Source organism: Monodelphis domestica, chromosome 8 (genome assembly GCF_027887165.1).
Source record: "Monodelphis domestica isolate mMonDom1 chromosome 8, mMonDom1.pri, whole genome shotgun sequence".
NCBI lineage: Eukaryota > Metazoa > Chordata > Mammalia > Didelphimorphia > Didelphidae > Monodelphis > Monodelphis domestica.
This window is the reverse complement of record NC_077234.1, coordinates 213,547,670-213,691,848: the sequence shown is the minus strand read 5'-3', so window position 1 is coordinate 213,691,848 and position 144,179 is coordinate 213,547,670. Positions and strand designations below refer to the sequence as shown.

The following is a 144,179-nucleotide window of genomic DNA, read 5'->3' as shown; positions in this document are numbered from 1 at the left end:
GGAGGAAGCATGATATAGATGAAAAAGAAAAGACTCTGGAGTTAGAGGATTTTATCCATTTGTCAGCTATTTACATTTGCATTAAAGTAGTATGTGACTATTTTACCTCTCAATCTCCAGATAACTCTTTTAAGAACAGAAGTTGCCAGGGGCAGCTGGGTGACTCAGCAGATTGAGAGCCAGGCCTAGAGACAGGAGGTCCTGGGTTCAAATTTGAACATAGGCATTTTGAGTTGCTTAACCCCAACTGCCTAGCCCTTACTACTCTTTTGTTTTGAAACTGATATTTGGTTTTAATTCTAAGACATAAGGTAAGGGTTAAAAAAAAAAGAATACCAGTTTTAGAACAGTCACCTATCTTCATTGGTAGATAGAATTTCCTCTTCTGGGATTGCCTATGAAAATGAAATAATATATCTAGAGGCAGCTAGGTAGCACAGTGGATAGAGCATTAGGCTTGGAGTTGGGAGGACCCTTTCTAGCTGTGTGACCAAGTCACTTAGCCCTATTTGCCTAGCCCTTTGCCACTCTTCTGTCTAAGAATTAATACTGAGATAGAAGGTAGGAAAAGTTAAATGACTCATTGGACAGAAAGCTAGGCCTGGAAATGAGAGGTCCTGGGTTCAAATCTCACCATAGACACTTCTAAGCTGTGTGACCCTGGGCAAGTCACTCGACCCGAGTTACCTAGCCCTTACTGCTCTTCTGCCTTGGAAGTGATTCTTAGTTTTGAGTCTAAGACAGAAGATAAGGGTTAAAAAAAAAAGACAAGGCAATGATTTAAAAAGCAAAAGACAAAAGATTAGAGCTTAAAATAAATAAACAAATAATAGTCTGGCTTTCTTGCTTTCACTCATGATACTGTTCACAAACAAACCAACAACTTTGTTTCATAAGATTATCATGAAAATAAAATGTAACAATATAATATAAACCAACATGGTTGCTGATTGCAACAAGATGACATACGTAATGACTGAAATTCTTCAGAAGCCATAGTTCTTAATTTTAATATAATTTATTAATTGACCAGTAAAAACATCCAAACGTGATCAGATATTTCACCTGATAATCAGAAGACCTTCATTCTCCTGGCCCTGGTACCTATATACACTTTAGAGAGCCCTCCCTTGAACATCTCAAGACATCTCTAATTGATGCATAGTTAATGAAGAGATGATCATCAAGACTATTAATTACTCCCCATCTCCTGGACAATGGTGGTCAAGTCACATTTCTGTTTCCAGTTCTCAAATGTGGGAGAGAAATCAACTTCTATCTGGTTCCAAAGGAAGATTTTCTAGTCATATCCCAAACTCTTGACAATGACTATTTAGTAGAAATTTACATTTTTCAAATTCCTTCACTTTGGAATTAAAATATAAAATGATATCACTTATTTCTCTTCTGGAGCTTGATTCATTGTTATACAGGTTCCAGCCATTGGTTTTAATTCTCTCTCTTCAACAAAAATAAAGTTATGGCTGTTGAATTTTGGTTTATTTTATTTTTTAGAGTTGACAGTTCTAATGGAAAAAGACCATGCTCAAGTTAGTTTTTTTAAAAAAAGATATTTCATTTTACCAATTACATATAGTAACAATTTTCCACAAAAGTTGTCTCAAGTTCTAAGATCCAAATTGACTTCTTCACTCCCTTTCCTCTCCCTTCTCAGAGATGGTAAGCAATTTGATCTGGCTTATTTTTGTATAATCACGTGAAATATTTTTATGTTGTTCATTGTCACAAGAATACTTATATAAAACCAAATCCCTCCAATAAAAACCCAAATAAACTAAAGTGAAAAATTGTATGCTTTGAACTGTATTCCAACTCCAACAGTTCTCAAGGTAAGGTTTTGAAGGGTGGAGGTGACTTGAACATATTTGCAGGGAGTAGGAAAACAACTACTAGATGTAGAGAGATTGAAAATTAGTTAGAGTGAGGATGATAGGGAGGCTAAATATTCTGCAGTTAAGGCCAGCATTTCTATATGGCTTCTCATCAGGTGAAAACTTGGGAACATGAGGGAAATCAGGCACATTAGAATTCTTTGTTCTGCATTATCTAGTTAACATAATTTATCCTTTACAAGATGCAGTGAGTAAAGCCCTCTTCTAATGTCTTATCCTGATGTGGATGTGACTTTGGATGCTGGGCAGTGGAATATAAGCTAAGGAAGGGCCTATCAGACTTTGAATATGGGCCCTTTGATGGATCAAACTTCTCTTGTTTAAGGATCACCAGTTCTACTAGGTTCAGAGCATCAGGTCAAAATGCATCATTCTGAGGGATGCATTTTGCCCCATCCTCCTTACCCAAAGAACATCAAGAGGAGTGGTTCTATTTGAGGGTGTGCCTTCAATGATGAAATCATAGATTTTTGGTAATCTTGAACAATATTTCATATTATTCCTAGAATTTAAACTCGGAACCAAGTCAGCACAACTGTGCATTGGTCTGGAAGCCTGAGGTGGAAGAGACTGACCATTTTCACAGGTAATAACTGGATTTTTAGGATAACTATTCTTTATAGATTCCAAGTATGAGGTTCTCAAAGTGTGCCATATAGCATAGGATCATTGATGTAGAGTTGAAAGAGAGCTCAGAGGCCATCTAGTCCAACCTTCTCATTTTACAAATGGGGAAACCGAAGCTCATGGAGGTCACATGATTAGCCCAAAGTCACATAGATAATAAATGCCAGAGATGTGATATAAGCCTAGATCCTCTGATTCTTGTGCTTTCCACTAGTACTAAGTGCAGCTGAAAATATATAGAATTAGGGCAGGTAGGTGACTCAGAATATAGAGTGTCAAGCCTGGAGATGGGAGGACCTGGGTTCAAATCTAGCCTCAGATACTTCCTGGCTTTATGATCCTGGGCAAGTCACTTCACCCCAATTGCTTTTTATTAACTCTTTTCTACCTTGGATCCTATAACGATTCTAATTTAGAAAGTAATGGTTAAAAAAAAAAAGGAAAATAGGGGGCAGCTGGGTAGCTCAGTGGATTGAGAGCCAGGCCTAGAGATGGGAGGTCCTAGGTTCAAATCTGGCTTCAGACACTTCCCAGCTGTGTGACCCTGGGCAAGTCACTTGACCCCCATTGCCTAGCTCTTACCACTCTTCTGCCTTGGAGCCAATACCCAGTATTGACTCCAATACTGACAGAAAGTAAGGGTTTAAAAAAAAAAAAGGAAAATATATAGAATGTACACTTTTATGACACTTTTTGTCCATTTCTCTTTTAATAGGCCCATTTTTTTTTCAGACAAAGAACAATGCTGGATTTGTAGCAAGATAAATTTAAAAAATAAATCCAGGAACAGAACGGATAGGACCATTTGAGTGGTAGCTGGACATTGCCACCTCATGGTCAATATTGGTATTGCATATATCTTCCCCCATAAGTGCAGGTTTTAGGATGCTCTATCGAAGTACTCTTAACTTCACATGCATCCTACACCTGTGTCATATTAGAATCATATTAATTTAGATGTACCACTGAAACACGACCTTTCAAGCTTAATCTCACAGGACTAACCTTAATAACCTTCCTGGTTTGCCTTCCAAAAACTGGCGTTCACCTCTGCTGGTGTGGTCCTCGGTTTTCTGTTGTTCAGTAGTGTTGGTGGTATCTGACTTTGTGACCCCGTTTGGGATTTCTTGGCAAAGGTACTAGACTGGTTTGCCATTTCCTTTTCCAGCTCATTTTACAGATGAGGAAACTGAGGCGAACAGAGTTAATCACTTGCCTAGAGTCACATAGCTAGTCTAAGGCCAGATTTGAACTCAGAAACTTCCTAACTTCCGGTCAGGCATTCCATCCACGGTATAGTGACCCCCACAGGAGTCCTACAACATTTATCTGTGGGATTAACCTGATGTGGAAAGAGGGGGATAAGGAAATGGGAGAATAATAATGACTCAAAGACAAAAGTAGAAACACATGGAGAGTAACTCGAACTCCAAAGAAGTAAGAGGAACAAGAGAATAGGTGGGGAGTATCAACCCCTTAATACTCTATAGACAAGAGAGTCTGCTTTTGGGGTGACAACGTCACTAGGAAAAGTGGGGAGTCTTGACTTCTGGTTTCTCCTATCCCAATAGTAGGCACTGGGGTGACTACGTTGCTAAGAAAGGGATATAGTGAAGCAAGAGAGTAAGCGGAGAGGGGAAATGAAGGGCGAGGGAGCTAGTAGGAGAGAGCTGGTAAGAGAGAGTGCAAGAGAGGAGTTAGAAAGAGAGGAGTTAGAAGGAGAGTTTGTAAGAGGTGTAGCATTTAAAAGAGTGGGAGCCTTAAACTGTAAGAGTTAAAAGAGTGGAAGATATAAATTATAGTAGATATAAGAGTGGGTGAGTAAATTTGTGACCGCAGGAAATATGTTTTCACCACAATGTCTTATTTTAAATCAATATTTAAGGTGGTCGCCAGGGAAATATTCCCAATTATGAATATACCCAAGCCAACTGGGTTTTATAGAGAATTAATAATACAATGAGGAATCAAAGAAAGAGAGAGAGAGAGAGAGAGAGAGAGAGAGAGAGAGAGAGAGAGAGAGAGAGAGAGAGAGAGAAAGGAAATAAATGAGAAAAGAATAGGCCGGCCCAGGCAGCCCTGGCTAACCCAGGCCTAAGCCCTAAAAGAAAAGATCAGTCAATCCTAATCACTCACCATAAGATCTGTTCAAGAGAGGATTCAGGGGGACAGAGTCTCCCCAGAGAGAGTTCCAGCCAGAGTCAGCCTCCTTTGAAAGACCTCCTTAGAGACTGTCTCTCAAGAGCCTGTATATCTCAAGAGATTTTCTCAAGTCTGTCCTTTTTCTTATATAGCGGGTTTTCTCCTATGTTACCTCCCCTAAGTTCTTCCATCTACCAATCACAGTAGACATTTTCCAAAGGACAGCCCATTCTGAATTCACACCTGAGTAGATTAATCCTTTAGTAATCCACACCTGAGTAGGTTAGAATCTCTGTGTAAGTTTTTTCCTCTTTGCTCCTTTTAAGTTCACAAGTTGCCTGACCTTTATCGGTACTTAGCACCCCTTTGTAATTAATTCTAAAAATAGGCATGGCTTAAGTATGGGTGTAAGTATTTTTCATTGTTCAGCAAGGAGTTTTCTCCCCTAAAGCAGTCTTAAGTACGGATGGAGTAGAGGTCTTCACATTTCTGATCTAAGTTGACTTCTCACTGTCTAAATGGGGAGAGGTCCCAATAGGGAATTGTCCCAATGGAGAATTCCCCAATGGGGAATTTTTTAACATTTACAAATCTGAGAAATTTCAAGATTCACAGAGGGTTTGTAAGAGAGAGTTTCATGCTAGTTCCACAGCATTTATTGAGGGTTTTAGGAACATATACTTAACATGACATAGGTTTTAACATTGGTTGAATTGATAAAGATGAGAACAAAGAGGTGGGGATAAATGCAACTGAGGTTTGCAAATTAGTGTAGTCCAAGCCCAGCAATGCCTAAAAGAAGCGCTATGTTAATGAATATGCTCCGAGCTGAGACAGCATGGCCAAGACCCAGCTCATGAATTTGCCCATCCTTTGCTAGTGCCTAGGACTGTCCCTTTAACATAAAGAGGTCTGACCATATGTCTGGTAGTACAATATCAATACATCAATCATACTTCCCAAATGCAACATGCCTGGTATGCTACATACAGCATCACCAATAACTCAACTAGTTCCTTATTTAGTCACATCTGAAGAGTCTAGACATGGATAGGTAGTGTATGTAATGGAAAGAAAGCTGTCCTTGAAGCCAGGAATGCCCAGGTTCAAGTTTTACCTCTCTGACCCATACTGGATATGTCAACATGGGTCAAGTCACAGTGCCCTAGGCAACTCTCTGAGTGACTAAACTACTTAGAAAGTACTGACTGAGCTGTATTGGCAGAAGGAAGAATTTCTTTCTTTGGGAGTTTTCTATAAAAATGAAATAACAAGAACATTCTTTGAAGATCAGAGTTCAAATTTAGATTTAGACTCTTTTTGATGCTGGGAAAATCACTAAACCTCTCTCAGATTCAGTTTCCTCAACTATAAAAATAATAGCATTTGCCTCCCAGGCAAGTTATGTTATGAAGGTTACCTTCTTCTCTTCCTCCTCCTTCTCCTTATCTTCCTTGTCTTCCTCCTTGTCCTCTTCCTCCTGTTCCCCCTCTTCTTTTCTTCTTCTTTCTGTGTCAGTTCAAAAGCAGAAGAGCACTAAAGGCAAGGCAATGGGAGTTAAGTGACTTGGCCAGGGTCACACAACTAATATATCTCTTCTTATTATAGTATTGTTGTAAGAATTAGCTTTTAGCAAAAGCAAGAAGCAGGAAATCCCACAGGGCAAAGACTGGGTCAATATTCTGAGAGAACTGAGGAGCTGAGAGGCAATTGAGACCGACTGTTGGCTTTCTGGGAAGAAGACAGAGAGAAAGTGGAGTTGGCTCTCTCTGAAGGGAAAAGACTTTGAAGCTGCCAGGAAATTGGACCATCTTGAAAGAGTGGTTGAGTGAGTGAATACCTTACACTGGTGGACAGTGTGTGTGGGTTAATCATCATTCCCCTCTTGATTCTGTGTGCACCTGCAGAGCTTCTTATTGGGACTTCAGCTTGACCCAAGAGGACTCTAGTTGTGTGAGATTCTATGGCCCTTGGCTTCTGCTCCTACCAAACCCTCCCAAATCTTATTTAATAATTTAGGACTTAGTTTAGAATAGTTATAGGAAGTCATAAGGGTTTTAATCTCTGTTTTGGGATAGAAGTTAGTTATTCCTTGATTCCCTTTCCCTCCTCCTTTAGCTAAATAAACCTGTTAATTATATATATATATATATATATATATATATATTTAGTTTTGAACCTTTATTTACCCCCACCCCCGCCCCATTTCAGTATCCATTTTCTCCCTTCATCTAATTTTTGGATAGATATGCTCTGATAGCTACTTGTCTGCCCTATTTTTGACTACTGGCCTGTCCACAGAAACTTACATCTAATAATAATAGCTATCATTTATATAGTGGTTACTATATACCAGACAATGTGCCAAATGCTTTATAATTATTATCTCAATTGATCCTTACAAAAATCCTGCCCAAAGGACCTATAGTCACTCCCATTTTACAGATAGAGAAATTCAGGAAAACAGATTAAGCGATATGCCCAGAGTCATACAGCTAATAAGTTTCTCAGGCCAGATTTGAGTTTGGGTCTTCTTGACTCCAGGCCCATTGCTTTATCCACCACATCACTTAGCTGCCCTATTGTCTGTATGGGTGGCTTTTTTGATTTCTGAATGACCAGATCTTGACTGGTTCACTTACCTGGTACCTCTCCTATGCCTAGCTTCTTTTCTGAACCAATGACCCTGTGGCCACTCGTATCCTTGTATTGATATTACTATTTGTTCAAAAATTGATTTTGTAAAAGAGAGACCTTCTTGTACAAAAATATTTATAACTGCTCTTTTTGTGGTGGCAAAGAACTGGAAACTAAAGGGATGTCCCTTAATTGGGGAATGACTTAACAAATTGTGGTATTTGATAATATTATTGTGCTCTATGGAATGATGAGCAGGTTGATTTCAGAAAGAGCTGGAAAGACCTACATGAACTGGTGCAGAGTGAAATAAGCAGAACAGTAGAACATTATACCTGGTACAATTCTGGGGGACTTAGGACAAAGAATGCTATATACCTCCAGAGAAAGAACTGTTGGTGTCAGAATGCAGATGAAAGCATATGATTTTTCATTCATTTATTTGGGTATATGTTGTGGGATTTTGGTTTTATAAGATTAATCACTTATAAAAATGAATGATATGGAAAAATGTTTTGTGTGATAATACATGTGTAACCCAGATTGAATTGCTTGTCAGCTCCAGGAGGGGATAGGGAAGGAGGGAGGGAGCCAATTTGGATTACATAATTTCATAAAACTCATATGGAAACTTGTTATTACATGTAATTGTTAAAAAATTAAATCAAATAAAAATTAATTTTGTATCTGCTCCTCTCTCAGTAGTAAGAGGAATCTGGAAAATCTGTAGGTATTTGATAATCATAGGCCCTTCTGGTCTATGCCTGCCAATAAAGGGGAACCTAGGCATGTAGAATCAACATTATATATATATATATATATAGACACACACATATATATTAATATATAAAAACAGAGTGACACTGAGGACAAAGAGTGAAGACCCAAGTAAAGAGGCTGGTATCTTGGAAAGAGAGGGTTAATTCAGAGAGGGAAAACAAAACAACAGAACAAAAACAAATTGATCTATCAGTGAATCTTCTGGCTTTGGTGGAGTCATTTTGGAAAGCTGAAAGTTTTTTATTTTTATTTTTCTAATCTCATTGATATTTTAAGTTAATGTGAAATTTATCTGTTTGGGATTTCCTCACCATATAACAATCAGTTTATTTCTAGTTTATATTAATTTGATGGCATATTGTACTTTTCTGAAATCAAATTACAAACAATATTATTTAATTGTTTTAGTTGTGTCTGATTCTTCATGACTTCATTTGGGTTTTCTTGGCAGAAATACTGGAGTGGTTTGCTATTTCTTTCTCCAGCTCATTTTATAGATGAGGAAATTGAGGCAAATAGGGTTATGTGACTTGCCCAGAATCACATAGCTAGGAAGTGTCTAAGGTCATATTTGAACTTAGGAAGATGCATTTTCCCCAACTCCAGGCCTGTACCACCTATTAATTTTATTTAATTAATTAGTTAAATTAAAATTAGTGTAATGGATGGGAAAATGGAATCACTCACCACGTTTACTTTGAGACTAAAGAGTGAGAGGTGGGATGGAGCCAGAAGATGGAGAGGGGGGAATAGATTGATCCTTCCCTCTCTTCCTTGAGTGAAGTCAGCACAAGTTGTTTTTTTGGAGGGACAGAATATGTCCTTTCAGAGACTGAGTTAAATATAAAGTCAATGACTGAAGCTGTCCCTCCTTGAGGGAAAAGTATAGCTTTCTTCCCCAAGCTTCAGTTCTCTTCCTGAATGTTATGAGGCAGGCAACTTAAGCCAAAAGGAATAATTCTTTTATTCTAAAGGGACGTATAAGACAGGGAGAATAGGGTTGTTAAGTAAGGGAAGTGGGAAGTGGGAGATCCCTAAGACTAAAAACTGACTCCCTCCCCAAATCCTGAGGGTTCAGGCTGTCTGCTTGACACTCCTTGGTTAGTTGTGATCTCTGTCCTGACTTTTATCTACCCTAGTTGTAACATGAAGTTCACAGGACAACTTTAGGGGATAGAGAGAGAAGTCTTCTTTGGGTGGATGGCTTTATAATAAAGTCCCATCTGCTCCTTTTATCTTCATTTGTATCCAAGGGGTTTGGGTTCACTGAGAGATGGTCACTGCTCAGAAGGTCTTCTGTCTCAGAGGTTTCTTTTAGACCAACTACTCTAGAGGAGTTCCCAAAGAGAAGTGAGGTGATTTAGCAGTTTTCTCCTCAGCTCTTCTGTGTTCCTTCCTGGAATTCTCTGTCTTCCTTGCCCTTTCCATGCTGGATCTGATTTCTCTCATACATTAGTTTAAATTGTATGCAGGCAAGTATACCTCAGAAGCAGGACTTGAAATGAGGTCTTCTTGACTCTCCAGCCACTACACCATCTATGTGGCATAAAGACAAAGGAAAATTGGAAGGATTACCAAACTTGAGGTGAAATGACTAAAGGAAAACACATGGAAAGTCCCAATTTTATTGTCAAATGTATAATCATTTAGAAGAACTGGGCATGAGTTTCTTTGGTTTACATAGGTTCATCTCTAGTGGTTTTGGAACTCATTTGTTTCCAAATTATTAATATACACAAAACCTCATTATAAACATATATATGCATGTGAGGAATAGGTCCTGACAAGATGGTGCACTAATTGTATAATAGAGTAAGAAGAAAAGAAAATTCTGATACTCCCTCCTGTGTGACCCTGGGAAAGTCACTTCACCCAAGTTGCCTAGTTCTTACCACTCCTCTGCCTTGAAACCGATTTTTAGTTTTGATTCTAAGCAGAAAGTAAGGGCTTTTTAAAAAATATATCATCTAGGGAAAAGGTCATGATTGTCCAAACTATGGAAGTAACAGTGTATGCAGAAAGGAACATGTTTGGAAGCGGCAGTGAGGTAGAACAGTAGATAGAGTGCTAGCCTAAAGATGGAAGGATCTGGATTTAAATTTGGCCTCAGACACTTCCTAGTTATCCTTTAACCACAATTTGTCTATCCCTTATTGCTCTTCTGCCTTAGAATCAATACTAAGACAAAAGATAATTTTTTTTTAAAAGGAAAGTATTGGAAATAAAATACTTAATTGTTGAACATAAAGAACAAGAAAGCCTCTAGAAGGTTACTAATCGTGTGATAAGAAAGCAAATGAAGTAAAGAAAGGAATGGCCTGAAATTGTTAGAGTAAAGTTATATGAAGGAGAGCCTTGAAGTAAATGTTGAAAAAATAATTTGCTACAAATAGGTTTTTGAGAAGGATTTCTGGAAGAAAATTACTATTATTGATGGATGGCTTTTTGCACTGGGAGCACTTTGGGATCATTGACCAGAAGCATTGAACAATTTCTCAAATGCAATTTAATTTGTTCAATTCCTTAAAATTGTATTTATTTTTAGATTTTATCTCTCAGATTTATGGATAGGCGAAGAATTTGAGTAAATAAGGCATGGAGAGTCTTGTGACATAAAATGAATACTTTTGAGTACATTAAATTGAAAAGATTTTGTACAAGTAAAACCAATGATGCCAAGATTAAAAGGAAAGCAGAAAACTTAGAGGATATTTTTATTGACAGCTTCTCAGATAAAGGTCTCATATCTAAAATAAATAGAGAATTTTGGTAAATTTTATAAGAATAAGAGAAATCTAATTGATAAATGGGTAAAAGGTATGAACAGACGAATCAAAGCCATATGTAGGGACAAGAAAAATGCTCTAAATCACTACTGTTAGAGAAATGCAAATCAAAACAATTCTGAGATATCATCTCACATCCTTCAGAATGGATAAAATGATATAAGGGGAAAATGACAAATGTTGGAGGGGATGTGGAAAAATGGGCACACTAATATACTACTTGTAGAACTGTGAACTGATTCAACCATTTTGGAGAGCACTTTGGAATTATTCCTAGAGAGTAATAAAACTATGTATACCCTTAGATCCAGCAAGACCAATGCTGGGTCTGTTTCCCAAGGATATGAGAGAAAAAGGATAAGCTAAGAATTTATATATTACAACATATTTATAGCAGCTCTCTATGTGGTGGCAAAGAACTGGAAATTGAGAAATTGCCTATCATTCGGGGAATGGCTAAACAAATTGTGATATATGATAGTGATGGAACACTACTGTGTCATAAGAAATGAGCAGGCTAGTTAAAAAAAATTTATTTGGAAAGAACTTCACAGGATAATGAACAGTGAAATTAGTAGAACCAAGAGAACATCATACACAGTTACAAATTTAATATTTAAATGAATTTTAATTGTGAATATTACCTTCAAAGAATGAACTGAAAAATGGAAATATGAAAGACATTATATATATGTACATATATATAATCTGTCTCTGATGATTCCTTATATGATGTGGGAAAGTGGGGAAGGGACTGAGATATTTGTAAGTAAATTCTATTAATAAAAAAATTGTAGCAACCTTTTATGTGGTGACAAAAATTGGAAACTGAGGGGGTACCCATAAAAAGAGGAATGGCTGAATAAGTTGTGGGATATGAATTTGATTTTGTTGAGTCATTTTTCAGTCATGTTTGACTCTTTCTGGCTATATTTGAGGTTTTCTAGAGCAGTTTGCCATTTCTTTCTCTATCTCATTTTACATATGGAATTGAAGCAAAAAGGATGAAATGACTTTCCTGGGGCCACACAGCTAATAAGTGTCTGAGGCCAGATTTAAATTCAGGCAGTTGAGTATTTCTCACTCCAAACCTGGCACTCTGTCCTCTGTATCACTTAGCTACCCTATGAATATGATAGAATACTATCCTACTAGAAGAAATAAGGAAAGAGATGATTTTGGAGTGACATGGAAAGACACATATCTGTTACAGAGTGATCTAAGTGGAAAGAAAATTTATACAATAACATCAATATTATAAAAATGAATAATTTTGGGGACTTTAATAAACTGATGATATTGTAGCATCTGGGACAATAGAGGCACTTGATAGATGATTATTGATTGTGTCAGGCATCTCCTTGAAGCTCTGAAATGTATCTGGAATTCAATGTAATTAGTTCAGTGTCATTCATAGCTAGGAACACCTAGAGCAGTGATGGTGAACCTTTTAGAGACTGAGTATCCAAACTGCACCTTCATGTGAGCCACCCCCTTACTCTGGATAGAGGAGAGAGAAAGCACTCACATTAGACTGCTGGACAGAGGGGTGTGTGTTATGAGAAATGTCCTCAGGCTCAGTGGAGAGTGGGAAGGGAGCAGCCCCCTCTGGCATGTGTGCCATAGTTTCACCAACATGGATCTAGAGGATCTCTTTATTGATAGGAATTTCTTTTGAATTTGGATCTTGTTCAGGCCCTCTATTATGACTATGGTGGTCATCTTTGGCAATCGTGCATCTATACCTATTTGTGTTTTATTTGATAATAATCAAAGGGTCTTTGAAATAGAGTTGTCTCTGTGGTAATATTCATCAAAAGATCATGAGTATGATCTTTCAGTCAGGATGTGGTCTGAAACAGATAATTATTTACAAAGCTTGTCTCTTCATTTCTCAATGTATAGGTCATTCTCAGAAAAAAATTTCATAAAGATGAGGAAGTATGTATATAGTTAGGTAATTATTACCATTCTACGCCCTTTCTGAGTAATTGTATCATTTGCAGTTCTTTTTCTACTCTTTAGGTATCTTATCCTTACTGAAAAGTTGTTAGAATAATCCACCAATGTTTTCAAGGACTGTGTCACTTAAAATTTTTTAAAATTAATTAAAAAAATTTTATTTAGCCAATTTAGAATATTTTTCCTTGGTTACAAGAGTCATATTCTGTTCCTCACCTCCCCCTACCCCCCCCCCCCCAATAGCTGACACGCAACACGCAATTCCACTGGGTTCTCATGTGTCCTTGATCAAAACCCATTTCCATATTCTTATGTTTGCATTAGGGTGATCATTTAGAGTCTATATCCCCAATCATATCCCCCTTGACCCATGTGATCAAGTAGTTATTTTTCTTCTGTGTTTCTGTTCCCACAGTTTTTCCCTGAATGTGGATAGCATTGTCTCTCATAAATCCCTCTGAATTGTTCTGGATCATTGCATTGCTACTACTAGAGAAGTCCATTACATTTGATTGTACCACAGTTCCTGGAGGTCGTTCCAGTTCACATGGAATTCCTCCTTTGAGCACAATAGTATTCCATCACAAACAGATATCACAATTTGTTCAGCCATTCCCCATGATTGTGTCACTTTTGATACTGAAAACAATATAATTATAAGGCTATGAATAATGCCATATCAATTTCCAAGGAGCTTAAATTGCAAGTTACCCAAAGGTCTATAGAGTGGTAAATTGTGGACATGAGTAGATTGCAACACATTACCAAGAAAGACTTGTATAGAAGTGGCCTAAAAGATATTATCAAGAAATATTACCAGAAGAGAAGTCATAATGCAACAAGTGTAAAGAACTGATCTCTACCCCACAAATTGAATTGATATCATGTAATAGCAAGGCTTCTAGAAGGACACCTGCAAAACATGTAGTGGACCCCATGTATGATTAATGGAAGGAAGAATTAATGCTAGATAAGTATTATACAGGATGAGAAGGTATGGATAAGGTGACATTGGATGAAGTACTTACATTAATGAGGTTACAGGCACCTATATGCTATTGTGAATCAAGGACTGGCCCTAGAGTGAGGAAGACCTGTCATGGTAATTTACTCTGTCTGCTGCCTCAGTTTCCTCAACTGTAAATGAATATAATAATAATATCTACTTTCACAGGGTAATTATGAGAATACACAGAACAATAGGTATAAAGCACTTTGTAAACCTTTAAAACAGTATATAAATGCTAGAAACAGTAGTAGTTATTATTAATCAAAGTATTATAGTACCAATGTAGCTTAGTTGTTTATGGCTGATAATGTTCTCCAGATGAAGGAGAAGATGCTACTCAAATATGAGATGGAATGCAGGAGAAGCAGAGATGACAGACAGGGGCAGTTGGAATGTTCAGGAGTAAGGGTTTCTGGGAGACTAATGAACTCTGAATCAGTTCAGTTTCTGAACCCTGGAGAGATACAGATCTTATATCCACTTCAAGATTAAAAGAACCCTATTTCCTGAGTATCTCCTTGTTATATATAACCAATGCCCACTGTGACTACTTACTGATCCTGTCTCTCTGTGAATTCAAGACCTGTGTGAACTGATTGGACATTCAGCTGCCTGATAGGGTTTTACCCTGAAGGGCAGGCTATGTCAGTCCTGAAGCCAGAACTTCATCATCCATGCCAACTACAACTAAGGACATTGCTGCTTTTTTAGTTTAGCCTGCTTCCAGGCCAGTCCTGGCAGTTAGCCAAAGGTTAAAAGGACCTGCCATCAACCTGTGTTTTTAGCATAGGCAATCCCTATTTGATCCTCTTCCCTAACCTCACCCTTGTTGTCCTGTCCCAAAAGAAATATCAGTTACACTATAAGCTGACAGATTCAATATCAGCAAGAAGGAAGATTGGTGGGTGAAAGTTTTATATACTAGAGGGTGAGCTTGCTCAGATCCAGGTTATGTCAAACTCCTGGATTGGCTGTTACCACTCTCTCTCTCAGGCAGCTTTCTGTGCAGAAAGGGACATCATGGGAGAGGTTAGGTCCAGCAAACTTTCTAGCCAACCTACTATCCCCTTCTCCTGAGGTGTTCTCTATCTTGAAATTGTTAGATTTTATCTGGTTGGACTTAATATTTAATTGGTGGTTGCCAGGGATTTAATTACTAAATTCCAAAATGAATTACTCAAGTAAATGAAACTTATGGTAGTTTATTTTTAAAATAGAGGGAAGATATTAAGGAAGAAAGAAAGGGGAGAGAGAGAGAGCTTCAGCTTCTTCTGAATCAGTTAGAAATTCTAAGGTACCAGTCATGGGAAAGGAGTCTCAAGACAATGGGCCTTTCTCGGAGGTTTACACCTCCAGAAAAGGGCAAGGAACTAAGTCAGCCTTTCACTCACCACAGTGACCTCTAAAAGGAAAGCAGTCCGAGGTCTCCTGAACGAGCTCCTCCAGGGGTCCAGTTCCATAGCCAAGTGTCTTCACTCTAAGACTGAGTATCTGTCTTCCAGTCTCTCCTCAAGTGTCTGTCTTCCTTCCAGCTCCGAGTGACTTTTCTTCACTCCAAGCCTGTGTGACTGTCCTCCAGTCCAACTCTGAGTGACTGAATATCCAATGTGTCTCTGTTTCCACTATTTAAAGACCTTTTTCTCTTGTGTCACCTCCCCTAAATTTTACGTCTACGAATCACAGCAGATGCTCCTCTCCAGGACTGCCCACTCTTTCACACCTGGGTCACGGACCTCCCACTCAATGTATGAAATGGGTGTTCATACATTTGTGGTTAGTTCACACCTTTTTGTAGTTAGTTAATGCCTTTTTGTGGTTAAAAAGGATAGATCTACTTTAAGTACTGGGTTTACACTTTAGGGATTAGAATCTAAAAATAGACGGGATTACAATTTAATCTTCACAATAAAGGAAGAGCTAAGTACCTTCACTGTTACAATCAGGGGAGAGCTAAATCCAATCTTCATAATACAGAGGCTGCAATAACTTGCCCACCAAAATGCTCTGGTCTAAGGCAGAGAATAGCTATTTTGCTTTCTGTGGTGGGAAGGAGGGAGTAATTCTGACAAGTCAGGTTGCTCAAAATACCTGATCATTGGTCTGTATCATCAACCCAGGGTCTCCCTCTCTTCTTTCACAGATATTCCTGTTAGTAGATTACATTATGCTGATAACATCAGGACATTATGAACTTAGCTATATGCTATATTATATATTATGTATAACATATATAAAATATATCCTATATATTTTATAGACATAGAGCTAACATTTAGTGAATCCGCAGTTGTTAATGTTTATTAATACTCTAAAAACCATAAGATTATCAATACCCTCTTTCTCCTTTTTTGCCATTCCACAACTGTCAGAGTAAAAACTAATGGGTTGCACAGAACCAAAGGTCTTTTATTCTTCTTTGAGTCATGGAATGCCATTGTCAAAATTTCTGGGGAGATCCAACTGAGACGTGTCATCCTGCATATTTTCATAGACAAACTCGGTGGGAACAAATGGCTTAGAATAACATGCCAGAATTTATTGGCCATGGTAACCCAGGAAACAAAAATGGAACATTAAAAAAATTGTTTTGCAACAGAAAATAGAACTTTTTAATTGCATTTCTTAAAACACCTATTTTAGTTACCAGTGATAGTAGAACCACTAAATTTGGACCATAACACCCCAGTTTCCAATATGCTATATGAGAAAGTTGAAATGGCTCTTTAGAAGGTAAAGTCTGGAAACAAAGAGATAGTTGCCAGGGTACCCTAGAGTTTTCAAACAATGACTTTTTGACTTTCTTTCTATGAGGAGACCTGGGATTATTCTATATCTTGCATATTCCTTCTATTTTCTTACCACCTAGCTGTTACAAACTGTATTCCAAAGGCCCTCACTTGGATTTGCCCTCCCTCTCTTCTCTTACCTGTTAAATTTCTATCCCTCATTTAAAGCTTGAATCAAATGAATGTATTCCCAAGATCTTAGTGCTTATTGAACCACCTCTTAAAGTCTTTCAATGACAAGAAAACCACACCTTCATTAAGATAATCCATTCCATTATTGGATAGCTCAAATGGTTATAATTGAGCCTTAATCTGCCACTCTGAAATGTCTACCTATAGCTGTATGGAGCCAAGCATAATAAATTGAATGCTTATTTCACATAGGAGCTCTCTTAAACCCTTTGAATGGACCCGAGAATGCTAGTATACTTCATTGGTTCACTGAGATGACTAGATAAGAAGTTCCCTCTCTCCTATAATCTCTGAAAGAAATGAAGGAAGGAAGAAAAAAAGAAAGGGAGAAAGGGAAAAAAAAGAAGGAAGGTAGAAAAAAACCACTTTCTGCTCTGACAAAGCTTGACCACCAGAGGGTGCCAACAGCAAATAGTATATCTTACCTAATACAATTCCACGTATTAAAGAGTGTGTTGCCTAACAGAAAGAGATTGACTTGTAGCTTGATAACTTGAGTTCAAATCTTACTGATGACTCTTACTTTTTGTATGGTTTTGGGCAAGGCATTTAACTCTCCTAGGGTTTAGTTTCCTCATCTATGAAATGAGTTAGACTTGACCAGCGGTGTACTGGACTAAGTGAGATGAGGTATATAAATATAACTGTAAGTCTCTATTATGTACAACTTGGCCCTCACCACCATCTATAGCTTTCAAAGCTGTTCTGCCTATCTGTAATTCATTCTGGTCTTTCTTCTCTGCATTAAAAACATGAACAAATGTTTTTGTGAAATTCTTTTCTTTTCTGTGCTACCCTATCTCGATCCCCTTGGTTCCTTTACCCAATTAGAAGTAAAGAAAAATACTAAGCCTTGTAACAAACATGTATAATGAAGAAAAACAAACAGCCACATTAGCTGTGCACAAAAAGGTTTGTAGTATTCTTCATCTTGAGTCCATCATCTCTTTGTCAAGAGATCTGAAACTTCTTGATCTGCATCCTATTCATAGGTGATATAGTGAGTTTATAGCATCTGAAATACCAGGAATTCTAGAACCTCTTGAATATCCATTGCAATGATTGGACCAATATTCCTTTGCCACTGTTAGACAGTTAATGGTGCAGTAGAGAGTGCTAGGACAGGAGTCAGGGACACCTATGTTCAATTCCAGTCACAGACATTTACTAGCTGTGTGATTATGGGCACATCACTTAACCCCTGCCTATATCAGGTTCCTAACTATATCATTCAACCTATTCAACTCATACCCTTGCCCTCTGTCTAGATACACAACTACCCTAATAATGATAAAGTTCTTAGGAGTTATACAAATCATCTTCCCATGTAGGCATATAAACAGTTTAACCTTATTGAATGTCTTTTGAGTGCTCTTTCTTATTTACTTTTTTATTATTCTCTTGAGTCTTGTATTTGAGTCAATTTCCCTGTTCTGATCTTTTTATCAGGAATGTTTCAAAGTCCTTTATTTCATTGATTATTCATTCCCCCCTCCCCCTGAAAGATTATGATCAGTTTTTCTGGGTAGATAATTCTTGGTTGAGTTCCTACTTCCTTTGTCCTCTGGAATACTGAATTCCATTCCTTCTGATCCTTTAATGTAGAAGCTGCTAAGTATTGTGGTATCCTGACTATTGTGCCATGATATTTTAATTGTTTCTTTTTGGCTGCTTGCAATATTTTCTCTTTGACCAAGGAGTCCTGGAATTTGACCATAATATCTGGGAATTATCCTTTTGGGATCTATTTCAGGAGGTGATTGATAGATTCTTTTAATGCCTATTTTGTCCTCTGTTCTAGAATATCAGAGCAGTTTCCCTTGATTATTTCTTGAAAAATGATGTCTAAGTTCTCTCTCTCTCTCTCTCTCTCTCTCTCTCTCTCTCTCTCTCTCTCTCTCTCTCTCCCCAATAATTTTTAGACTCTCTCCTGGATTTATTTTCCAGGTCATTTGTTTTTCCAATGAGATAGTCCACATTTTCTTCCATTTTTTTCATTCTTTTGACTTTGATTATTTCTTTTGATGTCTCATGGAAACATTAGTTTCTACTTACCCAATTAAAAATTTTAAGACATGATTTTCTTGAGTGACCTTTTGTATAACTTTTTTCATTTGGCCAATTCTACTTTTTAAAAAGTTTTTTTTTTTCTCAGTGAATTTTTATATATCCTTTTCTATTTGGTCAATTCTGCTTTTTAAGAATTTCTCTTCATTGGATTTTTTGTGCTTCTTTGATCAATTAGCCTATTTTGTTTTTGAAGATATGAATTTTTTCAGTATTTCTGTACCTCCTTAACCAAGCTGTTGACTTTTTTCATCATTTTATTGTCTCACTCTCATTTCTTTTCTCAATTTTTCTTCTACCTCGATTATTTGATTTTTAAAACCCTTTTTTAACTCCTTTAACTATTTTTGGTTTGAGAGCAATTAATATATTTTTGTGTAGGCTTTGAATGTATCAGTATCAACTTTGCTGTTTTCTTCTGAATTTGTGTTTTGGTCTTCCCTATCACCAAAATAACTTTCTATGTTTAGGTGCTTTTTTTTTTGCTGATTTTATAGCATTTTTCTTTTCTTTTAATTAAAAAAAAATAAAGCTTGGCTTTGAACCTGTGATAAAAAGGAGCACTCTCTAGGTTCTATATATACAACTGCCTTCAGAACTAGCTTTGGGGAGCTATAAGTTTTCAGTTCTTCCAAGGTGGTATGCTCTAAGGAGAAGTATGTTTAATACTCTCCCGATTTGTGCTCTAGTTGTGAATAACCACAAGCACTTCTTCTATATTGGAACTGTGACAGTGGTCCTCTGCTCCCCTGCAGTTGCAAAGTGCTGTTGTGTGTTAGTGCTCAACCATGAGCCTGCACCCTGGTTCTGCATAGGGAAAATGTGACTAGAGTTTTGCACTCACAGCTAGGAAAAGGACTCCCTGTAATCTCCTTCTAAGTATTTGTCCAATGCCCTCTTGAATGAACCCATGCTGCTGATTTAGCTGCACCCAAGACCTATTGCCATGGTGGGGTCTGTTTTGGCATGGCTGCCTTGTATTCCACTTCCACCCTGGTACATTTTGTGTTCATCTTCTAAGTTACTTTGGGCTGAAAAATTATTTCACCCTATGTTAGGGTAATTTGGTAGAGATTAGGTAGTTCCTTATACCTTCTCTGCCATCTTGGCTCAGTTTCTTCAACTATAAAACAACAATAATTATAGCATCTAACTCCTAGAGTTTTTGGGAAAATAAAATGAGATCATATTTCTAAACTGCTTCGTGTTGTGCCTGGCACTTACTTAGTAGTTGCTTGATAAATTCTTGGGGCAGTGAGGTGGCTCAGTGGACAGCCAGGTCCAAAGACAGGAGCTCTTGTGTTCAAATCTTGCCTCAGATACTTCATAGCTATGGGCAAGTCACTTAAACACAATTGCCTAATCTTTATCACTCTTCTGCCTTAGAGTTGATGCATAGTATCAATTCTAAGAAGGTAAGAGTTTATTTTAAAAAATACTTCCTTCTTTCCTCCTTTTCCTTATACTTTTTTTTTGCTTGTATTTCAGAGCTCTTAGGGGAAAAGATTGTTCTACTACCTGCTGGGAAAGCACAATTCTTTGCATGTGAATAATACTTGATAATGTTTTGTCTTAGTGAATTGAATTGACCTTTGCTACCTGACCGCAAAAACAAAGACAACAGAGAGACTCATCCTGGAAGCTCTCTTCGCAGATGACTGTGCTCTCATGGCCCACCAAGAAAATCATCTCCAAACCATTGTGGACAGGTTCTCTACAGCAACAAAACTGTTTGGCCTGACTATCAGCCTCATCAAAACAGAGGTGCTGTTCCAACCTGCACCAGGGAGGCCAACGAACCAGCTGTGCATTACAATCGACAGCACACAGCTTTCTAACGTCAACACTTTCAAGTACCTGGGCAGCACCATCGCCAATGATGGGTCCCTAGACCACGAGATCAATGCCAGGATCCAAAAGGCCAGCCAGGCACTCGGGCGGCTGCGCTCCAAAGTCCTCCAACACAGCGGTGTAAGCACTACGACGAAGCTCAAAGTGTACAACGCAGCAGTCCTCAGCTCGCTCCTGTACGGTGTGAGACATGGACACTGTACCAGAAGCACATGAAGCAGTTGGAGCAATTCCACCAACGCTCTCTCCGGTCAATCATGAGGATCCGATGGCAGGACCGAATCACCAACCAGGAAGTCCTCGACAGAGCCAACTCCACCAGCATCAAAGTCCTGGTCCTCAAAACCCAGCTACGATGGTCTGGACACGTCATCCGCATGGACCCACAGAGAATACCAAGACAGGTATTCTATGATGAACTGTCAGCTGGACTCAGGAAACAAGGCCGACCAAAGATCAGCTAAAGTCCAACTTGAAGTGGGCTGGCATGACACCAAAGCAACTAGAACTCGCTGCCTCTGACAGAAGCAGCTGGCGAACCCACATTCACCATGCCGCCACCACCTTTGAAGATGAGCGACATCGACGTCTTGCCGCTGCGCATGAACGCCGACACCAGGCCACAACTGCACCTCCCATAACAACTGGCGTCCCATGCCCCATGTGCCACAAACTATGAGCCTCAGCCTTTGGACTCCAAAGCCACATGAGGGTACATCAATAGATGATAATGCACAAAGACAATAGTCATTCTCGGTCACCGAGAGACTACCACTACTACTACTACTAGACCTAATTGTCTGTCCTTTCACAAAAATGATGCTTTTGTGCTTTAGAGTGAATAAGTTTTCTCATTTATCATTCCATTAAAAAGAATCATGTAATTTTAGAACAAAAATAGATTTAAGATTAATATAATATTAAGATCTAACCTAGTAGCACTAGACTTGGAAAACTAGGTATGAGTACTTGCTTATAAGTTCCATGCTTATAAGCTGCATGAACTCAGAGGTCATCTAGTGTAATATGCATCTGAAGATCTCCAAAAAGGAGGACTCATACACTACATTTGAACCAGCCTATTGCCATTCTTTGGCAGTACTAAATATTAGAAAGCTTTTTCCTTGTGTAAAGCTAAAAACTGCCCTCCTCCCTGCCCTTTCCCCAAACTTCAATCCATTAGTTTTGGTTCTGTCCTCTAGGGTCAAGTAGGGCAAATCTAATTCTTTTTATACATGGCAACCCTTAAAATATTCATTTTCAAATGAATAAGGATTACTTTTATAATTATGAAGAGATCATACATGAGAGTAGTTATCTAATTTTACAATAGTAATGAAGAGTGATTGCTATGTTTTATTTGGTGTTAAGTTAATATTGTGTGATCATTCATATTACTGCATAGCGTGATCACTCATGTTTTTTTGTATGTTAAATATTCTCTGATTATAATCTTGAGTTAAGTTATTTGATTCCTCAAGATGCAGTTCTTTAAAATATTTTTTATTTTTATTTTGAGTTTAAAATTCTCTCTCGCTCCACCCTCCCCTGCTCATTGAGAAAGAAATATACCCATTAAACATACACAGTGTAAAAGGGGATACTAAAGCTGTATCCTGTATCCCACTGTAAAATGGGAGTTAAATGCCTTAGGAGATTGTATAGATGGTTGACTAGGGTTTTACGTAACCTAGCTGTCTAAGGTATTCTCTCCAGAGCAGAGTGCTAACCTGAGAAAAGGGTCAATGATTGTTGACTAGCAATTTGGCTCAATCCAATCGAGGTAGAATCCTTTCCCCAAGATAAAACCCCTAAAACTGCTTCTTCCCCTTTATGGTTCTGTTTGATGGATCTGACTACTTTTCAGTGATGTATAATTTATTTGTATGAAGTAAACAGGGATAGGATCAGGAAAGAGGGTGTCAGGTTTCCCTAAACTAATGCAAGAAGCATCGATGTTATCTTGTCAGCCCTTGGCTAAAGCTGAGGCCAATCTGAATCTCCTCTCTAGCTAGAGTTTCTTTCCTATGCTCTCTAATCCTAAACTAAATCCACAAAAGTAATAAATCTCTAGGTATTAGCTGAAGCAGGCGAGAGGTCAGGAATAGGAGCGATTCTGTCTACCTCAGGGAATAACACCCGAAGGTAAACTAAGCAAGACGAATCCACTCCCTCTCTGGTCTTGTTCTTCTCAGCGTGACAGGATAGATTTCTGGACTCTAGATCTCAGGTTTGATAGGGAATCCTTGGTAGGAGTGGATTTCACTTCCAAATGCTGGAGTAAGGGTCTCAGAGTTGCCTTCCTTACAGTTCATGAGCAACCCGCAAGCTGGCAGTTGAACTCTCAGAAACACTTCCTCTCCAAGATTCCAAGCAGGTTCTCTCCTGTTCTCTCTCTCACTGCTCTACCACATTCTATGGCACTTCATTGCAAACTCATTTCTTTTGCAAAATGCCATCTCTCAACAGTCAGGAAAAACACATTTCTGTATTAAAAAAAGCAAAAAAATAAAGAAAAAATATGCTTCAATCTATTCTTTGAGTTTGTTAGTTCTCTAGTTGGAGGTGGATAGCATCTTATATTATGAGTCCTTCGGAATTGTAGTGGCTCATGGTATTTATCAGTTACTGTTTTTCACAGTCGATATCATTACAACATTGTTGTTACTATGTACATTGTTCTGGTTCTACTCGCTTCACTTTACATCTGTTTATATAGGTCTTCCCAGATTTTTCTGAAACTGCCCTCTTTATAATTTCTTATAGCATGGTAACATTCCATCACATTTGTAAGGTAGAATAAGGGGTTCTTTATATAAAAAGGTTAGACTGGATATATTTAAAAATAGGGTCACCAGGAATTTATATTAATTCCAAAGAGATTTATTTACAATTTATTTACAAAATATAGAAAGAGTGAAGTAAGAAAATCAGAGAGGTTAAGGTAAGATATCTAGCTTAAGCACTAATTTACCCGGGCTCAACCCAGGCAGGGAGAGTTAGTCCTTAGGCCTTGGCAAAACCGAGGACCTGGGGAAGTCTCTCTCAAGAGGTAAATTTCTCCTGAGGATAGTTTCGTCAGAAAAATCCAGCAGTTAAAAGTCAGCTTTTCACTCATCATGTGTCAGTCCAAAAGAAGTGATTTTAGAACAGCTTCACCAGGAACAGGGTCTCAGGTCCAGTCAGCAGATTCTCCACCAGCCTCCACTCCAAAGAATGAAGAACTGTCAGTAGTACCTCCTTCATGAAGTTGTAACTCCCTTTTAAAGACACTTTCTTTTGCATCACTTCCTGTGTCTTCCTCCACTTTTAATGTGGACAAATCATAGTCTAAAGCCTTGCTTAGGACTGCCTAGGAGGCAGTCAGTTGATTCTGTTTCATCGCCCACTATTGAACACTGGGTCACAGACCTCCCACTTAATGATTAAGTGGGATGTTTACACTTTTGGTGATCAGATCTAAAAATGGGCAAGGGTTATAATTTAATCTTCACAATGAGGGGATAGTTAATTAATTTCATTTTCACAGCCAGGGGAGAGTTAAATTTAATCTTCACACATTCAAATATCAATACTTGTTCAGCCAGTCCCCAATTGTTGCAAATCCCCTTACCCCACCACAATTTCTTACTTTTCTTTTCATTTTTGGTCATTTTGGTTTCATTTGTGCAAAACTTTAAAATTTTTATATAATTATATAATTAAACCTTTACTTCCTGTGAATGTCTCTATATTTTGCTTGGTTATGAACTCTTCTATTCATAGATCTGACACAATTTCTTCCATGATTCTCTCAGTTGCTTATGATATGTCTTTATGTCTAAATAATGTAACCATTTTGAGTTTATCTTGGTATACAGTGAGATGTTGGTTTGGTCCTGGTTTCTATCAGACCACTTTCAATTTTTCCCAGAAATTTTTGTCAAATAATAAATTCTTGTCCCCAGATCTTGACTCTTTGGGTTTATCCTGCCCTAGGCTACTGGGTCACTTGTTTCTGTGTACTGCACACCTAATCTATTCCACTGATCAACTATCCATATTTTATTCATTACCAATTTTTTTTTGATGATTACTGCTTTGCAATATCGTTTGAGATTTGACACTTACGGGCCCTCTCTCTTTTTATTTTTCTCACTGATTTTCTTGATCTTTTGTTCCTCCAGATGAGTTTTGTCATTATTATTTTTTTATTTTATAAAGTAATTCTCTAATAGTTTGATTGGTATGCCACTGAATAAGTAAGTTAAGGTAGTATTGTCATTTTTATTATATTGACTTGTGCTACTCATTAGCAATGAATATTTCTTCAATTATTTAGATCTATATTTGTATGAAGTATGTTTTGTAATTGTTTTCAAATAATACCTATGTAAGTCTTGGCAATTATATTCACAAGTATGGACTATAGTTATTTTAAGTTGAATTTCTCTTTCTATTTTTTCCTGCTGTGTTTTGTTGATAATAGGTACAAATGCTGATTATTCATGTTAGTTATTTCAGATTTTACAACTTTGCTAAAGTTGTTGTTTTGACTAGTTTTTTTTTCTTGACTCTCTAGGATTCTCTAAGTATACAATTATATGATCTGCAAAAGTGATCATTTTGTTTCCTCATTGCTGATGCTTATTCTTTCCATTTCTTTTTCTTGTCTTACTCATATAACTATCATTTCTAGGACAATATGAAATTATAGTGTGGATAAAGGACATGCTTGATTCACCTCTGATCTTATTGGAAAAGCCTTTAGTTTTTCCCCACTGAAAATAATGCTTGCTCTTGGTTTTAAATAGATACCTCTTATTGTTTTAAGACAAGCTCTCTTCATTCCTATGTAGCTCTTTATGATGTATAAATGGAGATTTTGAGCCTTTGGACTTTATCCCCCAGAAGTCCCTTAGTATTTAAAAAAATTCCATTTTCCTGCATCCCCACATTTTGCGTGATTATATCATATTTAGTTATTGATTACTAATTTAAAAGCCCACAATGACAATATGTTGCTTAGAGAGGGGCTCAGTTTTATTAGTAGAGTGAGTTTTCTTCCACATCAATGAAAGCATGAGTGTGGTCCAAAAGTAAAATAGTGTTCTTATGGCTCTGACCAGGTCTTACATGGTCAGTGGTTTTTCCTATTACTTCTAAGATAATATACAACTTCCTCAACTTTGTATTTCACGCTTTTAACCTCCTATCCCAACCTCATTATGTTTTACTTCTTTTCAGGCAAACTGTTATATAAGGTATTCCCTGAACTCCACATCCCACCTCTTCTATCTGTCTGTTTGTATATGCATTCCTAGCCATCACTTGTGCCTGGAATGTACTCTCTCTTCATCTTCATCTTTTGTAACATAGTCCTTCAAGGCTCAATTTCCATTTGAATGTCCAGCTGTTAATGCTCTCCCTCTCCTATTTTCCTATAATACATTTATCTCTCTCTTTGCTTTCTTTAGTCCCTATCTTATATTATGTGTATTTGTGTATGTATTATGCACCCTCCCCCCAGTAGGATATAAGTTCCTTGAGGACAGGAGTTGTTTTATATAGAACTCTATACATAGTAGGTTACTAATGAATATTATTAATTGAATAAAAATATAATGTGTTGCCTATCTACTCTTCTCTGAACCAAGCATCTTAGGTTCTTTGGTCCCTTCTTTTATGTCATGGCTTCAATTCCCTGAAGAATTCAAATCTGGATCTGAATGTCCTATTTGAGCCTTTGGATCATCAATAAGAAGTCACTCCCCTTCTGCATTTGCATTTTTCTGTTTCTTATTTTGCCTGTTCTTTTGATCAAATACTCAGATCTCCTTATTGCTATTCATGGCTGGATTAACTATGCCCAGCAAGCAGGCTGAGAAACCTCTTCAAGGTTAAGCATGGCTTTCAGCGCTAGTTGACCTCTAATGATATCTTTAGTGTACACTCTAAAAACACAGTTTCCCTCTCTAGGCAATTGGATAAAGTTATGCAATGTTATTATGATTGCTGACTTAGCTGTTTTCATGCTTTTTGGCCTCAGGACTCCTTTATGCTCTTAAAAATTATTGATAACCCCAAAGATCTTTTTTTCTCCTGTATTCTTTATTAGTAAGAATGATCTTCAGATGGTAATGAATGGGAAAAAATAGCACGAAACTGAAATCCAAGATTCTTAAGATGACAAGAGAGCATCTAACTACTCTCATAGATTTAAAATGATCTGGCTCTGGGAGGTGGGAGGGAAGAGGGGAGGGAAAGAACATGAATCATGTAACCATGGAAAAATATTCTAAATTAATTAATTAAATAAAAAAAGAAACTTGGAAAAAATAAATCAAATAGTAGAAGCAAAATTATATTTCAGTATCCTGGCAATGAATGCTTAGTCATTCCTCATGATCCTTGAGCAAAGGTATAGTGGAATTGAGATGGGCAAAAAAGAAAAGGTGAATTTTTCCAGAAAAGGTAGCCGTTTCTTGACTTTGCTCTCAATGTTGATTCTCCTTCTTTTCTATCTCTTGCGTGATGTTGCAGGAATACAGTCCATCAGAACTCATCTTTTTAACCACTAAATGTTGGTCAGGCTCTATCACAGTTCTCTAGTTCCCATCCTTGACTGGAACAGGTTCCCAGGGGTCTGGTTAGGATCACATCTCTATTTGCAGGTTTTGGTCCCATGTTTTCCACTAGCTTCAGCCCTCTTGTCTCCTTTATCTCCTTGGTTTGAAGGCTGGCACCTCGAAGCTGGGCAGGGGCTTGACCTACTGATAATTAGGATAAATTTGTTGGGCCCAAATGACTCTTTTTCCCTTTGGCAGTCAGGACTGCAATGATATTCTGGATATTTTTGCTGGTGGGAACTGCTAGAAGTTGGGTTTTCAGCGTGGTGGGATGGTTGATGATCTTGAAGACTGTTGGAAACTTCTTTGGTTCAGATTCTGCCATCTCCTTGCAGGGCTCTGTTTGGCTGGACTCCCATTGAGCAAGAGTCCCTTTGAGCTCCTCTTTAGTTCCTTCACCTGTGGCACCACAAATAGGGAGAGGCAGTTTCTATCTCCTGAGATTTAAGGGTCAACATGAACTAGTTTTCTTCCTGAATCTGTGCAATTGCTCTCCATTGAAAAAAAGAATCCAATCTCAACTGCCACTACCTCCCCCACTGCCTCTGGGGAGGCTGAACCAGGGTCTAGGAACAAGCCCTGGGTTTCATGGGGCTGGGCAAAGCCAATTACATTTTATCATAAATATTTTAATTAAAATAATGGCATTTTATGAAACAAAAAGTGGTGAGAATAGTGTCATTACTTTATGTTGTCGGGTATGAAGGAGCAAGGATATATAAAATCATAGAATGTTAAAGTCTAGTTCAATTGGCCATGATACTTTTGTTTTCAGGAATTCAGTTACTTATTTTGACATTTTCTTATGAGAAGTAAAATTGAGAAGTGGTTAGTCAATAGGTGGATAAGCCCATTTTTGAGAAATGACTAAAAAGAAATTCTTTCTTAAAACTTTGTCTTGTTTTTGTTCCTCTACTTGAATACATTGTGATATGAATTCTATATCTAAGCTCTAAAATTCTTGTTTGGCCTAAAGTAGTTTTAAATTTTAGTCCTTGAATAGATAAGTCTAAGAAGAGACAAGATGGATTTAATAATTTCTATCTTATGCTCTTAAGGACTAAAATCTACTTTCTGTTTTTGAGCAAGATGGAATAATAAAGAAAAAAAGCCAACCATTACTTATTTTTTCATTAACTAGAAACCCAGTTTATGTAATATTATTATAACTATAGTGTAGCAGCTAGGTGGTACAGTGGACAGAGTGCTAGGCCTGGAATCAGAGGAGGATCTGAGTTCAAATCCAACCTCAGGTATTACCTTTGTGACTCAGGGTAAATGACTTAATTTTATTTGCTTTACTTTCTTCACCTGTAAAGAAAAACTGGAGGAGGAAATGGCAAACTATTTCATTATCTTTGCCATGGAAACCCCAAATAAAGTCAGAAAGAGCCAGGCATGACTGAATAACAAAAATAATGTAGGGAATGTGCTCTGACTTTTTTCTTATATAACCAGTACAATCAGTATCTTTATATTTAGGGAATTATTATTATTGAAGAAAATATAGAATGGAAGCTATGATAACTTGCTCTTGGTTTTAGATAAATACTACTTATTTTAAGAAAAATTTCATGTATTCCTATGCAACTCTTTGACTGTTTTTCATACTTTTAAAATTAATTTTAATTTTTTATTTACACTCTTTTTTTTTAGTAATTGAATTTATTTCTAGGTATCTCAGCCTCTCCCTCCCTCCCTACATCATAAAAGGGATTACCTAGCAGAAAGGTGTATATAGATGTATATAGATTATATCTTTTGTGTTTCCAAATCTCAGTTCATTCTTTGGACGTAAACATTCACAAGTTATTCTTCAAATATTAAATTTGTAGCTATTTACTCTTTTAAAAAATATCTAAAGCTGGTCTTTTTGTGGTTGCAAAGAACTGAAAACTAAAGGGATGTCATTTATTTGGGGAATGGCTGTACAAATTATGTTATATGACAGTGATGGAATAGTATCATGCTATAAGGAATGATAAGCAGGATGATTTCAGAGAGAGCTGGAAACACCTATGTGAACTGATGCAGAATGAAATAAGCAGAACCAGGAGAACATTGTACACAGTAACTGTGATATTATGAAATGATCAAATGTGATAGACTTTGCTACTAATAGCAACACACAATCCAGGACAATTCTGAGGGATTTATGAAAAGAATGCTGTCCATATCTAAAGAAAGAACTGTTGGAGTAGGAATGCAGATGAAAACATATAATTTATCACTTATTTATTTGGGTATATGTTTGGGGGTTTTGGTTTTATAAGATTATTCGCTTACAAATATTAATAATAATGAAACATGTTTTGATCATACATGCATGATCCAGATTAAATTGCTTATCAGCTCTGGAAGGGGGGAGGGAAGAGGGACAATATGGATTGTATAACTTTGGAAAACTCATGTGGAAATTCGTTATTAAGAAAAAATAAAAAAATTTAAAAAAGTGATTAAGAACATTTTTTTTCACATGATCATTGAAAGCTTTGAGCTCTTCATCTGAAAATGGTCTAGTCATATCCTTTGGCCATTTATTGTTTGGGGAATGACTTGGATTCTTATAAATTTGACTTAGTTTTTTGTACATTTGAGAAACAAGACCTTTATCAGAGAAATTTATTATAATTTCCCCCTAGTTTTCTTCCCTTTTAATTTTTGTTGCATTGGTTTTATTTGTAAAAAAAACTTTAAAATTTAATATAATCAAAATTATTCATTTATCATTAAGGATATGCTCTTTCCTCCCTAACAATCCACATTCGGTCCTTTGTTTCAGTTGTGTCTGATTCTTTGTGACCCCCATTTGAGGTTTTCTTGGCAAAGATACTGAAGTGGTTTACCATTCCTTCTCCAGCTCATTTTACAGATGAGGAAACCAAGGTACTCTATTCATTGTGCCACTTAGCTGATTCAGTGTTGAACTAGCTGACTTAAAAAAAACTGTAAAAATTAAAATGAAATCTTAATAATAAAATGTTATATTTTAGGAGATTTATTAAAGGATCATGATAAATAAAGGAATAAGAGGGATGCAAAATAAAGAGCACGTGCCCTTGGCTGACCAGCCTGTTGAAAATGCCACTCACCACCATCAAGCCAGGATGCCAAAAAAAAGAGGGCGAGACTCTCCACATCCCTGCCTAATTATCCCCTGTCTATAGGAAGTACATAATGGCAGGAGGTCAGTGGGCTACCAGGAAATGTAGTTCTTTTTTAGGGTAACAGATTTTCAATTATACATCCCCCTCTCCCCCCCTCCCCGAGATCTGTGGAAGACTAGTCTCTCCAATGGATCTTTTAAATATAACCATCTTTGAAATTACAATAATTTGAGGATAAGAGGAAAAGAGAACAAAACCAATGATTGCTAGGTGCATTGACAAAAAGTCATTTGGGGGCAGTCCTCTTCAGCATAAGAGTATACATACAAAACAAATTCATTAAACACCACACAGTTCAAATCACCACATCCTAAAGTTCACTCTGGATCTTGATCTTCTGGTGCAGTGTGTGGTCTGTGCAGGCATCTTCCTGGTGCCTTCTCAAAACAGTTCACTTTATGGATTTGGAGAGATAGCATGTGAAAAGATCAATGCACTCATGAATGGTAGAAGCTGTTTGAAATAGGCAAGGTACTGTTCTTTCAGAGACTACACCATGTTTGTAATTTACTTCTTGTTTGGAAGAGTAACTTTTTTCTTCCTTTTCCCCCAAGGTAAAACACTAGTTTTCCCAGTGTAAGGGGTAAATTTTATGGTTGGACTGAATATATATTTTTAGTTGGTTACCAGGGATTTAAATTCTAAATCCCAATGAAATACTCAAGTCAGAATGGAATTTTATGGTGGTTTATTTATAATAGAAGGAAGAAATTAAGAATGAGAGAGAGAGAGGAAAAAGGAAAGAAGATTTGCTATGGCCTGGTCTGAGCCAGGCAGGAGTTCAGAGGTCTCAGTCAAGGGGTATCTCCAGAAAAGCCAAGGGAAAGGGAGTCCCAAGAGATGGACCTTTCCAGAGGCTCCAAAAAAGCTATGGAAAGGGGAGTCAGGCTTATCACTCACCACATGATCATCTAAGGGAAGCAGTCTGAAGTCTCATGCTGGAGCTCCTCCATGGTATAGTTCCACCACCAAGTCCCTCTCACAGGAAGTGAAGTGAAATATAAAGGTTGTTCTTTATGTCACTTCTGTGTCTTACATGTACCAATTGTGGCTTAAACTTGGCTTTGGACAGTCCAGGGGTCAGTTAGTTGTTTCTGAATTCTCTCTTGTTAGCATAAGTTGGGTCATAGACCTTCCTCCCTCACATTTAATCCTTAAGTGGGGGTGTATACATTCCTGCCTGCTAGGATTCTAAAGACTAAGCAGGGTAGAGTAAAATCTAAAATTCACACCAGCCACATGGAGAGGGAGTTAGGAGGCTAATCGTTGCCTAAGGAAAATACACTCCAGTTTTTACCAGTTGCCCGGAGATCTGCTCCAAGTTTGTGAGAGCAGGACCAAAAGCGGTCAGGGTTGGGACTGGAGATCAGGGGGAGGATTCAGGAGTAGGAGCAGGCAGTATCAGCAGGAGCAACAGCAGAGTCAGCAGTGAGGAACTGAGGAACATGGGCTGAAGCAGATGGGTGAGAGAAGTGGCTTATCTCCTCTTCTCCAAGAGTCCTCCAGCTAAAAATAACCTGGCTGGTAGGGAGAGCAACTGGGTAAAAAATAGGGAAAGAAAAGAGCACCAGCTCCAAAGAGAGTTTGGAGTTCTCTCAGAGTTTGCAAGGGTGAGTGGATGGGTGGGGTGGGCAAAAAGCCTTGGCAGGAGAAAATGTGGCTTAAAAATTTTTTATCTAGGCTATCTTAAAAAAATTGAGAGAATCTCTTCTGACTAGTGGTTGCCATTAATGTAAAAGTTAAAATTAAATGTCAATAACAAAAATATTATATTTTAGGAGATTTATTAAAGGATCATTAGAAATAAAGGAATAAGAGGGATACAAAATAAAGACCACGTACCCATGACTGATCAGCCTGTTGAAAATTCCATTCTCTGCCATTGAGCCAAGATGCCAAAAAAAGAGAGCAGGACCTTCCATATCCTCGCCCAATATCCCCTGTCAAAAGAAGTATGTAATAGCAGGAGGTCAGTGGGCTCCTCGGAAATGTCAGATTTTCAATTATACAAAACTTTACATTCTGTTTTATTATCAGTCCTAAGGCAGGAAAATGGCAAGGCCTAGGCAATCAGGTGAAGTGACTTGTCCAGGGTTGGGCAGTTAGGAAGTGTCTGAGGTCAGATTTGAATGCAAGTACTCCTGACTTCAAGCCTGGTGCTCTTTCCACTGTGTGGCCTCATTGCCTCTGGAATAGTTGACTTCTAAGGGTCTGCAGAGCATTTCCCTTAGGTTATATCCTTCCATCTTTATAATAAATGAGTTTTGTAGTGAAATGGAGTTTAACCAACTTGGAACCCAAGTAATTCCACCTTGTTTTAAAATAATTATGGGACTATTGAATTTTGCTGAATATGTATCTAAAAAAATATAGCAACAAATATCTAAAGAAACATCTTATATCTTTTATCCTTTTTCAACTGATATTACTTATTGCAGTTTTGTCTCTATCATCTGTCACCCATATTCTGTTTGTACAGATATCTTGTCAACTGAATATATTGTCTCTATAATATATAATTTATATAAATTTAAAAGCCTATATTTTGTGAGTTTATTTCCCAGTATTATTCCCATGTATTCCAGTATCTTATCATAGATAACTGATTAAAGGTAGAATTTATTTTAATTTTGTTGTTTTCCTGTATATTATGAAAAAACCTAATTGAATTTGTATTCAGAGAAACCATGTCTAAATACATATAAATTTATTGACTAGTGATGGTACTTCAATTTTATTTTGAGGTGCCAAAAATAGTCAATATGACTGATACAATCATTCCCATGGTAACAGATACCCTTCTAAATTTCCCTCTGTTTACTTCTATTTTTTTTTGTTTGATTAATATTCTTCTCTTCTTTCTTTTTTTTTTTGGGAATCTTACCATATCCATCAACTACTCCCCACCAATAGAAGATTTCCATAGTAACATATAAGTATAATCAAACAATACAAATCAATGGTTCTCAACCATGTATAATATTCATTTCATTTTTTTCTTCTCATCTAGGGAACTCAATTTCTAGATTGTTCTTAACTGTCCTAAGGCAGTTCTAAAATGTTCTTAGGATAGATTTGTTTTCCTGTGCTGAAGAGGGCTTCTTTTTTCCCCCATTTAAATACATTTAATTTTATTTAATTAATTGATTTAGAATATTTTTCTATGTTTTTAAGATTCAGGTTCTTTCCCTCCCCTCTCCACATACCCCTCATGTAGCAGACATGCAATTCCACTGGATTTTACATGAGTCATTGAACAAGACCCATTTCCATATTATTGATAATAATTGCACTAAGATGATCATTTAGTGTCTACATCCCCAATCATATCCCCATCAACCCATGTGATCAAGCAGTTATTTTTCTTCTGTCTTTCTACTCTCACAGTTCTTTCTCTGGATGTGGATAGCATTCTTTCTCATACATCCCTCAGAATTGTTCTGGATCATTGCATTGCTGCTAGTAGAGAAGTCCATTACATTTGATTTTACCACAGTGTATCAGTCTCTGTGTACAATGTTCTCCTGGTTCTGCTCCTTTCACTCTGCATCAAATCCTGAAGGTCATTCCAGCTCCAATGGAATTCCTCCACTTTATTATCCCTTTGAGCTGTAAAAAATAGACTCGAATACAGGACTACAATCCCCACAAGCCTTTGCTCCACTTCCCCAAAATGCTTTGTAATCTCACGGGAATTCTGAGGTGGGCCGAGATGGAGGAAGGATTTAAGCTGGTGGCAAATGTTTTTGGGCTGTCTTTTGGACTTCCGTTTTGGAGCAGATGCATCTCTTCTGTGATGTGAGGTTATCTGGCCTAGGCCTCTGGCCTAGGCACGTGTTTTTTCTTATTCTATATTTTTTTTATCTTTAACCTTTAATAAACCTCTAAAAAGTATAATACTCTTTGCAGAGAGAAACTAATTTCTACCTGCCTCAGTCTCCCCAGTCTCCCCTAAATTTTAACTGTTACAGAGCACAATAGTATTCCATCACCAACATATATGACAATTTGTTTAGACATTCCCCAATTGAAGGGCATCCCCTCATTTTCCAAAAAAAAAATTTTTTTGCCACCACAAAGGGCGCAGCTATGAATATTTTTGTACAAGTTTTTTCCCCTATTATATCTTTGGGGTACAAACCCAGCAGTGTTATGGCTAGATCACAGGGCAGGCATTTTTTTTTAGTGCCCTTTGGACATAGTTCCAAATTGTGAAGAGGGTTTCTTTTTCTAATTTTGAATGAATATGCATGAGCCCCTATGGATGGTCATGTTGTTGTTCAGTTGTGACCAAATCTTCATGATTGCATTTGGAGATTTTTTTCTTCTTTTGACAAGTTATTGGAGTACTTCGTCATTTCCTTCTCCAGCTCATTTTACAGTGAGGAAACTGAGGCAGAGAGAATTAAATGCTTTGCCCAGGGTCACAGTAAGTTTCTGAGGCCAAATTTGAATTCTTGAAGATGAATCTTTCTGACTCCAAGCTTGACACTCTACTGTGTTTCTTCCTTCCCAGGTATGGCCATTTTTGTGGACAACGGATATACTCTCAATTTACATATTGGAGAAATGTTCTGACATTTATGCCAGTGACTTCATATTTTATATTTTCTATCATGTATACATTGTCCCTGATAGAAAGTAGGTTTCTGAGGGCAAGTTCTCTTTAGTTGTTTACTTTATATCCTCAGCACTTAGCATAGTGTATATCACTTAGAACTAGTGATAATGGGGAATCCATGAATTTATTGGTGTAAGGAACTTGTAGATGAAAAGTGAGTGTCATCCTAGCAATGCAAGTGGGCACCTCATCTTCAATTTATCATCTAATAGAACTACCTAGAGCACATATAGGTTACTAAAATTTTGCTTAAAATTTTAAAATGTGTTACTTAAAGTCAGAAAGCCTATATATGTCAGAGGCACAACTTGAAACTAGGTGTTCTTTGCTTCAAGACCAGTTCAGTATTCATGCTGTTTAATGTCAAATACTTAGTAAATGTTTGTCAAGTTAAATTAAACTGTGCCTAGCCAAGAACTGATAGAGCTAGGCAATGGTCTATGGGTCAGTCTTATCCACTTGGTGCATTGAATTGTGAAATGAATTGTGAACAAAAAAACCTCCAAGATTGGTCACCAAAAATACCTAGAAAGACTTCTATGAAATGGTGCAAAATGAAGTGAGCAGAACCTGAACACTGTACACAATAACAACTGTAATACATGATGATCAACTGTGAATGTATTAACTACTATCAGCAAAGCAAGGATCCAAGACAACTCCAAAGAACTCATGACACAAATGGCTGTTCACCATCATAGAAGGAACTGATGGAGTCTGAATGTAGATTGAAGCATGCTATTCTTTCCTTTATTTCCTTCATGATTTTTTTTCTAACTTAAGAGATATGTGTCCTTTTTTGCAACATGACAAACATGGAAATATGTATTGCATGATAACAAATGTACAATTTAGATCATATTACCTACCATCTTGGTGAGGGAAGGCAAACTGTGTGAGAGAGAAAACAAGGATCTCAAAATATCAGAATGATTATTAAAAGTGTATCTATGGGGGGCAGCTGGGTGGCTCAGTGGATTGAGAGTCAGGCCTAGAGATGGGAGGTCCTAGGTTCAAATCTGGCCTTGGACACTTCCCAGCTGTGTGACCCTGGGCAAGTCACTTGACCCCCATTGCCTAGCCCTTACCATTCTTCTGCCTTGGAGAGAATACACAGTATTGACTCCAAGACGGAAGGTAAGGGGGTTTAAAAAAAAAGTGTATCTATGTATAATCTGAAAAAATATAAAAAAATAAAAGGCATTTAGGGAAACCATGAATTCAGAAAGGAAAACTCCAGGATGAATTTATAGGAAGAGGATAAGGAATACATTTGAAAAACAAAAAGGAATTGGGAGTAGGAAAAAGGAAGGCTATTGGAAGAGATTTAGGGGAATTTAGTTGTTGATCAAAGTAAGCTTGATTCATGAAATCTCATTAAGATATTTCTCAGAGAGATAGGCTAATCAGAGAATTCCAAAAGTAGAGTCTAGGAAACATTTGGATAGATCATTAAGTTGGGAAATTGTGACCAGAACAGTTTCATTTGGGACCTGGGGATGAGAGGAAGTAAAGATAGACATGACAGCAATTATGGAAAGTCATTTGGAAAAACATCTAAAGTTTTTTTAAAAGTCTGTGCATGTTCTTTGACCTAGTAATAATATCACTACTAGCTTTTGACCCAGTGAAATCCTAGAAAAAGAAGGACCCATAAGTACAAAAATATTTGTCATCATTTAAAAAATTATTTCAAACTTTTGTTTTTATATCACTTAGCTGTTCTAGAGGGATATTGTTATAACAAAGAAATATTAATTAAAAAGGAGAAAACAAAAAGAGGAAGGGAAGAAAATCAGTAAAATTAAATAACATATTGACAAAAAAATTTTTATGGCATATGTAATGTTCCATGTTCATTTGCCTTACTTCTTCAAAGAAATAGTAGAAGATATCTTCTTCTATCTCTTCTTTCAGTCCAGGCTGCTTTATAATTTTGTCACAGTCATTTTTTATTACTTTGTGATTATAATTCTTTTTATTTATTTTGTAGTTCTTGTGTATATTGTTTTCTTGGCATTGCTTGTTTTATTTTGAATGAGTTTATTTATTAATCTTTCCAAACATCTCTTCTGCTATCACATTTATTGTTTCTTATAATAACATTTTAGTACCATAATTGGTTAACCATTCCTTGATTGCTTATCTATTTTGGTTCTAGTTCTTTTCTAGGCCCACAAGGATAGATTAAAAGTCAAGTCTTCCCCAGTAATCTTCAGGACTAATAGCACCATTTCCTTTTACTTCTTTTCACAAGGCATGACCTTGTGGTCAATTCAATCATTCAGATTTGCATGATTGGTAGAACCAAAGCCAGTTGGTTATCTAGGTATGCCTTTATGTTCTTGAGTTCTACAAGTTGTAAGACAGAGGGTAGTGAATATTGTAGTTTAACCTAAGGAAGGATACAGTGATACTGATGCTCCTGCTGAAGGGATGGAAAGCAAGACTGATTATATCCAGTTCCAGTCAATCACTAAACATTCAATAAGTGCTTATTATGTGCCAGGTACTGTGCTAAGCACTGAGGATATAAAAAGAAGAAAAAACACTTCCTGCTCACAAGGGTCTCCAATCTAATGAAAAATTTCTGGATGGTGAAGTGGATAGTGTTGGGCTTGGAATAAGGAAGAATCATCTGCATGAGTTCAAATCTGGCTTCAGATGCAGACTAGTTGCGTGACCCTGGGCATGTCACTTAATTTTGTTTGCCTCAGTTTCCTCATCTATAAAATGAGCTGGAGAAGGAAATAGCAAACCACTCCAGTATCTTTGTCAAACAAACTACAAATGGGTTCGTGAAGAGATTGAACAACAAAGGCATATATCAACTTTCCTGGATGCCATATTAAACTGTTGATTTATATTGAGTTTATAGTCCACTAAAATACTAAGATTTTTTGCACTTGATCTGCTGTCCAGCCACAACTTTCCCCCATCTTATATTTGTGAAATTTCCTATTGCTTCTGGAATGGCAAGTTTCTTTGTTTAGCAGTGAAAGCCATATGAAACCTGATCTCAACTTATCTTTCCAATCCCATTGGATATTACTTCCCTTCCCTTTTATATTCTGTAATCTGACCAAACTGAATTTCTCTTGGTTCTCTACTCCTGACATTCTATCTCCCATCTCCACACTTTTGTACTTCCTGTCACCCATGTCTGGAATGCATTCTGTCCTTAATTCTGCCACACAGAGTCCCTTTCTTCTTTAAGAAACAGCTTGGGGGCAGTTAGGTGGCTCAGTGAAAGGAGTCCCAGGTCTGAAGACAGGAGATTCTGGGTTCAGATTAGACTTCAGACACTTAACTAGTTTATAAGTAACTTAACCCCAATTGTCTAGCTGATATGGTTCTGTTCTTCTGCCTTAGAACCAATACTTGTATTGATTTCAGGAGAGAAGGTAAGAGTTAAAAAAAGAAGAAAGTTTGGGCTTCATTTTCTTATGAAAGTTTTCCTGATCCTCTTAATTTCTATTACCCACTCCCAAATTACCTCATATTTAACTGCTTTTTATATATTTGAATTTATTGATGTTATGTGTATATTGTATATATTTATTATATCCTGCCATTAGAACATAAGGTAGAAGGGGATGTTTCATTCTTTTTCTGTGAATCCTCAGTACCTTGCAAAGTTTCAGGCACATATTAGCCACTTGATTATTGAATGGTGTAGTGAAATACGAGACTTTACATTTATTAAATTAAATTTCATCTTGATTAATTCTGCCTAGTCTTCTAGGTTTGTCAAGATCCTGGATTCTAATTCTTCCATCTAATATTTTAACTATCCTTACTAGTGTATATGTGTATAAACAATAGATCTACATCTATCTATCTATCTATCTATCTATCTATCTATCTATCTATCTATCTATCTATCTATCTTTGTAAGTAAGATTAGTCTGGCATGATCTATTGTTGCAAAAAGCATACTAGATCTTTGTGTTCACTACTTTCTTTTCTATAAATTCAACAATTACTTCATTAGTAAAACATTCTAGAATTTTGCTAGGAGTTAAGGCTAATAGTTAAAATTGTACTTTCTTTTCTTTTACAAAATTTAGGATATTTTCCCCTTCTAATCTTGAGATGATTCTTCTATTCCCTATGATCTTTCAGATGCCACTGACACTTATGTAAAGATACTATGGCATACTAGAGTATTGGATCAGGAAGATATGGGTTTAAATCTCATTTTTGACACTTATGTCTGAATCTTAGGAAATATTCTAAGATTTAGATGAAATATTGTTGTTGTTGTTGAGTTATTCAGTTATGTCTGACTGCTTCTGAACCCCTGGACCATAGCATATCATGACCTTCTATCTTCCATTATCTCCCATAGTTCATCCAAGTTCATATTCATTGATTCCATAACACTATCCAATTCATTCTCTGTCATACCCTTCTCCTTTTGCCTTCAGTCCTTTCCAGCATCAGAGTCTTTCCCAATGAGTTCTGTCTTATTATCTGGCCAAAGTATGTATACTTCATCTTCAATATTTGTCCTTCCAATGAAAATCTGAAATATCATAATTGACTGATATTTGTTGTCCAAAGGACTTTCAAAAGTCTACTTTGGCACCACAATTTGAAAAGGTTGATTCAGCTGTACTCAGCCTTTCTTTTAGTCAAACTCTCACAGCAAATATTGCTGCTGTAAAAACTATAACTTTGAAAATATGGACCTTTGTTGTCTTGGTGATATCTTTGCTTTTTAGTATACTTTGCGGATTTGCCAAAGCTTTCCTTCTAAGGAGCAAACATCTGTTATTTCATAGCTGCTGTGATATTTGAGCTCAAAAATATAAAATCTGCCACTGCTTCCATTTCTTCTCCCTCTATGTGCCAGGAAGTGATGGAATCAGTTGCCATAATCTTATTTATTTTAATGTTAAGTTTCAAGTAAGCTTTTATACTCTCCTCTTTCATCCTCATCAAGAGACTTCTTAATTCTTCTTCACTTTCTACCATAAAAACATCATCTCCATATCTAAGACTGTTGATATTTCTCCTGGCACCCTTAAATTCAGTTTTTGATTCATCTGCCCTGGCATTTTGCATGATGTACTCTGGGACAGTTAGGTGGTAAACACAATGAATAGAGTGTTGGATCTTGAGTCAGGAAGACTCACTTCCTGTATTCAAATCTGACCTCAGGCACTTACTGGCTTGCATGACCCTGGGCCAGTCACTTAACCTTGTTTATCTCAGTTTCTTCATTTGTAAAATGTGCTGGAGAAGGAAATGGAAATCTACTCTGATATCTTTGCCAAGAAAAACCCCAAAGGGGGTTATGAAGAGTCAGACATGACTGAAATGACTGCAGACGAATTCAGTAAAGTGACAATATACAGTCTTTTTGCATTCCTTTCTGAATCTTAAACTAATCAATTGTCCCATGTTCAGTTCTAACTATTGCATCTTGACCTATACACTGATTTCTTAGGAGATAAGTAAGGTGATCTGGTAATTCCATGTCTTTAAAACTTGCCACATTTTGTTGTGACACTCAAAAGCTTTAAGATAGTTAATGAAGCAGAAATAGCTGCTTTTTTTTCCTGAAACTCCTGTACTTTCTCCATAATTCAATGGATGTTTGGAATTTGGTCTCTATTTCTTCTGTCTCTTTGAAAACCAGTCTGCATTTATGGTAATTCTTGTTTCACATATTGCTGGTCTAGTTTACAGAATCTTAAGCACAACCTTGATGGTGTATAAAATGAGCATAATGGTGTGGTGATTTGATTGGTTTTTGGCATTGTCTTTCTTTAGGACTGGAATATAAATTGATCTTTTTCAATTCAGTGCCCACTACTGAGTTTTTCAAATTTGATGATATACTGACTGCAGCACTTTTTTCCCCCCTTAGAATTTATTTACCAGAGTTTCATTCCTTTTCTTCTCTCCCCACATATAGAAGGCATCATCTAAGAGACAGAAATGTATATATAAATTAAGTCTTTCATGTTTCCATTTTTCAGTTCATTCTCTGGAGTTAATATTATCAAATTATTCTTCAAGTATTGAATCTGTACCTGTGTATGATTCTCTCTTGGTTCTGCTCATTTCACTGTTAATTATCTTATGCAGTTCTTTTCCAAGTTTTAAAAAAATTAGCCTGCTCATCATTTCTTATGGCATAGCAGTATTCCATCACAACCATATACTACAATTTGTTTAGTCATCCCCCATTTGATGGGCACCCCCTAAGTTTCCAGTTCTTTGTCACCACAGAGAGTTGCTATAAATATTTTGGAACATATATGTTCTTTTCCTTGTCCCCGATCTCTTTAGTATAAACAGTTTTCTAATTCTCTGGGTGTATTTCTAAATTCTTTTGCTCTCCACAATGTTTGGATTAGTTCACAGCTCCACAAACAGCATGTATTTATCCTCATTTCCCCACTGTTCCTCCAATATTTGCCATTTTATCAAGTCTGATGGATGTGAAATATCTTAGACTTGTTTTATCTAGTTAGTAGTGATGTAGAGCATTTTTTTTTCTTATAGCTATATATAGCTTGTATTTCTTTATCTAAAATTTTCCTGGTCATATCTTTTGCCCACTGATCAAGTGGGGGATGACTCTTATCCTTATAAGTTTTTCAAGGTTTTCTATATATTTTAGATATGAGACCTCTATTTGAGAGACTACAAATATTTCCCCCCCCCCCAATTTTCTGCTTTCTTTCCAATATTGGCAACATTTGTTTTATTTGTACAAAAACTTTCAATTTAATGTACTCAAAATTACCCACTTTACATTTCACAATACTCTCCATCTCTTATTGACTCATAAATTCCTCTCTTATCTATAAATCTGACAGATAATGTCTTCTGTTCCTTTAATTTACTTATGATATTTTCTTTTATGTCTAGATCACATATCTATTTTGATCTTAGTGAATGGTGTAAGATATTAGTCTATACCTAGTTTCTCCCAAATTACTTTCCAATCGTCCCAACAATTTTTACCAAATAGTGATTTCTTATCCCCCCAATTTGGATCTATGATTTTGTAAAGTACAAAGTTATTATAATTTACTATTGTTTGTTTTTTCTCTCTTGTTCCACTAATCTAGTTTTCTTTTTCTTAACCAGTTTTCAAAACAATATAGTTTTGATAATTACTGCTTTATACCATAATTTAAAATCTAATCCTAATAGACCTCTTTCCTTTACATTAAAACAAATTACTGCATTCAGTATTCTTAATCTTGTTGGTCTTCCAAAAGAACTTTGTTATTATTTTTTTTCTATCTCAATAAAATACTTTTTTTGGGGCAATTTAACTGGGATGACATTTAATAAGTAGATTAGTTTAAGTAAGATTGCCATTTTAATTATATTGGTTTTCCCATATATGAACAATTAATATTTCTCCAATTACTTAGATCTAATGATTTGTGTAAAGTGTTTTATAATTATGTTCTTGTAGTTCCTGGGTTTGTTTTGGCAGGTATATTCCCAGATATTTTTTCTATTTTTGGACTATTTCAAATGGAGTATCTCTTTGTGTTTTTTTTTTGTTAATAATATATTAAAATGCTGATGATTTATGTGGGTTTATTTTATGTCCTGTTACTCTGCTAAGATTATTCATAGTTTTAACTAACTTTTTAGTTGAATCTTTAGGTTTTTCCATATATACCATTATGTCATCTACAAACAGGGATCATTTTATTAACTCTTTGTCCATTCTTAATTAAATCAATTTCTTTTTCTTCTTTTATTGCTATTGCTAGTATTTCTCCTGCTATGTTAAATAGTATTGGTGATAATGAGCATCCTTGTTTCACTACTACTGATCATTGGGACAGCTTCTAGATTATTACAAATAATGCTTGTTGATGGTTTTAGATAGATGTTTTGTATATTGTAAAAGAAAATTCATTCATATCTATGTTTTCCAGTGTTTTTAAATAGAAATGAGTGCTATATTTTTAAAAAAACTTTTTCTTCATCTATTGATATAATCATATAGCTTTTATTATTTTTATTTTTAATGTAATCAATTATGTTGATTGTTTTCCTTATATTAAACCACTTCTGCATTCCTGTCATAAATCTTGTTTGGTCATAATGTATAATCTTTGTGATATATCATTGTAGTCTCCAAGTTAATATTTTATTTGGGATTTTTGCATTCATATTCATTAGTGAAATTGGTCTATAATTTTCTTTGACTCTTTTTGCTCCTTCTGGTTTTAGGTATCAGGACCACATTTGTTTCCTGAAAGGAATCTGGTAGAACTCCCTCTTTACCATTTATTTCAAATATTTATTTAATACTGGAATTAGCTGATCTTTAAATTATTAGTAGAATTAACTTGTAAACATATGTAGTTCTGGTGCTGTTTTCTTAGGAAGTTCATTTGTAGCCCATTCAATTTCTTTTTCTAAAATGGGTAATTGAGAAAATCTATTTTCTCCTCTGATAGTCTAGGCAGTTAACTTTTGGTAAGTATCTTCTATTTCATTTACATTGTTAAATTTGTTCACATATAATTAGCTAAATGACTCCTAATATTTGATTTAATTTCATCTTTATTAGTGGCATATTCATTCTTTAATGCTAGTGATTTGTTTTTCTTCTCTCTTATTATCCCATTAGCCAATGGTTTACCTATTTTGATTTTTAAAATAAAATCAACTCCTATATTTATTTATTAATTAAATGGTTTTCTTACATTAGATTTTATTGATCTCAACTTTAATTTTTAGTACTTCTAATTTGGTGTATAGTTGGGGATTTTTAATTTTCGTAGTTTTTTAATTGCCTTCCCAATCCACTAATCTTTTCTTTTTCTATTTTATTAATATCAGCATTCAGAGATATAATTTTTCCTTTAATTGTTGCATTTACTGTATCCCATATTAGTATATTGTCTCATTATTAGAATTCTTTTTAGTGAAATTATTTATTTTTTATGATTTGTTCTTTAGTGCACTCATTCTTTATGATAAAGTAATTTAATCTCCAATTAGTTCTCACTTTTTGTTTCCATGGTCCCTTATTATATACAATTTTTATTGCATTATGATCTGAAAAGGATGCATTCAATATTTCTGCTTTTTTACATTTAGCTATAATGTTTTTGTGCCCTAATATTTGATTGATTTTTGTAAAGTTATCTGTACCACTGAGAAGATATGCTCCTTTCTGTTCCCATTCAATTCTCTCCAGTTCTCTTTCATATTTAACTTATGCAAGATTCTATTCATCCCTTTGGTTTCTTTCTTATTTATTTTTTGGTTAGGTCTATCTATTTCTGAGTGGGAAAAGTTGAAGGCCCCCCCAACTATTAATGTTTTGTTATCTATTTTCATCTGTTTACCCCTGTTTTCTTTGCATCAGATGATACAAAGCTCCAGCCTTTTATTTTTACTCTATATGTGACTCATTTTAAAGTACATTTTTTTATAAATAGCATATTTTTGGATTTTGATTTTTGATCCATTCAACTATCCATTTTTATTTTATGGGTGAATCCATTCCATTCATATTCAAAGTCATAATTACTAGTTGTATATTTCCCTCCATTCTGTTTTTCTCCTCTGTCCTTCTTTTCCTCTCTTTTTGTCATATTCCTCTTTTCCAATTTTTTCTCAATTCCAATTTTTTTCTGTCTACCACCTCTCTAATTTGTACTCTGTAGAAATCTTCCCTTTACCCTTCTACTTTTTTTTTCAAACCCTTAGCTTCCATCTTAGAATCAATACTATGTATTGGTTTTAAGTCAGAGGAGTGGTAAGGGCTAGGCAATGGGGGTTAAGTAACTATCAAAGAGTCACATGACAAGGAAGTGTCTTTAGTATTTAGTATTCCTTTAATATCATTAAGGAACTTTTAGTCCCTCTTGTATTTTATCCTTTTTCTCTCCTGTTTCTCTGAAGACTTTTACCCATGTAGTTCTATATGTTGTTCTCTCTGTAACCCAGATCTGATGAGATTATGATTCTAGTAATACCACCCCTCCACCTCTTCCTCTCCTTCTCTGTGACAGTTCTTCTATTCATTTCTCTTTTATATGAGATAATTGTTCCATTTTACCTCTATTGGTCTATTTCATTATTATTTTAGCTCAGTCCATTATATTCAACTCAATTTCAAGTCTTCTTTTTATATATGCTCTTTCAAAGTACCCAGATATTGGTTTCAGTGTTAAGGGTTATAGATGACATTTTCCCATATAAGAATTGCACAATTTGACATTCTGGGTCACTTACAGTTGGTATTTCATATTTCCCTTCTTATGTTTCTTATAGATCGAATTTTCTACTGAGTTTTGGGTTCTTTCCTCAAGAATTTCTGAAACTCCTTTAGTTCATTAAATATCCATTCCCCCCCTCCCTTTGTATAATTATGCTCAGCTTTGCTGGCTATTTTATTTTTGGTTGCAAACTCAGTTCCTTTGTTCTTTGAAATACTGTGTCCACACCCTTTGTTCTTTTAATGTTGAAGGTGCTAAGTCTTGACAGAGACAAATCACATTTGGACCTTTGCTTAATAGTATGGTTTGCCTCTGTCAAAGTCTTGCATTTTTCTGACTGTAGATCCACAGTATTTAAATTTTTTTCTTCTTGCTTCTAGTATTCTCTTCTTAACCTGTGAGCTATATAACTTAACAAAAATGTTTTTGTGCATTTTCTTCTAAGGTTCTTTTTGTGATAATGATTGATGAATTCTTTACATTTCTATTTTACCTTCTGGTTCTAGAATTTCTGAGCAATTTTCCTTGAATGTCTAAACTTTATTTTATTGTAACTTTATGTTATTTCTAATTGTTCTAATTCCAGATTAGTTGCTTTTGTGATAAGATGCTTTATATTCTTTTCTTTTTTTTCATTCTTTGGTTTTTACTTCATTATTTTTTTATCATCTTAGGAATTGTTAGCTTCTCCTTGTCTAATAAGACTGCTTAATGAATTATATTCTTCTGTGAGCTTCTAGATGTCTTTTTCCATTTGGATGATCTTTCTTTCATAATTTTATTGATTTTCTTGCATTGTTCTTAGTGCTCCCCCTCCCCTAATTTTTCTTCAACTTCTCATTTGGTTTCTGAGGTCTTTTTAAAGCTCTTCCAAAAGTTCTTTCTGAGCTTGTGACCATTTATTGTTTTTCTTTGCTATTTTAGAAGTAGGTGTTTTTACTTCACTGCCCTCTGAGTTTGAACCCAGGTTTTTCTTGTCCCTGTAATAGCTATCAATAGTTTGTTTCTTTCTCCTTTGGTTACTCATTAAAAAAACAATCAGTATCCAGAGAAAGGCTTTAATTATTAGTTTTATGCTACAGTCTCAGGGTTCCTAGGGTATATATAGGGAATAGTATCTCAGGTTTTGTGATTTTTTTTCCCCATTCAATATTTCCTGGGCCCTATTTAGTTCTTCCAAATTCTATAATCCAAGGTTAGGTATAATTCCTGTTTGAGCCTTAGTCTGTGATTGACCTCAGGGGCTCCAACAACAGTCCCCTGGCAGTATTGCCACTGCAAGCAGTCAACTCACTTCCCCGATGTGGTCCAGGTAGCCGGAGATTGCACTTTCCTGAGAGTGACCACAGCCACTGGGACCCCAGTCCTTTAGCATCACATTCACTAATGTGTGTGCCTTCCTTGCTTTTCCTTTCCTGATGCTGCAGCTTGGGCTAGAGCAGGGGTTTAGTCCTCATGCTTGGATCCTTCAGGTCTTTCCCTAGTTAGTGGCCAAGGCTTCAGCCCACACAGTCACTCCCAGGATTTGTTGCCTTGACTCCACTGGTATCCTCCATTGGAAGCTCTCAGGTCCAACAGACAGGCAAGGCCACAGGCCCTGCCCTTAGGGCTTGGCACTTGTCCTCTCTGGGATGAGTTGTCAACTCTGGACTATGGGTAAGCACAGATCTCTGGAGCTGAGGCTGTAGTTGGTATAGCCATTTCCAGTGCCCTCTGCCTGCTGCCTTTATAATATCTTCCACTGGGATACAAGCTTCTGGGTTCAGCAGACAAGGTGAGGCTGCTGGTCCTACCTCCAGAGCTTGCTACCTGTTCATTCTATATTGTTTGTTCTGGGAGTGCAACACTTTAACATCATTATCATATTAGACAATAATAATTATTAAATAATAATGTGGTTGCAATCTGTGTTGAAGGGATTAATTGATGTGGGACTTAGCTATTGAAATAATTTCCCCTCATCATTAATTTCTTTTCTACTTGTTGCTCAGGAAAGTGAAGTTTAGGGGAAATTTTGTCAAAATTGTGAAATAGGGGAAATTTACTTTGTGTTCCTCTTTTCTACATTCTTTTTTTTTTCCATTCTGTATTCTTCTCCTACTTCTAGAACCCTGTCTCTCCTGGTATGCCTCTCTTCTCCCTGCTATCAGAAAATGATCTGACAACTCAAGTGGGACTAATATATTTTTCTATATACTGTATATTTTTCATGGGACCTATTATTTTATTGATACAGGGAACTTCCAGTGAGGAAATGATGAATGTAGGGGGTTCCTGTGCTGCATCTTACCATTTAAAAGAGTTGGCTGCTGCAAGAGGTTAAATTATTATTAAAAAATACTTAGATTTTTTTTGTTAATAAAAGTAATGACAATAGCTTATGTTTGTTTTTTCAAGTGCTTTACATTTTCAAAAATGCTCTTCTCACAAATCAGTGAAGTAGGTAGCACAAAAATCCCAGTTTCTAGATGTGAAAACTGAAACTCGGGGAAATAAAATAATATGAGGTAATGTTTTTAACATGGATAGAATACTGGATTTATAGCCAGCAAGACCTGAATTCAAATCCAACCTCTAACATTTCCTACTTGTGTGATCTTGAGCAAATGACTTCACATTCTAAACATCAATTTCTCCATCTGTAAAATGAGGATGTTAGACAAAATGGTTTTCTGACCCCTCTTTTGGCTCTAGGTCGATCATCCTATGTGATTTACTTTTAGCCACAAAGCTAGCCTAGTCAGTTCAATTCAATAAATGTGTATTAGTTATATACCAAGTGTAAAGTTTATACCTAATCCTATTTACAAAGGTCTGTAGTAATCCAGTTCTTCAGTTTAGTCGGGGACTTTAGTATCAGGGTAAGACATAGACCAAAATAACTATAATACAATGTAGAATATGACAAGGACATAGGAAAAACCATAAAAGAAGGCATGGATATTTGGGAAAGGAGATTCAAAATAGAAGATTTCTATTTGGAGGACCAATGTATTCCTCTCTCTTAGGGATCCCTGTTCAGATGTGGAATTCCTTCTAATGGAAGGAATTTCATGCATCAGAGAGGAGCTTGCGGTGATTTTTTTTATGGACAAAGGAGTTTCTGAGTGCTTCTGAAATCATATGTTTTTCATAATCAACCACTTTGCCCACAGAACTTGAAAGGTAAGCTACTGGAGTGTCTGGAATTTCCCATGCTGTTTTCTCTTTATTTGTCTTGATACTGAGTCTATTCTCTACCCAGAGATAGACATGTTTCTGGGTTATCTACAGACAAACATTGACTGTGGGGGTTACTCTGGAGCAAGTTCCTTTAAAAGAACATTTCTCAACTTTCTTCTACACTTTCTAGGTTTGTTGTGCCCCACTTAAGATGAGTTTTCTATGGCTATTAATGAAAATTGTATTGGAGGCTGGTGGTTGGAAATTGGTAGGGTTGTCATGTTGATGGAAAGAAAAGAGAGAGATCAAACATGACCTTAGAAAGTGATTCTCATGGTCCAAGGTGATGGCATCCATTTTATTTTTTATTTTTTAGAGGAGAATTTGTATTTATTTATCTATTTTTGGAAAATTTTATTTAGTCAATTTAGAACATAATTCCTCGGTTACAAAAATCATATTCTTTCCCTCTCTCCTCTCCCCCCACCCCTTCCCATAGCCAACGCACAATTCCACTGGGTTTTACATGTGGATGACATCCCTTTTAAAAGGACTCTGGTCCTGGAATCATGAACAATATATTCAATCTGTCACAAAGTAGAAGTGGTTGCTAAGGATTTGTCTTATGCTCATTCCTATGGGCATGCAACCTCCATAGCTGTTGCTGGGGAAAAGGGAGAAAAACTTTTTATCCCAATCCACTTTTTTTTTTTTAAATAGAGATTAATGAATGGAAAGCTTTTTCTCTTTTTAAAACCTACTAAAATTTCCAACACTTTCTGCTTAGTCACCAAAGATTTTTGAGTCTAGGGTCAGTGACTCTGAGGACCAATTAGAAGTGTTTGGTAGTACCTGGCTTTTAGCAAGTGGCCTGGGCATGTCAGAAGAGACTAGGGTTCAGGCTCAACTCCATTTATGCTTCATTGAATGACCTCCAAAGGCTTCAGCCCAGCAGGTTAGGAGTGACTCCTTTCATTACTTCCATTACAAAAGGAATATATCTGGAGAAAGAGATAGATAAACAGAGACTCAGAGACATACACAGAGGAGACAGAGAGTCAAAGGTAAAGAAGAGAGAAGAAAAGTAAAGGAAGAAAGAGGAGAGGATAGAAGAGAAGACAGAAAAGGAAACAGAGAAGAAAAGAACTACGGAGAGCCAAAGATTCAGTAAAGACAACTCAGACCTCTAGCTTGAAAGGATGGAGAGAAGAATTTATTCTGTTGAGGAAAAAAGAATGGAAATTAGAATTCAGAGGCAGGGATTGTGTGGCATTGCACATAGGGGAAAGGGGAAAACTCAGAGGCACAGGGAAAGTTCAGTTGCTTCAGACACACTTGTTAGTATTTCATCTATTAAACTATGTCATCTGTGAAACACTGAAGAAAGGATTATTCTTTTAATTTTCTGGAGGTCTTCTTATGTGATATCTTTGTAGTATTGTAAACTAGAAGGACTTGCAGGGAATGTGTTTCCTGGGTTAGGGAAAGGGATATATCAGCCACCAACCTATCAAAATAGATGGAACTCTGTTGGGAAAATAGAGGTGCTTAATATGAAAGTATCAAACTCAGAAAAGGTAAAGAAATGTGGGATTATGTAGCAGTTTAGGCTACTTCTGAGATTAGTTGTGTGACCACTTACCCTCTGTGAGCCTCAGTTTCCTCACCTCCAAAATTGGGACAATATCTGTAGAGTTATTTAGAGTTGAATGACATTACCATCTGTAGAGAATTTTGAAAATTTTAAAGGTCTATATAGATGTTTTCAGTGATTCTAAAATAAAAAGCAGGAGTGACCCAAGAACTGATTTGCTGGACTGTGGTCACTCTCATAAAGCTGGATGTTTGGTTTCTTGCTGAGGAACTTTTCCAGTGTAAAGGATTTCTTCTGTTCCCCTCAATTGCACCAATTTTATTTTTTGTCCATACCCAGGTAACTGCATTGAAACTTGAACATGTACAGATATCCTCTGCTTCTTTATATGAATGAATAATAACTGGGTTCAATTCCTCCAGTTGTGACAACCTTTAAATGAATATTTTTGAATATTTTTTCAAGTCCCAATAAATAATGTTTGTATTTTGAGAACTTTAAAAAAATTGCCTTTGCTGGGAATAATCTATAGATTTTTAGCTCATAACTTTTATTTTATTTATTTTAAAATAAACTCTTGCCTTCTGTCTTAGAATCAACATTGTGGATTGGTTTCAAGGTAGAAGAGCAGTAAAAGCTAGGCAATGGGGGTCAAAGGGACTTGACCAGGGTCACAAAGCTAAAAAGTATCTGAAGTCAAATTTGAAACTAGGACCTCTTCTCTCTAGACCTGGCTCTCAATCTACTGACCGACCCAGCTGTCCCCTTGCTCATAACTTTAAAAAATTATTTTTTTAAATTTAAAGGATTCAAGGTTGAAGGAGAAGGGTATTATTTTTAAAAATACATTTATTATCATGAAAAAACACTTCCATATTGGTCCTTGTAAGAGCACACTCATACAAAACCAAAATCTCAAAATAAAACTGTAAATACACTGATGTGAAATATCCAACTCCAACAGTTCTTTTTCTGGAGGTGGATAACATTCCCCATTATATGTCTTTCAACATTGTCCCAGATCATTGCATTGCTGAGAGTAGCCAAGTTTCCACAGTTGATCATCATACAAGATTGCAATTACTGGATGCAATGTTCTCCAGTTCTACTTACTTCATTCTGTGGCAGTTCATACAGATCTTCCCAGCTGTTTTTGGAATCATCATGCTTATTCCTGATAGTAGCTCATAACTTTTATAAAAATAACTAGCAACTTTCTTTGGAAGAGATAGATTTGGAGTGAAGAGACTGAATATGAGAAGTAGAAAACTTCCTTCCCTTATTGAGAAGGCAAGTTTCCCTAGAATGATGAACTTGAGGCAAACTGAAATAGAAGGGAAAGTACAGAGATTGGCACAGTTGTTTTTGACCCGATGGCTTTAGGTGGGTGTTGTCTAGCTATCCAGTGTGCTAGATACACTTTCTCTTTTTTTTTTTTTTGGGCCTTTCAGCCTAATGGGAGGGAGGGAGTTTCTTTCTCTCCTTCCCTGATACAATGGAAATGGTAGCTTTTCCTCCAATCTACCTGACCACTCCCTTTCCATTTCCTTTACTGGGTCCTTCTCTAGATCATGCCTTCTTACCTTGGGTGTCCCTCTCGATTTTGTCCTGGATCCCCATTCTCTTCTTCTCTCTATAACTTCATTTGGTGATTTCATTAGTGTCCATAGATTTGAGAAAGGCTGATGATTTTTCAAATCTATGTTTCCTGCCCCAATCTCTCTACTGATCTCCAATCTTACATATCCAGCTGCCTTTCAGACAGCTCATTAGATGCCCAGGAGATATCTTAAATTCAATATGCTCAAAATAGAAGTCATTATCTTTCCCCATAAACCCTTTCCCCTTCCAGCCTTTTTAAAATTACAATAAAGTTCCTCAAGCTTTCAATTTAGGACCAATCCTGGCTTCCTCACCATCTCTCACCCTCCATATTCAAACTGTTGCCAAGACTTGTAGATTTCACCGTCACAATACCTCTCAAATATTCCCTCTTCTCTCTTCTGGTACTGCCACCATTCTGGAGCAGACCTTCATCACCGGGCACCTTGATTATTTCAACAGCCTGATGGTGAGTCAGCCTTCTTCAAATCTCCCTCTATTTCACTATTCAGCCCCTAAATGCAGGTCTAACCATCTCTTCCTCATTCCTACCCCACCCCCACCCCAACACTGGATAAACTCCAATGGCTTCCTATTGTTTCAGGAGCAAATATAAAATGCTCTTTTTGACATTCAAAGCACCTACCTCCCAGGTTTATTGAGGGGATCAAATGAGATAATATTCATAAAGCTCTTAGCATAGTGCTCGACTTATAGTAGAGCTTTATAAATATTTGTTGCTTCACCTCTCCCCTTCTGCCTTTAATACAGTCTTTATACAAGGTTCTATTTCTTCTTTAAGCACAGCACCTAGTACATGGTAAGCATTTATCAAAATCTTACCAATACACTAAACTGGAAACTCTGATGAACTAGTGAGGATAAAATCTTCCATTTGGTCAAAAGAAGGAGAAAAAAGTGACATTTTCATGGGGGTATCTTGCCAACCAACTTCTTTTGTGGATGGCGCAAAAAAGGGAGAAATAGGTGACACAATTGGGGAACAGACCATCAACTTGGGACAATGTATTATATAAGAGTGGGACATCTGCTAGAACCCTCTCTTTGGCAAAAAGAAAACCAGCTGATAAATTGACTTGTATTCATTGAAATTTAATTCTTTGAAAGGTGGAGGAAACAATAAAGGGAACTTCTATTCTGGGTCTGATTGTGACCAACAGAGGAGGAACTTGTTGCAACTATAAAATGATAGGAACCTTAGGGGCAAAATGTAGACTCTGTTTTAAAATTCATGATGAGGAAGGAAAAGAAAGCCAGACAGTGTGATAATACACAGAGTAAATTTTGGAAGAAAATTACTTAACATATTATGAAAGAAGTCAGCTCAAACAAGAAGTGTGGGAAGTTTGAAAAAATGACATTCTCATGATAGAAATTATTACTCTGAGTAAGAAACTGGGGAGTTATAAAAATGAGCACAATATGTGTGTGCGAGGAACTCAGACTGGCTAAGATTTTAAAATAGCATGCAGAGAAGAAAGAAAGTCACTTAACAGATAATGAATACAGAGAATATTCTATAGGAATACTTTACAGGACCTTGAAACAGAATGAGTAGATGCTACTGAGGAATGATAGGGACATAAATGTGGACTTGTTTATTTATGCTTAACAGCATGAAGAAAAAAAAGAGGATTTCTTATATGTTCCTGGAAAGTAACAGTATCACTGGAGTTTTGAGAGGTAAATAACCATATGAATTTGTTAAAGAAAAAATATTAATATAGTACACTATATTTAAAGTACAAGTTTGCCAGAAACAATTTAATTCAATGTTGACCTAATATCCAAACCATTTCTAGTTGAGAGATAAAGAGGCAGGGAGCGGGAGGGAAGGAGGGAGGGAGAGAGAATACAGACAGATAGACATGGGGGGGAAGACTGTTTCAACTGGCACAGCTCTCCTCATTCCCCCAGTGTCCCTTGCCTTCAAACATGTCTCTCAACTAATATTTTTCAGACTCTTGAATAAGGAAAGTTTCATGATATGTTAAAATATAGTTTTGGATGAACTTATTCTATTAAAATTGCTGGATTCCTTCCTTCACTAGTTGAAAAGGTCTTCCTTGCTATTATTAATTTTGAGGGTTTATTGAGGAATGTTAGAGAAATAAATATGGGCTTATTTATTTATGCTAGCAGCATGAATAAAAACAAGAGGACTTCATATCTGTTTCTGGAAGGTAACAGAATACCACTGGAATTTTGAGAGGGGTGGAAGGGGTTGGGGATAATGTGGATCAGCTCTTCTCTACCCCAAACTCCTACTGTACCAGAAGAAGGCCTTTACCATCACAAAGACCTGAGGTTTGCTTGAGGAAATGGGCACTGGAAGGATTACAGCCTGTGAATTATTGGAAAGTGATTTGATTCATTCCTGGGACCTCAGCCTTTGTTTCATTCACTTTCCTAAACCAAAAATCCTTGAAAGGGTTTTAGGTTGTAGAAAATATTATTTCTTAATATTATCCATTGATTACTTTTAATTAATTAATAAGAATGTTTCCTCAATTCATCTTTGTATTGAAAAGAGAATCCTTAAAGGGAATGGTCATAGAGGTGTGTGAGGAAAATATAGTTCCATCCCACCATGGCCCCAACAGTAGATATAACCTACTGTCATATCTAACAGCTTGGCATCCACTGGTGCCTGCCTGAGTGTCAACATGCAACATTACCATGGAGGGAGGAACTAGGGGGATAGGTAAGGCCAGCAGGGGAAGCATGGGGTTGGGGGCTTGGGGAGGGTCTTTTGCATTTCTTCTCTTGAAGACACTGACTCCCAGCACTGCTGTGGAAGAAGATAGGCCTTGGCCCAGCTAAATGGAGACTCTATAATCAGGTTAATCCTTCTTTAAGAGAAATCCATCTATATCTTCTCTCATCTCTTACCTTCTCATTTTATTAATAAACTGATTAAAACTCTGATAGGATCCCCATTTTTACTGGAACTGAGGGAATAAATGGCTAACTGAAAGTTAACTGTTAACTTAATTGAAAGTTAAGTGACTTCTATTTGATGAAGTAAAATGTTACCTGAACTTTATGGTGAATACTATTGTTAAGTTTGTTTTTTTCAATCTCATTGTGGAATTTGTACTTTATGTCAGTTGTATCTGACTCTTCATGATCTCAATTGGGGTTTCCTTGGCAAAAATACTAGAGTGGCTTGCCATTTCCTTCTCCAGCTCATTTTCTAAATGAGGAAACGGAGGCAAATGGGTTGAAGTGACTTACCCAGGGTCACACAGTAAGTATCTGAGGCCAGATTTGAACTGAGGAAGATGAGTCTTCCTGACTCAAGATCTAGCATTCTATCCATTGTTCTACCAATCTGGCTTTGTATATTATACAAGATATTATAACTGTAATCTCAAAATAGCTTACGTTAGAGAGAGATTTTTCCATCAGGGTTTGGGGGGGTGGGGTGATTCTATGGCTCTTCCTTCTTAGCAAATGTGCTTAGATTAGGATAATCCAAATGAATAAAAGTTTTTCCTAGAAGATTTGGCATGTAATTTTCCCCTTTTACACCCTGCAGCATCTTATTAGATGGAAACCGACCCATCTTTCCTTTGAACTTTTTGAAATTTGCTTTTCCCAAAGTATAGAGAGTCTATTTGACTTTGCATGGATTTTCTTTCTTTTATCACAATTCTAAGGGGAAGTGGAGAATAATTTCTCAGATGGAATTCCTGGAAAAGAATCTCACCCATCCTCAAAAACTCATGTCCTGAGGGCAAATAAAGTTATTAGCTAAGTTGAAAGGAAAACGAATTTATTAGCACACTAAGGAGGATTGTTTTCTGGGGTACAGCTTTGGCTTATATAGCATTTGCAGTATATTCAGTACTGCTTAGAATATATAGCCCATCAACAGTATTCTATGACATTTGAATTGATCAATGGGATAGTCTGTCCCTATGGGAAAATTGCTCTGGAAATGATAGTTTTGTATCTGGTGCAACATTTATGGGATCCATGGAAGTTAGAGAGTACTGCATGTAGGAGGGGTCAGTAATATTCAGCATAAGTAGCATTCAAGGTAACTGTAAATTTTTGTTATTCAGTCCAAAAGAAAAATGTGTGTTATGGGACATTTTAGCCAGATGTTGTTATTTAATTTGTAACAGAATGAGTATTATTTTGATCAAAGAGTACATTCTGATAAAAAGGTTGTATTTCTTCCCCTTCCCTACCCTTCTCTATCCCCAGGGCTCAATCATTTCCACTATTAACAATTTGCTTCTCCGTGTTAGCTGGAATCTCATCTAGTATAAAGTCCCTTTGTTGGTTCTTCCATCTTCTGAAGGATGAAATTATCATTAACGTAAGTCAACAAATCACACTCTCCTGATCATTCATCTTGGTGTTGGTCTATCTTCTCCTGATGCCCTCTTTTACTATTTTCCTCTTCCTCCTTTCTCCTCTCTTCTCCTTATTTTCTCATTCCCAATCCCCAACCAAGAGAAAGATTTCACTCAGGTACAGGAAGGATATGCTACCTTATGTGCTATCTGTCTCACAATGGGATATGGGGTAGGATAGAGTATCTGGTCTTTTTTTTAAACCCTTATCTTCTGTCTTAGAATCAATACTGGGTATTGGTTCTAAGGCAAGTAGGTTCTAAGGCAAGTAAGAGCAGTAGGGGCTAAGCAAGAGAGATTAAGTGACTTGCCTAGGGTCACACAACTAGGAATTGTCTGATGCAGAACCTCACATCTCTAGGACTGGCTCTAAATCCACTGAGCAACCCAGCTGCCTCCAGAGTATCTGATCTTAAAATGATTTTTATGTTCTAGACTTCAGAGATACAAAGACAAAATAAAAAAAAGATCCATATTCTCAAGGAGGGGAATATATAAAAGGTGTCTATTGTGACCACTCACACTATAGTACCTCCTACTGCTTATACTAGGAAGTGAGCATTCTGCTAGTGAGTGGAATGGGTCACTTACTCATTCAACATATTCTTACACTAGGAGGTCTCATTTGTCCTGACAAGGACAAATCACAGAGCAGCTAGACTCAAGTTCCCACAGAGACTAGAAAGTAACTCTGCTAGAGGAGGAATATACTTACTCTAATCATAACTTCAGCTCTTAAATCCTTACAGATATGTATCCATTTCCACAAAGCAACCAATAATAATAATAATAATAATACCTGTATATATTTAAATTCATTATTGACTTAACATTGATGCAACCCACCTCCCCCATTCCATCACAGGTGCTCGTATTCTAAGTACATGAATAAGAAATCCATCTCAATCCATACATATTACTGGGTCCTAGTCTTCCAATAATGAACTGTGAGGGAGAGTAGGCACACACTGCCTTCTTGCCAAGGAGGCATATGAATGTAAAAAACCCATGTGCTTGGGATAACTCAGAACCTTGCAATTATAAACTTCACTATTTTCCGCATGCCTAAGAAAAGGTTTATAAAAGTTCCTTCATTAATATACTTTTCTGCTGAATCTGTTTCCATGATTAAGCTGGGTCAATCCATGCTATGCTTAACAAATTCTTCATAGCTGAACCATTTAGTCTACTAGGTAGCTTCATTGACTCCCTTTTCCCAAATAATTTCTCTTATCAGTTGGACTTATTCTTCAAACATAATAGTAGTCACTTCCACTTTCAAGATTAGATGATGTAGTTCTGAAATTGGTTCTTTCATCTTCTGTTCTCTCATATTTTGATAGGTTCTTTAAATGCCACATTCAACTTTAGCATATGCTTATTAACCAAATCCTCAGCCCTCTTTATAATTGGATAAGTTATATTGGTTCTGCAATCATCAAATAGTTCTACAACCATAGAAAAGTTAGATTTGTTCTAAGTATGTGATTACTTGTTATATTAAAAAACCAACAACTGTCTCAGAAATTATCATCAGCATAACTGCTTCAGTAATTACAATAACTTAAAAGGAAATTATCCTTCACAAGAATAAGAAAGTGAGAACATAAATGATTAAGGGGAATCAGGAAAAGTTTGCACCCTACATGCCACCTGTGTTGCCCCTTGAAGGACATAGAGATTCTAAGAGGCAGAGATAAAGAGGGTATGCATTTTAGGAATGGAGGACAGCCTGTTCAAAGACATATAAATAGGAGATGCCATGTCGAATATGGAGGATAAATAGAATTGTTAACAAGAATGAAGAATTCATTAGGGCAGTAATTTGAAATATATGGAAAAGTAGATACATAAATAGTAATTGTATGCATCAAACATTAATAAGATAAGTTTGGGACAAATAGTATGCCAGGGGTCAACAAGTCAAATTTATAAAAAAATTCAGTTCAATGGCGAGATGACAGGGAAAACTTGAGGTTATTATATTGGACCTTAGGACAAATTGCTTCATATGGAAAAAATACTCAATCAGTGCCTCAGTAAAAGGGAGTGACTCTCTTTCAGTTATTTTCTGATTGTAGATCATGTTATTATTGTCCCATGGGAGATAAATGAGCGATGAAGCCCTTTTCCCTCATACTAAGAGCATGTCAGTTTCTCCCATGTGGCTATGAGAGCAGGAGTGGTAGAATCAGTTAGATAAGTTTGTCCAGGTCCTGTTTCTTTTGTTTTGTGTTTATTTGACTGATCCTGAGTAATCAAACATTGACCATGAGGTATACATGTTCAGGTTTGGAGGTTTGTTACAGACAAAAGAGTAGTTGCCATAAACTGTGACCACGAAAATATGGTTTCAAGTCTTTAAATAGCCCAAACTGTAAAGATAATTTTTAGTGTCTTGGTTTTATATTAAAAATAAAGTGGTCACCATGGGAAAATTCCCCAAAATATGAAATACCCAAGTCAGCTGGGTTTTATGGAGATTTTAATTAATACAAATAAAGGAATTTTAGGAAAAAGGAGAAAGAATAAGAGAAATATAGTATGAAGGGCCTAAGCGAGAGACTAGTCAGTCTTTTATCAACTCACTACGAGATCCTTCCAAGCAAAACTCGAGTGTTCAGAGAGACCCTCCAGTTTAGCTCAGGAAGGTGAACTAAGTTCAGAGAGAGAGAGAGAGAGAGAGAGAGAGAGAGAGAGAGAGAGAGAGAGAGAGAGAGAGAGAGAGATCACCTGCCCTAAATTTCTATGTCTACCAATCACAGTAGACATTTTCCAAAGGACTGACCATTCTTAATTCACACCTGAGTAGACTAAAACTTTTGAGTAATTCACACTTGAGTAGACTAATATTGTCCTTTGCAAGTTCATCTTCATAGGTACTTAGCACCCCTTTGTATTAGATCTAAAAATAGACCTAGCTTAAAGGTTCTTGCTTCACTTTAAGTATGGGTTGAGGACTTTTCATTGTTCAATCAGGAGTTTACAACTTTATCTTCCCCTAAAGTATGCCTAAGTATGGGTGGAGTAATGTTAGAGTTCCCACCTACATTCCTGACTAAGTACCTTCATTGAAAAATAAGGGGATAGCAGCCTTAACCAAAAATGTTCTAAGGTAGAGTCTGAGAATTTTTAAGATTCACAAGTCTGAGAAATTTTAAGATTCACAGGTTATCTAATGAGTTCCAGAGGTTTGGAGGTTCTGGGTCTCCAGATAGTGCCAGATGGATTTGGGGAATGCCTGCCAACTACTCCAGTGTTTTTGGAGAGAAAATGAACTGAGCCAGAAGATGAAGAACAATGCAGAGATGAGATGAAATGTAAAATGGCTATTCAGCAGTTCTGGTAAATGCTTTATGTTTTGAAGGTTTTAAAAGTCTTAATTTCCTGGCAGAGTATATCAGTAGCTATTTCTATTGATTGTTGGATTTTAAGTTTTTGGTTTATGCACTCTCTTTAGAGCCTGTATTTTTTGTTTTTTGGGGGTGTGTGTGTTTTTTAAAAAAAGAAACAACTGGCATATTGACTAGAAAGCTGACCCTGAAGCCAGAAGTCCTGGGTTTAAGTCCTATCTTAAACTGGCTCTGTGACTTTGGATTAGTCACTTAACTTCTCAATGTTCTAAATAACTCTCTAGGCCTCCAAGTTACAGAGAAGATGGTTCCCTGCATTGATAGAGCTAGTTTCCTCATTGGGAGTTTACTTTACCAAAGAAATCACATATCCACTAATTATCTCAGTCTGTCTCTCATATCTGTATTATGTTTAATATTGAATACTTTTCCACCTTTGCCTTTGGGAAGACCCTGCATATAAATTAAAATCTAAGTTTTAAGTAACCTTTCTGTTCAAGTGTCAGGATAGGAGTATAAAGAGCTAATGAATAAGAAAAAGGAATCTGTTTCCCTCTTACCAGAGGCACAAATCATCCAGGACTGAAATCAGTCTGGACTTCATGGACTTCATTTAGAAGGGACCCTTAATAGAGGCACCAGTCCTTGGGCCCAGTAGGATTTATATTGTTGGATTAAACCTATTAGTTCAGAAAATGGGCTTAAATTGGACTGAATGGGGGAATGACTGAAAACAGGAAGAATGAAGTAATCCAAGAAAGCGGTGAAAAGGACCAGCAATCAGTTAGTGACCATGTGAGTGGAAAGAAAGTGACAGAATCAAGAGTTGTGGAAACAGACATGATCTGACAATTGTTTGGAGATAGGAGTGGGTAGTAAAAGGGAAAAACCAAAGATAACTCTAAGGATGCAAACATAGATAATAGGTAGGATAGTGATGCCTTCAATGGAAATAAGAAAGTTTGTAGGAGGGATAGGTTTGATGAGTTCCATTTTGGACATGCTGATTTTGAGATTTTCAATGGGATATTCAAGTGGAAAGATCTAGTAGTATCTGGAGTTTAGGAGAGATTGGAAATGAATATAAAATAAATATTTATGGAAGTCATCTACATAGAAATGATAATTGAATCATACAAACTGATGTGATTACTAAATGAGAGGCTATAGAGAGAAGAAAAGAGGGCCCTTGAGAGAAGCTTGAATTGCTCCCCAAATTAGGAGGTAGGACCTAGTTTAATGCATACCAAAGAAAATCAAGGAAGTCAGACATATAGGTAGAGAACAAGGAGAGAACAGTGTTACAACGGAAAAGTAGGTAAATAGTATCTAGAAAAAGGAAATTGTCTATTGTAAATCAGGTAGAATGAAGAGTGAGGAAAGGTCATTCATTGTATCCTAATGGGAATCTTCTTTTTTCAAATTTAATTTTTAATTAAATTAATTAATTTAGAATATTTTTCCTTGGTTATATGATTCATATTCTTTCCCTCCTCTTCCCTTCCCACTCCTGGAGCCAACAAGCAATTCCACTGGGCTTTACATGTATCATTATTCAAAACCTTTCTCCATATTATTAATATTTGCAATAGAGTGATCACTTGAAGTCAACATCCCCAATCATATTCCCATCGAACCATGTGATCAATCATATGTTTTTCTTCTTTGTTTCTATTCCCACAGTTCTTTCTCTGGATGTGGGTAGTGTTCTTTATCATAAGTCCTAATGGGAATCTTCTATAAGCTCTTTCCCTTCTCTGCCCTACACTCCACCACTCAGTTCCTAAAGTGCTTTTGTTGCTTTTTCCTCAATAAATTTGATCCCCTAGTTGGAGATAATTCAGAGCTATAGTCCAGCCCAATCGTTGGAACCATTATCTCTTTCCAAATACTTCATTAGTTGGAGCTTACACTGCTTGGATGAGCAAGGAAGCACCAACTTTACACTTGACTAGATGGTGACCATTAGACCTTACTATCTGCCTTAAAGTTGATTCTTCCTATATGAGCTGTATTAGTTGTGAAGTCATCAAGTGGAGGGATTATCTTGCTTTTCTCTCCTTATCATGAGGATTTAGTTTAGTACTTGGCACATAGTAATTACTGGATAAATGTTTTTCCATTCAATTCCTTGCCATTCTGTTATGCTTAGTAGCTAAAAAGTTGTTGGCAACTTTGGAGAGATAAGACTCAGTTGAATGCTGGTGTCAGGAGTTAGTTTGCAAGAAGCAGAGAAGTTAGTGGGAGGTGGATATCTAGAAATAATGTAGACAATATTTTCTAGGAGTTTGGTTCTGAAAGAAAGAGATATAGGATGATAGCTTGAGAGGATGAGAGCAAAAAAGTAAAGGTTTTTAAGGGTGGAAGAGACTTTAGCATGTTTAACTGTGTCAAAGAAGGAGACTGGATCAAGTGAGCTTGAATATGAGAAGAAGAGATGTGAAGCACAGGGACCAATAGTCCAGATGAGAGTGCTGAGGTGCTGAATCAGAGTGGTGTGGCCTTGTGAGGAGATAGAGACAAATATGAGATATGCTATGAATGACAAATCAAAGACTTGGTAACTAATTGGATATATGGAGTGAGAGATATTGGAGGTTGAGGATGTTCCTGAGGTTGTGAACTTGAGTGACTGGAAAGATAATGAGAATTGATCAATACCATTCTCTTAATTAAAAATAAAAAAGAAACATACAGATATGGATAGGAATAGAAACTCAATCTTCCAATAGGGAACTACTTCTGATGATCCAGATTGGCACCTTCAAAGATATGGAGAGCAATGAGTGGTTAAACAACTTGCCCAAGGTCACATTATGTGTTGAGGTGGTTTGAACCCATGTCTTCTTGGCTTTGAAGCTTGTTCTTTATCCACTATCTCTGCTGAGCTGAACAAAATGTAAAAAAAAATTCCTCAAACTCCAATAGGTAGCAATATTGATGAAATTCACATCTTCCTTTGGCCATTTGATATCATCCTATTACATCTATAGTCATAATTTCTTCACATTTTTCTGGATGTTTAAATTCTTCCCAGATGATCTAAGGAAAGGAAGAAAAGCAAGAGTGGTTCTTTATTAGATTTTTGTGAGTCACAAAAATGAGTGAGTTTCCCACGTGGTAGTCATTTTCCTTCCTATAAAAATTTCAAAAAAAGTTAATATTAGAGACCAAGAGAAAAGAACAGAAGTACTGATGTAGGCAGATAGCATCCACTAGGAATATGATCCCTGAATAACTGAGCTTGAGACCTCACTCTGCCATGTATTAGCTGTGTAACTTAAACCACTCTGAATTTTCCATATTTCTGTAAAAGGAAGGTGACACATGACTGATAATATCCACATTGTGGTATAATGAAAAGAGGGCTGTATTTGTTATGAGAGGACCTCAGTTCCTAATTGGATCTACTTTTTGCTACCTTTTTGATCCTGGGAAAGACACTCAGGCTCCACGGACTTCAATTTCCTCAACTGTCAAATAAAAGAGTTGGACTAGATGACTGAAAGTTCTGTTCATTTCTAAATCTATGATTCTGTGATATTGCAAGGTCTGGTGTTCTAAAATTTTCTTTCTTTCTTTTTTTGTTTTGAACTTTTATTTTTTTCAATCACATGCAGAAAGTTTTATGTTCTGATATTTTGCAATTTGGATTCTCTCCCCTACCCCTCTTCTGGACGTGGTAAATGTTTGTAATAGTTATACCAGTGCTTTCATGCAATAGATATTTCCATATTCCCTATGCCATGATAGAAGACATATCTGGTATTCTAAAATTCTATGAGATGAAAGTACAAGTGACTTCTGCAGTCTTTGAATAATTTTTTCCTGGGTTACTCATCTGATTTATATAAGTTATCTGACTATGGACAAATCTCTTCTCTCTGCCTCTTCATTTTTGAAATTTATTACCAATTACATGTAATAACATTTCTATACAAGTTTTCAAAAGTTATATGATATACATTTTCTTTCTCCCTCCTTCCCTCCCTCCTCCCAGAGCTGGCAAGTAATTCAATCTGGTTTATATGTGTTCTCTCCCTCTTTAAACGATATAACTATAATTATATTTACAAATTATATTTCATATGTAAACTTTTAAAAATGACATATATATTTCCATTTTCCTTGGTCACCTTAGGAAAGAAACTCAATAGTGGTATTGCTGGGTCAAAAGGTATACAAAATTTTATAAATCTTTGAGCAGAATTCCAGATTGGTCTTGAAAATGGTTGTATCAGTTCACAGCCCTATTGACAGTGTATATTAGTGACCCTGTTTTCCCACTGTATATCAGATGTCAATCTGTATGAGTGGAAAGAATTTTCACACTGGAAGTTCCTTATGCTACTGAAACCACAAGTTCAGTCCTCTCTTCTCAAACAAAATTCATTCATTTGGCTCCTAATGAGATGTACTGCTTTGCATTATTATTTAACTTGTGGTGATTTAAACAACTAGATTGCTAGCTGCTTCATTGTACCACAGAATCTAAGTAGGAAGGGATCTCAGAAGCCACCAAGTCCAACCTCTATCATAAAAAGAGGCACCTTGATGGCAAAGAGGATAGAGTATTGGAATTCATCTCTTGAAGATGTGAGTTCTAATCTAGCTTCAGACACTCACTATCTGTGTGAACTTAGGGAAGTCATTCAAACTTGTTTGCTCTACTTCTCTCCCTTGTAAAATGGGTCTAACAAATCTATATTTCAGGGTTGCAGTGAGGATAAAATGGGACAATATTTGTAAAGTTTTGTAAATCTTAAAGAGCTCTATAAGTTCTAGAATGTTCATTCTAAAACACCTAGATTTTGCTTGAAAATCTCTGTAACAGAAGTATAGTTCATGGCTAGAGTGCCTCAGTTGGAGTTTTCATGTGGAGGATCCAAGGATTCTCCTTCCAGGAAAATTGTGATGACATGTAAGGGACACATCTTGTAGAGACAGACAGCAGAGCACAAGTCATTCTATAACTATATATCCTAGAAGAAATTCTAGGATAACCACATCTTGAGAAAGATGTTCTTGGTCATTCAAAAAGCCTTCCTAGCTTCAGTTGTGATCTCTTGACTTCATTTGCTTTGGAGGAATTTTGGTGACTGGTTAGCTGATGGCTTTCTTTTAAGCAAGTAGAGGCTTAGAGTTTGGGAAATCAAGTTGCAGAAATGTGAGAGTAAGGACCCAGGCTGCTTTTTACAATCATCGCAGCACTGATGCTTTAGGGAGCAAGGAACAGTCTTTGAGAGCAACCTTTGGGACTCTAACTTAGTGGCAGATTTCTTCTAGTATTTGTGATGTACCTGGTCATGAAGATGGTGGGAACAATTCTAGGAAGGAACTGAGCCACTCTACCAGAAACCAAGGTAGTGCAGGGAACAGTATGCTCCAGAGGTGTTGGGGAAAATAACAATATATTTATTTTTGTTGCTCCTTTGAAATAAATATTTTTGTGTAAAAGGTACCTGTTATTAAGTGGTTAAAATGGAACTGGGAACTCGAGTCACTGCCTGCCTAAAATGAGAAGAATACAGCTGGTGTGTGTGAGGGAGTCTAGATGAAGGCAGGGAAAAAGAAAAAAAAAACCACCACACCTTCTTAGGATACCTAAGAACTGTGAGAGGGAGATATAAGACTTGGCCCTGACATAATTGAGGTAGAGCATACATGATCCACCTTTAACAAATGAGTATCTTCTACCTTCCAAAGAAGTTGCTCCCATTTTTGGTTAGAACTAATTATTAACACAGCCCACCTTTAACAAACGAGTATCTTCTACCTTTGAGAGGTTGAGAGGGGTGTGTTAGGGAGAAATAAGAGCCAGTTAAATCAATTCCACTCTGGAAGCTCTATACTTGGAGTAATTATGAGTTCACATGTAGAAGCCATTACTCTTTGTGATAATAGAACTGGAATTTGAATAGCATGTGACGAGAAGGGCTTACAACTGGAACTCTTTGACTGGGGAAAACAGAAGCCCCCTTCTATTTGAGGACATGTGTAAAGGAAGGAAAAGCGACCCTATATAGAATCCTACTGTGGGATGAAGATGGAGCCTGGGGGTGGGGATGGGGCAGCTGACTGAGGAGCAGTGGATAGGGAGCAAGAGGATTCTGGGAAAAAGAACTGAGAGCTGAGAGGATTTTGACCAACTGATCACTTCCAGTTTTGGAAGGAAACTAAAAGGAGCTTTTTCCTGAGGGTCAGAGGATATCTGAAACCACAGGAGGGAGAAAGAACCTTATTTCTTACTTGCTGAGGACCTATCTTCAGCCAGAAATACTTCACAACCCGCCGTGACTTGACTGCAACTGCCCAAGACTGAGAGGGAGTTCAGTTGGACTCTTTGGACACAGTCAATCTGCCCTCTCCCTTTGAGTCTCCCCCTTTGCCTTTCCTTGTATAGATTATAGAGATTTAGGTTTAAGTTATTGTAGTGTAGAGATATAAGAAAGTCTGTTGGGAAAAGGCTGGAGACCTAGAAGCCTCTGGCCCAAAGGACCTCTTGAATTCCATCTACTGGTAGAACATAGTTATTAGGGCATTTCCTCCCCCTCCATCCTTCTGCCTTATCCCTCAAACTCTTCCATTCCCCATCTCTTCAAATAAATCTTCTAGTTTATGCCAGATTTAAGAGTGGTCAGGGTTTTTATGACAAGATAGAGGTTGGATAAATTGTGACCTAGATCAAAGGTCAAGCAAAGATCTGGCTTGTCACATTACTCTATAAGGAAGGGTTTAACAACAAAACCCTTAGCCCTGAAAAGACTGTCTGAGATACAATTTCTTCCCAGCAGTTGAGCCCACATTCAATACTCAAGGATAGAGTTTGTGGAGTATCTTTGGGATGAGAGGTAGATTCTTTCTGTCTCTGTCTAAAATAATCTAAAGCTCTGAGGTCAGCTAACCTTGAGGAAGGGAGAGATACTGCCATCTTGCCTCAACCCTTCAGTTTCCCCCATATCCCTTTCCTTCATATTTCTCTTTAACCTCTCACTGGAGAAACACATTCATCCAGTGGGTCACCCTGTTCACCCCTCTCCATTAGTAAGAGAGGAGATCAGAGAGACCCCCCTTCATTTCTCCTCTATTACACATGGAAACTTGTCCTCACCCTCCTGTGTGACATATCCTGGAATGCTCCTGGAGCCACAGGACTTTGTTCAAGCCCTGCTTTTGATCCTTACCATCTGGGTGAACTTGAATAAATATTTTTGCCTCCCTAAGTTTGTTGTTATTCAGTCATTTCCATAATGCCCAACTCTTTGTGACCCTTCTTGGGTTTTCCTAGCAAAGATACTAGAATGATTTGCTGTTTCCTTCTGTAGTTTTTTTTTTACAGATGAGGAAACTGATACAGGGTTAAGTGACTTACCCAGAGTCACACAGTTACTAAGGGTCTAAGTCCAGATTTGAACTTGGGGAGATCAGTCTTCTTGACTTCAGGCCTACTAGCACTTTATCCATTGTGTCATCTAGCCGCCCCTATCCTCGGTTTCCTCATTTCCAAAAAGGGGATGGTGGGCTATATGACCTCTGAAGTCTCTTTTATTTCTACTGGTGGTGACAAAAACAGGGAGTCTTCAGCTCACTGGTTTCCCAGGCATTTGGTCACATAAGGCAATAACTCTGGGTCCTCTTATGGGTTAGGTCAGATAGTAAACAAGGGGTTCCTTTCCTATGGTTGCTATTGTACATAGGGAACTATTCTCTCCTCTTGTCTCCCCCAACACAAATATCTATGTCTAGTTGCTATAGCTTTTGAAGTGAGGATGCTAAATGGCATAGCCAGAATACCTTACCTGTTTATTCAGTTGTTCGCAGATATTCACTTTGTCTTTAATCTGAGGAATCTGGGGGAATAACCTTTGCATGATATAGTACCTTGGAAGAACAAGAGAAGAAAGTGAGTGAAAACTGTATAGTATGACTCTTCTTACATGCCAAAGTCAATATTACTCTGATAAGAAATCTCATTAATGCCTCACAATACCCCTGGGAGTAAGTGCTATTACTGTATCTCATTTTACAGTTGAGAAAATTAAGGAAGACAGAAGTTAAATGACTTCACAAAGCAACATAGCAATTGAGTATCTGAAGCTAGATTTGAACTCATGTCTTCCTGACTCCTGGTTCAAAATTCTATCAACTTTGTAACCCAGTTGCCTATAAATAAATAATTATATAAAATAGTTAATTCTCCTATGATATATGCAATGTAAAGATATCGAGTTATGCAAAATTGTGCAATAAAACCGAAAGAGCTCATGGAGAAAATGGAACATACTAATCAAAAACTTTGTCAGTGGCACATTCCCACCCCAAAAGATAGGAATCAAGTAAGAATTATAGTATGGTTTTATATATGTTAAATAAATAAGAAGTACACAAATGCTATAATTAATAGTAGCTTCATCCAGGGTGTTGCAGTTTGGAACAACTTCTATTTTTTTCAGGGCTAGTCTTTTTTTCCAGTTTTTTTTTCAAATTTATCCCCCCTTACCCAGATATCTTATCCCCTTCTTCCTCTCCCTGTACCATAAAATGCATTACCTGAATTAAAAATGTATATATAAATTATCTTTCATGTTTCTATTTATCAGTTCTTTTTCTGAGGGTGGATATTTATTTATTTATTTAATTTTATAGTATTTTATTTGATCATTTCCATGCATTATTCATTAAAGACAAAGATCATTTTCTTTTCCACCCTCCCACCCCCTGTAGCCGACGTGTGATTCCACTGGGTATCACATGTGTTCTTGATTCGAACCCATGGCCATGTTGTTAATATTTGCATTAGAGTGTTCGTTTAGAGTCTCTCCTCTGTCATGTCCCCTCAGCCACTGTAGTCAGGCAGTTGCTTTTCCTCGGTGTTTCTACTCCCTCAGTTTGTCCTCTGCTTATGGATAGTGTTTTTTCTCCTAGATCCCTGCAGATTGTTCAGGGACATTACACTGCCACTAATGGAGAAGTCCATTACGTTCGATTATACCACAGTATGTTTGTCTCTGTGTACAATGTTCTCCTGGTTCTGCTCCTCTCACTCTGCATCACTTCCTGGAGGTTGTTCCAGTCTCCATGGAACTCCTCCACTTTATTACTCCTTTTAGCACAATAGTATTCCATCACCAACATATACCACAATTTGTTCAGCCATTCCCCCATTGATGGGCATCCCCTCGTTTTCCAATTTTTGGCCACCACAAAGAGCGCAGCTATGAATACTCTTGAACAAGTCTTTTTGTCCATTATCTCTTTGGGGTACAGACCCAGCAGTGCTATGGCTGGATCAAAGGGTAGACATTCTTTTATTGCCCTTTGTGCATAGTTCCAAATTGCCCTCCAGAATGGCTGGATCAGTTCACAACTCCACCAGCAATGAATTAATGTCCCTACTTTGCCACATCCCCTCCAGCATTCATTACTTTCCATAACTGTCATGTTAGCCAATCTGCTAGGTGTGAGGTGATACCTCAGAGTTGTTTTGATTTGCATCTCTCTGATTATAAGAGATTTAGAACACTTCTTCATGTGCTTATTAATAGTTTTGATTTCTTTATCTGAAAACTGCCTATCCATGTCCCTTGCCCATTTATCAGTTGGGGAATGGCTTGATTTTTTGTACAATTGATTTAGCTCTTTATAAATTTGAGTAATTAAACCTTTGTTAGAGGTTTTTATGAAGATTTTTCCCAATTTGTTGTTTTCCTTCTGATTTTAGTTACATTGGTTTTGTTTGTACAAAAGCCTTTTAATTTGATGTAGTCGAAATTATTTATTTTACATTTTGTGATTCTTTCTATATCTTGCTTGGTTTTAAAGTCTTTCCCTTCCCAAAGGTCTGACATGTATACTATTCTGTGTTTACCCAATTTACTTATGGTTTCCTTCTTTATGTTTAAGTCTTTCACCCAATGAGGGTGGATATTTAAAAGTTACTCTTCAAATATTAATTCTATAGCTGTATATAATTTTCTCCTGGTCCTCCTTGTGTTACTCCACATTATTTTATGTAGGTCTTTCCAATTCTAAAAAAAATTATTCTGTTTTTCACTTCTTACTTTGCAGTAGTATTTTATCATAATCAAATACCACAACTTGTTCAGCCATTCCCCTATTGATGAAAATCCCCTTGATTTCCTGTTCTTTGCCACCACAAAGAGAATTGTCTTATAGTCTTTCTCAAAGAAGATTGTCCTCACACTTCTTTTACTGTCCAGTCTTCTCCCTCCCTCTTTTTTTTTTTTTTAATAATCTTGCTGGAACCTTCCAAGCCAGAACTTACTACCTTTTATACAATCTTGATATGGTTTATGTTCTCACCTATGATAATAAGAGTTGATGCCTCTCTTTCCCTTCCTATAGTCCCTCCCACAAACATGCTTCCAAATCTGGAGACAACTCTGTCATTTAGGATGGATCTAATCATATTCACACTGAACTTCGAAGGAGTGATGAAAAGTTGGTCTTACTGGCCATCATAGATCCCTTCTTTCTCTCACTGTGGCCTAAAGATCATTGCATTCAAGTCCTGTACCCTATGAATTTTGCCCCTTCTGGTTTCCAATTATATTCTTGACTCAATAATAACGGCACCTTGAATTTATCATTGCCATCTTTTCCACTGCCCCACCTATGTGTGACTTTGAGTATCTAATTTTAAGCTTTCAGTCTTCTCTTGTGAATTAAACTGCATTCTTGACAAAGACCAATTGCATTGCATTAATGGACTGTCTAATTCTTTTGCAAAGTCCTCTGTAAGTTCGTTTAATGGTCTAAGCAGGTAGCATGATCAGTTGATATAAACATTCCATTGGTCTTGGTGGTTAAGTCCTTTTGGAAATAGACAAGGAATTATCAGAGACTACAGTCTTTCTGAAAGACAACTTAACTCTCCTATGTCTGATTTCATATCTTTCAAGTTACTTTCTCATCTCAAATTTGGTTTCTTTTGAGTCTTTTCTTACTAGGAAGTGAAGACAGTGACTAACTACTCTGAAAGTCTACTGTTATTAGTAATTATATTTCTCATTTTAAATTCACAAAAGGGTAGTTAGGTGTCACAATGGATAGAGCAATGGGCTTGGAACCAGGAAGATCTGATTTTAAACCTGAGCTCAGGTATTTACTAGCTGTGTGATCCTGGGCAAGTCACTTAACACTCAGTTCCTCATCTGTAAAATGAATTGGAGAAGGAAATGGAAAAACCCTTCAATGTCTTTGCCAAGAGAACCCTAAGTGGGGTCATGAAGATTCAGATACAACTGAAACAACTGAACAACAAAATTCACAAATAGCTTCTCTAGTACAAACCACTGTTTTTTAAAATAATTTTTAAAAAATAAAGCCTAATTTAAAAATATTGTTACCTTTTAAAAATAAAGAAGACGAATAATGTAATGATAGCTGTCCCAACTAATACATAAATATATATAAGATTGATTTTTTCTTCTTTAAAACCTCCTGGAGAAGAGAAAAAAAGAAAAAATCCAAATACTGTAATTTAATGAAACATTAACAACAATCATTTCAGTTTCTAGTAGGCAATATGATAAATTATTGAGTAATATGAAATTGTTCCAAATAAAAATGTACAAAATCATAATTCCATTGTTCTTAAGAAAATTCATTTGCCCAATGTCATTGATTAGAGTTAAAAAACAAACAAAACAGAAAAACAACCAAACACCTTCCAAGACTTAATTTCATCATGATCTCATATGATAATTAACTTCTTTCATTTTATATTAAAATGTTATCTGGTAATCAAAATACAACTAATAAAACTAGTGTGGGAAGATTCAAAACTATCCTAGAAATTTGATTCCATTAACTTGGGAGATTCATTCAATTTGGAGAAGAGACTTAGAGGGCCTGGATTGTTACTTCCACTATTGAAGGAACTTGAAGTGGAAAAAGGTTAGATTTGTTTTTTCTTAGCCTCAGAGAGTGTATCTGAAAGTTATAGGAGATAAGATTTGATAATTGTGAATAAAAAAACTGATTGAAAAAAATCCCTTTCTTACATAACGTATGCACAAACTATTTAAAATACAAGGTTTTGGGAGACTCAGTTACAATATATATCAGTCTGTGGGACAGACTGATCTGTCGACAAATCTGTCGATCAAATCGACAAACAGAGCAATCCCTATTTCATACCAAGGAAACTGAGGAAGATAGAATTTAAGTGATTTGTGCAGAGCCAGGCCATTAGTCAGAAGCTGATGTGGACTTTTATTTTCCTGATTCTAGACCTTGTTCTCTATCCACTGTCACCTAGCTGCCAAAAATGTATGAATTTGTTGTCAGTAATAATAGCAAGGTGTTTTAAGAAACCCTGGAGATTATGGAACCCACAAGTAAACTCACAGATGGAGATCTACATCTCCTGTTGTTGAGAAACTAGACATTTGTTGGTGTAGAGATAAAGCCCAGTGAGGGGAGAAGGAGTATTAAGATTTATCAAAATTAAGTAATATTATAGGAGACCCAATGTGCAGAAAGTGAGAAATAATAGTCCTGCTGTACCTTGCTCTGATCAGACTACATGTGGGGTATTATGTTCAGCTCTGGGAACCATATTTTAGGATAAGACTATGACAAACTCTGGAAAACATCTAGGAGAGTCTCCCCATAACAGTGAGAGGCTTGGGAAGGTTGTCTAACTTAGAAGATCATGATTGTATTCCCAAAAGTTCTCAAAGGAAAGAAAGATTGGCTAAATGTGTAAGAGAACTGGGGAGGAACCAGGCATGTTAATTTGTTAGTACTCCTTCCTTCCTTAAATTATAACATATAAATTTACCTGTTTACATTTTATATCATCTCTTCCCTTCCAGGAAAATATACATTTCTGAGGGCAGGGACTGTTTGACATTTTTGCGTATAGCAGAGTCTTACGCACGGTAGATATTTCATAAATGCTTGTTGAATAAGATTAGAGAAAGGAAGGATCAATGGGAGACATAGTAGCTTTCTTACAATATTTGAAAGATTGTTAGTGTAGGAATGGAAACTTCTGACAAAAGCTACAGAAAAGAAGAGTAAGACTAGATGTAAGAAAAAAAAAACTCAGGAATAATTAGTGCTATTCAAAAGTAAAATTAGTTTCTTAGGAATGGTACATTGCTGATACCCAGTGGAATTGTGTGTCGGCTGTGGGAGAGGTGGAGGGAGGGGGGGAGGGAAGAAAAGAAAATGATCTTTGTTTCCAATGAATAATGTTTGGAAATGACCAAATAAAAATTAAAAAAAAAAGGAATGGTGCATTGCCCATCCCTGGAAGTCTTCAGATGGAGGCTACATGACTACTTGTCAGCAATGCTGTGGAAGGTTCTTCATTGAGTTATGGGGCTGGGAGAGATAATCTATGAGAAGTTTTGTATTTCTAGAAATACTCCTGAAATTTAACACAGATGTGAATGTTGTCTAGAAATAATTGCCAAGTGATTATTCCTCCCCTCCCCCTCTTCCTTTTTTCTTACTTAGATGAGGAAAGTTGTAGAATAGTAATTACAGGAAATTACCAGTTTGAGGCCTTCTGGAGATGAGCAAAAAGTAACCATGTGAAATGGGCTGAGAGTCAGAAAATGTGGTGTCTAATTATACTTCTGCCATTGGCTAGCTGCATGATCTTGGACAAATAGTTTCACTTCTCTATTACTCAATTGTCTCCTCTGTAAAATGATGAGGTGATGACCTCTAAGCTCCTTATTAAAATCTAAAAGCTTCTAAGTCTATGATGCCAGGTAATTCTCTTTCATAAGAGAAACTAATCTGTGAAAACAATGCACTGACTTAAGGGAGTAGGGTTCTCCAAGATAATTAACAAGGGCAGAGGGAAAATTTGCTGAAAGGATGCTTATTTTACAAGCTAAATATAGCTTGTCTGAAGGATTTGGCTGGGTTGATTTAGGACTTTTCAAGACTTAAGACCTGGAGATGCTTCAGAGAAAGTGAAATATTTCTTTATAAAAAAATGACAGCTCAGTTAGTGACAAAGGTCTGAACTTTTGAGGTGTGTGTTTTCTTGAATGATTTGTGATCTTGCTTCTAATAAGAAGTGCATTTTTATTTAGAGAAATTTGAATTATAAATCTGAACTCATATCTCCCCATTTTTAACCCTGGGACAATCCCAATTTGGAACTTTTATAGGTAAATGGAAGGCATCACCATTCATCTGATAGCCATAAATTGAGTATACAGATTATGTTGATTGAGTCCAGGATCATCTTACTATTTCCCCTAAAAGTGGCTTTGCATTTTAATTTACTTGCATGATACACTTTTTAAAATAAAAAAGTAAAATGTGCTAGGTGCATATCTTACCTTTCTAGTCTTCTTAGACTTTACATCCTATCACAAACTCTTTGATAAAGTGACATTTGCCTTCTTGCTGTTCTCCAAACAAGACACTTCATCTTTCTACTGTGGGCATTTTTATTGGCTGCTGTCATGGAAGGAATTCCCTCTCACCTTGGCTCCTACTCCTAGCTTTTTTGAGTTTCTCTGCATCTCAGCTAAAATCCCACCTGCAGGAAGCCTTCCTTTCATTGATTATTTCTAGCAATTTATCTTGTCTTTAGTTTGTATGTACATAGTTATTTGTATGCCGTCTCCCTTATTAGATTGTGAGCTCCTCAAAATCAGGGGTTTTCTTTTACCTTTCTTTGTATCCTCAGAACTTAGTATAGTGTCTAGCATGTAGTAGGCACTTAAAAATATTTATTCATTGACTGATTCTCTAATAAAATGTTCTGGGTATGACCTTGTATTTCCAAAGTAATTGATTTCAAATGTATCACTTGATATTAACTCATATATAGTATCCACATCTGGATATAATATATATAATGTCATGTACATTATATATAATAAAACATATATGTAACATATATAATAAACAAATATGCTTACCAAACACTATAGGTTTACTCCAATCACTCCAATTCTCATTTCGATGATTTGTTCTCATTTTCAAGATATACTTCGCTTCTGTGTCATAAAGTGGGTACTCATACTCATTTTTTTCAGTTCCCCTAATTTTCAACTTGGACCAGGAAGAAAGAAAATAGGGAGGGAAAAACCACAGTTGTCACTTATTCTGTGGAAGTGAGGGATACTACAGAAATGGCAATGAAAAAAATGGCAAACCTAGAATCTCTAAAAAGTTTTAATGAGCATTTCCTCAATTCTGTGTTGAGGTCTTTAGATATATTAAATATGTATCTTTGTTAATTATTACATCTAAAATACAATCTATAAGCCCCTTAAAGTTTATAACCACTCTTACTGCAATTGATTAGGTAAACCTCTGGGCAGAGGAAGAGCTATCCCCACCAGGGGTAGAATATGTGGATTCTGAATAAGGAGAATGAGCATAAATACAAAAATCAGGGTTAGTCTAGTACCCAGTGAACTCAAATGGAACTTGATATGTCAAAAAACTGAATGATGAAACAGGAATTGATACTTAGAAGTCTTTATGAGGGTAGGAAGAAAACTGTAGGGAGCACCAAGTGCTGGTTGTTTGTATGACTCCACCTGCATCCCCAAAGACATTGTTCCTCCATGTTAGTGACTGCCTCTCTTTTGTTAGTGCACTAGCGTACTCTATGCCCTTTCCTTATTTATCAGAGTCAAACAGACCATGAGAGCATATATAATTTAATATATAGATATAAACACACAAATATACACACATATAGCATATGACATACATATTATATGTGCACATATGTGTGTATATTTATAACTTTATATATGTATGAAATTCTAAAACATGTTTTATATGGTATATATGCCATAAACAAAACATGTTCTGGGATTTTAGGATCAAGGTTTGATGGAATATCACTGCTGGAAGACTTCTACTAGTGCTGAGTGTGCATATTGTGTTCCCATTTTTTTTTTAAACTCTTATCTTCCATCTTAGAATCAATACTGTGCACTGGTCCCAAGGTGGAAAAATGGTAAGGGAAATGGAGGTTTAAGTAAACATATCCAGGGTCACAGAGATAGGAAGTATCTGAGGTCACATTTGAACCCAGCACTTCCCATCTCTAGTCCTGGGTCTCAATACACTGAGCCACTTAGCTGCGCCTATTCCCATGTTTTCGGTTCAGATCTGTATCCCTTTCTGTCTTCTAAGTGCTGGAGGTATTCCATAATCTCTCTGAGTCAAGAATATTGTGAAGGATGTATTATTCCTGCCCATCCACAATTAAAAAACTTTGAAAATAGATGTTGGGGTTCAAGGTGAGTCTGTCATAGCAAAGACTAATGGAACATCATAGAGATAGAGTAGGGAAAATACTCCCAGCCAATATCTTTCAGAAATGAGAAGCTGAGTGATGGGAAAGCAGAGGAAAAACCTCTGCTGATTCCCGCAACTTTTAGTGTCTGCCCCTCACATCACTATATATTTATTTTATATTTCTCTATGAATACATTGTATCTCCCTCATTGAATATAAGATTTTTGAAGGCAAGGACTGTTTTCATTTTCATCTTTGTATATCCAGTGGCTAGCACAATGACTGATGTTTAATTAAACTTATTGATGTGTGTGTGTGTGTGTGTGTGATCTTGGGAAAGTCTCATAATCATCTTAGACAGTCTCTTCCCTTCTGTAAGTACTACATAACTATTTTCAGTTCTGTTCTACAGGCAGAAGTTTATAGATAGGATGGTAACAAATCTGAGTGATTATTTTTTAACTTCAAGTGTACTTTGACATCAAATCACAACAAAAGACCAAAACTCACCAACTCGTAAGTATCCAGAGAACCCTAAAAAAAAAAAACAGCAAGAAAAAACCTGTTAAGTACTTTTATTTTCAAAACTCATTAAGCAAGTATCTCTGTGAGTCTCCTCTTTGTGTCCTGGATGGCATTGGCAGCAAATCTGTTTGATTAGGAGGGCTGATTGCCCAAAGCTCAAGACTGTACAACATGCCTGCTTTGTATTTGTGGGTGACTGGTAAATAACAATTGGCTTTCTAAAAATGTAAGACATACCATTAAATTTAATTTGCATCAGTATTTTTCTTTCTTACTTTTAAAAATCTAGAAATCAATGAAACAATAAATCAAGCCTTGGTTTGATTTTCAAGGTGTAGAGACTCATACTGAAAAAAAACCCAAAACTTTTTGAATGGTTTAAGTTCCCCAGGGAGTGGGGGTATTGATTATTTTTTTTAAAAAATATTTGTATTTTAAAATTTTTTTCTATGGTTACATGATACTTGTCTCCCTCCACTTCCCATAGTTGACAGTTGGGTTTTACATGTATTATCACTCAAATCCAATTTCCATATTCTCATTTTTGTAATAGAGTTATCTTTTAAAACCAAAACCCCAAATCACATACTCATATAAACAAGTCATATTGAAAATCTAACAATCAACTGCTCAGTTTCTTTGAAATGACTCCTGTTATAAGGGTTATTGACCCTTATAGATTATTGGTATGGGTATAGGTATTACCAATACCTGTGTCTTGAGTGGACAGCCTGTTGTTTTGACTGTTGAGAAAGATGACTTCTCTAAACAGTCTGAAAGAACTCCAGTTCAGGCCAGTTATATAAAAATATGTGTATTGTAGGTATTAACATTTTACAGGAAGGGATAATAAAAGGAAAGTAGGTAGAAAGGTATTATATAGGTCCCTTTGCTAATAAATCTTAATTATAACCACCCAACCAATCTGGTCTGCAAGGACCTTCTTCTCCTCAATAGAGTTGAAGTTGTCCTCTCTTCCTATTTATCTAAACCTCCCAAATCCTCATCTATCCATCCTAATCTAAATTATAAACTTATAAACAAGAAGAATAAGTCAGGTTTATCTTTCCTGCTGCTCAGATGTGATTTCCAGCTGGTCAGAGATTCTGCTGCCTTTTCCACTCCAGCCACAGGCTGGAGTTTAGACCTTAGACATAACAAAAGTAAATGTGTATTGATGGTTTCTGTGAGTGATAAAGGTGGGAAACCTTTCAGTCGGAACTCTGAGTTTTCTGCACATCAGAGAATCCACACTGAAGAGAAACCATATGAATGTCGACACTGTGGATGTATGGGGTGCTCAGGGTGGGGTAGTATCTCTGTATGGAGGGCTTGTTGTGCCCTCTTAGGGCAGCTCTCCAACCTGTGACCCCCACCTGACACCCAGCTCTCATTTGTGGCTCCCAGTAGCTGCTAGCATGCGGCAGCGGCCACACCCCGGGCAACGGCTTTGACAAGCTGGCTAAACCTTGTGAAGATATCGACCCCTGGTGAACCAGGGCTTTGATCACCCAGCATGTGAAGACTGCTTCAGCCGAACAGATGGAAGAAACCAATAAGAAGGTTCAACAGCTGAGAGGGCGACGCAGCAAAGCACTGTGGAGTACTTAGGGCGTGTTGGAGCACAAGAGACAACACGGCCACCCAATGCAGCTGAGGAAGTCTCCAGCTGTAATGACTTTTCCTGCCACTGGACCCAGGCTTCCAATGCCGAGAGTGGGCCTGTCTCTGTGCATCGACTTTTCCACTTAAATCTCCTTCACGCACAAGTGTCTTTGTGCACACTCATCTATACACCATAGATGACAATGCACAAAGACAATCGTCATCCTCGGTTACCGAGAGACTACTACTACTACTCCACTCTGACAGGTCAGATTTTGTTGCCACCTATTGGATCAGGTACAGTTACTGCACCCAACAATCTCCTCTTCTCTGGCCTGATAAAATGGTTTATTCTCAGGATTTAAACTCACCAAGATTTTCCAAACTGGCAGAGCCTCTCTTTGGATCACCTTCCTTGTTCAGTTCAGCCCAAAGAGTGAACCTTTACATCAACTGCCTTTCTCAAAGCTTGAGAAAATTCTTTCCCATTCATCATCCCTGAGATTCCATTCAGATTTCAAGAAACCCAATTTATTAATCTCTCTTATGTATCTATCAATAAATTATGCTACTTAACTCTATTTCCTAATGAACTCTTAATTAATAAACTAATATTTCTCTACACTCCAGTATAATACTTCAAAAGTCTGCAGTCTCTTTTCTTGACTACCCTCTTTTTGGGATTCTTTGTATAAGCTTAACCTTGATCTCTGGGCTTTGGCACATTACTTAAGCCTGATAATTGGTCAGGAGGATTATGTGGACACTATATTTCTATTCCATCAAATCCCCAGAAGACCTGAAAGGCTTCCCTCCATAGTTTTACCATAACCTGGTGAAGGTGTATCTCCCCTTCAATTTCACAAAAATCAGAATTTTCTTTTTCCTTTATCTGTTAGACGTATTAAAAGAACATATAAGTATCATAACAAATGCTTATATGGTATTTAAGAATTTACAAATACTATTTTATAAATATTTAATTTGATTTTAATATTACAAATAAAATTTAATTTGATCCTTACAATAACTATTAAAATACTTTATCATCTTTACTGATAGGGAAACCAAGACTGAGTGAGACTAAATGACTTGCTTAAGTCTTCCCACTAATTGAATACCTAAAGAAGGATTTCAACTTAAGTTTTCTTAATGCTAAGGCCAACAACCTATAACACCTAGCCGCATGAGGGCATTACTCAATGCTATGTAGTGACAATGTAGGGCTGTTGCTTGCTTCTGGCAGCCTGTCTGGCTCTCTGTGGTAAGATCATTTGTATCTCTAACCAAATCTGAGTCACTGTAAGAAGAACCAAAGGAGAGTCGGTTGTGTGATTGCAGTTTCTCCTTATGCCTTCTTTTGGTGGTTGCAATCCTGGGGCTTGTGGGGGTTCTACAGTCCTGCTCTATCTCTGTGTCTGGAGGAAGTCATTGTAGCACAACAAAAGGGATGGAGGGTTGGCTTTGGAATCATGTTTAGATTCTGCTTTGGACACTTAGTTGTTTTAGGGAAGAGTTGTGGAGTGCCAGACCAAAGGCAAAACAGCTAACCGCTCTGAGACTAGACTTGTTTATCTGTATATAAATCAGGGGAAATAATACTGAGTGGTGCCTACCTTATACAATCAGATAATGGATATGAACTGGTATGAGAATCTCAAAACCTTAAACATATGTCAACAATATCCAATAGAGGGGGGTAAATTCTTCCTTGACCTATAAAGTCATACTAAAATGACTGAGACCCAGTTACGAATCATGCTGGACCTGTGCCTTTGGGACTTGGCTTATGGCTTAGAATAGTGTCTTTTAAAAATTTTTTTAAATTATTTATTTGCTTGTTATACTAAGATACCCAGTTAACTCTCTCCCTCCCTTCCTCCATTAGAGAAGGCATCATTGGACAAAAAGAAATAATATATAAAACTATGTCTTTCTCATTACCAGTTCTTTCACTGAGGTAGGTACTTTGGTAATTGATTCTTTCTACTCTGTTTGGGGCAATATGGGGCTTTTCTAAATATTCTCACCAATGTGCTTGGCACTTAAGAAACACTAACAATAATTCAACATTGTATTTAGATGTTGTTTCCTAATGCTCCAAAGAGTTTTGAATAATGATATCTAGCATTTATGGGGCTGTTAGGTGGTACAGTGTATATGGAACTTGGCCTGGATATGTTGGAAGATATCTTCCTGAGTTCAAATTTGGCCTTAACTATTCTTAGCTGTATGAAACTTTCTCGTTTGCTAATTTGTAACATGAGCTGGAGAAGTGTAATAATTAAAATTAAGAGGCTGATAGTAGCTTAATAACTTTACTAAATCATAGTAGAAGTAGTAAAGAGGGGGAAAGGTAGGAAAGAGGTGGAGAGTTACTTAGCTTTCTACTCTTTTGGCCACCATGATGGATTGAAGCTAACTACCAACAAGAATGTCTTCAGCCTCCATGCTCCAGCCAGAAAACCCTCAAGACCTCTTGGTCTTTCACTTATAAGCTGTTTTATCCACCCACTAGCTCTCACATGTCACATCTCAGGAATCATTCATAGTTTCTTAATTTGCCTAGGCCACCCAGGGGGTGCAGTGTCTATGGAAATGGGTTCCTGTCTCATTGGTTCTTTGGTTCTCTAACTTCCTTTCTCTGAGGGCCTGTCTATACTTGAATCCATTCAGTTGTCTTTGACCTCCAGGTCACTGAGAGATGATATTAAACAAAGCAACATAATGGAGAGAGAAATTCTCTTCCAACAGAAGGAAATGGCAAGACAATCCAGTGTCTTTGTTGAAAAAAAAAACCATGAAAAAAACCAAAATGGGACACGACCAAATAGGCCTTTTATGAAGTGATTTAAATACATGATTTCATTTAATCCTCAAAACTCCTCTGAGAGGTAGATGCTATTACTATACCTTTTTTTTTTTTAACAAACTAAGAAACTGAGGTTGAGAGAAAGACTTGCCCAGGATCACACAAGTCTTCTTGACCCCCAAGTCCAATACTTTTAGTTACCTTTAAATCATATTGAATTATATTTAATCTTTATAGTAACTTTATGAAGTAAATACTGTAGATCTTAACACTCCCCATGACATAACTTTTTACTGGTTCCTATTTTTAAGGGATATGTAGGTGGATATCTAGGTGACACAGTAGATAGAGCATCAGGTCTGGAGTTGGGAGGATCTGTGTTCATATTTCACCTCATATACTTTCTATCTGTGTGACCCTGGGCAAATCACTTAACCCCATTTGCCTAGCCCTTGTCCTTCTGTTTTAGAATTGTTACCAATACAGAAAGTAAGGGTTTAAAAAGAAAAAAAATATGTAGGTTCCCTTGAAATATAGCAAAGTTATAACCTTTGAGAAACACAGAAAAAATAAGAAGTGAAGTACATGGTACAGTCTTAAACCAAGATAATAATAATAAATAACAAGAGAGCTTCTGCAGAGAAGGAGGCAGGTCAAATATGAAGGAGACTTTTTCTAGCATATGGAGAGTGAAGATAACACTTGGGACTAGATATTTTCTTTAAAATGTTGGATAATTAATGGAATTTGTAAAGGCTTTTCTTCTTTTCCCTAAGATGCTTTTGCATGACAAAAACCTATTGCTTGGTAATCTGCTAAAATTCAGTGCATCATCCTTTCTTCCCCCCTTCCCAAAGAATGTCTATAAAGGTAGAAACATGTGTGAATTGACAGCTATTCTTGATATGCCCTTTCTAATTCTAGACTTTAATTCTAGACTCTAGATCATATGTTTACTGTGTCCATGAAGCAAAAAACAAAAACAACATAGGTGAAATATCATTCATCCACAGCCAACAACTGTTGTGAACAGCTGTAAGTCAGTTTGTTACACTGGTCAGCTGACCTGCTGGTCTTTCTCTGTAACCAGCCAGGTTTGCACTAGCATTCAAGGTTATTGCAAAAGCAGTTCAGTGAAAATAGCATGGGTTTCTTTCAGATCTGCTACACATTTATGCAGGGAATAAATTGTGAGTAAGAAGTGGCATAAAGAAACATTTCATGCCATCTTATGCTTACCTCTTTTTGTATATCAAGCTGGTAATCCCATTCACTGTCACCAAATTTAATTCTTGTTTTAGGTTTCTGCCATTGTATAAGACAATTTGATTTTGAGCAGTTCACAGTGATATTAGATGGTGGATTGTACTTTTCTGCAACCCAAAATTCCAAGATAAAATACAAATCAGAGAAGTCCCCATAAAAAAAAAAAAACAACTTTTCCTTGCTCCTTTTGCCACCTGATAAGCCTAACTTGACCACTATATTAGATTGTAAGAAGCTTGTGGATGGAATTCATCCTTGTATTTCCTGGGTACCTAGATAATGCCTTATATATGGTAGGTTCTCAGTAACTGTTTCAGTAAATGTTTGGTGAATGAATGTATGTCATGCTAATTTCAACTATTTGCTAAAGTCTACTGACAGTCCCTTTCTTGCTTCCTTCATTTCTTCCTCCTTTCTTTCCCTTTTCCTCTCTCCCTCTGTCTTTATCCTTCTTAGTCTTTCTCCAGAATTTGATAGTGAGCAGTTTCTGATTATAGACTTTTTTCCCTCTCTGGATTTTCATTACACTGCTCCACCTAGGTTTTTCTCCTACCTGTCTGTTCACTCCTTCTCAATATTCTTTCCTGGATCATTATCTATGTCCTATCTTCTGTAAATATACTTCAAGGCTCTGTCCTGGAACCTATATTCCCCCTCCCCATCTCTCCTATAGGTTCCCCCTTCTAGCAGTTTTATCTACTTCCTTGAGTTCAATTATTATCCCCACATAAATGACTCTAAGATTTGCATATCCAGCCCTGGTCTCTCTCCTGAGCTCTAGTCCCACACCAAAAAACTGTCTTTGGGGCATTTTGAACTGGATATTCTAGAGGCATCTCAAAATCACACAGAACTCATCTTTCCATTAAAATGTACATCTATTAAAAACTTTGTTATTTCTGTCAAGGACATCACCATTCTTCCAGTCTTATATTTGCAACCACAGACTCTTCCCATACAGTTCATTTTCTTTCATCCCATATATCCAATCCTTTGCTAGACTTTGTCAATTCTGCCTTTACAATATATCTTAAGTCCATCCTGGAGTCTTAACTCACTTGGCTACTACTCTAATTCAGAGTTTTATTATCTCTTACATGGTGTAGTACAGCAGAGTCATAACTGGACTTTCTGTCTTAAATTTTTCCTCTCTTCAATCCAACCACTATGCATCTGCCATGAGATTTTTTTAAAATCTGGGCATGACCATGCCACTTCAATAACTTCAGTGCCTCCCTATTGACTCTTAAGAACAAATGACAAAATGTCCTGGATGACCCTTAAAATCTTTCACAGTCTGATTCCAATCTTCTCTTTAAAAAAATCATTACTTTTAAAAACCCTTATTTTCTGTCTCAGAATCAATATTGAACATTGGTTCCAAGGCAGAAGAGTGGTAAGGGATAGGCAATGGGGGTTAAGTGACTTGTCCAGGGTCACAAGCTAGGAAGTGTCTGAGGCCAGATTTGAACCTAGGACCTCCCACCTCTAGGCCTGGCTCTGAAATCACTGAGAAATCCCTCTGCTCCCTAAATAAACATTTTTGATGGTTTAATCAACTGCTTCAACTTACCCTAATGGTAGAAAATAGTGGTAGCATTTAGGGACTAAAAGGTGAAATGCAGGTTAGGTTTTTTGACAGCAAAGTCAATTATAGCAAGCCCCTCGAGAGAAACTGGCACCAAGAATACCTTCTACTTGTTTTTGGAGTTCAGATACCAAAGTCTATCAAAATCAACAGAGAGTCACCAGAGCCTATTTAATAGGAACATGGTCATATCTAGACTTTAAGGAAATCTCATGGTAATTGAATTCTGGCTGGATGGAAGGGAGGAAACTCTTAAGGCAGAAAGTCCAGTTCAACCCTGACCTACAGTAGTGGCCTTGTGAGCAAAGAGACAGGGACAGATTTGAGCTATATTACAATATAGAGGTAGAATCAAGGTCTAGGAAATGACTGGATATATGGGATGAGAGGGAATGTGTTGCATAGGAAGATGCCATAGTTGCATTTTTTGCCAAGCTGAAGTTGTCTTATATTTCATTGGTCAATGAATTATTTGAGGAATTCTATATGGTTAAGTCAGTCAATATCTTATCAATATGAACATGTCTTTTTATGGGTAAGATCACATAATCATATAATTCTCTTCTCACCTATATGAAGTAGGAAAATTTTTTCAGAGCAAAAATTTTTTATTTTGACGTTTTTGCTGGTTCCATTTATGAGGAAGTATGCTTGACCTTTGAATTCCTTGAGTTTATCAAAGTGACATCCAATATGTCTTGCCTGGGAATTTCTTATGTAACTAGTACATTCTGTCTCTTGTTTTCCCCTGCAACGGCCCAAATGCTTCAGATTAGTAGGATATACCTTGCATCATAATTCTAATAGTTTTCATCTACAATGAAAACTTACTTAGCAGTCTGTGAATAAAGATGATATTGTACATCACTTGGAGCTGCTCTGCCTATTGTCCAAGTGCAATTCATGAATTCAGCATTGTAAACAAGACAGGAAAAGTTTGTTGCAGCTGTATCTTCTTCTCCTGGGTAGATATAGAAAAGACACAAAACAGGTTTTGAAGTTAAAATAAGATCTGATACTGATTGTTGATGGGAAATAAAAAACAAGAACTTAAAACTCAAGGTTGATTACCAATGTTATTAAAAATGACTTCTCTTTTGGATGTGTTCTGATATATAGCCAGATAATGCATAAATGTGGCTCTACAAGTAGAAAAGTGACAGCAGACTTTTTTGATATAGTTCTCATCCTGAAAACAAAGACAACAGAAAACAAAATGTTTAGAGTAACCTTTAGTTTGATTAATGAATATGTACCCTATTACTAGATATCACTATATATCTTTTTTTAATCTTTTCATGCTAAATTTTTATTTCAATGTCATCACTCTGCCTTACTTAGATTGTCTTGCTATGAGCAAATCATGTCATGAACCTTGGTTAGAGATATATTTTCTCAGGGACATATCAGATTTCAGAGTGGCTAATGAGGAAATCTAGGTGATTAAGTTATATGTGTCTGAAAAAAAAAAGAAGCCCTTTTAAGTAGATTTATTATAATGTCATGTATCAAAAGCACCTATTTTCCATTTGATAAGACCTATAAAAATGAAATAAGGCATGAAGTAATGCTTACCATCACCGGCGAATTGTGTGTTTCCATTACATATGTAGGTGTTGTGATATTGTCAGTGTTGTCCCAGGTTAACTCCGTTTTCCTTGGATCTTTATTCACAACTGTAACTGAGAGGCCTGGTACTTTGGCTGAAAGTTCTTCAAAGGATTATTCATTAAGATTTTGGATCACAAGTTTACCCCTCTTCTCATTACTTCTGATTTTTTTTTAACCTTTGCCCTAGGAGCTCTTTCTCGCCTGCTTACCTGAAAGTCTTGAATCCCTCAATAACATTCCTTTCTCTTCTACTTATTATTCTTTACCACAACATAAAAATATGCTCCAATTCCACTGATTTTCAAAAATATGATATAGCACCACATGAGCACCCTTTAGCTAGTGTGTCATCTCCCCTTCCAACTATAAGTGACAGAAACATCTCTCATTCTTTTAGTACTCAGGTTCCCCACTTGCCTAGTTCTCCCTTACTCTAGATTCCATTCTTTCTACTGGGCATAACTTTCAAAGTCATCAATCACTACCACATGACTAAAATTAAGTGTTTTATAATTCCAAATCTGCTTAATTTTGCTGAGATTTTAATGTTATTCAGCAATTAGACCTCAGAGTTCTCTCTAACCTTGGCTTCCAGGGTTAGATTCCAATCTATAATTCCTTCTTTTGAACATAAAGTCTGACCATATTCTTCAGAAGCTCCTCATTAACTAACCTGCAATTGAATGATATCTAAGGGCTCTAACAGTCTACATTTTCTCCTTGGTTTTTGAGTTCAGACCAATTACACCACTGCTTTTGCTACAGTTTAGGAATGCTCACCCTGGTACATCTTCTGTCCCCCCAATACATATACCCAGTTGCTAGGCTCAATCTAGCTCAGGCAATGGCTATACTTAAATGATTTTGCTAACTGGACAGCATTTCAAATCTCAAATGCCAAAAGAAAGTTGCTTATTTTTTATCTGTGTCCTTCCCCCTTTCCCAATGCTCCTATCAGAGTCGGCAACACTGCTTACTTCAGCAATACCCCCAAGCAAAAAATCTTTGTGGACTAAATTAACACTTCCTTGTTCTCTTATTTTTTTTCATAACAACATTCTATAAAACATGCTTTCACTTTATTTCTCACAGATAAGATAGGCTTTCATAGCTGAATCTTTTGTGTTACAGATGAGGAAATTGAGTCTCAGAAAGTTAAAGTGACTTAAATTTACACAAGAACTAAGTGAAAGAACCAACATTTGAATTCATTTCCCCAACTACAAATACACTGATCTTTCCCTTGTTCCCAGTGGTTTCTCTAAAATGGGCTTCTCTGCCCAACATTTCTATTAATTCTTATTACTAATTTTCATAATGGTTTCCATTGGATCAATAGATTACCATCTTATGAAGTCTTTATTTGGCTATAGTAGATGATTTTTCTTGACTTGGATTCAGGAAGACCTGAGTTCAAGCATGGCCTCAGATACTTATTAGCTGTGTGACTCTGGGCAAGTCACTTAACTCCTCCTCCCCATTTCTTCGTAAAGGGGGGATAATGAATACCTACCCCACAGGCTTGTTGTTAGGATCAAAGGAGAGAATAATTGCAAAGTGTTTAGCACAATGCTTAGCACATAGTAAATACTATATAAATGCTTAGTTATTATTATTATTTTTAGTCTTAAATGTTTCCTGGTTGCTCTCCAATGAACTTCTTGTCCTTTGTGATGATCTTGTCAGTTCTGACTTGAACCTTCACTCAAGCCAGGGCCTATGCCCAAAACAACTTCCCCCTGCTGGCCCACTCAGTTCCTTTCTTTTGGTTTTTCAAGGGAATTTTGAAGTCCCACCTTTCATAACTAACTTAGAGGACTTGTAAGGTTTTATCTTCTTCCTTTACTAATAAGTGTATTGTAGTAGCAAAATCACTGGACAAAGACTAAATACACTTGGAGTTTTATCCTAAGGCTATCACTGTGTGTTCTTGAAAAAAGACACTGAAATTCTACATATTTCCAAATAGAAAATTGGCATCTGGCCCATTTATTTAGCAGTAGTCTTCTGAGGTCCAAATTAGATAAGCAATTTTATTAAGTATACATTGTTATGAATATAGAAGATTTTTTTGTATAACTCTTCAAATTTACTTCCTTCTCTATTGTCCCAAAAATGCTTGCAGCATTGCTTCTCCATATTGTGAACGTGATGTCTATTCATTAAAGGTAGGCGTTTTTTTCAGTGATTACAAAATTATAAAATGCATTCATGGTTACTTTATGCAATCCTTGTAAGGTTAGTAACTCTAAAAGGCAGGCTATGAATTTAACTTCTCTATAATGTCAGGGAGAGCATTCACATAAAGGCTATGATTTAAGTACATATCACTTTTAAGGTTGCTACAGATGCCATAAATAACACTAATCATCTTTGCTGAAATATATATAGCAAAACAATGCAGCCACTTAAAGGCAAATTGATACAATGGAACCATCCTCAGTTAGGCATGGGGGTATCCAATTTGTAGCCTTTGCTGATGGGGAGGCTGAGAGTGGTGGATTGTTTAAACTTGGGAAATCTGAGCTGCACTAAACTAAATTGATCAGGCAATCAAACTAAGTCTAGAACCAATATGTTGGGCATCCTAGAATAGAGGGCCACTAGGTTGCCTCAAGGCAAGGAAAACCTTCTATGCAAAAATCATTATTGGATTTGGTTCCATAAGTGGAATCCATTTCTAGTCTGGGTGAGATTATATCAAGAAACAGTCTCAATAAACAAACAAAACGCAAACTGTCCAGATGTTTGCTAATGTCTCTAGGAACACTCAACTAAAGTAAATTATAATCCTATGCTTACCCTCTTGCTCCTGTTTCAGGCAGCATGCTGAGGTCCATAACACTGACATGTAAATAAGGGCCACAAGGTCAGCCATGGAGTAGGTTATTAGGGACAGAATTGATGAACTGAAAGAGAAGAAATAGTTGTCAGCATACTCTGACATTTTAGGAAATCTTCTCCCTTGTATTTTTAGCCACAAGAAGTACTGGGAAAATTCCCCAGAGGGACAATTCAAGATAACTTTGAATTAGTCTCTACAAGGAGATAAGAATCAGATGCCCCAAAGTCCAGTATTGTCCTTCTTAGTGAGAAATGACTCCATTTATTTAATATTGAAGTAGTCTACCCTTCACTCATTTTCATTAGCTCAATAGTGCCAATCTTACCAGGTATTATGATGGAGGACAATATTGAATACTTATCTGCTTCATGATTCCATTCTAACAGATGGGATAAAGAATCTGAATACATTTCATACAGATAAAAGAGAAAAATTTGTACCTATATCACAGATAAGGTATTCCATGATGACCAAACTGTACTCCATTACAAAATGAATGTTCTGTGCTGTTTTGTCATGAAGACAAGTCATGGTGTAATTCCATTGAATCTGAGGGGTTCTCACATAGACAGCCAGGATTTAACTGTGGGGACATCTCAATACCAGGTAGAATAATTGCAGATTGCTTTTGATCTAGTGCTACCCCTACCCTAAAACAAAGACTAAATATAAATGGCCTAATTCCATGCTCCACTTCCATGATCAAGGTCTTCCTGGATTGGTATAGCTCATACTGATATCTCCTTTTTCAGAATTCCAGAAGTATTTCCTGTCTATTTTATTTACCGAGGTCCTTAATAAATGTAAAAGGGCGGATTATGAATTCTTACAAGGAAACTAAGGGATGAGGTACACCACTATTGGCCCACAAGGAGGTCACAATCCAATGGAGCAGCTAATAAACAAATATGTACAAGCAAGTTATATGTAGGATAAAGAGAAAATGACTAACAGAAGAAGGCACCAGAATTAAAAGGGGTTAGGAAAAGTTTCCTTTTGAAGATGAGATTTTAGTTGTGATTTAAAGGAAGCCAGAGAAGCCAATAGACAGAAATAAGGAGAAAGAACACTCCAGGCATTGGGAATAGCCAGAGAAAATGCCTAGTCAAGAGATGGAGTATTTTCTTCATAGAAAAGCCAGATGGCTAGATAGGAGAGATGGAAGATGAAGCCTGTGAGAAAAATGAAGGGGAAGAGGGAGAGTTAACATAGAGTTAAAAGGATGTGAGAAAAAGGAGGGGGAAGAATGAACATAGAGTTAGAAGGATGCCTTATCAATTTGCTGCTGCTAATAGGAATATGCTAGATCAAAAGTTGCCTTTCAGGAACTAAGATGAATGCATGAATGAATGAGTCATAAAAGCAGTTGTGTTTTGAAGGGCTACAATGCAGATGGGCAGAGAAGAGAGGATATATTTCAGGTGTGAGTAATTGTATGAGCAAAGACATGGAAGCAGGAATATACAATATGTGTTTGAGAGGCAAGCAGTAGAATGGTCTGGCTTGAGATAAAGGTTCTTGTATAAGTAATGGGAGGTAGGAACACAGGGGAATAATGAGAAATAAGAATTGTGAATTTCCCCATAGAGAAGATAGTGTCTATTTACTGTTTCAGTTTACTCCAGGGTGATTTTTTTTTGGGGGTGGGGGTGAGGTTAGAATCATTTACAGATTTCTATGCCAGGTTCATTTAAGATTGGGACTCATTACTTTGAATTGCATAAAATCAGCAGATTAGAGACTAGAACAGTAATGGCAAACCTATGTCAGTGTGCCAAAAAGGGCATACAGAACCTTCTCTGTGGGCACATCTGCAGTTGCCCATAAGAGTTCAATACTAGAAAGCCAGAGGGACTCGGGGCAACACTGTTCCCCTCCCCCGCTTAATGTGCCTGAGGACATTCCTCACTTCACCTGCCCCTCTGCCCATCAGCCCAATGAAAGAGCTTTCTCCCTCTCCTGTCTGGAATAAGGGGGGTGGGGGGATGGGGCCTGGCACTCTGTCTCTAAAAGGTTCACCGCCACTGGACTAGAACAACAAACTGTGGCAGTGTCCTTTTTTTGATGCTGATTGCGCTGTGTTGCTTGTCTTGACTTACCTCTTTCTGATCTTTTCCCTATCTTGGGTACTAACTTTTCCCTGAAACATTAATCACTTACCTTTCTCTATTCTTTCAATTCCAGTAGATTTCTTTTTTACTGACTTTTATAGATTTTGTTCCTATCATTTGAATTGAATTCCTTCCTTCCTTCCTTCCTTCCTTCCTTCCTTCCTTCCTTCCTTCCTTCCTTCCTTCCTTCCTTCCTTCCTTCCTTCCTTCCTTCCTTCCTTCCTTCTTTCTCCCTCCATCCCTCAATCTAGGGAATACCAGATAAGAAACTTCCCCTACTGGAGCAATATCTATCTTTCAATTAGAGATTAAGTGACTTGCTCAGGGTCACATAATCAATATGTGTCAGAGATGGGACTTAAACTCAATTCTTCTGGACTCCAAGACCCAACTCTCTGCTGACTACATGTTGCTTCTTTGAATTATACTTGATAACTTGTAATTGTTTTTGCTGCTCCCAAATATGCCTTTTTATATCTTGATTTATGTTTGTTTATTTGAACAAGATCTGGAAATTAGGAAAAGCACAGCAGAGTCATCTAATATGTAACTTGGGGAAAAGGGTACAATTAGGAATAAAATGATAGATACAATAGTTACAAAACACAATGAAGAATAAAACATGTTTTAAATAAACATTTTACGTTCCATTTATATAGTTGTCATAAAACAAATCACATTATGGTATAGTTTGAGGGTAGACTAAAAAGAGAGCTCACCATCTTTCTTCCTAACCCTCTCACTCAATCTTATTTTCCTTCTTATTATAGAGGATATTATCATACTCCCAGTCCCTCAGACTCATAACCTTGATCCCTCACTATCTTTCCCTCACTATATACAACCTGTTTTCGAGGCATGCCAATTTCCCCTTTGCAACATCTCTTCAATATATTCCCTTTTCTTCTCTTAGTGCCAGCACTCTGGGACAGGCCCTCATCACCAAAGGCTTGGATCATTACAATTGTTTGCTGGTGGATCTGCCTAACTCAAATTTCTCTCCATACGAACCTCCATTAAACCACTGAAGTGATTTTCCTAAAAATCTGGGCTGATCATCTCCCCTCCCCTCTCTCAATGGATAAACTCTGCTTGCTCTCTTTTGCTTCTAGTATCTAATACAAAATGCTCTGTTTGGTATTTAAAGTTTTTTATAACCTACCTTTCCAATCTCCTTACATTTTATCCCTGGTCATGTACTTTGATCCAGTACCACTGGCCTTTTGGCTGTTCTATGAACAAGACACTCCATCTCTTGACTCTAGAATGAGCCAACAGTGAAATGTAACACTCAAAAAAGCTAAAGTAATCTAGTGCTATCATATGCTGTATTGGGAGATTCAGGTCTTACCATACTCTGTAATCATTAGAAAACATTTCAGAATGGAAATTGATAGGTGGTGAGAAGTACAGTCTGGCAAAAGATTTCAAGATCATGTCATGGAGATTAGTTTAAGGACTGGATATATTTATCCTGGAGAAGAGAAGATTTAGGGAGGACATTGTGTCTGTCTTCAAGGCTCTAATGGCTAAGGAATTAGATTTATTCTATTTATCCTAGAGACCTGGAATAAAATAAATACTCAAAGCATGTTTGTTGGTTGACTAAATAAATTAAGAGCTAGACACTGGGACATAAGTGACTTGCTCAGGGTCACACAGCTTAGAAAGTGTCTGAGACCAGATTTGAACTAAAGACTTCCTATCTCTAGGTCTAGCTTTCAATCCAGTAAGCCACCTAATTGCCCTACTTAGTATTGATTTTTTTATTTTTTATTTTTTTTAATTATATTTTATTTGATTATTTTCAAGCATTATTCATTAAAGACATAGATCATTTTCTTTTCTTCCCTCCACCCCCCATAGCCGACACGTAAATCCACTGGGCATTACATGTTTTCTTGATTTGAACCCATTGCTATGTTGATAATATTTGCATTAGAGTCTCTCCTCTGTCATGTCCCCTCAACCGTTGTATTCAGGCACTTAGTATTGATTTTAAGACAGAAGAAAAGGGTGGAAAAAAATGTATGTAAACTGGTTTTATTTGTTGACTTTGGAGAGCACGCACACAAACTGACATTGTATTTCCCTAATGTGTGTAGGTTAGAATTACTACGTGAATACAGATTCTAATGAATATGATCTCTGCCTTTGTCAGAACTTCCAAAGTTATAGAGTGTTAATGGCAAGAGGTTGATGTGTGTGTGTGTGTGTGTGTGTGTGTGTGTGTGTGTGTGTGTGTGTGTGTTTTAAAAGAAACCAGTTTTGGAGAAATCTCAAAGTGGTAGTCTATGTCTCACACTTCTGTTCCATAAAGAATTTAAGCTACTGTTTTGGTATAAAAAACAAACAATAATTTTTAAGTAGACCCAATTCTGTCACCTTTTATATGCTAGAATTTAAGTGGATCTCCCTCTATACTCTGGTTTTTAATAAAATTGTTGCATCTCTACATTGGTAGGGACCCCAGGTGTCATCTAGTCCAATCCCATGGCCAAATGAGAATTTGTACTACGGTATCCTTTAAAATAGTCATTCAGAATCTATTTGAAGAACTCCAATGAAAATTATAAACTGAATTCTGATCTTAACTAGCAAAGCATTGCACTTTTGGATGGTTCTCATTATTAAGCAGTTTTCTAATCTGTTAAATCCCAAGTTTGTCTCTCTGAAATTTCTACCCATTGCTTCTAGTTTTGTTTGTTTGTTTGCAGTATTTGTTATGCCATATACTGATATTTGGTATGACCTATACTGATATACTAAAATCCTCTAATGTTTTTTGTTCAAATTTTTATCTTGCCCTTATATCCACATTTCTACATGGAGGTATTCATTAAAAATAAATGTTTTACTTAGTGTCTGTCTCCTCTTTCCTCTTCAGCTATTTTTGTAATTCATTTTCTGAACTCTCAAATCTTTGTTAACCACCTTTTTTTCTCTTCTTCTTTCACTTTTTGTGTTTCCTTGATGATTCTTTCTCTTTTCTATGATTTTCTGTTCCCCACTCCCAGTTCTCTTTTTGCAACATCTTCCCAATGAAATTTCAATATAGGAAGCCCTTCCAAAAGTAGTGAGTTCTATACCTAATGTCCAGGGGTGCTGCAGGACCTTTTAGGTGTTCACAGAAATATTGCTGCTTTGGCTGCAATTTTGTCTGACAGGAGTCAGTCAGGGTAAACATACCAATGTGAAGCAGACAGTTATCATTAATTCTCTCAGAGTTAGAAGGCTTAGGTTCTAACAAGCTCAGGTTGTTAGAATAAGTTGTAGGACCATAGTCATGAGTTCAACAGTTGTCTAGACCACTTGGTTTTATGGCCAACTAGCTTCCACATGTTTACTATTGGTTCCAAGAGATTTAGGTATGAATGTATTAGCTCTAATCCATCACATCAATTAGAAACAGAAATCAAAGCACATGATGATATAATTTCATTCAGATATTATTTAAATACCGAAGAAAGATTCCTGTCTGTCCAGTTGCACTGCAGAAACAGATTCTGTTTCCAAAAGAAAAAATTCAGAGTGGTAATTTTCTACTAGTATCAACTCCCTCAGATCCAGACCAGCAATTTTTCATTTAATTTTTTTTCTTTCTCTCTCTGGTCTATTTGCATTGAGACACTGATTTCCATATTCCTAGCCTCTCATAAACACCAGTTTATAATCAGAAGTTTTGCTCAAAACCCCTTTAATATATCTTTAGAGAATGTTAATGTTGGAGGGGTCCTTAGAAGTAATCTAATGCAGCAATCCCTTCATTTTCCAGAAACTCATTATATCCATATCAGCTGTAGTGTGAAATCAACTTATATAGGAAATGGCTTACCATTAGCTCCGTCTTTTCTTTTCCTTCAGTTTTCTTCTCTCTTGGCTGTTTCTGTGCAGAAGCTTTCTTTTAAGTGTTTTAATCCCACAATGACTCACTCTTCTTCTTTCTTGGTCTCTCCACCCCCCAAAAGATTGCTTTCCAAACTTCCTCATTCAGGCTCAGGAAACCTAAACCATCTCTTCTACTTACTGGTTATAGTGCCAACCCCAAATGAAGTAGATTGTTTCTTTTAATTCAGTGAATTAGTGAATGATTTCCTCACTTCTTGACCCTTCCAAACACATGGTCACACACACATTCACCCTCACATATACAGAGTCTATTTCCATAATTCCAATAAAGACAGAACATAGTCACAAATCAAGTGAGATAATTAGGTCATGAAAATATTTTTAAAAATACAAAACTCTTTGCCCATATAAGGATGTTGACTGCCAGACCAGTCAAATACCAGAATAATAACTGCTGCAAAAGTGAATGAAGGGTACAAATCTGATTGCTTTTCTTGTGGTGATATCTCTCTCAAAACACCATATGAAGTAGATTCACTTTCTTAATTCTATTATCCTATGTTCCCTTATTAAGCCTACCAGGTCTGTGGTTTATGTACCATCAACTGATGATGTCTTCAATCACCAACATTGTTCCTCTCTTTTTGTCTTGAAAGTGAGCTTTTCTTTATTCTTCATGCAACTTCTTCCATCAAAAATCATCTAATACTCTTGAGTGCTCTTATGGCTCTGTAGACCTCTCATAAGACTTGTAAATCACCAGTCAACCTAATACTTGTGATTGAAGTGCCTAACCTTATAAAACTAAATGTTTATTAGTAGAGTTGGTGTTTAATAATAGCAATAATCTTTTATATATCATTTACCATGAGTTAAGCACTATGATAAGCACTTTATAATTAATATTTCATTAATTACAATTACTTACAACAATACTCTGCAAGGTATGTGCTATTATTATCCCCATTTTACAGAGGAAGAAACCAAAGCAAACAGAGATCAAGCGACTTGCCCAGAATCATACAGCTAGTAAGTATCTGAGGTTGGATTTGAACTCAGGTTTTCCTAATTCCAGGTCCAGCACTATCTGTAGACCTATCTAAGATTTGTGTTTTTTTGTGTATAGCCTGGTGAATCTGAATGTTCAGAATTTAAATGTTATAAAGAGAGTTAGTGCCAAATACAAATATTGCCGGTTTTCACTAGAGTGGTAACAATCAGCCCGATGAGGCAAAGATCTCTAAAGGGTACCCATAATTTTCATATTAAGAAAAGTCTCTGACATAAGAGTTACATAATGAGTCCTCGGGCTTACTTTAGCGATTTTTACTTTTAGTGATTTGTTTTTATTTTATTTTTGAATTTAGACTTTATTTGCATTAGCCAAGTAGGGGTAACAACCTCATAAACACCAAGGTTCATGTAGGCCTGAACGTTTGGTGCATGATACAATTCTACATTATTGTGAGTGGATGTGGGTGTGTATGAAGATAATGAATAACAGTATTAAGTCAACAGGGGCCATTTTGGAGAATTGATGCAAAATCCAAGGGAAGGCATTCAGAATAAGGGTTAGTATAGCTGTTGCCTTATGTGAAATCCCTGTGGTCTTCCCAACTGATAAAATTGACAAGAATTGGAAAGCACCTACTATGTGTCAAGAAATAGGGGGCAGCTGGGTGGCTCAGTGGATTGAGAGTCAGGCCTAGAGACGGGAGGTCCTAAGTTTAAAACTGGCCTCCAACACTTCTGTGGTAAGGGTTAAAAAAAAAAAAGAAATACTTCAGATGTATTCTGCAAAGGTAGCATATTATAGAGCTATTGCCTCTTTACTCATGAGTACTATGTCCCTCAAAAAAGAGTAGGTTACTTTAATGTTTTTGGGAGGTCTACCATATTATACTATTGACTCATGTTAAGCTAACTGCTCATTAAACCTCCAACTCTTTATCAGATGAATCCTGCTTCCCCCATATTATTTGGGAAGTTTTGGTTTTTTTGGGGGGGAGGAGGGCACTGAGAACAAAAACAACTTTATTCTTTTTTTTTTTAAACCCTTGCCTTCCATCTTGGAGTCCATACTGTGTATTGGCTCCAAGGCAGAAGAGTGGTAAGGGCTGGGCTATGGGGGTCAAGTGACTTGCCCAGGGTCACACAGCTGGGAAGTGTCTGAGGCCAGATTTCAACCTAGGACCTCCCGTCTCTAGGCCTGGTTCTCAATCCACTGAGCTACCCAGCTGCTCCCCAAAACAACTTTATTCTTACTAAATTTCATCTTATTAGATCTGAGAAAATGTATTAGATTATGAGATTATGATTATGAGAAATTGTAACATACTGATTCTCTTATCTACTGTTAGCTTAACACTTCCTGGCTTTGTGACTTCCTAGCTTTGCAGAACTGATAAGCATTTTTGTTCAAGTCGTTGATAAAAATGTAACCACAGAATCAAACATAGAAGCAAACCACTAATGACTGCCTTTTGGATCTGACCATTAAACTATCTGCCAATTTACTTAACCCACATCTGTCCCTTCTCATAAGAATAACATGAGATAGTTGGTAAAATGTGTTTCTAAAATCTAATGAACTTACATCTATAGGTAGGCAAATGGGTTTAACTGGAGTGGGAGGCACTCTGGACAGGACAGGACAGGAAGTAGCAAGTGCCAGGTAAACAGTGCCAAACCATGGACCACCATCTTCTTTAAGATGGAGATAAGGTGGAGATAATTTAGGACCCTAAACTCAAGAGCCGGAAGAATATCAATGCTTCCAGGTAACTACCAGCAACCATTATCCTAGAAGAGATGGGGAAATTGAGAAGGGACACTAAAACTTAGAAAAGATACACTAACTAGATATCCAGCTTCATACCAGAATAATGTACAAATATAATAGCTTCTAGAAGCTAGAGTTGAACAGCTTCATCACATCTTCATTCTTTGCACCTTAAGTAGTAGACCTTCCTATTTTGATTCTTCTTTCCTCATCTTCTCTCTAAAACAGTTTAAAAACAAAATGCAAGAACAACTCTTTCTTTAATAATTTTCCTATTGGGATGTGCTTTACCAAAAGCTGAGATTTTAGAATGCATGTTTCTCAATATGGTAGGAATTAAGAAATTTATATACACTTAATAGACAGCTGGGCGGCAGTGGAAAGAGTGCTGGACCTGGAGTCAGGAAGACTTATCTTCACGAGTTGAAATCAGACTTCACAAATTTTACTTAGCTAGGTGACTGTTTGTTTTAATTTCTCATCTGTAAATATGAAGTGGAGAAGGAAATAGCAAAGCACTCCAGTACCTTTGCCAAGAAAATCCCTAAGTGGGATGTTGAATAACTGAAAAGACTGAACAACAACAAAATCTATTTTACAATCTCCTCATGAAGACCCAGAACCAGAGTACTTTAATCACACTCTGCTAAATATGCTCAAGGATACTTAGATCTAAGCAGTTGGCTTAGTGGAGTCAATATTCGCCTGTGATGTCATAGTGGTCTGTGAGGGTTTTCATGGGTTCTGACTCAGGTTTTGTGAGTTCTCTGCTCTATTCCTTCTCAAGCCTTTTCCAATATGGGGACAAGTGACGATGATAGCAATGACCTTAAAATTGGTCTCATGCTACTTATCTGAATCCATGCCAGCTGAACTTGAGCTATTTCCTGTTCTGTGTTTTGGAGGAGAATGCATGGAGGAAGGAGGGGTACAGATATGTGTGTGTGTGTGTCACAACTGGGATCAAAAAATCAACTTCACAAATACGAGATAGGAAAGGTGTGGCTATGTAACAATTTATTTGATAATCCTCCAGGGGTTTAATGGACTATAACCACAATATTTGTCATCATATATTATGCTCTGGCTTCCAAGAAAGCTAATTGTTCTCAGGTTCTATTAAGATAGGCATAATCTTCAGGAATTCGGTGATTTTAATTACATTTTTCCTGCCCTTGTTAGACCACATTTGATGGATTATATTTAGCTTTGATTTAGCAAAGATTCTTCTTTTTTGAGAATCCTGGAGAGGGTTCTTTAATCTTACCTAGTTTTATTCCAATAGCATGAGAATATGTCAAAATATAATCTCATTTTTCTATACTTAAGAAGAATCTAGTCCTTATAAGCAGGACACAGGAAAAGAAGGTAAAGTAATAAAGTTGGAGATATAGACTTTCTCCCTATTCTGCTAATGGTATGATATCACAAGATAGGGGAGTGGTATTGTGTTACAATGTAGTATGTATATGTGCATAACTTTGATAAATTTAAATGCTAGAATGAAAATGGACAGACTAGAAACTGACGTAGTTACTCAACTTTTAGATATGTGCACACTTTTCCTCTTTTTTTTCCCCCTGCCTTGGTAATATATCTATTGCAGTGGGTGGCATGTTAGTCAAGCCTTTACTTTCTTGGTTCAAAATCTTTGAAATTGTTCTAGGTCTATAGACTTCAAACATGAAAACATTGCAGAGATACATAATTCAAATTAATTTTTACCACATGAATATTGAGCAGGAATGGAATTCATATTTCTCTCCAATAGCATGCATTTTAATCTTGTGTAATAGTTATAAGGCAAATATCATGAGCAGCTCTCTGCAGTGGAGATCTCCAATGCCTGCTTTGACCCCTCCAACCAGATGGTGAAGTGCGACCCTCGTCATGGCAAGTACATGGCTTGCTGCATGCTCTACAGAGGTGATGTGGTACCTAAGGATGTCAATGCCGCCATTGCCATAGTCAAGACCAAGAGAACTATTCAGTGTGTAGACTGGTGTCCCACTGGCTTCAAGGTTGGCATCAATTACCAGCCCCCAACTGTGGTGCCTTGTGGAGACCTGGCGGAAGTGCAGTGGGCAGTTTGCATGCTAAGTAACAGGACTGCCATTGCTGAGGCATGGGCCTGCCTGGATCACAAGTTTGACCTTATGTATGCACAGTAGGCACAGACTCTATCAAAGGAGAAGATGAAAGTGAAGAATTCTAGAAAGCGTCCAGCAACCAACCTCAGTTGACCTTGTCTGTCTTTTGTGTCTTTCCCTTTTCCTACCACTCCAAAATAAAGTCTTTTCTTATTTGCAAAAAAAAAAAAGGAGGAATTTCAGCTATCAGCTTGCAATCTGTTAAAATGTTTTTCTCTGGAAGAGAATTTGGGGAGCAATCTCATTCAAAGATTGTGACAGTTTTCATAACAGGTTGAGCAAGTTGCCTTATTTTTATACAAAATTAATGCAATTGTACTGGAGTCATATTTTTCATTTAGATATACATTCTTTATTCAAACATAGCAAGTGGCATCAGCAGTGAAAGAATGGGGCTTGAACTTCTTTCAAGTCCTAGCTATACATTGCTCAACTTAAGATCAACATATTGTAAAAACAGGTGTCATTAAATTTTCAAATCTAAAGTTCTTGTTGGGTTGAACTTATTATAACATTGACTTTTATCCCTAAATCACTTAACCTGAAGAAGGGAAAACAGAGGGCAAAACACCTGAATCATCCATGTGCTCTAATTTTGTTTTTTATCTCTCTTCATTTCTTCCATCTACCTTTGGAGTTCATTTGTCTTTCTAGGGTTTTAATTCAACTTATTTATGGAAATGCTGTCTTATTCCTGATTAGTCTAATGGGCTTTGCCTAATGAAGAATAGTTCTTGAGTATATTTAGATTTCTGTTTAGTTTGATCTTCACCCTCCTCTACTGACTTGGAACTTTGTGCTAAGGACAGGCTCTGTCTTATTTCTCACTCTTGGATGGGGTAGAAAGGCTCTGATTTATTCTTGTGTCATCATTTTGCTGCTTCACCAGTTCTAGATGGGTGGCTAATTCTTGGTCTCCCTCTCTGCCTTGGTCCCCATGCACAGTTCTGCTCTAGATAGATAGATAATGCATTTATTAAACACTATATATCAGGCACTGAGCTCAACTCCTTTAATGGGGAAGTACAGTACATGTAGGAATGCTGGCAACATGGTAGGGAAGAAAAAGGTAGAATTTGGAGAAGGTTGAGATAGAAATATGAATGGAGACCCTCTCAAATAGTTGGTACGGGATAGGGTCTCACCAATGAAAATAGGAGGGACCTGATCTCTATTTCCTGGCAGTCTGATCCAGACTTGGCTTGGGGCAGATCCATCTGTCTACTTTGGTAGTAACCTTCTAGGAATAGATTTTTTCCCCCGAAGTGTCTCTAACAGGCGAGAGCATACATCTCATTGCCTATTTAGTTCCTTTTCCTAGAGATTGCATTAGCTGTAGACCAGAGTACGCTGGCTTCTGGTGATTTTTTTGTGTAACCCTGGGCTGAATGGAGAAGTTTACCAGTGTTTCTCTTTGGTTTTACTAAGCATTGCTTCATCTGGTGCCCTTTTCAATATTTGCTGGGGAGTTTCTTGGGGAATTGGGCTGGGATGTAACCTTTTGTATTACCATCTTTTTCAGAACCCACTCTAAGCAGGTTCTTCAAGGGAGCTTCAGTTACATCTTCTAAAAGGGGAAGGTATATTCAGCAGGGCCTTGAAGGTCATAGGATTTTCCTTTATGGTTAGAGTTAATGTTGGTGATTAAAGCTGTGGCTGTTCTAATCTCACAAAATCCTTTGTCTCCTTACTTGTCTCCAGAGAAAAACCTAAATTTGGTGTGTTGAAGCAATACAATGAAAATTGGAGCAGAATTATGAGAAACAGTAGGATGTTCTCAGTTTATCAGTCTAGGTTTCCAAATCAGGCAAAAAGGCATAAACTTCCATTTTGGAAATCCTTGTCTCCATTCAAGACCAGCTTAGGTACCAACTCATATAATATTAGCCTTTCATGATCACCTCAGTTGCTAGTGTTCTATTTTCTTCTACTATAGTTTTTCTGAGTATGTCTTGGGTTTACCTAATGGAATATGAGCTTTTTGAGGTCAGGGATGGCTTAATTTTTATCTTTGTATCTCTGTTGTCCAATACAGTTCCATTTCCATAGAAATCAAGAGAAATATTTAAATATGAAAAACCAACAGCTATATGATAGATATGGTAGGATCCAGTGAGAAAGGCATAGATATTTTTGTGGACTAGAGGATAGAAGGATGTTCTCCAGCTTTCATGTACTGTTGGTTTATTATGCAGTTCCTTTTATAGTAAATATTTATATCTTTTGAGTTGAAATACATCAGGACCACAATCAACTTCATGTTTACAATATTCATTATGACTTCTTAAGAACACCTGGAGTATAATAGATAATTTTTACTATTGGTGACAAAAAGGTAGCCCCAATGTGGTTTGCTTTCCTTAACAGATTTTGAAAAGCATGTAAACTGTTTTAAAAATTAGAACTTTAATTGAAGTGCAATAAGAAAATCCATGAACAAAAATTGACTTGTTTCTTCCCTGTGGATAGTGAGATCCTTCTTATGCTCTTATTTACAGATAACATTATGCTGATATCATCAATCCCTCAGCCACTGCTGAACCTCTTTGAAGACATTAGAAATTAACCACATGGGTTTGACCTGTTTATAAAGGAACAAGCAAATGGATGAAGAATGTTCATTTCCCAGATTTCAATGTGCATTTGAATGGATACCATATAAAGACTGGACAGTAGCATGGATGTATACCTATATGCCAGATAATATAGATAGACAGTGAGCTAGGCTCAGTGAGTTAGAAAAGAGAACAGAGTAAATTCCTTTGGGGGAATATAAAGCTCTTTTTAATTGACTGTAATCTTCCCATAATAGCAAGGGAATATCTTTTTAATATAAAAATTTTACTAATATTTCTCTATGGCAATGATAATTTTTTTCTGAAAAACTAAAGAACTACATAATTCATAAAATGGATAAAGGCAGTCTGTGATTTGCAACCAGTGAGGAACATTGAAGAATAAGAATTAAAAAATCATAACGGGACTGTATGACAAGATGAGATATACTGGGTGATAGTTGAGAGTGAGAGATGACTGGTGTACGTCATGTTGTCCACATATAACTTCATGATGTTTAGATAAAGAAAGGAAGACCTGCAACACTTCTGGAAAGACATTCTTGAAAGAACCACTCAAGTTAATAAGATAGTAGACTCATTTGAGAGTATATTTATGGAAGTACATTATTTTAAAGGAATCCTATGGTGCAAACCTTTGTAATGTGAAGAATCTTCTTATAAAATAGTGTGTCCATAACTTAGTTTTTATAAAACTAGATTTTAATATATTTTATTTACTTAAATAGGCCATAATCTAAGATGCAATATTATTAATAATAAACATAATTTTCAAAATAGAAAAAAATAAAATAGGTCACATACAGAAACAATAGCAGTTATATGTTTTACCTTCAGGTCTGCAAAGTATTTTACAAATATCCCATTTTATCATTACAATAATCCTGGGAAGTATATGCTATAATTATCTTCATTTTGTAGATGAGGAAATGGAAGCAGGCAGAGATTAAGTGACTTTCCCAGGGTCAGACAGATAGTGTTTGTGGTAGGAATTAAACTTAGAGCCTCCTGACTTCAGGTCCGTTATCAGCTACTACACTACCTAACTGCCTCCTATCTGGGATCAATGTATTTTTTGTTATTTTGTTGTTTCAGTCTTGTCTGACTCTGTGACCCGATTTGAGATATTTTTGGCAAAATACTGGAATGGTTTGCCATTTCCTTCTCTATCTCATTTTACAGATGAAGAAACTGAGGTAAACAGGGTTAAGTGACTTGCCCAGGGTTACATGGCTAGTAAATGTCACCAAGCTGTCTCAGTGAATATGGTATTGAATACTAGTCTGTTAAAATGATTAAAATAGTGAATTTTTGATAGAGTACAAAAAGCCTTGGACTTAGAGCAAAGAAACCTGGACTGGAAGTTTGGATTTTTGACCTTGGTATCATTTCACCTTCAGGGATGTCCTCATTTGTAATTACAAAGCAATTAAATTAGATAATTGTCCAGATCTTTCCTATCCCTAAAATCCCATGAGTTTTGGAAATTACAGTTCTACCTTACAAAGTTTTTATAAGTCCATGGTAACAATACTTTGCTTCCTTGGTTATAACAAATCCTCTCTGAATATTCCTTGGCAATATAACTTTTCTTCCAAATGGGAGAAAAGAGACCAAGTCCTGGGAACCTAATTGTTAGTAAAAGATTTCATTATAACATCTACTGCCAGACTATATTTGTCAATTAAATCTCATTAATTTGGTATACATTAAGTTCTCTTTGGTGATGGGGTAGGGTAATAATCATCATCTCAAATAGTCACAATGTACCACTAATTTAATTGTAGTGGGTAAATTCCTCAATTGACTTACCATACTCATTGGCTCTACTAAGTATTTTTCTTTTGTATTACTGATGATCTTCATATAAGGTGTGATAGTCCTCATTCCCTGAAAAGGACTTTGTCTTGGCATTGATAATTTTTTCTCAATAAGGTGGTAATTTCCTGCCTTGAGCTAAGTTATCCCAGTCATACCACTTTGAGGATGATTGATTTTTGATTCACAGTCAGGATCTTTGGCTATACCCTTTAAAGGGAAGTTTAGATGGGGGACATGAAATTTGGAAGCGAAGACAAAGAACATTTTAGGCACACAATGACTTGGTTCTTTGGAGGGAAACCTGTTTAGCCACAGGCTGATCGAGGCATCCATGTGCTCCACAGGACCATATGGTCTCAAACATGGCACCAGATGGATGAGTAGCTTCATAGCATAGTTTTTGGACTAAGCTGAAACTTTCACAAATAATACATAGTGTTAGTATTGAACTGTCTTAGTTTCTGGACAAATTGGAGAAATTATGAGTAAATAACAAAGGACTGAGCCATTAGATGGGAGGAGGAAATTTAGACTTTGCCTTTGTGGCCACTTAAAAGTTATGTGGACTCTAATTATCCCAAGTACTCTCCCAAGCTGGGGATGGAGAGTACAGTTCAACTGTAGCTCTAAAGGACTATATAGGTTTCTTGGGAACAGGTTGGGTTTGCCAAAGGGAAACTGTTGCTTGATTCCAACAAAGTTGAATTCTTTCCCTTTTTTGGAGAATGAACCTCAGAGTAGGACTATGCCAGAAAAATTCTAGGTTTGTGTAATCACTGAGCAGGAAGGAGAATTCTCTTAACTGCTATTGACGTGAGTCTTTGCTGTGTGTGTGTGTGTGTGTGTGTGTGTGTGTGTGTGTGTGTGTGTGTGTGTGTGTGTGTGTGTTTTGTTAGCCTGACTGCTTCTAAAGGGAATAAGGGCTTTCTCCCTATTGTTATGGATACATTAAGAGATATTTATTAAATTTTTCAGAAACCCTAGGAGAGGTCAAAGTAAGCAAAATTCTGAGGATTCTGGGGAAGTCCTGGGTGGGGACACAAGCTCAGAAGGCATAACTACAGAGAACTACCCTCCTTGCTCTTAAGTTGAACCCTGTGCATGTAAGCACAGGGTTTTGACTCTGGGCCATGAGCAACACACACACACACATACACACATTCATCACATGCTGATTTTGTGCTGTGGATTATGCAAGGCATTGGGGAAAATTCAGAATTTTGTACAGTTTATTCTGGTGATTCTTCTGTCATCACTTTCACTTTCACTTCACTTTCTTTTCCAGAAAAGAAGATTAGGATGAGAGAAGAGATATGCGTATTCATGAGTCTCCTATGTCTAAAGAAGATGAGAGAAGAACTGGATAGAAACAGAGGATATATTTAGTTATATTGACTCTGGCTAAACCAAGTGAAGTATGAATAAGACAATTCTCAGGCATCACTAGAGCAGCAAAGGCTTCCTATTTTAGGATTTTACTTATAATAGTGTAGTGGCATAACTAAAAGGCAACACTGGGAATATAATCTCATTAGGAATCAATAAGTCATCAGTAATTGGTGGCTTCTACTCTACTTGTGTCATGGAATGTAAATGGAGGATAAGGATAAGGATCAGCAAAATCATCATTTCTTTTTGCTCTTTCTGCCATGAACTGCCCTGCACTCAGCCTGAGCAAGTCAATAAAACTCTGTATCAGTTTCCTCATCTCTAATAGGGGAAGTTTAGGCTAAGAGTGTTCCCAACTGTTAGCCTACAGTAAATTTTTATTACCCTTTAAAGACCTTTAACTAATGAAATAGATTTTGACTCAGTTCTTTCTCTGATAGGTTCCCTTTTCCTGCTCCTTGTCCTGACTATTTCCTTTTCCCTGGTTCCCAATGTTTGTTCCATAAGCCCCAAGAAGCTACCTATCCTGCTGCTGAGGCAGTAAAGGGTCAGAGCTTTCTTCTCTGGGTAGAATTTAGACAACTTATTGATCCTTAGGATAGTTTGGGTTGGGAAACATTAAACTAGATGCTCCAGTGGCCTCTTTCAGCCCTTAAAACCAATGAATTTAGGATACTTGTTTTTGCCCTCTAGAATGTAAGTGTGAGAAGGCAATTTTAAGTCCTTGTGCCTCTCAGCAGCTCTTGTCAACCTCTTGTGAAAACACAGGGCACAATTTTTTCAGGGTCTCTTATTACCTCAACACTTACTCATAGGACTCTGTGAGTCACTCCTTCTAGTGGCAAACCATTTATAGCCTCTTTTGCTCTTTTGAGAAACTGTGCCCTGGTTAATCACATCCTGGACATATTGCTCAATGTAGACACATCCCTCCTCAAATCATCATTTTCTTATTATTGATAAAAGACCTTTTCTATTTTTGAGTATTTCTTGGTATAAAATTGTAAGCATAAGATTCTTGAAAATCTCTCTCAGGGTTATGGGCAGGCAGTGAGCATGTGTATGAGTGTATAAATGAACAGGTGAATTAAAAAGCATTTATTAAGTACTTAATATGGGACACTGTGCCAAGTATCTGGATACAAATAGAAAAGAGAAGATGCTTGTACTCTAATTTGGGGAGATGGCAAACAAAAGAGTTCAGCTTCAGAGAAGTTGGAAAAGCCCCCAAATCTTAAGGGAGTGATGATGCAGCAGGTGTGGAGGCCCAAAGGTCCCTAGACTATAGAAATGCATACATGACACAGTGTCAGAGGACTGCAGAGTGTAGAGGTAGATTAACTGGTAATGCCTGAGGGTCCTCCATTTCATCAGAGGGAATGGATTTGTTTTCCTTCTCTTCCAAGCCCTGTGAATAAACAGCCCAAGAAAGAGAAGGAGAAAATGGAGATGAGGTGCCTCATTGGTAGTGGGCTTCCTGCCTAGCAGGATAAATTCTGGGATAGCCTGGGGTTGGTAAAGTGTGTGGTTGGAAGGGTGAAAAGACCTTAAAGGAGAACTTGTACCCTGAGGAAGTATATGGAGCTGATTATCTGTAATAAAGTAAACATTTAGCCTCTTCCCCTCAATTTTCATAGAAATAAAAGGGAAGCTCAGAGCACTTAAGCAATTTGTCCAAGACCACATAGTATGCTAAAGAACAGTGACTTGAATTATTCTTGACTTCCCTTGATGTATTTTTTGTTAATGACTCGCTCATTCTTTGGGCTTGTAGGTGGCTAGAGCTTGTTGACTTCATTACCTAAAAAAAACCTTTTCATTTACAGATAAATAAGGTCTCTACCCTGCCTGTAACAAAAGCCAGCCTAATGAGATGCTTTTGAGACCTGGGAGTAAATTACTCAGAAGCTGACTGACCTTCAAAACCCAAGGTTTAAGAAAGGTTTCACAGAAAAATTATTACCATTCAAGACTATTTTTCCACACTGCTATTAAAAAAACGGGGATATTTTAGATCATGTTCCCAGTTTATGAGACTGATGCCAAGATATCTTTTCATAAAAAATGCATCTTTTAGTGCCTCAGATGTTAGAAAATCACGAGTCTCCCTTGCCTCTTTGACTAAAGCCTTCTTGTGCCTACCTCACACCTGAAAACATCCTGCACTAGAGTGACTCCTCTTAATCATAGCACTGTGTTCTAAGCATCTTGTTAGGAGGAGAGTTTTTTTTTAGACTGCTAACAGAGAATAGGAATACAATACATCTCTTCTTCTTCCATTTTCCCATTAGGGCTCATGTCCTTCCTTTTGTATCAGCAGAAACCTCTGCTACCCTCCCACCCGTATCCATATAATGGAGGCAAGCAAATATAAGATATCCAAGCATTTAGAATCTTCTGCTAACTTGTTACCTTTATTGGTGACTGCTTTCTTTGTTTGGTCCTCAGTCTGAAGCACAGAACATTTGTGAAAGTGGTACTATAAGAGAAAAAATACAGATGTGTATATATAAATATGACTCTTTTTAACTCAAGACCTACTTTGATGCTTTATCAAGGCATGAAGGTGAGGGGCTATAAATGATTATTACAGTAACAGGTTCTTACAAACTGTAATGGCATCAAACATGGAGAACAAATTGTTATCTGAAGGTCAGCTCAGGTAAGATCAAACAGGCTCATCACCAGAAGGACAGATATGAGATGAATATTTTGGTTAGCTTATTAGTTAGCATTTCTATAGTACTTTAATGTTTGCAAAGTGCTTTACAAATATTATCTCACTGATCCTCAGAATATCTTTGGGAGGTGGAGTGAGAAAACATTGAACTCACAAAATCTTTGAGAGGTAGAATGATAAAACAGAAGGTTTGAGAGCAGACTTGAACTCTGGTCTTCCTAACTCCAAGTCAAACAAATTTATTGTACCACCTAGCTATCTCATGAAAATATCTACCCAAAATTGCATTGTGAAAATATTGAAGAAACATGTAATGCCTGATCTATTTTAAAATGTTTTTGTGATGGTAAACTTTTAATTTAATTTAAATTAATTATTTTTGTTACATTAAATACCCAGTGTGGAAAGGAAACTAGACTAACAGTTTCTGTGGGGGAAGGGGCAACTGGGAGTGGCAGTTGGGTCTTGTGACTAACACTTCCTTCCTGCCAGGGGAGTCTGGTTTCTTGGTGTTGGAGGAGGGAGGAGCTCATTCAGCCCAGTCTGGAGTGGTATGCCTCTTCTTGGTTCAGCCCGAAGATTCAGGCCCACTCACTTCTAAAGGTTAGAATTGTTCTTGTTTGCTTTCTGTCTACTAAGGTTCTAAAAAACAAAGAGGACTGATATACAGTGGACAGAAGTGGGACAAACCCTCCGCCAGCCTCTGGGGCCTGGCCTCAGGTCTATAGCTGAGAAAAAACTCCAATCCCAACTGATTATTAAACTTATATTATTAGAATACGCAGTCAGATAAGTGGACTATCTTTTCTGGTCATAGAGGGAGCTGAACTTCAGCTCAATCATTCCAGGACAAAGAGTCCTTATGAGACCCCTGTGGCTTCCTCTCAGCAGGGGGCATCTCCCTCCCTTGCTTCACCAAGCAATAACATACTTAACTCCTCCTTACCCCTATACAAACCTCCCATTATCCCCATTTTTCCCAATCCCAGTTTCCTGTCCCAATAAATATTACACCAGGTAATCCCACTCCCTTCCCCTCTAGAGAAGGCATTATTTGACAAAAAGATTTATATATAAACTATGCCTTTCTTATTTCTATTTTTTAGTTCTTTCTCTGGAGGTAGACATACACAAATCATTCTTTAAACTGTATTTCTATTGTATAGAATGTTCTCTGGGTTCTGCTCATTTCACTCTTCAAAACTTCATGTAGGTTTTTCTGTTTTTGTTTTTTTAAGTTTGTGCACAAATAAAGAATGTAGCCAAGATTAGAAGTAAATCAGTAAATTGGGGAAAATTTTTACAGACAATTTCTTGGACAGGGATCTTATATCTAAAATATATAGAGAACTAGGTCATCTAAGAGTCATTCTTCAGCTGACAAATTGTCAAAACATATGAAGGGAGAGTTTTTGGATGAAGAAAATCAAAGTTGTATATATAACTATATGAACAAATGCTTTAAATTGTTATTGAACTTTTTGTTTTTAGAAGAAATTATCTTGAGTCAGATAAAAAAGCATTACATTCAAATTATGTCAACCAACATTTAGAAATGCTTATTATGTTCCAGGTACTTGGCTAAACATTTGAAATATGAAGAAAGGCAAAAACAAACCCCTCAAGGAACTCAAAATTTAATGGGAAAAAGAAACATGTAAACAACTATGTAAAGAGAACCAGGCTCATATTACACTGTTCTAGATATCTTCCTTCCCCTTAGCCCAGAGACACCATAGTATATATATATACACTATGGAAGTACATAGTCATTGACATGCTACATTTCTACTTCTAAATACATGATCCTGGTAAAGTAATTTGACTTCTGAATTTCAGTGTCCTCAAATGTCAAATGCAGATACTTGTGAAACATTTAATCAATTAGTTAAAAATTGATTGATGAACAGAGAAGAGCTGACTTGCATTAGTGAGAGCGTCTCTTTACTTGGGACACCAATAAAGTCATAGGTCTAGTCTCTGTCCCTATGCACTGCAATATAACTGTAATATGAGGGAGAGAATGGAGTCTTCCCTCCCTGCTGGGTCAGGACCAGAGTGAGGTAAAGATGAAGTTGAGTCAAGGGGGGGGGGGAAGGAGAGGGAGAGGGAGAGGGAGAAGGAGAGGATGGATTTTCTTCCCTCTTAGCCCTCTCTGACAAACCCCACTCTGGTTACCTTTCAAGACCTTAACTCCTGTTCCCTCAGAGACCTTTCAGGCTTGATGCAGTTAGCTTCTTTCTCCTTGGGGAGAGGAATGCCACTTCCCTCCCCCCAACCTCAAGTCTCTCTAGATATGATGGAGTCTGTCACTTGTTCTGATTAAAACTTTTATTCTAAGGGAACAAGGCAAGGGATAGGCAGATGAGTTTAGGAATGAGGCAGAAGGGAAGAGGGAGCAGGGGGTCCCTAGAATAACTGAAACCCCTTCTCCCAAAGGTCTGGCAGATCAGGATTTGTTGATCTGACCCTTTGGGGTCAGTTAGTGAAGCAGCCCTGGCTTTCTAACTGCCTTGGCAGCTGTAATCAGTCCAGGATTTTAGGAGATCTGGAGGAAATCTTTTTTTCTAGTGATCAGCTTCCAGTTGAAGTCCTATTCATTTAATTGTCTTTTTGGGGCATTGGGTCGAGCTCTCACGGAAGGAGATGAGTGCTGGTTCAGAGATCTGCCCAGTGCACTTTCCTGGCAGTTTCTCAGAGACGAGAATCTTTCCAACTGCCAGTTCAGCTCACTTCCTCTCCTTTCCCAGAATTCTCTCTCCTTCCTGCCCTTCCCCCATTCCTGCAGAATTCTCCAGCTTGCCAGATCTGCTTCTCTCTGTTCTGCTGGCATATTAAGTCCAGTTTCTCTTACAGTACTAGACTGTGTACTAAGTACTCTGAATACAAAAGAGATAGGAAAACCTCAAGGAGCTTAAATACTTTGTAAATATAGAGTGCTATCCAAATAGTTATACAAATAAAAACATTGTTATTAATGGCTAATTGCCCAGTGTGCAGGTGGAAAATTTGCCACACCTGAACTATGTTCCCATCATCCTTTTAAGTTACGTCCTCATTTTACATAAGGAGGCTTGGGACATAAATTTGGCTGAAACCCAAGCTGAGAGGCTCCCCCCCTTTTTTTTTAATATATAGGATTTTAATAATAATCAAAAAGAGAGGGAAAAGAAAAAGGATTCTTTTAGTCAAGTGAGCAGAGCAAAGAGAGCCAGAGACTCACAACTGCAGCACTTTACCAAAAGCATAAGCTCCCCCCCCCCCACAAAAAAGAGCCCTGCAGTGTGGCTCCCAAGCCTCCTTACGTAAAATGAGGACATAACTTAAAAGGATGCTGGGAATGTAGCTCAGGTATGGCAAATTTACCACTTGCACACCAGGAAGGCAGTTCAATTTTGGCAGATGGAAATGGAAAGCCAACGGAGGAAGCAGTAACATTTGGGTTCTAGCTCCACCTTGGATATATGTTGGCTTTTTGATCCTTGTCAAATTACTTACCCCTTTAGTGTCTTCCAAAAAGGTAGGAGTTAGATAGATAGAGCTCCTGGCCTGGAGTCAGGAAGACTCATCTTCCAGAATTAAAATCTAGTCCCAGATACTTATGTGTGTCCCTGGGCAAGTCATTTTACTTGTTTGCCTCAATTTTCCCATCTGCAAAATTAGACAGAGAAGGAAATGGCAACCCATTCTAGTATCTTCTTCAAGAAAATCTCAAATGAGGTTGTTTAGAATCAGATGCCACTGAAAAACAATTGGAGCTCCCAGGCAGCTCTCTAATCTAATATAAATGGCAATAAATACAAATACCAATGTGGACTGCTAGAGTCATCCCCATCATTCAGAGTTACTAACATCTGTTAAATCAGAGATATGAATCTAGTGGCCACATATACAACCTTCCCTGATGATTGTGCTGCTGATTTCAAGCATACAGTGTGGTATAGGTCTTCAATACAAGAGGAAGAGGCACCTGCTTGGGTGCCATTGTATTGGCATGGTGGTGATTGAAGGGAGAACCTGGAAGACAAACATACTCTCCTTGGCCTGTGGACACTTCCACATGGAGAATCATGTTCTTCTCTGCCCTATTTCCCCCCCCTCCCCCATGTTAGCACTCTAGGGCAAAATCTGGTTACCATGTGCTACTTATGATTACTGATCCTTGACTTGATTTATAAATGTATACTACTTGCTGTAGGGTAGTTGGTGGTGAACCCAATAAGTTCCTTGAGAAGGAACTATAAATAACATAGCGACAAGTAAGTAAGTAGTTGGAATCTATATTTCTTTATTCAGTTTTTAAGGTAGGAACTGATTAATTCATATATAAATAGATACTTTTGTTTTCTTTTTTCATCATTGATTTCAACTCATATTCTAGGTAAGGATTACTAAGGGGAGGTGGGAATGGCACCTTCCACTTTGGAATGGGGGAAGATAATGATCACATTGTAAATGATGTGAAGTCGAATTCTTCCAACGTGCTTCATAAGCAATGATCCAGTTATCACTAGAAAAGATTAGAGATCATTGACAGGAAGAGGGCAGTTCAGATTGAGAAAAAATTTTGTCTTCTCCTGAATTCACTTAGATAACAACTTCATTTCCTGTTCCATGAGTTCCATATTTGGTTTCTGCTTTGGACATCTGAGGATTGGGCTTGTTGGAAGCATGAGCCAATTCTTCTATCAATATTGTAATGTTCATTCTCTTTTATACCCTTAATGGAAAACTTGATAGTTCATTTCCTAGAACTCCTAAGTCATTTTGATTGGGAGCTTCTAGGATTTTTTTTTCTTAAAATTTTATGTTTATTTATTTCTTTTGTTTTTACATTCATTCATTTGTTTTCAGTTAAAAAATATTATTAATCCCCTACTTCCCACTCCCAAAGGAAGGAAGTTAGGAAGGGGGGAAGGAAAGAAGCCTTTATAACCAATATGCTATGATCCATAGTTCTGGATCTTGAGTTGGGAACTTCCAGAAATGAGGAGAATAGCAGGTTTAAAATGAAGTAGATATTATTTATTTGCTTATCAGTCCACTGCTGGGTAAATCAACTATATGCATATTTCTCTTTTTTTATGGAGAGTTGCTGGATTTTACTGGGGAATTTTACTAAAGATTATATTGGAGAAAGAAATGGCAAATCAATCTAGTATCTTTACCAAGAAAACCCCATGGAAAGCATTGGTGTGCTCTGGTCCATGGTAGTATGAAGAATTGGACAAAACTGAACAATGGTAAATGGAGATTTAATTTCATCATGTCAAAATCCTGTATGAATGGACCAATGATAGAAAAGAGGAAGTGTTTTCCAATGGGCATGGGTTTATGTGTTTGTTTCTTCTTGGCAAAATCCACAAGTCCATACAACCCTTTCACTACAAATTGGTACAACCCTTCAGAGAGAGGTAGAATTGAGCTATAGAAGGCCACTTGCTCCTATCATTTGCTTAGCACTTCCACCCTGGAGACTTGAGTAAATCACCAGGGTTAGTGTGGGACCTTGAACTCAGATTCATTTTCTGGATAGGTCCACTAAGTACCATCTGGTGGTTAAATGCATTCCCCTTAGCTACAAGAAATAAGTGAGTAGGGGACTCAGAAATTTTAAAATTCTTAGTGAGAGAAACTGAAAAATTCCATTACATATTTCTGTGGAAGACCACTTAAAAGTGATATGTAGGTAGTCAGTCTCAGAAAGCACTTGATATGATAGAATTCTCCTAGTTAGAACTCTTAGAAGCTCTATTTTAAGAAAGGGTCACACTTCACCCTCTATAGTTATAACCAAGCTTCAGTTGCCTTTTCCCCTTTGTCCTTTCAGGATCATTCCATTCTTTCCATATTGTTGATGGAGTGGGCAGCCTCTTTGCTTTCTGCTTGAAAGTGGCTATTGTTGCTGCTAAAACCCAAACCGGGTATGGTAAAGGAAAAGTTGGGATAGTTTCTGGAGAGCTGCAGTGATGGAATGAAGACGAGACCCAGGAAGAGTGGTAGTGAGACAGAAAGATCCTAACAGCCTATTACTTACCCCCTGTTTCCTCTGTTTTCAGGTGGTAGAGGGGACACAGACATGATGTGATTGCAAAAGCAATCACATCACAGTTTTGCTATGTGATAGCTCTTATGTAAGTTTTCCCAATTCTGTGCCTTAATAAACCAAGTTGGGAAAGAGTGAAGGACAAAGGAGGAGGGGAGGGCATGGAGAGGTTGAGATGGATAGATAATGTCATAAAAGAACAAATGGGAACTTGGACAAACTCTGAAAACAGAAAGACCTGAAGTACCATAGGCGGCTCATGGGATCCCAAAGAACCAGACACCACTAAACAACAAAAAAAGCCACTGAAAACTCAACCTTCTGAATCCTGTAAATGAAACTGGTCTACTGAGAGCAATAGATTTCCCCAGTGTAGGGTGGGTGAAAAGCCACAAGGAGAACTCTTTCAGAGTGCCATTCCATTTTAGGCCTTCACCCTAAATTTCTAAACAGATCTGTGAGGGCAATGATCAAGTTGCTTAGTCTTGCCTATAGCAGTAGGAAGAGTAGGCTAATGTGTGCGGGTTGAACAGGAGGGACCTGGTGAGAAAGCCCACGCCTGGGCATTGGAGAGTCTATGAGAAATTCACCTTATGATATCTTGTGAATAGTGCCACCTGGTGGACAAAGCTCACTACACCACCCATTGGTAGTAGTCTCTCGGTAAAGTTACAAAATTAATGAATGAGGAGACTGCCTCCTTTTCTACCAACCAGAAGAGGGAGGGAATAAGTACTGGAGCTCCTGGGACACTCACTGAATGTATAGGTAACTTGCTCAGCTGTAAAATTTTATAATTCATTCTTTTTTTTCCCTTCCAATCTTTACCTCCTGTCATAGCATTGGTTCCAAGGCATAAGAACTAGGCAGTAGGAGTTAAGTGACTTGTCCAGGGTCACACAGTTGGAAGTGTCTGAGGCCTGATTTAAACCTAGAACCTCCCATCTCTGAGTCTGGTTCTCAATCTACTGAGCCACTCAGCTACCCCACCCCCTATTCATTTTTTTTTTTGTAAGAAAAGTTGGTGCAGAAGCTGTAATTGTTTTCAGGGTGATTCTCCCAAAACTTTAGGAGTTTTAAACCTAATATAACAAGCTTTTGCAGCATGGCCAGATCACCTAACATGGAGAGAGTTACATGAGCAGCACCAAGGACATGTTTCTGGGAGAATACATTTTGTATTACATAACCATATGGGGAGAATGATGATTCTATTTCTATAGATTGTGTAGCTGGAATGGGTGGCATTTTAAAAGTGAGGATACTGGGATAGTAGCTCTTTTAACCATTGGAATCTAGAAAGGGTGAAGACCCAAGCTGACCTATAGCATAGATTCCATGCACTGATTTGGTTGCAAAGGGAAGGGCTCCCTTCCCTCCTCTCCTTTTTAGGCTCTGAGAAACACTCCTTTTTTTTTTCCCCTGTTTTGTTTGTTATTTCAAAGGAATCCCTGGACCTACAATTAAGATATGGTAGGTAGGATTCCAGGCTGGTTATTACTTCAGGCCAGAAGGTAAGCCTTAAGAAACCAGGTACCTGGGACTTGAGCCCAAGTGGGACTAAGCTAAACTGTGGCCCACTCCTCAGAGTCTGAGGGGATGCAGGGGAGGATTATGCTTCTTCCTCCAGGTGTCAGGAGGGATATTTGTATAGTCTTGCTCTACCTTTCTTATTTTTGTTTTTGTTTTTATTTTTCATACCTTTGAAATAAATATCCCTTTGTACAAGCTAAATCTGTTAAATAGTTAAATGGAACTGGGTACGGGGACCCCTATAATTAGAGAAACCATTGGTGAAGGTTGGAGTCAATGGCAGAGAGCCCCAAATTCCTTTAATTGGATTGGAGCGGGTATTTAGGTGGCTCAGTGGATTGAGAACCAGGCTTAGAGATGGGAAGTTCTGGGTTCAAATATAGCCTCAGATAACCCCATTGCCTAGCCCTTACCACTCTTCTGCCTAGGAACTGATACACAGTATTTGTTCTGAGATGGAAGGTAAGGATTTTAAATAAAAGCATATTACAGAACTCTGGAAAAAGGATATAATGTAACATTTTGGATTTCAGGCAGTGGGGACCAGGTTAATTATTTGCTTTAGTCTTTAGTGCAGGGGTCCCCAAACTTTTTACACAGGGGGCCAGTTCACTGTCCCTCAGACCGTTGGAGGGCCAGACTATAAAAAACAAACAAACTATGAACAAATCTGTATTCTGCTGTCTGGGATAGCGGAGGCTGCAGCGCTGGCTGTGATGGGCCTGTCACACCTTGCACAGGCCCATCACGGCCACCACTATACCGGGCAGCAGTATACACAGTGCAGAATCCCCTCCCCCAGATCACTGCTCACCATGCTGACATCTTCCATTGTGCAGCCACATAATCCTTTGTGCAGCACCTCATTCTCGTTCAGTTACTCTCAGAACAAGGCGCCACGCAAAGGATTATGTCACCGGAAGTAGTACTGTATGTGAGCGATGCCGTGCTTTGCATCGCAGCCACATACAGTGCTCCTTTCACTGACCCTTCTGGAAGTGCAGTGGGGGCTGGATAAATGGCCTCAGGGAGCCTCAGGGGGCCCACGGGCCATAGTTTGGGGACCCCTGCTTTAGGGAGTTGAATCCCCTATTTAGTGCTTTAAGACCTAACATGTTAATAAGATCAGATAGGTAGAACACAGTCAGTCTATATAAAATTATGAAATAATCTCTCTCTCTGTCTTTTCCTTGGTCCTGCCTCTACTTCTCTGGAATCTCTGACACAGCTTTGATCAAAATGTCTTGTATTAGTCATTCGCTGCAAACTCACAAACCTCACTGCCCCAAATTTCCTCTTCTTGTGATTTCCTTCTTCCTAATCTCTGATCCTTTGACATCACTAGATGGATGCTGTTTACACCAGCCTATCAGAGGGAGGCTGGGAACATTCATCTACATCTAGTAGAAAGAGCAAATATACAAAATCATAATTTTGGTGACATCCATTGTAGCATTAACATCCTGTCTCCTTTATGACTCCCCTAGACTGAAACCTTTGCATTGTTCATGGTTTCCTCCTCTGCCCAGTTCTTTATACTTTGCTTTTTTTTTTTTTTGTTCTGAGCAACTTTGGGCCTTGATCTGGCTTTTGATTTACACTCACTTTTATTCCTAATCTTTCTCTCTTTTTAAAAGAAGGAATTTCCTGAGGTGTGAATTTATCTCACACCTAGCAGATTGGCCAATATGATGGTTAAGGAAAATAATAAATGTTGGAGGGGATCTGGAAAAATTGGGACACTAATGCATTGCTGGTGGAGTTGTGTATTGATCTAACCATTCTGGAAGGCAATTTGGAATTATGCCCAAAGGGTTTTAAAAGGTTGCATGCCCTTTGATCTAGCTATACCACTGCTGGGTTTGTACCCCAAAGAGATAAAAAGGTCTGTCCAAAAATATTTATAGCTGCACTTTTTGTGGAGGCAAAAGAATTGGAAAATGAGGGGATGCCCTTCAATTGGGGAATGGCTGAACAAATTGTGGCATCTGTTGGTGATGGAATACTACTGTGCTCAAAGGAATAATGAGCTGATGGAATTCCATGTGAACTGGAATGATTTCCAGGAATTGATGCAGAGTGAAAGGAGCAGAACCAGGAGAACATTGTACACAGTAATTGAAACACTGTGGGACAATTGAATGGAATAGACTCTGCTACTAATAGCATTGCAATGATCAAGGACAATCCCATGGAACTTAAAAAGAATGTTCTTTTTAATCCACATCTAGTGAAAGAACTAGAACAGTGATTCTCAACCTGTGGGTCGCGACCCTGGCTGGGGTCAAATGACCAAAACACAGGGGCCACCTAAAGCAGTGATCAAGGACAATCCCATGGAACTTAAAAAGAATGTTCTTTTTAATCCACATCTAGTGAAAGAACTAGAACAGTGGTTCTCAACCTGTGGGTCGCGATCCTGGCTGGGGTCAAATGACCAAAACACAGGGGTCACCTAAAGCCATCAGAAAATACATATTTCCGATGGCTTTAGCTGCTGAGAAATCGCGCTACTTTACAGCAAGATCTCGGAAAGAACAGGGACCCTGATGCCCGCACATTGTACTAATATTAGTTACCTATCAGCAGCCCTCCCCCTATGAGGGGCGATGGATTTACCCTGTTGCCTGGAGACCGGACTCAAACAGAGACCCAGAGAGAGCACCCAGGTGCTGGCTCCGGAGGGATTAAGAACGAGTCCTGGAGCGGGTAACTCCTGGAGCGGATAATGGAGCTGAGTAACCCCAGCAAAGTAAAGCCTCCGCTTGAGCTGGAGGGAGACGACAGGAAGAAGAAGGCAGCATCTGCAGACCCCCTCCCCAGGCAGGACTTACCTCCTTCCCCAGCGCTCAGGCTGCCTCCTGCTGGATTATTATTTGTCAACATATAATTAAATATTGTTTTTATGATTAATCACTATGTTTAAATTATGTTTGATTTGGAGCAATAAGAATACATAATACATAGCAGGTATTTACATTCCAAATCATAACTGTAGCAAAATTACAGTTTTGAAGTAGCCACCAAAATAATTTTTTGGTTTGGGGTCACCACAAGATGAGGAACTGTATTGCAGGATCACAGCATTAGAAAGGTTGAGAACCACAGAACTAGAACTAGAGTAGAAATGCAGAAGAAAAACAAATGATTTATCACTTGATTGCATGGGTGTGTGATTTGGGGTTGTGATTTTTAAAAGATTGCTCTGTTACAAATATGAATAATATAGAAATAAGTTTTGAGTAATAAGATATGTATAAACTAGTGGAATTGCTTGTCATCTCCAGGAGTGGGGAGGGAGAGAACATGAAACATGTAACCATGGAAAATAATCTAAAAATAAATAAAATAATGTGAAAAAAACAAAAAAGGAAATTTCACCTCAGATCCACCAAATGCCCCAGTTACTATTAAATGTAGGTCCCCTTTAAGGTATCTGACAGCTCCCTCTAATGCCATTTCAGTTTTCTTTCCCTACATTTGAAGCTCAGTCTGAGTTGTCTTATCACTGGTTCCCTTGTAAACTCCACACCATTAGTCCCAGAGACCTCAGCACTGCAACAATTGAAACAACTCTAAGGAGAATATGTAACCTTTGTAATCCCATGGTCAGCAAACACCTGGTTTGGGCATAGTCAGCCCCTTGGTTTATTGGCAGCATTTAGCAAATCACCTAGATTATTTTACCAGGCAGACAGAGGATCTCAATTCCGACACCACAAAATATTTATAAACCTCAAGTCCTAGGGACTCCTCAGACCTCAGCCACTTATTGTAATCTACCTACTGGAGAAGGTTATTTGCTACAAAATGCTCATTTCATAGAGGATAAACATCTTTTAGACAGTGTGGGAGGGCTTCTTTCAGGAGCTCAAGAGGAATTTTCAGCCCTTCTTTTATAGACTGTCAATAAATTATCTGACTCGAGTAGGAGCAAGGTACCATTCCAGGTCCTTCTAGACGCTTAGTGAGGACTCATTACGAAATATTACACTGCTCTTAAAAAACAAAACAAAACATTTTATTCACCATTGAGCTTGTAGCTGTCAATCTATCAATCTGTGATATTTCCAGCCTTTTCTAGGAAGAACCAGGACCTTCCAATGGTTTTCTCAATATAAAAGGCACAACCACACCAGCAAACACTGTATAATAATTATTATAGAAACATATATTGGAGGCAGCTAGGAGGTTCAGTGGATAGAGTGTTGGTCCTGGAATCTGGGAGACTTGTATTCAAATCCAGCCTCACCTGTGTGACCACAGGCAAGGCACTTAACCTTTGCTTTAATTCACTGAATGGCCTCTAGTATTTTTTTTTTCAAGAAAACCCCACACTGGGCCACAAAGATTGAATAACTGAATACAAGTTGAAGTCCCTCATTTTTATAGATAAGAAAGGTTAAGTGCCTAAAGTCACACATATAAGTATCAGAATCTGGATTTGAACTCAGGACTTTTGATTCCAAGTTCATTGCTTATTCCATTGTGCCATTCTGCCTCATCATAATTATGGGATTATCACAGGTAATCACAGATTTGGAGTTAGAATAGATTTTAGAGTTTCAGAGATCCAGACTAACAGAATCATTTTACAAATCTGAACATTAAAGCTTACAGAGCCGAAACATTTAGTCCAAGGTCTCTCTGACAAGAAGTAGAAAAGTCAGGATTTGAACCCAAGTAATGATGCTTTCATTATTGGGAATATTTTTTTTTTCCTAGAGAACTAACCTGCTTCATTGATGCTATTTAAGTCTTTACAAAAAGAATCTCAATGTCCCTTCTGTATCCCTTAATTCTATTGAAATACTCTGCACTTGTAGGATGGCATTTTGACCTATCACTTCTGCCAACCCGAGAAGCTGACAACATAAAATGTCTTTTCCCCTGTAGTCATTCACACTTACCCATTTCTTTAGGCTATCTTTCTGCCAAGAGAAGAGTGGTGTAGAAAGCGCTTTTCCTTTAATCCTCAGAGACGGAGGGTGGCAGAGTCGCAGTATTTCAAGACAAAAGAAAGTGAAATCTTTTGGTGGGGGATGGGTCTAGGAATTTCTGGTTGGGGTTTAATTGCTTGCTCTGAAACAGAAACACTGTGTGATAGAAAAGTTTCAAAATAGCTAGGTTAAAATGATTCAATTTCCTCTTCCTTCTCCTGCACAACATTAATGGTATCCTGCCTCTCTCTTTGTCTCTCTCCACCATCCATTCCCCCTCTCCCCCCACCCCCTACTGCCCCAGTTCTGTTTCTTAGATAACCATTGATGAAATTGGTCTGGAAAGGCAAATAGCTCTTAGGGAGGCAAGTTCCTCTCTGTGTGACTAGATTGTATATTTGTGTGCAATCCTATTATTGTTTGGTTTTAATGACATCTAATGAATCTTGAAGGAAATGACTAACTTTTAACCAGAGAAGGATTATTTTTCTCCAAGGACCCCTTTTTGTGGAAAAGGAAATCATATTATTTATGTTTCTAAAAGATAAGAAAGAGGCAACCATGGTTTAGAGCAGCGGTTCTCAACCTCTCAATTTGTAACAATGAGAATACATAATACATATCAGGTATTTACATTCCGAATCATAACTGTAGCAAAATTACAGTTTTGAAGTAGCCACCAAAATAATGTTTTGGTTTGGGGTCACCGCATCATGAGGAACTGTATTGCAGAGTCACAGCATTAGAAAGGTTGAGAACCACTGGTTTAGAGAAAGATGAACACAAGAATTGGGTTCAAATTTCTCTCAACTTTGTACTCATTGGCGCTGTGATCTTGGCCAAGTCTATTCATTTCTCTTAGTCTCCGTTTTCTCATCTTTAAGATGGGGATAATGATATGTATACTTTTTGCCTTACAGGGAGCAGAAGGATTAAATAAAATTTATATATGTGAATTGCAAGTTAGATGGCAGCTCTTGTTTTCCTCAGTCCCAGTGGAAGACAATGAGAAAATTCATGCATGATTCTTCTGTTTATCATTATCTTTTCTTTTAAAAATATCATTCATTTTCTTTTTTAAATCCTTGTCTTATGTTTTGGAATCAATACTGCCAATACTAAGTATTGATTCCAAGGCAGAAGAGCAGTAAGGACTAATCAATTGGGATAAAGTGATTTACCCAGGATTCCACAGCTAGGAAGTATCAGAGGCTAGATTTGAACCGAGGACCTCTCATCTCTAGGCCTGGCTCTTTATTCACTGATATCCAAAGATAGCTGCCCCTATAATTCATTGGCTGATTAGTTAAAGTCTGGCTCTTATGTCTCCCTTATTCTTTTTTGTAGATGTTGCTATGTGGAAATGTGAACTGACTTGATTCTCAAGTCTGAATGAAATATAATAATGGTGAAATTCAGATTTCAGAAGCTGTTATTAATGCTGGTTAAAAGTCAGTCACACCGAATCTGCACACAGCATCTCAGAGTTAGAAGGGCTTCAGAGACCATCTGGTACTTCCTACATTTGAACAAGAATTTCTTTTTTTTGGAATCTCTGAAAAATGTTCATAAAGTTTTTGTTCACAAACCTTCAATTAGGGTCATTATGCTGGCAGTTCCATTTTTATACAATTCATATTGTTAGGAAGTTTTCCCTTATATTAAGCCTCAACTTGCTGATTTATATGTTCTATCCCTTGCTTCTATTTTGGTCCTCTAGGGTCAAGCAGACAAGTTTCTATTTTTCACATGACAGCCCTTCAGATACTTGAAGATAGCTATCATTTATCGCCCAAGTCTTCTCTAGGCGAAGTATCTTTATATTTTAAACTATTCATTATAATTGAGATCCTTTTCCCACCCAGGCTACCCTCTTCTGGACATCGTTTAGCTTATCAACGTCCTTCTTAAAACGTAGAACTCAGAACTAAACATAGTATTCCACCTATGATTTAACCAGCATAGAACGTAGTCAGCCCCTCTTGGTCTAGATGCTATTTCGTTATATATGGATGTACATGTGTTATCATGTATATGTATATAGCTATTTGTAAATGTAATTTATTTGTATAAGCAATGTATGTATTTATATACACATGTACATACATGCATATATTATTCACACATATGGCTACATTATGAAATGTTAAGTCCTCCTGAGATTGTTATTCCCTAAATGTTCCAGTTATTTTTCTGGCAGATGTCTGTCTAGTTATGTTTCCTTTATCTTGTACTTAAGAAGTCCATTTTTTGAACTGAGATTGTGGTTTTATTACTTTTCTCCCCCTTCACCTGTCATTTTATCAGTGTAGAAAACACCTTAATGGAAATTCTCTCCACCAAAGCTAGCTTTCTATAACAGAATGTTTTAGAGAATTGTGTAGGGATACACAGAGTTTGAATGATTTGCCCATGATCACACTGCCATTATGTGTCAGAAGTAAGACTTTATTTTATTTATTTTAAACCATAACCTTCTGTCCTAGTATCAATTCCAAAACAGAAAAGCAGTAAGGGTTAGGCAATTGAGGTTAAGTGACTTGCTCTGTGTCATATAAATAGGATATATGTAAGGTCAGATTTGACCTCAGGTCTTCCTAACTCTAAGCCTGGTGCTCTATCCATTGTGCTATTTAGCTGCCCCAAAAGTAAGGCTTTAACTTAGTTCTTTCTGATTCATGGGTCAGTTTTGTTTCTACCCACTTGGATATAACACTTTAAATTTGTCCCCATTGAATATCGTCTTATTCAAATTAATCTACTGTTTGAATCATTAACATTTTAGAATCCTAATTCAATCATTCATCATGTTAGCTCCCCCTCTTACCTCTGTGCCATGCAAATTTGAAAAGTCTTCCTCTTAATCCTTTATCTAAGACATTGATAAAAAAAAATGTTAAATACACAATGTCTTTCACAGATTCCTGGGATACTTCATGAGAGACCTCCTTCCAAGTTGGTATTTCATCATTCATGACTACTTGTTGTATCATTAATAAGTTTCAGATCTACCTCATTTCATAGAGTTCATATCTTTTTATAAGACTAGTGAGAATAATTCTATTAAATGTATTAGTAAATTTAGATAGACTAGAGTTACCACATTGCCCTGTACTACCATTTTGATAACACTATAGAAAATAGGTTAGTGCTGTATGACCTGTTTCCTTTTCTGTATTTTTAGTAGCCATTACTTTAAGATAATGTTCTAGAATTTAGCAAAATAATTTAAATAAAAAACACTAGCCTATAGCTTTCGGTGCCATTCTTTTGTCTTTTATGAAATCTAGATATTTGCTCTTCTCCAGTCCTATACTCTCTGTACTAAGGACCACTGACAGTAATTCATTAATCACAACTATCTTGATTTTATAAAATATAGGTTTAGTTAGTAACATGTCATCATGTATTTTCTTCAAGTTGCTTAAATAAATTTCCTTTTAATATTTCTCTTAATTCTTATATTTGTGTTTCAGCGTTCTTACATAATCTGGCCTTTTTTATTAGAAATACTTTAAGGGCTTCTATTCAATTTAAGCACATCATCCTCACCCCTTTTTGGATTACATTATGTTTTGCAGCATAAACTATTTTTTTTGTTTTGTATTTTTTGCCTTTTGGCATATTGTTTTCCAAGATTTTTTTTAGTTTTTAGCAGAAGGTTTTAAATCTTGTGTAATCCTGATTGCAGTCTTTTGGTACTTGGTACTGGATTCTTACAATATTTTTCTTCTTTGACTTGGGAGCTTTGGATTTCAGTTATGCTATTTTGGGGACCTTCATTTTGAGGTTTCTTTTAAGGAGTGATCAGTAGATTCTATTTTTATATTGCCCTTTGGTTCTAGTAGATCTAGGCAGTTTTCATTTATGATTTCTTGAAATATGATACATATTTTAAAAAATTATGGTTTTCAGATAGTCCATTGATTCTTAAATTCTCTCCCCATGACTCTTTTTCATGTAAGTTGTTTTTTGACACTAAATATCTTAGATTTTCTTCTTTTTTAAAATTTGTGATTGTATTTTAATATTTCCAGGAACATCATGGAGCTATTAACTTTTATTTTGTCTATTCTGGTTTTCAGGGAGTCCATTCTTTGGGTAAGATATCACCTTTTCTTATAATAAATTTCTTATCTTTCAAATTCTTTACTTTTAAAATTTTATTTAACTTTATTTTCTTTAGGTCTTCTAGGTATTCATGTAGTCCTTGTGGAAAGTGCAGTTCTTCCTTTGAATCCCAGTTTATAATTGTCATCTTGTATTCTTTTAAAAGAAGAGGACTCCCTCAAATAGGGATTACATATTAGTAATAATTTTTGATACTGATCGCTGTCTCCTTGGAATATTTATATCTCCTGCTTTAATTTCTGAATGGAGACTTTTTTACTAGGGTCAGGCTCTGCTTCCTTGCTTGGGCAGGTGGTTGACTCTATTGGTCTCACACCCTTAATCCCCTAGATTTCTGTAGTTATCTCTTCCTGGGGTTAGTCCCTCTTGATTTTTGAGGTGTAGAGTATTTCATATCTAGGACCTTCTATAGCATCTTAGGGCAAGGTATTAGGAACCTGAGAGTACTGGATTTTTCTATTATGCTATTATGTCTGCACTGGATGCTGCTGCTCCCTAGGACTCCCAAAAGACAAATTGTGTATTTACAACCATCCTAGGACATTTTTTAGTGATATATCCTGTCTCATTGATCCCTGACAAGAGACCTTCAAGATGTAAGTGTCTTTAGCTCTTCTCTGGTCTTGCTTGTGATATAAGGACTTTTAAAAAAAGTGTTCAGTTTTCTGTTTCAGTTTTGCTGAGCTCTCTTTTTTATTGCTTGGTCCTTCAGGCCCCTTTTGGGCATTCATGGGAATACTGTAGGTCTATAATTTTTACAAATTTTAGTTTTGCTCAAGTAGGTTTAAGATATCTGGGCAGCCTACATCTCTTCAGGAAGCCATTTTGACTAGAAGACTATAGTTATACTATCACATAGACATATATACACATGCATATGTCATAACAGAGAGGGCACTGAACTTTAAGTCAGAAAGAATTAGATTCAAATCCTACCTTGGATGCTTCTTAGCTATGTGACCCTAGGCAAATAACTTAATATATTACTCAGTTTCTTCACCTGTAAAATGACTTAATTGCCTCCAATATTCCTTCTAGCTCTTAATCTGGGATTTTATAATCCTAAAGTCTAGAAAGACACCACACACAAGCAGATCCACAGATCCCTCAAGCAATTCAAGTTATCAGACCTCAATAAGACATAGACCAAAAATATCAAAATTGCAGAAATGAGGCTTCTGGCACCATTCTTTGGAAAATCATGGAGAACAGGAAGGTTACAGGTTTTTAAAAAAGAAGAAAGGTGTAGTTTCTTCAACCAATAGACTCTTGAATTTGACTTCAGTTTCTGACAAAACTCTAAAATGCATTATTAAACCTATTAATTAGAAAGAGAAATGGTGATTATTAAGCATTACTGACCCTTTAACCTTGGGCAAGTGACTTCAAGTTTCTTAACCTTGGCTTTCTCAACAGAAAAATAAGTATAATAATGCCACCTACCTCCCAGCATTGTTTTGAGGATCAAATAAAATAATATTTCTAAAGCACTTAGTGCTTTGCTTGGCACATAGTAGGTATGCCATCAATACAGTTTGCTAATTCATTTTTTAACAAAAATATTACTGCCTATCATAGAGTCAATAGTGTGTATTGGTTGCAAGGCAGAAGAGTGGCAAAGACCAGGCAATGGGGGTTAAATGACTTGCCCATGGTCCCACAACTAGGATGTGTCTGAGGCCCTATTTTAACCCAGGACCTCCTGTCTCTGGACCTGGCTCTCCAGCCCTTGAGCCACCTAGCCCTGGTAATTCATTTTTATAAAATCTTTGATTCAGAGATGTAGTTTTAATGATAGTAGAATTAGGTGGATGGAGAATGATTTGAATAAAGGGATCTAAAGAATGGTGAATAATATAGATCAGTGTTGAACTAGGGAGATATCTGTATGGTATAAAGTGCACCAGGGTCCTTGGTACTCTCATACTCAACATTTTTATCATGACTTAGATGTAGGTATAGATATTTATGAAATTTGGATATGCCTATTATTCCATTTACTGGGAAGACTAAGGCTATTAGATTTTTTGAGCTTGGGATTTCTGAAATTCATTCGACTATGGAATGTCCACAGTATATCTGGCATCAGTTTGCCAAGTTCCTGGGAGTGAGGGACTATTGGGAAAATTTATTAGCTGAGACACAGAAAGCAAATATCAAGTCTCCAAGTCAAAAAGAAATAGATTTATTGAGAGAAGGCTGGTCTCACAACAAATTTGGACTCTGATTAGCAACAGAAGACAACTAGCTTGAGAGTGGACCCCTTATATAGTATTTTGTACGTAAATAAGGTCAGAAATACAATGGAAGTTGATATAAGCAACTTGACCGTTATCATTCACTTGACCCATGTCATGGCCAGTGTTACTTGGCCCATGCTGTTGATGTCAGTAAGTCTAATACTCAATGCCATTGGCACAAGTAGGTCCTTTGACCATCTCAGTCAACATGTATATTACACATGCAGCAGTGACTTAGCAGAAGGTCTTGGATGTCTGCAGGGGTTCTTATACCAATTACAACATTAGATCAATTACAAAAGCATTACTGGACTTAAGGTCCTATGGCCTTTGGTCAGGCATTATGCATAAAGAATACATGGCCAGTTTCCTGCATCACCCCAGTACATCCTCGCCCCAGTCTCAATTTAGCTCTGAGTCAAAAGAACATAAGCCCAGGATGTAGCCTGGATAGAGCAGAATGAGAAGAATGTACAGCTTAGTTAGTCAGAAATGAATAAGATCAAAAGTTTATATCATGAGAGGGCAGTAATAGAAAAGAATATATGTATGTAAAGTCTTAGAAAATATATAAAATATTATAAAATCATGGAGGGTATGGGATTTCACATTTACAGGACATCTGGGTTGCCTAAGGAGGAACAAACCAGTCCAGGTTGGAATTGTAGCAGAACAAAGTTCCTGTGCCAACCAGCAGAGGGATCAAACCATGAATAATTCTTTTTTTTTTTCCCATTTGAATTAGTTTATTTAGTCAATTTAGAACATTATTCCTTGGTTACAATAATCACATTATTTCCCTCCCTCCCCTCCACCCACTCTCTGATGCACAATTTCATTGGGTATTACTTGTGTCCTCTATCAGAACCTATTTCTATGTTGTTGGTGTTTGCATTAGGATGGTCATTTAGAGTCTACATCCCCAACCATATCCCTTCGATCCATATATTCAAGCAGTTGTTTTCCTTCAGTGTTTTTACTCCCATAGTGTTTCCTCTGAATGTCGATAGTGGTTTTTCTTATAGATTCCTCCAAGTTGTTCGGGATCACTGCATTGCCACTAATGGAGAAGTCCATTATATTCTATTGTACCACAGTGTATCAGTCAAACCCTGAGTAATTCTTGCACTTCTAGCTTAGGTGAGTTTGGGCAATCTATGTTTTTAAAAAAGGTGATTACGATGCAAACTTGTTAGGGATGATTTAGATGTAGCATTTCAAAATATGAGGATACATTAAAGAATTTGCCATGTTAGAAGGATTGGTTAAATCAAATTAAAATATTCCCTCACCCATTAGAACATAAGTGCAAGGATTGCTTTGGTTTTTTGTCTTTATTTCAGCAGCATTTACCACAGTGCCTTTCACATAGTCAGAGCTTAAAGAAAAAAAATATTTTAAATTCAGTAGGGATCTACTTAAACTCTTATACTTATGATAAAGTAACTGCATTATATAAGATACCATTAATAGAACCATAGTGTCTCCCGTGCTCTTCTCTGTGCTGGTCAGAACATAGGTGAAACAATTATGCTCTTTTCTGGGTGCTACAATTAGAAAAGGTATTGACAAAAGAATGTGACTAGGAAGGTGAAATGGAGATTTGAATCTATGCACTATTTAGGGCAAGGGAATTAGGGGAAGGAAAATGGGCATTTATCTCAAAGGGCAGAAATAGGAGCAATAGGTAGAAATTATTTAGATATAATTTTGATTGCTTGAAGGGGAAAAAAAAAACAACCTTTACAATGCTTAGAACTATCCAAAATTCAAATAGACTGACTTGGGAAGTAAAGGGCTCTCTGTCACTGATGGTCTTCAAGCAAAGATTAAATAATCATGTCAAGTTAACAGATATTGATTATGTATATAGAGATATAAATATGTATTTATATATGTACCAGGCACTGCACTAAGAACTAATTGCTTGTCAGAATTAAAAAAAAAAGTAGCTAGCATTTTTTTTCTATTGCTTTAAGATTTGCAACAAACTACAAATATTATCTTATTTTACCCTCATAGCCATTGATGGGGGGAGGTGCTGTTATTATCCCATTTTACAGATGAGAAAAATGAGGCAGAGGTTAAATACCTTGCATTGGGTCACATAACTAGTAAGCACTGACCTCAGATCAAACTTTCTAATGAGTGTGCCATCTATCTGCTGGAATGTAGTATAGGGATTCCTGGCCAGGTATGGGTGGCACTATATAGTTTCTGAAATCTTAGACAAGACTGGGATCCTAAGAATCTAGAAATAAATATAGAAAGAAAAGGTTAAGTAAAATAAGCACACTGTGTCTCAGGAAACTCTTGCACCACAGCAGATTGTGACGGTTAAGGTTTACTTCTTGTTCCCTGTTTAAGAGTCTGTGGAAAGACTCCTTTTCTTAACCTTATCTTTTTTTTTAAATCACATGACTTATGAGAAAGTGTTGATTGTAGTTCAGTTTCAAGGCAAAGATAAAGTAGTTTTGAAAGTTCATCTGAGTGTTCCACTTAGGTAGGAAATAGTAAGAGGGAAATGAAGGTGAACACTTTCTTTTGGCATATAACTAAAGATCACACACATTATTTAAGTTGTTTCCATGACCAAACTACTGAAATGTTCAGACTAGATGAGATTTATTAGTTTTCTCCTCCTTCCCTCAAAAAGCACCCACCAAAAGAAATTTCAGGGATTGTCCCAACCCTTCCAAATACACAGTGCCAGAGAAGGCATACTGGAAAATAATGCTTCTTATAATTTTCACAGTTTTGTGAAAATTCAGTAAAAAGTCTCACTTTACAGATATTTTGTAGTCCTTTGTTATTGCCAAGAAGGTACAGTGGGAAAAGAAAAGGAAAGGATAGTACTGATAAACCTATGAATATTTACTTCAGGAGAAATAAATACAAAATTTTAAAATCAAAGATAGTATAAAACCCAGTTGCTATATAAGAGCCTAGAACATTTTTTTCTATTATTGCCCACTGCTACCATTCTATTAATCTAACTAGACTTTCGGCTTCTATCCTTTTTACCGTTCAGCCTATCCTTTTGATCAGCACCAGAAAATCTCTCTTGTGTACATGTAGCACATGGAGTCTAATTTCTAAAGTGGGTGCCCCAGGAGATGGCCACCTCACAATCAAGATACTATGTGGGTCTATAGCTACTTAAACCATAGCTCACAACCTCCCATCAATACATTTAACTTAAGTAATCAGCTAGAGGACATATTTGATTTTTAATCATTTGACATTAATAGAATGGTGTAATAAGAAAATAACAAGATATTTTTTCCCATAAATCTAGGGCATATTCTGCCAGAAATACACATAAGAAGAGAGGACATGTTTAGGGAACACTTTTGGAGAGGCACATGTGTAGGGAATATAGCCAAGATGCCTGAATCTGAATTAGCTCAAGGGCAAACTCACTGCCAATACCCAGACAAATAGCTGCCACCACGCCAAGATGTTGGAATGCTTAGCACGCTGCCAGCCAGAACCACCGCTCTGGGGAAAGAGACAGACAAGAGGAAACCCGGCAAAACAACAAAAAACCAAAAACCAAAAACCTAGAGGACTCTACCTACCTTTCCTGCATCTCCTCTGCACCAATCATAGCTTGACTTAGGACAGCCCAGGGGTCTGTCAGCTATTTCTGATTTGCCAATTTCTCTATCAAAGGCCATCCTCCTAAACACTCAATCTTCAAGCATGTTTATAGATATTCCTGATTTTCTATACAAAGTAGGGTGGAGTAATGCAAAGTTTCAAAAACATCCCTGATGTTGTTAGAATAAGCATCTTTATTGTTACAAATCAGGAGATAGCTAAATCCATTCTTCACAGTTGGAAATTCCCTTCCTATGTTTAGACTTTCTGGGCATGTTAAGGGCTTTCAGCCTGTTGTGTTCTTCTGGGAAACCTATAGCCCTTAGTTGTCTTTGAGCAACTATCATTGAGTTCAATATTTTGCTTGTATAGTGAACATTTTCTTTGAATACTATTATTATTTTATTTTCTTCTTTTAGATTGCCCCTCACTTCTGTATTGCATCCCCAATCTATTTTTCTCTTTTATTTCTTTTGTGAGGCTTGCCACCACAGATACAAGTTTTATATTCTGTCCATTTTGTGTGTGTGTGTGTGTGTGTGTGTGTGTGTGTGTGTGTGTGTGTGTGTGCAGGCTATATATTCTGCTCTCATAATTCTAATTCTTCTTTTAAGTCACTCAGGGATAAAATGCTATGTTTCCATGTTCTCAGTTTCCTCAGGGTCCTCTTTCTCATCAAATGCTAAAATTCTTCCCTTTATTTTGTGGTATTTATTCACAAATGTCCAATGTTGTTTAGATCTGGAGGGGCCATATTTCCTTCCATCATTACTATTTTTCCTATTCCCAAGTTTTCTTTTTCTTGAAAACTTTAGTACTTTCAGTCTTCCCCTCCCTCCTATTTTCCTTATTATCTACATCATGACTTCCTCCCCATGATGGTGGTTTCCTAAGTGTTGGATCTCAAAAGATTTCTGTCTCTTCCCACACTGGGGCATTCCCAGTTCACCAGGCTAGGTCTCTGACTCAATTGATTTTAGGGTGGTCCCGACTGGATTCTGTGTTCTGGTGTATTGTATAGCTCTGCTCCCACACATTGTAGCTTCTTTTGGTGTCTCATTTGTACTTGCTCTGCTCTTCAGTTGTTTGCCCTGGCACCAGCAGTTCAGAACCTGTTTTTCTTGGCAATCGTAGTCAAGAACTTTGCAGCACAGGATGCTTTGGGGATTCCACCTCTAGCAAGGTTTTTGCTCTTCAAAGGCTGAGGCCATGCTTGTTATCCATATGTAAGTGAAATTCTACAGCCTGGAGTTGGGTCTCCATGGAACTGGATAACAGTGAGAACCAGGTGCAGGAATGGGTTTTGATATAAATCTCTGTTTTGTCATTGGGTCTGCTCATGCTGCTTTGATACTGGTAATATGAGAAGTGGGTGTAGCCCCTTTGAGTTCAGGGTCAAAGAGTATCAGTTCCTGTGTGTCTTGTTTTTTGGTGTTTTTTGGTCTTGGATTTTTGGTGTCCTAAACCGTGGAGACATGAATTTGATTTATCTTTGATGTATAATTTCTGTTTTGAAAAAGTTTGACAGGTTGTGGGGATGAGAGAAATACATGGTTCTTCATCCCATTTGAATTTCATCAAGTTTTAAAGCCCAGATAGAGCACAAGCCTTTGAAAATTATTTTTCAAAATCTAGTGACTGCTCCTTGCTTTATTAGCAACTATTTAAACTAATTGGGAGCTGGTAAATATGAAAATAATGCCTTAATGGCTAAGAGACTATTCACACAATTATAGGATCACATGGATTTATAACTGGAAAGGTCTCAGAAGTCACCTATTCTAATCTTCTCCTTTTAAAAATAAGGAAATAGGCACACAGATATTTAGTAACGTACCCATAAAAAAGTAAGTTCAAAGCTAGAATTCAAATCCAGGCTCTGATGCAAAATCTCATGTGTTCTCCATTTCTTCCCCATTCTTGCTTTACTTTCTTCTAAATTTAACCTATGATGTGTGATGTCAAGCTTCTAATGTGACCAAATGACCTTTGCCTTATTTTTAAAAGAAATTGTATATTTTAGTCACTGTCTTGTGGCAGAGATTATACATTTTTTCTTGGTGTACAAAAGTTCCTGGGGAAGTCCATGGCGTGTCCTTCTTCCTTCTTCTAAATGTTTGGAGAAGTAGCTCTGGATTATTTTAATAATAGTACCCAAAATTCATATCTTATATTATTTGAACTTTTCAAAATGTTTGACATAGTCTAAATTATTTCACCTTCATACAATTCTAGGAAGTACTATAATTATCATATTCATTTTACAGATGAGAAAATTGAGGCTTAGGAAGATTAATGATTTTATTATGGTTACATAGTTACTAAATGTTGGAGGTGGAATTCAAATCAAGGTCTATGTGATTCTAAATCAAGGACTTTTTATCACTTTAGTATATAGTTACAGTTATAGAGGTAATTGGATGGCAGGCAGTGAGATAATTGGGGAGAAAATGAAATCATGTTTTTCCCCAAGCTTTTAGATGTTAAGGAAGTGCTGGGGTATGTGGATGACATATTGCCAGAATTCAGTAGGAGAGAAGACACATACTGATAAGCCCCTATAAACCAATGAAAGAGACCCATTTAAGAGATTTAAGGGAAGACAGTTTCTATAACTCCTTGTAAACAAACTTGCATGAGGGCTGAGGATGTAGGATTAACAAATATAAAGAAAAGCTTTAGGAATGGAGGTACTCTGATCTGGAGATTCATCCTGAGTTGCTAAGATACTTTCATGATATAGCTAGGTCGAGACGCTTTCCCCTTACAGGCCATGATAAAAAACAAAACAAAACTCTTTCTTTGAGAAAAGGAATCAGGGCCATCTGCTGGGATATAAGGAAAATTACAGGTGGAAAAATGGGAAAGACATGACCCCACAAAGAACAATCTTCTGGTGCCCATCTGCTAGGGTCTAAGGAGAGCAACAGGGGGAACAAAACAGCATTATCATGGAGAATAACAAATGAATTACATCTGCTAGATGCTGGGAAAAACTGCAGGAAACAGGATGGCAAAAGGGCCATGTAAACTCAAATTTCTCTCAACATGTGCTTCAATTTCTTCTTGTGCCTTTCTCCAAAAACAACATTCTTACCTCAATCTCTAGTCTCCTCTTCCCATACTCTTCCCTTCTCTCCCATTCTATCACCCCTACTCGTTTCCCTTCTAACCCTTTGTAGTCTTTATGCTGTGTTTGAAACCATCCCAACCATCCACTATAAGCTATTTTTGAATTCATTGTTCCCTTGTTTTATTGCCAATCTTATCACACCAAATGACAAACCTTGTTCATCACTATCTCTGGTCATGGTGGTACAGAAAGTTCCTGGAGAAAGTAATAGAATTAATTGGCTTCACTACCAATGTATGGATGTTATCTAATCTCTATAGCTTTCATTATTATATGATAATGATCCCCAGGACATAACTCCCTGTGCTTTCCATAATGACTTTTCTCTCCTTAGAACCTCTCAGTCACCTCCTCCCCATCTCCCATCTATACCCCATGAAGACATTCTTTGAAACTTTTTGACAGAACAGAAACCACCCACCTTGAGTTCTTTCTTCTCTCCCATTCCACTTGGCAAAACTTGACTTCACTGTTGCCTTTCCCTATCTTTGCTTTACAATTGGAGAAAGAACTGAGCGTTCTCTTTGCCAAGAATAAAGCCTCTAATTGTGCTTTTGATCTCATCTCTTTTTAAGAACCTCCAGTAGCTTGATCAAACATTGATCATGTCTTCTCTTTTCCTTAACTTTAATCTTTCTTATTCAGTGACTCATTCCCCTTCTCTTACAAACATGACCATTGCCTTTCCCATCAGTAAAAGAAATCTTCACATGACTCTGATATTTTTAAAACAATTGTTCTATCTTTTCTTTCACTTCCTCACCTCCCATTCATTTCTCAGCTCTCTACAATTTAGCTTTCCACTTGACCAACTGACTGAAATTTCTCTCCAACCTTTCTAATGACCTTTGAATTACTAAAATCAATGGTATTTTCTTGACCCACATCTGAATTAGCTTCATTATAGTATTTGATACTGTTGGCCCCTTTTCTCTAGGATGTTTTCTCATTCCTTGATTTCCATAGTGCTGATTTCTTGTATCTCCTCCTACCTATCTTACTAAAATAATAATCTTTCACAGTATCTTTTGCCCATCATCATACATTTTCACCCCCCTGTGTATGAGTGTTCACCAGCTCTCTGACCTGGTCTCTATTCTTTTCTTGCTCTCTGCTCTTTCTCTTGGTGATCTCATCAATGATAGATTCAGTCATCACCTTTATACATATAATTACACATGATTTCCAATTCTCACCTCTTTCTTCAGCTCCAGTCTCAGATCACAACTGCTTATTAGACATTTCCACCTTGATGTCTCATAGGCATCTCAAACTTAACAATTCCTAAATGGAATTCATCATTTTTTCACCAAAACACTGCCCTCTTCCTAAGTTCTCTATTTCTATTAAGGGTCCCTCCAATCTTTTTGGTGATCTATTCTGGAAACTTTACAGAAATAAAATGTGGAGCTCATGGACCTATTGTTTGCCAACTCTGTTCTCATCCCCTTTTTTTTGAAAATTGAGATATTTGCCCTTATACAACTTAGTGCTACCTTTCTTGTTTTCCACAATCTTACAAATATCTTAGACAGTGACTTCCCCTATCTTCTAATTCTTTTAGAATCCATGGATATAGTTCATATGGATCAGGTGACTTGAATTAACAAATGACTACTGGGCACTGTTTTATTATCCACTTATTTTAAAAAATATTTTATATTTTTAAAAACTTTATTTTTTCTAGATTACATGATGATATCATTTTTAATATTCATTCTGGAATTTTGCAATCCATGTTTTCTCCTTCCCTCTTGTAGTAGGTAATATAAGTTGTACATCTATTATATAATACACATTTATATATTCATCATGTAAAACAGGATATTATTTATCCTAGAGGAAAATGGATAACTGTATTTCAATATAATTGATTTCTTTTGTAATGCTATGTATTTTATTTTATGTATTTGAGAACATTATTCTAAATCCTAATCCACAGGTTTTTACCACCATTCCAAAGAAGTACGTGACACAAGAAAATGTTAAGGAGCTTGGCACAAGACATTTTGTGGGGAGAATTCTGCTGTACCAGATGTCTCAGCAACTCCTACCACTTCCTGCCGGCAGCTATTTATAGCTACCACTTGTGGTCAGACATAACCCTGATTTTAGGGTTTGCATGGGGTTGAAATGGTGGCAACTGTCCCTTGGGTATGATGGATTGCCAACTAAGAAATTTTGTCATGTTTAGAGTATTGAGTAGGTGTGGTGAGCAGCAGTATGAGTGAGAGGAAGAGAGAGAATGGTACATGAATGAGTCAGTTTGGCATATTTGAGGGAGTGTTGGCTGCTGAAGAGTCCTGTGACATGTGTGGGGGCATGGATGAGAAGGGTGACCATGAATGGAAGAGAGGTGAGGAAGTGAGCTGAGATGTCAGAGGTCAGAGAGGATAAGTCAGAGGAAGAGATTTAATCAAGGCTGCAGTCCTATAGTCATAGATCTGGAAGGTGCCTCAGAAGTAATCTAATCTAAGCTCTTCTTTCTACAGATGAGGAAACTGAGGTCCAAATAGGTTAAAGGACTTGTCTGAGTTGACAAAGGTAGTAGAAATTCAGATGCAGGATTTGGACTGGGGGCTTCTGACTCCAGAAGCAACACTTTTTCATTTGTACTGTGTTATCTCCTCACTATACTTCAGTGTGCATGTATAAGTGTCTTATGTGAACATGTATGTATTGAGGAGAAGGAAGGGTGGAAGTTTAGCTGTGTTCTGGGATAGAGATCTGAAACATGTGGCTTGCCAGCTGCCTATATCTTGCAACTTTTCAATGTACTGCTGAGCCAGATTTAAAGGTAATAGGGAAATATTTAACAAATATCTGACTTTATAGAGAGAATAGAAGCCACCTGTCTTGAGTTCCTTCTCTCCCATTACACATAACGAATAAAAAATATAATAAAACATAGATAATATCACATATAAAAATGAAGTGCATATGCGACCTGCAGAGATCTATATGTATAGGCAAATGGTTCTGTTTCTATTTGTTAAAAATGCTGTTTCTGGGTTTTTGAAATAACTACACAATGATACCCTTAGAGTGTGTCCATGATAAGAATACTGGATCAGATCCTGGATGTGCAAGGTAGATTTCTAAATTCTCTAGAGTCTCTGCAAGGACAGAAGGTATTCTTGGGGCTCTTTGGGGTGCTGTAGGTAGGAGAACAATCAGATTGATTGTGCAAAGGAACCCCTAACACTTGGTAGAGTTGTGACTTTCAAATGATAGAATGGAGAAAAAGCATTTTGAAATGGTAAAGTATTTCCAAAGGAGGATATTATTATTTATAATTATCATTGTCATATTTACCAGGTCAGCAATTTGGTCTATGACCCCATTCATTTTTGCAAAGTCACCCAAGTAGTCTTCATATGGAAAAAAAACCAACACCAAATATCTATAGTGGAAAACTCAGGAAACTCTTTTGTATTAGTTGATATAGAATGTTCCTCCCTAGAACTTAGTTTTTTCCCACTAGTCTGAGCTGAAGGTGAGAATCCACGATTAAAGCAACAACAACAACAACAACAACAACAACAACAACAACAACAACAACAACAACAACAAAGCAAGTTCAAAGACTGAAAGAAAATCATTGGGTAACTGTGGCTCAGTGGATAGGAAACCAGTCCTGGAGACAAGAGGTCTGGGGTTCAAATCTGGTTTCAGACACTTCCTAGCTGTGTGACCCAGGGCAAGTCACATAACCCCAATTGCCTACTCCTTGCTACTCTTATGTCTTAGAATTGATACTAAGAAAGAATTAAGGTTGAAAAAAAGCATCATACAGACACCAGCAATTTTTTTCTCTCAATGAGTTTCTGTGAGTTTCATAAAGACAGTTTCTGTCTTTTGCTTCTTTTTTGTATCTTCAGAGTTTTGTACAGGAGCTGGCCCATAGTAGGTGCTTTTTAAATGTTTATTGACTGATTACTAATCTGCTGTCCTCAATGATCAGAGCTTTAGCTTCTACTTATAAGATAGTAGAAATGACTGTGAGACAGTCACCTATTCAAATCCCCTTCTTTTTTTAAAATTAAAATTAATTTATTTAGTTAATTACAACATTATTCCTTGCTTACAAAAATCATGTTATTTCCCTCCCTCCACTCCCCCTACCCTTCCCATGGCTGACGCACAATTCCACTGGGTATTTACATGTGCCCTTGATCAGAATCTATTGCCATGTTTTTGATGTTTGCGTTAGGATGTTCATTTAGAGACTACATGCCCAACCATATCCCCTTGACCCATGTATTCATTCAAGCAATTGTTTTTCTTCTGTGTTTCTACTCCCACACTAATGGAGAAATCCATTACATTCAATTGTACCACAGTGTATCAGTCTCTGTGTACAATGTTCTCCTGGTTCTGCTCCTTTTGCTCTGCATCAATTCCTGGAGGTCATTTCATTTCCTGTGGAATTCTTCCAGTTTATTATTCCTTTGAGCACAATAGTATTCTATCGCCAATATATGCCAAAATTTGTTCAGTCATTCCCCAATTGAAGGGCATCCCCTCATTTTCCAATTTTTTGCCACCACAAAGAGCACAGCTATGAATATTCTTGTACAAGTCTTTTCCCTTATTATCTCTTTGGGGTACAAACCCAGCAGGGCTATGGCTGGATCAAAGGGCAGACAGCTCTTCAGCGCCCTTTGGGCATAGTTCCAAATTGCCTTCCAGAATGGTTGGATCATTTCACAACTCCACCAGCAATGCATTAATGTCCCGACTTTGCCACATCCCCTTCAGCATTCATTACTTTCCATCACTGTCATGTTAGCCAATCTGCTAGGTGTGAGGTGATACCTCATAGTTGTTTTGATTTGCATCTCTGATTATAAGAGATTTAGAACACTTTTTCATGTGCTCATTAATATTTTTGATTTCTTTAACTGAAAATTGCCTATTCATGTCCCTTGCCCATTGATTAATTGGAGAATGGCTTGATTTTTTTGTACAATTGATTTATCTCTTTATAAATTTGAGTAATTATACCTTTGTCAGAGGTTTTTGTTATGAAGATTGTTTCCCAATTTGTTACTTCCCTTCTAATTTTGGTTGCATTGCTTTTGTTTATACAAAACCTTTTTAATTTCATGTAATCAAAATTATTGATTTTACATTTTGTGATTTTTTTTCTAGCTCTTGCTTGGTTTTAAAGTCCTTCCTTTCCCAAATATCTAACATGTATACTATTTGGTATTTGGTACTAATTTGCTTATAGTTTCCTTCTTTACATTCAGGTCATTCACCCATTCTAAGTTTATCTTGGTGTAGAGTGTGAGATGTTGATACAAACCTAATCTCTCCCATACTGTCTTCCAATTTTCCCAGCAGTTTTTATCAAATAGTGAAGTTTGGTCCCCAAAGCTGGGATCTTTGGGCTATTATAGACTGTCATGTTGAGGTCACTTAAAACAAGTCTATTCCACTGATCCTCCTTTTTGTCTCTTATCCAGTACCAAATTGTTTTGATGACCACTGCTTTATAGTATAGTTTGAGATCTAGGACTACAAGGCCTCCTTCCTTCGCATTTTTTTTTTCATGATTTCCTTGGATAGCCTTGATCTTTTGTTCTTCCAAATGAACTTTGTGATTTTTTTTTTTTCTAATTCAGTAAAAAGTTTTTTGGTAGTTCAATGGGTATGGCACTAAATAAGTAAATTAATTTTTATTACGTTAGCTAGTCCTACCCATGAGCAATCAATGTTTTTCCAATTGTTTAGATCTAGTTGTAATTGTGTGGAGAGTGTTTTGTAGTTGTGTTCATAAAGTTCCTGTGTTTGTCTCGGAAGATAGATTCCCAAGTATTTTATATTATCTTGGTTGATTTTAAATGGAATTTCTCTTTCTAATTCTTGCTGCTGAGATGTATTGGCAATATATAGAAATGCTGATGACTTATGTGGGTTTATTTGTATTCTGCTACTTTTCTAAAATTGTTGATTATTTCCACTAGCTTTTTTCTGATTCTCTAGGATTCTTTAAGTAGACCATCATATCATCCACAGAGAGTGACAACTTGGTCTCCTCATTGCCTATTTTAATACCTTCAATTTCTTTTTCTTCTCTAATTGCTACTGCTACTGTTTCTAGTACAATGTTAAATAATAGAGGTGATAATGGGCATCCTTGTTTCACTCCTGATCTTATTGGGAAGGCTTCTAGTTTATTCCCATTGCAGATGATATTTGCTGATGGTTTTAGATATATACGGTTTTATTATTTTTAGGAAAGGCCCTTCTATTCCTATGCTTTCAAGTGTTTTCTATAGGAATGAGTTTTGTATTTTATCAAAGGCTTTTTCTGCATCTGTTGAGATAATCATGTGATTTTTGTTGATTTGCTTGTTAATATGGTTAATTATGTGGATGGTTTTCCTAATATTGAACAATCCTTGCATTCCTGGTATGATTCCTACCTGGTTATAGTGAATAATCCTTATGATCACTTGCTGGAGTCTTTTTGCTAGTATCCTATTTAAGTTTTTTTATATCTATATTCATTAAGGAGATTGGCCTATAGTTTTCCTTCTCTATTTTTGACCTCCCTGGCTTTGGAATCAGTACCATATTTGTATCGTAAAAGGAATTTAGTAGAACTCTTTCTTTGCTTATTCTGTCAAATAGTTTGTATAGTATTGGGATTACTTGTTCTTTGAATGTTTGATAGATTTCATTTATGAATCCATCTGGACCTAGGGATTTTTTTCTTAGGGAGTTCTTTGATGGCTTGTTCAATTTCTTTTTCTGATATAGGGTTGTTTAGGTAGTCTATATCTTCCTCTGTTAGTCAAGCAATTTATATTTTTGTAAATATTCATCCATTTCACCTAGATTGCCATATTTATTGCCATATAATTGAGCATAATAGTTTTTAATGATTGCCTTAGTTTCCTCTTCATTAGAGGTGAGGTCTCCCTTTTCATCAATTTGGTTTTCTTCTTTCCTTTTTTAAATTAGATTGACCAGTACTTTGTTTATTTTATTTATTTTTTCAAAGTACCAGCTTCTAGTCTTATTTATTAAATCAATAGTTCTTTGACTTTCAATTTTATTAATTTCTCCTTTGATTTTTAGGATCTCTAATTTTGTCCTCTTCGGATGATTTTTAATTTGTTCACTTTCTAGTTTTTTAATTTGCACGCCCAGTTCATTGACCTCTGCCCTCTCTTATTTGTTAATATATGAGCTCAAGGATATACATTTCCCCCTGAGTACTACTTTGGCTGCATCCTATAGATTTTGAAAAGATGTCTCATCATTGTCATTTTCTTCAGTGAAGTTATTGTTTCTATGATTTGTTCTTTAACCGATTTTAGAGAATCATATTGTTTAATTTCTAATTAATTTTCGGTTTGCCTCTCCATGTACTCATACTGAATATTATTTTAATTGCATTGTGATATGAGAAGGTTGCATTTATTATTTCTTCTCTTTTGCACTTGTTTGCAATGTATTTATGCCCAAGTACATGGTCATTTTTTGTGACTGTACCATGTGCGGCTGAAAAGAAGGTGTATTCTTTTTTGTCCCTATTTATTTTTTCCACATATCTACTAACTAATTTTTCTAAGATTTCATTCACTTCTCTTGCTTATTTATTCTTTGGTTTGATTTATCTAGTTCTGATAGAGGAAGGTTCAGGTCTCCCACTAGTATAGTTTTTCTATTTATTTCATCCTTGAGCTCCACTAGTTTCTCCTTTAGAAATTTGGATGTTGTGCCATTTGGTGCATACATGTTGAGTACTGATATTTCCTGTTTGTCTATACTGCCTTTTATCAGAATGTGATTGCCTTCCCTAAATCTTTTAACAAGATCTATTTTTACTTTGGCTTTGTCAGATATCATGATTGGGACTCCTGCCTTCTTTTTATCAGTTGATGCCCAATGGATTTGGCTCCATCCTCTTACCTTTACCCTATGTTTGTCTACTTTCCTCATGTGTGTTTCTTGTAGACATTATATGGTAGGGTTTTGGTTTCTAATCTACGCTGCTATTCGCTTGTGTTTTATGGGTGAGTTCATACCATTCACATTCAGAGTTATGATTACCAGCTGTGTATTTCCCAGCATTTTGATTTCCACTCCTAGTCCTGCCTTTTCTTCTTTCACTATTTCCTTCTATACCAGTGTTTTGTTTTTAATCAGTCCCCCTAATTCCCACCCTTATTTTACTTCCATTTCTACCCCCCCTCCCTTCTTATTCCCCTCTTATTTCCTTTACAGTCTTTTAAAACTATCCCCAACCCTCTCCCTCCCTTGTACTGCTCATGGCATATCACTGGGCTGATTTTTGTTATAGGCAGCAGGGAAACCTGCTCTTTCTTTATCTATAAACAAGAACTCTCTTTGGTGGGAAAATCTGCCAGCTCTGGCTGGCTAGTCATGCTGACCCAGCCTCATGGCAGGAAAGAAGGGGATTCTTGGAATCCCTAAGAACTACCTTTTCCTGTGATGAAATATGAGGGAGAAAGATCTCTAAGTCCAGCTCCTTGGTGACTATTTCCCAATCAGAGACCTCTTGGGAAGTCCAGGGAAGGGACCAAGAAGGATGTCACAAGGGGTTCATAATGGCCTGTGCTAATGGAAGTCACTCTCTTTGGCTTCATGGGCTCATTTCTCCCAGCTCTCTTTTGCCCAGTTACTTTTGCCCTCCTGACCCGCCACTTCTTTTTTGCCCTCTCATGTTCCTTGATGCCCATTCAGATTATGGAGGGTGACTACAGGCTAGTTTAGATTTTTGTGAGCAGCTGGATTAATAAGCTAATTTAAACCTGATGAAATATTGCCTCTCGAGAATTCAATTGTTATAATAGTTATATGCTCCCTATATTTCACAAATTCCATTGTTTAATCCTGAAGTATCGGCATTCAGGCAGCTTAGAAATATTACCTATCATTATTTTAAACTTATTATTTTCAGCCAGAACTGACTCATTCTAACCCAGTACCATCTTGGCCCTTCTCTCGCTTTCTATTAATTCAGATACCAATCTGTAATCATACTGTACTTCATTCTTGTTTCTGGGAGACTGCTGCCACCCACTGGGGATTTACTTTGATTTCAGCAATAGCTAACCTGACTAGAGAAACAGAATCTTCCCTCTAACCTTTCAGTTCTGGAATATAGGTAACAGAAAGCCAGAGAAAGGCTTCAACAACACACTTTTTTGATTGCTTATGAGAGATATAGATGCCCTAATCCTACATATTAATTTTCTGAACCACAGCTCAAGAACCGGATCTGTCTCAAGTTTTAGTTACTGGTTTCTTTTTTATGTTTCTAAATATCTGGATCCTACCAATTTCATCATTCAGGACAAGTGATATTCAGTATTCTTCTACCTCAGGATCCTTTAATCTTTTATTGTGGGACTCCTTTGGCAATCTCATGAAGCCTATAGACAGTTTCTGACAATAATAATTGTAAAAGCATAAAATAAAATAAATAGTATTATGAAGAATCATATAGAAATCCATACCAATGAAAAATGTCCCCAAGCTAACTTATATAAGTTTACAATAATCAATAAACAGTACAATTCCAAACTGCTGTCACCACTCCAATATCTAACCCCCTTTTATCTTTTTTTCATCTACTAAGTACATTATTGAGCCCAAGTGACTCCAACCCATCTTGTCCCTCACTTTCTCAAGGAAAAACATTAATTCATGAGGGTGGCAGAATAGAAAAAAAAATAATATCTCTGGGGTCAGAAGGCTTGAAATTTCACTTGCAATGTTCTCTACATGGATGTTATTTGAATGGCATTGGCCTCAGTTTCCTCATTTGTAAAATAAGGGAATTGGTTTGTGAGGTCCCTTTTAGATCTATGATCCTAATTAAGAGTTTATAACATAAAGGATGCCTATACAAATTTGAAAAGTCAGCTTGATTACTTAGTCCCTTCCCAATATCTGTTTGGCATCAATCTCTTCCCCACACCAGACACTTGGTAACTTGGGTTGGGAGATAGAACTTAATAAGCTTTTACTTCCTCTAACCTTCCCATCCGGTTTTATGTCTTCATCCCAGGATCACTTCCACATGGGACTATTTACCCCTAACGTTGACTTCTTGTATTTATCACATTGAAAAGTTTAAGAATGACATCAAATAGTCAATTAGAGGTGTCCATAGATACTTCTCCGATCACAGGCCCTTTATCTAGATTTAACCAAGTGATCTGAATTCTTAGTGACCAAAATCACCAATTTCTCCTCTCCCAGCTGCTGGGAAAGTAAAAAGTCCCACCATACTAAGAATAATGACATTTTCCTTATTACTTAAAAAGATAAAATTCAACTCAATATCCTGTTCGCTTCCACATGTACAGTTTTATCTAACATACAAGCTCTGGTCCCTTTGTGAGAAGGAAAAATGTGCTGATTGGGTTTGTCAATTGGGTTAAAGAAAGGCAAATTACCAGTGCAATCTTATTTTTAAAAGGTCTCTGTCTGGAGAGCAAGCTAAGTAGAAAACAATAGATGTTTGCTTCAGGAGTACATTCAGCAGCTGTTTCTTTTCCTACACAGCTGAAGCTAGACTGGACTGTGTGCTAGAGTTAGATGATTGAAATGGTGGGCAAGCTGAAGTAGACCCACAGCTGCATGTGACATAGTGATTACTCCCGCTTCTCTCCCTTCCTCCAGTTAGATGAGAAGCAACAGGATTTTTCCCTGACACTGATATTCATGGCTTGGTTTAGGTGGCCCTCAAGGGAACACTGTTAAGAGCTGATTGTGTTGGAAGTGTCATTCCATAAATATGGGGTTCTTGCATTAAATGTGTCTTGACATGACCTGCAAATGTATGTGATTGCCAGTACTAGTTATTGTATTAGTGTGCAGATCTGTCACTGTGAGGGTCAGAAGTCAGTGCACATATCTTTATATGTGGGAATCTGCCCAGATAGAGATCTCTGGTCAAGTATATAAGAATGTTTTCCCTGTGCTCACTCTCTCTCTCTCTCTCTCTCTCTCTCTCTCTCTCTCTCTCTCTCTCTCTCTCTCTCTCTCTTCTCTCTCTCTCTCTCTCTTTCTCTCTCTTTCTCTCTCTCTCTCTCTCTCTCCTTTTTCTCTCTCTTTGTCTGTCTCTGTTCTTCCTTTTCCCTTACAACCTTCCTCCCTCTCTTCTCTGTCGACCTTTCTCTCCCTCATTCTTCCTCTCAAATATGTGTTTATTTTATATTTAT

The 144,179-nt window shown here is 37.0% G+C and overlaps 2 protein-coding genes across 7 annotated transcripts; one reads left to right on the top strand and one right to left on the bottom strand.

Annotated features, from left to right (window-relative positions):
- Window positions 1-50,956: 50,956 nt before the first annotated feature.
- Window positions 50,957-120,194, bottom strand: LOC103094977 (granulocyte-macrophage colony-stimulating factor receptor subunit alpha). Of its 6 annotated transcripts, none has more exons than XM_007501020.3 (13): window positions 119,830-120,194; window positions 107,073-107,139; window positions 87,940-88,046; window positions 85,102-85,238; window positions 84,598-84,715; window positions 84,358-84,487; window positions 84,096-84,274; window positions 81,912-82,045; window positions 76,241-76,264; window positions 74,392-74,524; window positions 70,840-70,933; window positions 67,270-67,351; window positions 50,957-62,512 (listed from the first exon to the last, which is right to left on the bottom strand). In XM_007501020.3, exons 3-13 carry the CDS (start codon window positions 88,013-88,015, stop codon window positions 62,444-62,446), a joined length of 1,176 nt encoding a protein of 391 aa, XP_007501082.2. In that variant the 5' UTR covers window positions 88,016-88,046; window positions 107,073-107,139; window positions 119,830-120,194; the 3' UTR covers window positions 50,957-62,443. The 6 variants fall into 6 exon arrangements, with proteins under 6 accessions (XP_007501082.2, XP_056663899.1, XP_016280302.2 ...); XM_056807921.1 differs by having other exon boundaries at window positions 85,102-85,208; window positions 119,830-120,068; XM_016424816.2 differs by lacking the exon at window positions 119,830-120,194 and adding an exon at window positions 109,979-110,083.
- On the top strand, window positions 97,539-99,044 carry LOC130455972 (tubulin alpha chain-like). Its single transcript, XM_056808520.1, has 2 exons — window positions 97,539-97,662; window positions 98,528-99,044. Exons 1-2 carry the CDS (start codon window positions 97,539-97,541, stop codon window positions 98,893-98,895), a joined length of 492 nt encoding a protein of 163 aa, XP_056664498.1. The 3' UTR covers window positions 98,896-99,044.
- Window positions 120,195-144,179: the final 23,985 nt, after the last annotated feature.

Coding starts and splice junctions, on each gene's coding strand:
- LOC103094977 (XM_007501020.3), bottom strand. CDS start 88,015: ATGGCTGACCTTGTGGCCCTTATTTACATGTCAGTGTTATGGACCTCA. Junction 84,716..85,101: donor CACACAATTCGCCGGTGATG/GTAAGCATTACT, acceptor CTTTGTTTTCAG/GATGAGAACTATATCAAAAA. Junction 74,525..76,240: donor CTCTGGATACTTACGAGTTG/GTGAGTTTTGGT, acceptor TCCTGGTCCAAG/TTGAAAATTAGGGGAACTGA.
- LOC130455972 (XM_056808520.1), top strand. CDS start 97,539: ATGATAGCAATGACCTTAAAATTGGTCTCATGCTACTTATCTGAATCC. Junction 97,663..98,527: donor GGAAGGAGGGGTACAGATAT/GTGTGTGTGTGT, acceptor AATAGTTATAAG/GCAAATATCATGAGCAGCTC.